Genomic DNA, 144,179 nt, shown 5'->3' on the forward strand with positions numbered 1-144,179 from the left:
GAAAAACATATTAATTTTGTTTAGGTGGATACAACAGCAGCTCTAAGGTCTGAAGTGTTATTTCACTCAACACAGTACTTTGCAGTAATGTTATGTCATTTTATGTAACTATACTTTTGCTCCACGACATCTCAGAAGTAAATATTGTACTTTTTTTACTTTACTAAATTTGTCTGTACAGCTTGAGTTACTTTTCCCAATTCAACAAGAATAAACTAGAATTTATTAAACATTATTTAACAGATTTTCATACATTTATAGGTTATTATGTTGCAGATACATTCAAACTTTTAACACTGTCGTTGTTAATGTGTGGTTATGTTTAAAGCCAACCACCACTTGTTTATTAAAAGATCATATTTTGGCTGAAAATACCTGCTTTTTGTGGCACCATCCCAGCTGGAAATGTAACAGTGTGTCTTTTCATGGCTCTATCCTGGCAGAAAACCTGCCTTAACAAAAATAATGCCCAGTTTTTTTGGCACTTTCCCGGCAGTAAAACTCAGAAATGTGAAAAACAATCGCTTGAATTCAAATTGGTTTCATTGTTTTCAAACATGAGAAATAAGGCAGTGAGCAACTTGTGAAGAAATGTTCCACAAATTGAAAGAAAGAAGTAGATTTATAAAATTATTATTTTTAAAACATTAGGGGAAAATGTCTAGGGAATAAAAAGAAATAAGCTAGGGAAACCTATATTTATAATTATCATAATTACATATTTTAAAAATATCTTATAATATGTTAGTCTGAATTATTTCAGCACTTTTTTCAAGTCTTGTTTGCTGTGGGTTTTTGTTGTCTTTTGTTGTTGTTTTTTTCTTTTTATTTATTATTTGACACATTTTTAGGTGATTTTCTTCTACTTTTTATGGATTTCTTATCAATAAATTAATTCTTTAATTGTTTTTGAAAGAAATCAAGCGTTAACTCTGCAAAAAGGCAAAAATTTATATTTTCCAAAATGTTCAACTATTCTTTTAAATTGCTGCAGGTGTGTGTACCTCCTCAAGGACCTCTACAACCATTTCAAGGCCCTCATCAAGCTCCTCAAGGACCCTCTCAGAGTCCAGCTGAGACAGCTCATCTCTATATATTTTCTGTTTTCAGGTAAATTGAAGCTTTTTTTCCGTCTGTAATCTTTTGTTTCAGAGAAAACTCCTGAATCATCGCCGTGTTTCACTAAATGAGGTTTCAATTACACAGAGACAGACGAGTGTTTCGGTGATGTTGTACCTGTCGCTCATCCCTCCAGCTTCATTAACTTCCTGTTTCTGAGCCTCTCCTCTTCGTCTCTTTCTCCGTGTCTGTTTTAAATGAGCTGTCAATCAGCCCGCCGCCCCCCCGAGCCGCAATTACTCCGACATTATTACCTCAATGTACAAGACGGAGGATTAACAACAGTTTCAGTGCTGTCGGTTCACTTTAACGCAAGCATAAGCTGAAGAAGCAGGAAACTACACCTGACAGTCAGAGGAGGAAACGACAGAATTTTAATTTCAGCTTTGATTCAAACGAAAGAGACGACAGAGATGCTGAACTTTCAGCTCAGCAAATATTTCTTAATTCCAAACATGTTTTCACTAATGCAGAGCGGGAACTGTGACTGAATATTAACGGCCAGTGTCAAACTTAAAAACTGTTCAGAGGATTTGTTAGTTGAGATAATTGTTTCCTGACAGTCACCAGAACTTTTTCCAATTTTTCCAAACTTTTGGACAACTAAAATCTAAACAAGGAATACAGTCTGCTCAAGAACTGCTGCAACTCATCCAAGGCCCAAAACGCTTCCTCAGGGTCCCTGAAAACCTCCTCAAAGACTCAAATGTCCTCAAGGACTGCTCCAAACTTCACAAGGATTCCAACAACTATTTCAAGGAACACAGCACTCATGCAACCTCTCCAAAGCCCCTTAAGCTTCTTCAAGGACCCCTACAACCTATTCAAGGCACCTCCAGCTTTTTCATGCTCCCTACATCCTCCTCAGTGACTAAAATGTTCTCAAGGACTCCTGCAATGTCCTCATGGATTCCTACAACCATATCAAGGACTACAAACTCTCAAGGTCCCTCAAAACATTTTCAGAGACTTCTGCAGTCTCTTCAAGGACCCCTACAACCTCCTTAAGAACATGTACAATCTATATGAGGACCCAGGTTCTTAGATGGACCCTTGAAAACTCTTCAAGACTTCTACAACCTCTACAATGGCCCATAAGCTTTCTCAAGGACCCCTGCAACCTATTCAAGGCCACTTAAGCTTCCTCAGGGTCTATACATCCTTCTTAAGAACTACAATGCCCTCAAGGACCTACTACAACCTGTATTGTGGATTCCAGCAACACTCTCAAGGACCTTCAAAGCATTCTCAGGGACTACAGTCTCTTCAAGGACCTACTTGAGGACTTCTACAAGCTCCTCAAGTACACTTACAGCCCATTCAAGGCCCCTTAATCTTCCTTGGGCTAACTAAAACATGCTTAAGGACTACAATATCCTCAAGGACTGCAACAACCTCATCAAGGACTTCTATAAGCATCTTAAGGATTACAATATCCTGGGGGACCCCCAAGGCAATGTCCAGAGCTTTTGAAATCTCTTCAAGGGCTTTTACAACCTCTTTAAGGACTATAATATCCTCAAGGTCTGTTACAATCTCCTCAAGATAGAGAAGAACACTCATTCAAGGTCCATTAAGCATCCTTGAGGCACATACAACCTCCTCAAGGACTACAATATCCTTAACAATGCTTACGAATTCCCCAAAAGAAAGAAAATCACGCTCAAAGTTTGTAGTTTGGAGCTTCAGCCAGCAGATAGCGCCAGATCGCCATTAAAAACATACATGTGAGACTGTTACTTCCTGTCTGACATCAGCTGGTTTCTCCTGAGAGTGACAGCACTGTCAGACTGAGACCTCTTTCCTCCATCACACTCTCTTTAGTCCTGATTTTAATCTCAGGAATAAGGAGCCTCTGCCTGTCAGAGCTCTGGATCCCTGCAGAGTTTCCAGCAGAGCATCATCTCCTACAAACTGCAGAGTTTAAAGGCATAAAATCAGAAATGTTTGAATTCAGGTGTCAGGAAATCATGTTCATGTTAATGTGAGCGACAGTCAGGGTCTGATAAAGGTTTGCTGTAGTTGTGAGGTAAGAATCTGTGCGCAGATTGATTTGTGTATGATTTGTATTGTGCTGTTTTTACAATATAGACATAAACTTTATAAGGCAGCTATAAATAATGGAAAACAAACATTAGTGTATATACCTATCTGCAAGCACAAAGACCTGCAACTAATGATTTATGTTATTTTACGTTAATCAAAACTTTAATGCGATACATGTAATGTATAAAAATATACTGCTCGAGATATATATATATATATATACATATATATATATATGTATATATGTATATATATATATATATATATATATAAAAGGGATAAGTGGAAATTTTCATTTTAAAGTTAAGTTGTTGGATACTTTTTTTGTTCTGCCATAGTGTCTCTTTTATGCGGCCACTTGGGGGAGCTATAGTAGAATTTTTCCAATTCTATAGAGACTATTTACATTGTAGATGCCACTAAACTGCATCAAGTCCTGCAACCTCTTCAAGGACCTCAAAATCTCTCCAAAAAGTTCTGCAACCTCTTTAAATCCCCTGCAGCCTCCTCCAGGGCTCCTACAAACTCTTCAAGGACCCCCATAATATCCCCAAGGTTCTCTGCAATCTTTCCAAGGTCTTCTGCAACCTCTTCAAGGCCCTCACCCACCTTCCTATGATACACTAAAACTTCTTCAAGGGCTCCATCAACCTCTTCAAGGATCCCCACAATCTCCTCACGGCCCCCTATAATCTTGTCAAGGGTTCCTACAACCTCTTCAAGGCCCTCACAACCTTCACAGGAAGTCCACCAACCTCAGTGAACTTCTACAGCCTTGTAAAGGGCTGCTATGATGTATTCAAGGCCCTCACATCCTCCCCAGGTGTCCTTTAACCTCATCAAAGTCCTATAACCTTGTCAAGGGCATCTACAGCCTCTCCAAGGCTCTTGCAACCTCCAAATAAGTCCCACACACACACACCTCCTTAAATGCTCTTACAACCATTTCAAGGCTCTCACAACCTCCTCCGGTGTCTTTTCACCTCATTGAAGTCCAAAAACCTCATCAAGGACTCCTAAAACCTCTTCAAGGCCCCTCACAACCTCCTCAGAGAGTCTTACAACGTCCATAAAAGCTCCTACAATCTCTTCAAGGCCTTCTCCAGACCTTCAAGAAGATCTGCAATCTCCCCAAGGTCCCCTGATTCATTTTCTTTCTTGTTTACTTCTAATTAGTTCCCTAATATTAAATTAAGTTAACAGGTCTATATTTAGTTTAACACAGTTGGCTAAATATATTCAAATTTGAGATAAAACACATTTGTTTTTAAAATGAGCCTTTTTCTGTCGAACTGAATGAATCATTTCTCTGTTTCATTCATAAACCTGTTGAATCTGTGTGTCTGTGGCCAACACACACACACACACACACGCACACACACACACACACACACACACACACTCCTCTAAGCTCCGCCCCTCCCGGGCAGAGACGGGAGACCGGCTGGTGAATAAGTAACATTCATTAAAGAAGCGGACAGACAGACAGATACTGACCCGTCTCTAACTGTCTCACCTCTGCAGCGGCTGACCGTCGGCACTGTGGCCGGTGTTTGACGCTGTTGGTCGGTGTTGGAGTCACAGACGGACCGCTGGACCGACAGATAGCGGACAGGTAAGACCTCTCACCGTCGGTACTCATCCAACTGTGTTTCTGTGGTGCTCCCATTATTTTTCCTACATAATTACATTTACTCAGTCAGCTCACTACTTATTTGACACCTTCAGTCAGTGGTGAAGTACATATTGGCCTACTTATGTACTTAAGTACAAATTCAAGGTACTTGTAGCCTATTTTACTTAAGTATTTTTATTTTATGCTATTTATTCTTGTATCTCAGAGACAGATATCATACTTTCTACAGCGTTACATTTATCTGACAGCTTTATATAATAGGTGAGGAATATGCAGACTGAGAATATACCAAAAGAAATATATTAATTTTATAAGTAAATGTTTTGTACATAAAATGTCTTAAACTACCTAACAGTATGGCAATATTAAATAATATAAATGAGCTCCACCTTGAAAAATTATAACAGCAAAATGCTAATGACTTTGTTATGTATCATTCCTAAAATTAAATATTACTTTAAAGTACATTTTTATAGTAATACATATATACTTTTACATCATTGACACTTTCAGTGCAGGACTTGTAGTGGAGTATTGTCTTAGTTTGATGTAAGTACTTTTACTAAAATAAAGGATCTGAATACTTGTTCCACTGTCTTTAGTTATAAGTTGGAAATCCAGATTAATACAAAATATGATCAAAAAATAAATTATTCTGCATTAGAATGGGTAAAATTTTATTGATCCCTTGTTGAAATTGATAAACTACCCAGCAGTACATAATGAAAAAATATTTATAGTCCAATAATATAATATATAGTATTCTGAAATAGGCCATTCTTCATAATTTAAGATCCACTTACTGGATCATCCTTGTTCCTTAAATTAAGATTTTTTTGCATTTATTTTCAAGTTTATGAGTAAAATTTGACATTAAAAATTAAACAAAGTTTAAATTCAACTCCACAAATCCAACATTACTAAAATTAAATGTAACAAAGAGTTTATTTTATTTATTTTTTTTTAGAAGGTATTTATCTAAATTTGTAGGATAAACTTAAAGCTCTGGAACGTATAAGATATTGTTACAGGTGATGATAACAATATATTTTAAATTTACAACACTTTTATTTCTGAATATTTTTGAACCAGTATGTCTTGAGAGGACATTCAGACAATAAAAGTAATCATAATCATAACTTTATTTATGTATCAGCTTTCAAATTAAAGTGCTGCAGTAAAAACAAATAATAAAAGTAAGTAATTGTATAATATTATAACACTGTGATGATGAAAGACAGTAATGTCTGAGCTGAGTGAAGACTAGTTATTATATGACAGCTGATGCACAGAGCGAAGTCACAGACGCTGACAGTAACCTGTTTGTAAACTCATCTAATCGCTTTGTGCGTCCGTCAGCGTTCCTGAAGACGATGTTCAGACGCCACAAACTGTAATTACTGTTTTACACTTCACCTCGAAGTCCCGAAGAGAAAAACCTGACAGACAGCAGCTCAGAACACACGGCATGTTCAGTACAAAGCAATGACAGCAGCTCATCAAACTTTTCTCCACTTTCGCACGTCCTCGGTCGTTAAACAGTGGTATCTGAATTCATCAGTCTCTTTCTGCTGACAGGTTTAATTTGAAAGTCGTCCTCGACTTCCTGAATGTCTGGATGAATGCCTCCGTTTCTGTGCAGCTGCTCTCTTCTCGATTTCCACCTTCACGCTGCAAAAAGATAATTGCTTTTTATGGGTTTGCTTTCATCATCCAGCAGACAAATGTCTTTATCCAGCTTCTTTTTCATTTTTCTTTATCGCATCGTATCGTTCTCTTCAGACACAGAGAAAAGAGTAACTAACAATTTTTCATTACTGATTAATCTCCAAATTATGCTCTCTAAGAAGCGATTATTTGGTCCATAAATGTCAGAAAATAGGTTTCCTAAAACTCGAGGTGACATCTTCAAATGTCTAATTTTGCCCAACCAACAGTCCAAGGCAGAAAACAGTTCATTCTTTGGGAGTCAGGCTCTGTCTGCATGACAGATATTTTTGGAAACAGTTTTTTGCTCTACATGGGGTGTTAGGTCTCTAAAATACATAGTTTAATATAGTTTTTAAATATTTTCCAAACCTCTTTGAAATCTGAGCAAATTTGTGATTTATTGTTAAAAAAAAAAGAATAAATAAAAATGTAGGGAGAAGCAACTTAAGAAGACATGGCCCATAAAGGAAGCAAGATATTTTTTTAAAATCACAAAAACATCTCTGAAAATGGGCATGTAATATGGAATATGTAGACATTTTTTCTGCATTAATTTAAATATTCAATTGTCATAATTATTGATTGGCTGCTTGAATTGTGGGGATTCAATTAGTTAAAGGTGACTATTAATGGATTATTAACAGTTTTCTTATATATTTAAAATAATGTTACAAAATAAGAAGAATAAATATTTAATTTTTTAAGCATTTTGTTGAAGTTTTTTTTTATTTTTACTTTTTATTTATTTGGTTTTTATTTTCAAGTAATATTATTGTAAGTTTTAATTCTTTTTTTTTTCAATTTTGGGGCAATTTCTTGTTAATTTCTTGTCACTGTCTTCCCATGTTTATGAGTGAAATCAAGCCAATTTGAAGAAAAAACGCTGATCTTTACTTGCTCCGCAAAGGTTAGAACCAGCTGGTGAAGATAACAAAGCTTTTAGCAGCTAAAGAGACGGATATTTCCCTCAGGAGGAGGTGGAGACCAAAAACAGAGCTAAAAGTAGAAATATCATCAGCTGATACAAACACAAAGACTCTTAGTGAATCATCATGTTGCTCTGTAACATCTAAAAAGTGATAATGCGTCAGTGTTGTGTTTTGAATGTACCCTGTGCGGTTTGTGACCACAAGCAGGACTATAGATCCGGTTAGCAGCTCAGTTAAAAAGCAGATGCACGCACTCATGCTCGCAGGTAATAAAGTGATTCAGCTGACTGACAGTTGACGACGGTAATAAGCCAAGAAATGTAGCCGGCAGAGGTGTAGAAGAAGACTGCCAGCCAATAAAAACATGAAAATTCAGCAGGTTTTCAGGCCTCCGGGCCTAAAAACCTGAAAGCGTGTTACAATAGTAACACTGAACCTTTGTTAGCAGAGCACTTTTGGACCTGATGTTTCATGATGAGTCACACTTCTGACAATCTGCTGACTCAGTTTTTCCTCAAAAGCTTTTATTGAATGAGGCTCTAAACAAACAATAATTGACGGATTAACAGAGTTACCAAATCTTTTTATAAACTCGCTGAAATGTGGCGATTTTTATGTAGCTTCCATGTGAAGTTCCTGCTGCTCTTGTCATTGTTTTAAACCTGTCGACTTCCTGTTTTCTCCTCCCGCAGGTCACACGGCAGTGATGTCATCGCTCCCGCTCTTCCTCCTGCCCTTCCTCATCCTCACTCCGGCCTCAGCGCTGGAGTTTCGTTACCATGACAACCGTGCGATCGAGCAGTACCTCCTCCAGGTCAACGCCTCCAACCCCGACGTCACACACCTGTACAGCATCGGCCGCTCCGTCAGAGGTAACAGCACACCTGTCTGTCTGTCTGTCTGTCTGTCTGCCTGTCTGCCTGTCTGTCTGTCTGTCTGTCTGTCTGCCTGTCTGTCTGTCTGTCTGTCTGCCTGTCTGTCTGTCTGCCTGTCTGTCTGTCTGTCTGTCTGTCTGTCTGCCTGTCTGCCTGTCTGTCTGTCTGTCTGTCTGTCTGTCTGTCTGTCTGCCTGTCTGTCTGTCTGTCTGTCTGTCTGCCTGTCTGTCTGTCTGTCTGTCTGTCTGTCTGTCTGTCTGTCTGTCTGTCTGTCTGTCTGTCTGTCTGTCTGTCTGTCTGTCTGCCTGTCTGTCTGTCTGCCTGCCTGTCTGTCTGTCTGCTTCCATTCCTGGAAGCTCATTTTCTTTAACAAAGAAAAACATCTGGAAACTATCTCAGAGTTATGACTTTCCATATTTCATAATTATGACTCTCTGTCCCCCATTTATGAAGAAAAAGAAAAATTCTGTGAAAAGATCTCTACTGCAAGAAAAAACAATCTCTTAAATACAAGAAAATATGTAATAAAGTTCTTATATATACAAGAAAAAATTCATAAGTACGGGAAGAGATTTCATGTCTAAAAGAATAAAAGATTTCATAAATATGAGAAAACAATGCATAAATACACTAAAAATCTCATAATTGCAGCAAAACATTACATAACTAAGTGAAAAAATCCCCAAAATTTCGAGTAAGGATATCAGAACTATGAGAAATAAAGATCTCATAAGTATGAGAAAAAATCATAACTACGACAAAAAAAGTAGTATGAGAAAATATTTCATATCTAAGAAACGAAAGAATAAATGAATGTGAGACAAGATCTGATAACTACAAGAAAATACCTCATAATTATGAGAAAAAAGATCTGAACTATGAGATAAACATTTTTTTTGTATATACAAGAAAAAAATCTCATAACTATGAGAAAAAAAGATTTCATAAATATGACAAAACATTGCACAAGTTCACAAAATAATCTCATAATTACGACAAAACACATAACTGCAGAAAAAGATCTGATAATAATGACTCTTCGTAGCACAAATAGTTTTCTTCCTGAGTTTATCAATCAGAATTTACATAAAGAGAATGACCAGCAATTTAACACACACACACACACACACACACACACACACACACACACACACACACTCACTCAGGGGATGATGACTGACTGATAAAGTGTCCGGTGTCAGTCACTATGGTAACCATGAGGCTGACTTGAGTGTGTGTCCGTTGGTGTTTGTGTGATCATATAACAGGACTGTAAACGGAGGTTGATTTAATCTGAGGGACGACTTAATCTGACTAATCACGCACACACACACATGCACACACACACACACACACACACACACACACAAACAGCTAATCTGAGCTAATCCAGGGCACCAGCTGGCCTGCGTCCAATTTGTGCGTGTGTGTGTGTGTGTTTGTGTGTGTTTGTGTGTCACCTAGTCTGTGTGCAGATAGTACATTTTTCCTTTATGTTGCTGTGATGACTCGATCACACTTTACTGCCTGTGTGTGTGTGTGTGTGTGTGTGTGTGTGTGTGTGTGTGTGTGTGTGTGTGTGTGTGTGTGTGTGTGTGTGTGTGTGTGTGTGTGTGTGTGTTACAGACCTGCTGAGGCTTGCAGAGCTTCATTCATTCATCTACAGTAGTTCCACTCGTTGAGTTTAGAGAACTTTTTCAAATATGATTAAAATAATGAAAAATCATCTGTTTACCTCCCTGATTACTTTTCAAACTACCTCAACAATTTTCAGCTGTTTGACGGCAAATCAGCGTGTTGCAAAGTTCAGCCTGCGCTGCCTTTAAATCTCATGTATGTTTGTATTTTCACTTGAAGAAGTCAATCACGCAGTTTGTTCTTTAGGTGGTTTAACGTAGTGACACACTGACTGTAATCCTTTCTCAAACAGGGTTAATGATTCCATGTTTTCACACTGACGGCTCACTCAGATGGACTTTTCTTTGTAAACATTAGCTTCAGTCAGCTATTGAGTCCAAGTCACAGAGCTGAGCTTCTGCCTCAAAAAAACAAAACAAAAACTGTGAAAAATTCTGTTAAATCTTTCATTAAATGAAATATATCTTTCTTTATTTTGTTTTCTAGTATCCATGAGACTCTAACTCTATAACGTACTAATAAAAAATGGAATAAATAAGACACATGTGATGTAATGAGTGTAAATTTAATAAATCCTGTTCCTGTGCATCCAAAACTGAAGCTGAAAGGGTGCCTAGAGTGACAAATTTTGACATGTAGGTCTTGTGTCGGTATTTGACGAGTTGCGAGTGATAATGGTTTTGTCTGAAACCAAATCACAAAAGTAAAATAAACCAAAGAAATATTTCATAGAGCTGCAGAAGTGATTATTTTCTGTGGCTTTGTCACCTTTCACATGTTAATTATGTAAACGTACTGATGCACCGGAGCAGCTCTGAGGTCTGTTTCCTCACTGGAGGAGAAGTGGAATAAGTCTGTCTCAAGCAAATGTGCTCGGTTAAGAATTAAACTTTATCCAGCTTCAGTTATTCAGTAAAAATCTGAGCCGAAAATGTAAAACACGTAATTTATAAAAACTCTGTGTCTGACTGTCGTCGCTGCAGGTCAGCAGCTGTGGGTGCTGGCTCTGGGTCTCAGTCCTCACCGTCACAACGTCGGCATCCCCGAGTTCAAATATGTGGCCAACATGCATGGAAACGAGGTGAGTGAACACACACACACACACACACACACACACACACACACACACACACACACACGACAGGACCCCTCCCTGCTGACAGGAAGCAGGACTAAAGAGATCAACAAAAGCCATTCAGAGTCAGACTTTTGTATTCAGACGATAGACCGTGTGTGTGTGTGTGTGTGTGTGTGTGTGTGTGTGTGTGTGTGTGGTGATCTGTATTATTCTCAGCTGAATGTAGACAGTACGCTGAGTCAACACTGGCGAATTAGACGACATTATGAAACAAATCTCTGGCTTTATGAATTCAGCAGATACAACGGTAGCAATAACTGACAGGAAAAAACTTTATTGACTGAAGGTCCAACACAAACAGCAGGAATAATAAAGCTCATACTCAGGAACACTGAGAGAGATTAATAAATCTGGCTGGATCAGTTCACTGAAATCCTCACATTCATCTTCGTGGTGACAAACGGTCACAGTTGTGTTCGGATCACATTTGTGTCATTTTACTGCTGCAGATGTTTCAGACTGTGCTCATTTTAACCCCTTCATAGACTGTCGGGTAGTTTAATCTGCAGCAATGCATCATATTGTATAAGATCAAGAGCATTAGAAGCCAACTTTGATCTTAGGCGGGTTGGTTTCCGGACTTACACTCGGCTCGGGTTGTAATTTTTTCAGTCTGCTGAGGACTGTAAAGGTGATGTATAGTCACTGTTTGAAACCTGTGCTAAGTAGGTTTGTTTTTTGAATATGGAAAGCAGGCGATGAGTACCTTTAAAAAAAGGACGCAAAAATTAGCAAGAAATTAGTAAAAAGTTACAGGAAAACTACCTGAAAATGTCAGAAAAGACAAGAGAACAAAAATAGGAAATAACCTGAAAAAGTTCTAAAATGAGATAAAAATAATAAATATAAATGAACACTTATAAATATTGTTTTCTTTGTATTGTTCTTGGTTATTTAAACATTTTCTAATGATTCTCTATTCTCTTCTGTCATGAAAGAGACCTGTTGTATGTAATGCACAGCACGCACCATCAGAGCTCAGTCTCAGGTCTCTTCTGTTGGAACAGGCAGCTGAGCTGAGAGACACAGAGACACGTGGTGGTGGAGGGAGAAGTTACAGGACTGTAAACAGCCGGCGGCCAGCAGGCAGAGAGAGACTGTGGAGAATAACAGCATGTTTTTTCACATCTAACTTAGTGAATTAAGGATTTATTTTGACCAAACCAGATATGGTGATTGTTGGATCAGTGGACTTTTAGGTGTCTTTTATGATGAGTTAACAAGGCAATTAAGCCTCATCAGTCTGCTTTGACCGTGAGAAAGTTAAATTCAAAAGTTGTGCAGTTGTATTTCTCTATTTAATAAGGAAAATAGGTGCAAAACTTTTACTTTTCCTAACATTTTGTGATTTTTTATTGGGTATTCATTAGCTTAAAAAGCTGAAAGTAAGTAGCACACTTGCCATATTCACTGGAAATACATTTTAGATAATGAGACAAAATTAGATTAAACTAATGTATATATATACATTTACAGTTTTAAAGAAATAATAAGACAGCAAAATAAGAGAGAAACTATCTAAATGGTGTAAAGGAAACTCTTAGCGACCTCTGACAAGCATCTGGTTACCGTGGTGACGGTCTACTGCTGATCACACTGCATGTGTGTGTGAAAGTCAATGGAAATGTCCTTAAATAGACAAGTCACGCCTCGACACACACTCACACACACACACACACACACACACACACATACACACACACCTACACTCACACTGTGTGTTTCACAGTCAGCAAACAGAGTCAGTCGAGTGTGTCGGTTCAGAGGAAACTTCCAGAAAAAGGCCTTTTCACGGACTCTGCACACACACACACACACACACACACACACATTATAACAGCAGGAATGCAGCCTCTGTGAAAAAGTTGAAAAGGTGTCGTGTAGAGATCAGTGTGTGTGTGTGTGTGTGTGTGTGTGTTTATGTTAGCAGTTCCCAGAAAACATCTTTCTGTGTGACAGGAGTTTAATTTCTTGCGAGGCTGACAAACACACCTATGTCCTTGTTTATACTGCGGAGACGGAGGAGCTGTCGTCTGGTGACGACGGCGCAGGGAGCGCAGCTCGATCAGACAGACTCGTACTCTTTCTGTCTTCTGTCTTCTTCCTGATTCGGTCCCCTGGAGGCAGCGCTGTTCATCACACGCTGCAGTGCGAAAGGGCTGAACAGAAGAAACAAACTGATGATTGAGTCTTTCTTAGCGCTTCACTTCAACAGACGTAGAGCTTAAAATGTAAAGCTTTAGGGTTGTGTTTGAGGAAAGGTCGTCTATAAAACGTCCTCTGAGGAGCATAAACGTACTCAGTGAATTATATGAAGTCCGGCATGTAGAGATTACGCCCAAAACCACAAAGACTTGAGACATGGTTCAAAAGACTTGTAAATAGTTAATGCGTGGGTACGAGTTAAGATCACACACTGACAGCTGAACGCAGAGTAGACTGATGATAATGGCATCAATTGCACGTCCTCTTCAGCTGCTATCTGTCCCCGTCTTTAGGTCCCATTCACATATTACAGCACAATCATGCGCAGGAGGCCAGAGGCCAGTCACAGCAGCCCCAACATGTTTCTAGGATTTTGGCTCCTTTCTGGGGTTTTAGTACTTTTTTAGGATTTAAAGGACGATTTGAGGACGTTTCAAGGATTTTAACATGTTCCTTGGGTTTTGGCATGTTTCTAGGACTTAAGGAAACTTCTAGGATATTAGGACATTTCAAGGATTTTAGTGATTTTAGGATTTCAGGATGTTTTTTGGATTTTAGCACATTTTTAGGATTTTGCTTTTAAGGCTTTTAGGACGTTTCTAGCACGTTAGGATGTTTCTAAGATTTTAGGGTGTTTCTAGGAGTTTAGCACGTTTCAGGGATTTTAGCATGTTTGTAGGATTTAATGATGTTTCTAGGATTTTAGGATGTTTCTAAGATTTGAGTTCGTTTCCAGGATTTTAGCATGTTTCCAGGATTTTAAGAAGTTTCTTGCATTCACGACATTATCAAGATTTTAGGACGTTTCTTGGATTTTAGGATGTTTCTAGGACTTTGGGAAATTTCTAGGATTTCAGGACATTAGTGACTTGGCGGGGTGCATTCTCATGAGCAAAAGCAAATGCTGCAAAGGTTTTTCTTTATTTCTGGTCATGTTGCACCATTTTTTCTCTTTTTTTTTAAAAGATTTTTATTCTGGCTTTTATTGCCTTTAATACAGTGCAGCTAGAGAGTGACAGGGAAGAGGGAGAGAGAAAGGGAATGACATGCAGAAAAGGGCTGCAGGTTGGACTCAGCCGACATGAGACGGACACTCTACTGGGTATTTGCAAGTATTTGCATCTTTCTCCTGCAAAGACAGCCTAGTTTCATGCGAGGACCCGCTTTATATCTGTTATCAACATTACATGTTCCAGTGTCCACATACTTCTGTCCACTTAGTGTTTGCATTCTTGCTGCTCGTTCTGTGTGTATAATCCTGCTGTTTGTGCGGGAAATGGTGTACGCATTGTTTTCCTACGCACTCATTGTTTACACATCTGGTCTCTGGTAGGAAACTGTGTTGTTTAACAAAACTTCAAAAATACATGAAGCAAACAGGACGCAAACTCCGTCCACTGTACAGCAGAAATCAGACGAGGTCAGACGAGCGAGGATGTGTCTGTCGTCAGTGTTCAGATGAGCAGAAATGAAAAGTGTCGTGTTGTTCTGACAGAGTGTTGTTCAGTCAGCAGCAGGAATGCAGTCTGTACTTTTCCTGAGAATAATTACTGATGCTGTGAACTTGTATGTTCACTTATGTCAGATCAAACAGACGTCTTTCGACGGCTCAATCTGCATCACACTTAACAGCTCCTCCATCGTGCTGAGATTCACTTTGATGCCTGATCTTATCTGAACTGTCGCGGGTGGATATTTCAGACTCTATAGATGTCACTAGGCAGGTTTCCATAACAGATCTGCACAAAACTTAAGCCATATTTTTTGAAATGTTGATAAAACACAATTCTGAGATGACGACGTTTTCATTGAGTGATGTTCTGCGATTTCTCCTCTCGTGATAATGTTCTGAGAAGCATGGCGCTGGATGTTCAAAATACTAGCAGCTTCATTTCTATTGCAGCCACCACACTAGCCGTCTTATTTCCAAATGAAGGCGACGTAGGCGTGTTATGCGGCAAGAATGGAAAGGAAACCCCCTTTATACGTGGGAGCGGTCACGTTTTAGGGATTTCTGGGAGCTGATAGTCCACGATTTCACAGAGGAATTGTGGATTCAAAACTTTCAGACGATCCGCTCAACTTTTGCAGAGTTACATGATGCAAAAACAGCTTTTGTAGCTCCTGCTGCATCATGAGGGAGCCAGTTCCTCCTGACATGCACACAGCCATAGCATCATGTGACCTAGAAAAGCAGAAAAAAATGTTTCCATTGCAGTTTGGTGAAATATGGCTTTTCCGAATTGCCACCTCATGCGCGTGTAAAAACTTGAAAAAAGTTTTTATTAGGCATATTTTATAATCGTTGTTTCAGTTTGTGCAATTTTAGGGTTAATGGAACCCCACCCACAGTCCGAGATTTCCTTGAGTGACTTCACTTCCTGCAGAGGAAAGTCACTGGTTTGGCGTGTGCACTAAAACCTTTGAACACCCTTGAACAGCTGCGTGGTGGAGTCAGTCATCACTGTTATTACCAGCTTTGGTAATATCTGAATCAGGGACAGGAATAGGTTGCAACACGCAGTTAAAGTGGTCAGTAAGATCAGTGGTGTTAAACTGTCTGATCTGTCTCGTGTCTCGGCTAAGAGTGTCTCAGAGATATTTGGCAGCGTCCTCTTCATCCTCTGCATGGACGATCTGAGCTTTTAGCCTCCGGATGGAGATTGGCAGGTTTAACAGGCTCAATAATTTCTTCATTTCTCAGGCCGCCAAACTGTTAAAAGCTCACAACGACCAAACTGATAATTAATTCCAAATTAAGTCCTCGGGTCTGATGAGGATGGCTTCCTGCTCCTCACTTATTCACGTGTTAAATGATGTTTTTATGCCGTCAGGTCAGTGACAGTGTGTCCTGTGGCTTTATCTTTCGAGTCGCCTGTTGTTTGGACAAAAGAAGTTCTTTGACGATTGTTTTGGCTAGGGTTAGTTTTGACATTTTATAGACTTAATTTATCTGCAAATTAATCAATAATAATAAAAAATAATGTTTGCTTGCAGTCGTAGAGGACTCTGTATCAGATCACAGCAGCTGTGGAGTCGGCTGGATGAAGCAACCGAGTTCACAGATGAACTGAATCACAGAGCAGCCGCCGCCTTCCAACGCGAATCTGCTCACACAATCAGTTTGTTTTCTTAGATTGATTATGTATTTTTTTTGTTTTTTTGTTACAGAACATTATGCGTGTGTGTGTGTGTGTGTGTGTGTGTGTGTGTGTGGGCGACAGCGGGAACAGAGCTTCCTTCCCTCTTTGACTGCTCTGCAGGCTGAACTCGCTGCTGTCGGTGACTCTGAGCTGTTATTGTTTCTGAGGACGTTTTAACTGAAGTGAAGCCGTAACTCTGAACATAAGCTTACATCTGCTAATGCACAGCAACGTAAACAACACGGCACTGATGGAAACTTGTTATCTAAACTTGTTTGAAGTTAGAGACAAAACTATCCAACTGCTGATCAGCGTGTTTCTGACAGGAACACAGGAGCCACAGTTCCACATATCAATACTTTTTATGAAGAAATAGTACTTAACATCAAAGAAATCACGTAGGAGAGAGATATATGTTTAATAATTTGTGATTCATCATTAACTGGTGACATCTGAACACATTTTAACCCTTTGAGACGTGAGCAAATTAGCTTAATACCATTCAAAAACATGGGAAGGACAACAAAGTACTAAGAAAATTACAGAAAAATTTAAAAATAAAATAATAATAAATGAATAAATAAATGTAAAACATAAATAAGAAAAGAATGAAAGACAAATAAATTAAAACAAAAAATAGATGACCTGGAAACAGTCCTTACAAAATTATAATAGTTAATTTATCATTGAAATTGAAAATATGATAATTATAACATGTAGTTTAAGTAATGTTTCCCTTGCTTTATCAAAATCTACTGATTTCTTTCAATTTGTGGAATATTTCTAACAGATTTGCCCCTTTTTCCCATGTTTTTAAGAGAAGTGGCACCATTTTGCTTGAAAGGTTTAATTACCACACAATCAGACATTGAGAAACTTAAAGTATTTTAGACATTTTAGGCATGCTGATTGCCTCATCACACACATGTTAAAGCATGAAGACAACAGCAGCTTGGAAGCAGAGTGCAGCACAAAGAGGAGTGCTTATATGTACAGAACATGAACTAAAAAGTTATATGGATCTATATCTGCCTTTTTCCGTATAGATTGTGCTTTCTTCCCCATATATTTTCTCTTTATTCTAATTATTGTAATCATTTTTTCTTGTTTGGGTTTGCATTAACCCTCAAATTGCACAAATTGAAATCACGAATATAACGTACACCTAATGGAGACATCTCGCAAATGATTTCTATCAACATTTTGAAAATATCGCTAAAGTTTTGCACAGATTTGTAATGGAAACCCACTTAGTGTGTCTTACTGATGTATTTTAAAAACAGTGGAGGAAAATTAGACGTCAGGCTGGAGTTACACACACTGCACATGTTAAAGCTGGCTTCAGATTGTGACGGCAGTCGAGAGAGAAAAGAGAGACAGTTCAGATGAGTGTTGAAGGAAAACAAAATGATGGCCGGAGGCAGCACGAGTCCTGACATGTGTGTTTGTGCATGTGTGTGTGTGTGTTGTGGTTTTGCACACACACACCTTTTCCCCTTTCCCACCCTTCTCTCTTTCTGCCTCCTGAGGCTTCATTCATTCACAAAGTTTTTTTTTCTCTGTCTCAGAGAAACAGCCTCCGACTCGTCTCCGGATCGCATTTCAATTCCTCGCTGACTCACGACATCACTTCCTCCCCCGCCGTTTCCAGCGGGAGAGAACACGCATCAAACTGAAATGTTACGAAAAAAAAGCAGACGTTTGGGAAATGAATGAATAGGAGGATGAATAGTTTCTTAGTCTGAGTTTCTTCTAAAGCAGCAAACTTCATTCAACTAATAATCATAATTATTAGTTGAATAATTAATAATTGAAATAATTAATCAAATCGGCCCCGAAATTACTCAGTATTTCTACTGCACATTTTCAAATTTAACCCTTTGAAACCAGAATCAGTTTTCTTGTGCTGTGGTCAGATGCCTTTTACAAGCCTTAGAAAAGTGGTTTGATTTCTTTCGGAAACATGGGAAAACAGAAATGACCAACTTGTCAAGAAATGTATCACAACTTGCTAAAAAATAGTAAAATGTGACAAGAAAATCATCTGCAAATTAGTTTTGATTATTAGAAATTTAAAAAAAAAAGAAAAAACAGGGAGAAATGTCCCAAAAGCTATATTTATAATTACAATTATTTTAAGTTTTTAAAAAAAATAATTTTCTAAGTAATTTTATTTCTTTTTTTTAATGTAAATTTTCTTGTTACTTTTTTTTTTTTTTTTTTTTTTAAAAAAAAACTAATTTCTTGCTTATTTTAGGGCCATGTCTTGTTAAGTTCATTGCCTTTCAATGGTTTCAACACTTCAGTTATAATTTAAATGGACTCAAACTTGCATTAAATATGTGTGTATATGTGTGTGTGCAGGTTCTCGGCCGGGTGCTGCTGCTCCAGCTCATCGACGACCTGCTGCGTGGTTACCGTAACAACGAAACATGGTCACTCCAGCTACTGAAGAGCACTCGCATCCACATTCTGCCGACGATGAACCCTGACGGCTTCGATGCGTCGGACACAGACTGCCAGTACAGCCAGGGCAGGTACACACACACACACACACACACACACACACACACACACACACACACACACACACGGGTTCAACCCCGTTTACATCGAAAGACTCTCGTGAGAAAACAGCTGCTGTTTCTAGTCTGCTGCAAACATGTCAGTCGTGTGTGTGCATATATGTGTGTGTGTGTGTGTGTGTGTGTGTGTGTGTGTGTGTGTGTGTGTGTGTGTGTGTGTGTCAGACCGAATGTCAAAACAGACTTTAAAGACTTGAGATGACACACACACACACACACACCATTTTTGATGTGTATAGACTAAACTGTGAGACGCTTCAACGCCCAAAACACTCTGATAAGCAGGAAACCAGACACACTGTAGATCTGTATCACACACACACACACACACACACACACACACACACACACACACACTCACGCACGCACACACACACACACACATACATGTTACAATCATGATAAAAGCCTTCAAGTATCAAAATAGAAGTGTTTTTACTACTTCTAATGTACTGTATATAGGACACTGTCGTGTGTGTGTGTGTGTGTGTGTGTAGAGTCTGTTAGAGGTCACCTCTTTCCAAACCGTATAAGGAAACATTTCACTTGAGCAACTTAAGATGGAAAAGAAAAATCAGCCATTGATATTATTTCACTTCAGTTTGGGGCAAAAACAAACATGTTCAAATGTCATTTTTCTTGACTCTTGTGCTGCGATGTCGTCTTTTTAACACACTGATTTTATTTCTGGTGTGTAGACAAACAATGCTTGCTGATATGACTCATTAGTCAGGTGGATGAAGAGAAAATATCATAATGTTATTAACTTATTTTCAGGTTTTCATGTTAAGCTCTTTATTGCTATCATCTAAAAAAACGAAAGAAATTTACACTGTATGCATAATAGAACTATAGTGGAAGAAGTACTCAGACCCTTTAGTTAGTAGAAGTACCAGTGCAGTGATATAATGATTTTATTTTATTTTATTTTATTTTATTTTATTTTATTTTATTTTATTTTATTTTATTTTATTTTATTTTATTTTATTTTATTTTATTTTATTTTATTTATGGTCATTGATGCTTTATATATTATATTTAGTATGTAATATTTAGGAAAAATCGTTCATAGTCCTGTCCTATTATTTATTCAGCTTTTTTGGCCTTGTTTTTAGCTGTTATGTTTATTTCTGAGAGCAATGAAAAAAAAGCAGTCAAAATTTGTACGTATGTTCACACACGACCAATTAAGGTGATTCTGTTTTTTGTTTTTTTTAAAGCATTGACAATTAATTTCTCAGCTCAATGCACTTAAAGTATCCAAAATAAAAGGAGTGGTCCTGCAGTAAAACGGCCCCTGTGACATCGGCTGTATAAATAAAGCTTCTCTCACTTCCTGGAGGGTGGAGGATCGTGGGAAACATAAGTGCCTTGCCCATGGGAGCCTCGGCAGCAGCTGCTGTTTCTCTTGGACTGAATGGATGAGTCCTGGTTTGGAGAGAAATATCTGATCGATTATGGGATGGACTGCGATGAAATCCGTTACTGACCTTTATGTTCCCCTGAGGGTGAATTGTAATCACTTCTGATCACTTATTTTATCGTCTATTGCCATCAAAATGTTCAATTTATCAAACACTTTGTGCACAAATATCTGCAAAAATGACCCATAATCCTCAGCTGGACTTTGTTATCGTGCTAACTGCTAAATTAGATGGTAAAGATGGTAAACACCTGCTGAGCATTATAATGTTTGCATTTAGTTTAAAGCAGCTTCACGTATCAGTTATATATTGTCAATAAGAGCGTAACACTAAAACACGCTCTTACTTACAAATTATGAAAAATATATTTACAGAATAAAATCCACATTGTGTTTTATTACCATTCAATATCTATTCCTTTAAAATATTTGTATTTGTTCACAGTTTCTATATACAATTGTATATATACTTCATTGTTGCTTTTAGTATACATTATTATATTGTATTTATTTATTTATTTTTAAAGTATTTTTTGTTCTCCTTTGTGTCCCGCCTATTCTCTCAGTTTACGACAAATGACACGAGATATTAATTTAGGTGACTAATTCATGGATCGACTAGTCGTTTCAGCACTTAAACGGTGTCCGTCTCTTTCAGGGGCAACTATAACGGCGTCGATCTGAACAGGAACTTCCCCGATGCCTTCGCAGGTCTCCGGAGGCAGCAGCCGCTCGCTGAGGAGAAACGGGAGGCAGAGGTCAGTCATGTTCTTCCATATTTGTCCTAACGTCAATAAATTAACTAAAAATTTCAACCCAACTGTGAAATAATCCACTAACATGTACAATGTGTGCTGTATTTTCTTCCTCTATTGTTGTTAACCCTTTGAATCCCGGATCAATATCAGTTTTCTTGTGCTGCGTTCAGATGTCTTTCATGACTTAATTGAGTCGGTAACCAACTTGGCAAGAAATGCCTCACAAATTGCAAGAAATTCGTAAAAGGTGACAAGAAATTTACCAAAAAATAGTTTTGAAAAAGAGAGGAGTATTATTAAAAAAATATCCAAAAAAAATAGAGGAAAATGCCCAGAAAACTATATTTATAATGACACTAACTTTAAATTTTAAATTATGTTCCAGGATTTTTTTTCAGGCCCTTCTTTAGGAACATTTGGGGTTTTTTTTAAATTATTTTTCCTATTATTTATTTGCTTTTTTTTCAAATGGTTTTCAAATGGTTTAATTTTTTGTTTTTTGTTTTTTGTTTTTTTTGCTCTTTTTTGGGCCATGTCTTCTGATTGACTAATTTCAGGTCAGAGCTGTGATTGGCTGGTTGAGGACAGAGAGTTTTGTTCTCTCAGCGAACCTTCATGGAGGAGCTCTGGTGGCCAGTTATCCCTACGACAACAGCAATGGAGGTACACACACACACACACACACACACACACACACACACACACACACACACACACACACACACACACACAGTCAAACAGCAGTGTGATTCCAAGCAACAAGACGACCGTGACTCTGTGAAAATGAGACCAGACTAGGTGGTCCACAACAATCACATTAATATTTGGGTATATATGTTCTTTAGGATTAGAGTATTTTGGGGTACTTTTTTTTCCTTTTGTGTGAAAGTGTGATGCAGAGAGAAGGAGGGAGACAGGAAACAGACTCTTAGACTGCTGACATCGTGGAGCAGCGGCAGATAAATATACAAGTTGAGTCGAGAACTTCCCACACACTGCGATCACAACAAAATACAGACCTCTTTTTTTCAGGTTTTTTTGGGGGGGACCGGCTGTGCCTTCTGCAGACATTTTTAAAACTAAAGCAGTTAGTTCCTTCAAATGCAAATAAAAACTAAAATAAAATGAAGCGATGTTCACATTGCAAAGGAAGTGTTCCAAAAAGTAAAACACCAGAGAGGTACAAACATACAGAGCTCTGTGGTTAATATAAATATATAAACCAGACTTTTTTTAATCAGACTAATACAAATACAAATTATTTTAATTAGCTTTTGGGCTGTTTTTTTTTTATCCAAATTTTAATCTGCTATTTATGTTTTTTTATTTTATTTTAAAAATTAATTTTCCTCTTTTTTTTAGTCTGTGTCTTCAGAAGAAATACTTTTTATTACTCTGTGTATAAAACATGCTCTTTTATTTCAACATTAAATTGATGACTATTATGAGTTACATTTTTGGAGTTAAAAAATGTAATTCTGTCACGCTTGCAGGCAGTGAGCTGGTGGGCGGGGCCAGCATCACCCCTGACAATGACGTGTTTGTTCACCTGGCTAAGGTGTACTCCCATAACCACGCCTCCATGCACTACGGCGACCGCTGCGAAGACAGCAGACCGTTCCTGGACGGCGTCACCAACGGATACCAGTGGTATCCTCTGGCAGGTGTGGTTTCGTTTATTTTATTTATTTATTGCATTAATCATTAGTTCAAGGTCCACACATTATAAATTACCACATATTCAGTTTTATTTCATAAAAATCTAAAAAACATGTCGGCTTGGAACTCAAAAAGTAAAAAAATCAGCATTTCAAAATAAAAGCTCCGTGCTCGAAACTCACTTCAAAATAAAGTTTGGGTTTTTTTACAAACTTGTCGTCCATTCAGAATGGACCTGGGACCCACCAGCTGGGAACCACTGCTTTAATGCAAACAGTCAGTTTCTACATGAAGGCTTCCACTGTTTGTAGCTCAGCAGTTGTTCAGTGTGAGTTTCGTTCCTCGAAGGACTCGAACGTAAACCTGCAGAGATACTAAAGACGGAAACATCGGCGATCTGGTTTCCTGCTGCAGAAATCTGATCACTGCAACCTGATCGCCTGTATGTGAGGGACCAGTGCACTGCAGCTGGAAAAACATCCTCTTCTCAAATCATTTAGTCGTACTGCAGTTAAATTCAACATGCACACAGATGTCGCTGTTTTAAGTCGAACTCTGTTATTTTTTTTTCATTTAAAGTCTGATTATTTAAATCTCTTACGCAGTTGGTGATGATCTGTTCAGACTGACAGAGTAGAGCTTCGTTCTGTTATCTGTATTTATTTCAGTGCTAATCACATTACACAACTTTACACTCAGCCCAAATAGTCCTGATTAACCCTTTCAAACCTGGATCGGACACCTTTCACAAGTATTTCATATTGGTCTGATTTATTTCAAACTCGTGGGTCAAAGAGGCAAAGAACAACTTGGCAAGAAATATACCACAAATTGCTTTTTGGATTTGCAAAATTACTTTTTAAACTGCTAATAAAAATGTCCAATGAGCTTTATATTTCTAATGGCCATAATAATATATTTAAAAATATTTTTCAAATGTATTTTAATTTTAAGCAGTTTTTTTAGGTAATTTCCTCATTTATTTATTGTACTGCCATTTTTTATGCTTTTTTTTCTATTTATACTTTGAGGTGTTACTTTTATACTAATTATAATTTCTTGCTAATTGTGGGGTAATTTCTTCTAAGTTGTTAATTGCCTTTTTCTCATGTTTTTGAAAGAAATCAAGCCAATTTGCTCAGTTTTCAAAGGGTTAACTGAGCTGAGTTCATGTCCAAGGTCGCCTACGCCCTAAAAATGGGCTGTACATGAGGGATTAATATTTAACTCCAGGGACGTGGATTTGGTCATGAATTTGGTCTTTCACTTGGACAGCTCATGTGCTCATTTGTTTATGTGTGCACCTGCTCTGTAACTCTGAGCATGCAAACACACACACACACACACACACACACACACACACACACACACTCTCATATACTCTGCTAAACGTTATAGAATGTGTATTTATAATGACTGCCCTAACATGCCAACTTGCATTATCGAAACATAAAGGATAATGGGATAAAATCCTGCGCTGTTAATCGTCTCCAAACATCGAGATTCTGTAAGTCAGTAGTTCACATATTGGCCCTTTCTTTTTTTCTTTTTTTTTTTCAAAAATAGTGGAAAAGACAATGAAAAAAAGGAAGAAATGGCCCCAAAATTTGCAACAAAAAAGTATAGGAAAATTACCGGAAAATTTAAAAATAATAATTAAAACAATCATACAAATTACCTGAAAAAGTGCTTAATACTACTACTACTACTAATAATAATAATAATAATAATAATAATAGTGAAAATGATAATAATAATAATTTCAAATATATAATTATGATAACCTTAAGTATAGGTTTGGGGCAATTTTCCCTAGCTTTTCTAAAAATAACTTTCCAAATCTAGTAATTTCTAGCAATTTGTGGAACATTTCTTGCCAGCTTGCTTATTGCCTTTTTGTGTTTTTATGTTTATTTAGTTTTCAAAAGGTCATACCATCTCATGACCTGTGTCAGAAATAGTGACTTTGGTGTAATTCATTCTTTTTAGGGTAATGGGGAAATGTCTCAAAAAATATTTGATGCAGCGATTTCTTTTTTATTTCCAAAATATAAAGTATCTAAAACTGTTTGGTACTGACAGTGTTTGAATAATATTAATGGCGACCACCGCTCTTACAAAGAAAGAGTTAATATAACAGCGCCCCCTGTGGTCACAGTTTACAGACCTCTCCGTGTGTGTGTGTGTGCGTGCGTGCGTGCGTGTGTGTGTGTGTGTGTGTGTGTGTGTGTATACAGGTGGGATGCAGGACTATAACTATGTGTGGGCTCAGTGTTTGGAGTTGACTCTGGAGGTTTCCTGCTGCAAGTTTCCACCCGCCAACCAACTTCCTGCTATGTGGGCGGAGAACAGGAAGTCTCTGCTTGCCTTCATCCGGCAGGTCCACCTCGGTCAGTACCTGTCTGTCCACCCGTCTGTCCGTAACCCTCCCGTCTGTTTACCTGTCTGTCCACACATCTGTAAACTTCTGTCTCTTTTCTGGTATTAAACTGCAACTGAACCAGGATCAATACTTCATAATCGCCTGATGCTCCCTGCGTGTGTGTGTGTGTGTGTGTGTGTGTGTGTGTGTGTGTGTGTGTGTGTGTGTTCAGGGGTCAAAGGTCGTGTGTTCGATGGTTCTGGAGTGCCGGTTCAGAATGCGGTGGTGGAGGTCAAAGGTCGCAGGAATCTGTGTCCGTTCAGAACCGATCAACACGGAGAATATTATAGACTGCTGCTGCCTGGAAACTACAGCTTCACGGTAAACACACACACACACACACACACACACACACACACACACACACACACGCACACAGATACAGAGACCTCTAGTGCTGGAACAAAATCACACAAACCACAATATAGTGAATACAAATATTTAGATTTTAAAAAATAAGTTCAAACTTATTGTTTTTAAAACATTTCACCATTTAAAATATATAAATAATATAATATAAAATAAGATAATTTATGTGAAAAAGTTTTACGTTACAAGACATCTTGACAGCTAAAGCAGGACAGTTAGTGACAGAGTGTCCCAGTAATGAGTCCTAAAACCTGGAAATGAGTCAGTATTTCAGTATTTATTGTAGTTTGTTTATTGCGTATGGTTAGCTTTTCACTTCTGACGGTTGCATTTGAGTTTCAAAAATCCTGAAAGTGGTGTTTATTGGTGAAGATGATCTTGCTGAACAAATGATGTGAGCATCATAAGCGTTAGTTTACCACAGAGCTTATTTTCTGCCATAATCCAAATCCAATGGAAAAATCCCACAGGTTTTTTGATGAGAGAAATATGTCAATGATTTGCAGCAACATTGATTGTGACAGTTCACCTAAAGGAAATGTGTATTTTCTCCATATGCCAAATATGGTTTAAAAAAATGACTTCATTAGGTAGGAAAATAGTAAAAAAAAAAAAATGCAAATTGTAAGGCAAAAGCCCAAAATGACACCCAGAAATAATACAAGTCATGTTTTTATGCTTTGATGTCTGTGGGATCAAAAACTGCAGTTTGAATGAGTTTAAACTTTGATTTTTTTAACTTAACAGTCTGAATGTAACAGTTTAGTTCACTGTGTATTTTTGTTATTGAAGGAGCTGAGATGGAGATTCCAAGATTAAACAAAAAAATACACAATCTGGCCAAAATTAATGCCATATGCCTGAACACAGCCGAAATTATTGCCGAAAAATTGTGTAAAATGCGCCAAACAGTCCCTGTAAGAGTTAAACTCATGACACATTGAAATCTTAATCTTTCTGATCGACAGGTGACGTATCCAGGTCACGAAGTTTTGACAGAGACACTGAACATCCCTCACGGTCCTGATCACTACTCCGCCTTGAAACACGACTTCCTGTTACGCCAAATCCCCACGACAACCGGCCGCACCCCGGCTAACCCCACCCCAGCTAACACCACCCCTACCTGTAACTACACTTTACACCTGGAGGCGGGCGGAGCCGTCTCCGGGCCCTCGTGGACAGGGCTGGGTGCGGGGCTCGGCCTGGTGGCGGCGCTACGATCCCTGATCAGCTGAGGCGTCGTTGTGCTCGGTGTGACGGTTGCAGGTTTGAACCCTTGACCTGCAAGACGACAAAGGACAGTGACATGTGGTCCAACAGAGATTTCTGAAGGTTAACCACTCGCCGCCGGCGTCGTCAACGCCGACAACTTTGAGGGCAAAGGGTGGAGTTTACAGCAGAAAGCGGCAGCTCATGTGCATGTCCTCCGAGAAAAACGCGGTGCTGGAAGGTTTTGGAAGTTCTCGCCCAGCTAACAGGCCATTTTCACAGACATTTTGACGCTGTCATGGCTTACTGGGACACACACATACGACCTCACGTTGTGTCAATCACATTCGCGCAATGACTCCGAAACTTTTGTCCATCAAGTTTTCGGAACAGGTTTGATTTTTTTTTTTTTTTTAATCTGTCAAAAAGCCTTCAGAGAGTTGTTTGTCTAAGAAGTACCGAAGAAAATGTGGCGGGAACACGTACATCCCAACACGTTCTCATCTCAAGTCGTCACATTTTGCCGCTGCACATGGCAACCAAAAACAAGCAGATACTGACACAAATGGTTAGGTTTCGGAAAAAGAAGGCACATGTTAAGGTGTAGAAAAAAAACATCAAATTCAGACAGGAAGCAAACACCAGACTCCTGCATGAAAGTCTGGGGTTTGCTGGACCCATCCACCTATAGGGACCTTTGTGCTCCTTATATCACACCGGCAACGTTTCAACCCGACGCCATCCAACGGCGAATCACGTGGACGCAACATGTTTCATCCGGCTGCGTTCTCAAGTGACACCGACCAACTGCAGTTCATGCTGCCGCTATTTTAAATGTCGGTGTGATTAACAACTCTCTGGGAGGCTTTGAAAATCTCCACTGAGAAGTGAAATTAACCACTTAAATCTGAACATGTGACAACTTTGTATTTTTAGAAAGAATTTTTTATTATTTTTTCGATTTCCTTCAGTATCTAATCCAGTCCTATCCTAAAACCAGGGAGAACTCCATAACAAAAAAGGATATAAGGGAAAAGATGAGGAGTTACAACAAAATGTTATAAAAATAATTTACAAAGTGCAACTACACTGCCACTTTCCTGCGCTATAGCGACGAGATATGCACAAGAAAAACAGCTTTCAGAGAGTTCATCGTATTTAAGGGATTCACAGGAGTAAAAACTGCTGCCTGAGGATTTATTTTTCCCTGCTGAAGCGTCCCGTCATGTGAGGGGGCGTGGGTGGTGATAAGGCTCATTAAGTGTGGTGGAGCCGGACCACGTAATTTTATACGAGAGGAGGAGCACTTTAAAATTAGCACTTGCAGGGACTGTTTTTAGAGACGGTAGCATTTAAAAAGAACATTACAGTATCCGAGTGTTGAAATGAAGAGATGCGGCGCATTAGTCATCTATCTAAACTCACTGAGGCGTGTTTGATTTACGAGTCCGAATGATTCATACAAAGTCATAACACATGTTGATACAGGCGTTAATCCCTTCTGCTTATTTCATTTCAACCAAACCATAAATTCCTACAGGAACAGCTTAGTTTGATTCCCAACCTGAAGAGACCGGGCGGCAAAATGCTTTATAAGATATAAAATATGAAAAAGAAATCACATTTTTCTAATTGTGCCTTTTTTTAGAATTGCAAAATATGATCTTGTCTTTGATTTCTGTTGCAAGTTAACATCCATAAATCCAGCTAGAAATATTAGAAAAAATAAACTTAGAATTATCATGTTTTTAATGTTTTTTTTAAGTAATGGGTGATGGTTGTACGTTGCACGTTTATGGGTTCACTGCAAACAGGAGCTGCTAATAGATAATTCGGCATTCTATCAATGTGCCAATTTGTCAAAATGTGAAAAATATAGACTTAAAAAAATGTTTGTAGCCCACATTTAAAGATATGACTCCATGGAAACATTATGCTTTCCAGGGGTGTTTCTAAGTTTAAGGACATTGGGACATCTGTATCTGTTTTTTTGTTTTTGTTTTTGTTTTTTTTACATTATTAGAGATTGTTCGTTATTTGTGAGAGGGGTGCAAAAAGAGGGAGGCATGTCAAATAATTTTTTAAGCACTAGGGAATCTTGGCATAAGGAAGGGCGTATGTAAACAATTCAATGGCAGTATCTGATATTTATTTTACCACTGATTTCTAAAGAAAGAATGTTTTCCTTAAAAAAAAAATGGTGTTTTTTTGTGTTTTCTTTACATTATTAGAGATTGTTTGTTATTTTGAGAGGTTTTTAAGAGGTAATTGTCGGTAATTTTTAAAAAAATCTTTTGGTGATTTTTTTAAAAAATGACAATTTACAGTTTGTTTTTGATTATAACTTTTTGGCAATATTTTTTCTTTAATAATTTCAGGTGATTTTTTGTAGTTTTGCTTTTTTTCTTTTTTTTAAAAAAATGGCATTTTTTTAAACTTTTAATTTTTTTTTAAGAAAATATGCCTTCCAAACAAGTGAGCCCACCAGAATAAAATTAGCCATAATCTCACTATTTACCTTAGCCGGAAACTTTAAAAACAGACATTTTCATTGAATTTTAAAATTTCAGAAGGGTCCCGGACATATCATGTGGTAGGAACACTTCATGCATCAAACTTCCAAACTTAGAGCACAAATTTCCCCCAAATAAAAGTGGGACAAAAAACCATTCATATAAACTTGCCTCATGTTGTACAGAATATCAGAAGAATAACAGAATATCCTGTTAACATCCTTCTTTTATTTTGCCAAAATGTTGGGAACCACTAGTTTAAACAAAAAAACTACTGACAGGGAATCAAACCTATGACCTCCGTATGTGCAGTGACACTGCTGAACCCTCAGCTCATACAGTATCTGTACACAGTATGTATTTATATACAGTATTTATACACAGATGTGTATCAGGTTCAGAGCAGCTCCAATAACAAAACAGCAGCTGTGATGCCAGTTTTAACGCAGGCGTCAGAGGTCACTGAACTCCTCCTCATTTTTCTCCTTATTCAAACTTAATTTTTTTTGCCAAATATCTTGTAGGTTTTTCTACTTTTGTACTGTTTGATATCAAACTCCTCTGTGCCATGTTGTAACTGTAGTGACTGCAGGCTTCAGTCACACCTGAAACACCTCACAAACGTTTTTGCTTCTGTTGCATATTTCGTTTCACCGTGAAACGCTGCAGCGTGAATCCTAAAGGACATGAAGTTAAACGGTCAGTAAACTGGTTCTCAAAGGAAACGTCTCATTAAAAGCACAAAATAACTTAAAGTTTGAAATGTGTTAATTTTGTTGGGTGGTGTGTTTGGTTTTTGGTGGGTATGATAACAATAAACAGCACTTATGGTAAGTATGGTACAATATATAGCCTATTGAACTGTATAATAGCAGAAATTAGGGTTTTTTTAAATGATAGGCTGATTATGAGACTTTGGTAATATTTTGAGTCAAATATATGTGATGATGAAGATAATTACTAAATTTTTTGAAGGAGTAAAAAAAGAGTGAGAACCCCTGCAGCTAAATCAACATGTTTTGATGCGACTTTAAATTATGAGAACTTATAAAGTCCAAATTATAAGATAAGATAAAAATATTGCATTTTAGTATATGACAGTTGAGATCAGTCCAGCCAAGTTAACAGGTTTCTGCTTTTTATGAGATAAAAAAAAGGTTAAAAGTTTCTTTTTTTTAATCAAATTAAATCAATCTGTTAAACTGGCAGCATTGACTTGTTGAGTTTTTTTTTATGCTTAATTAAGACTTACCAAGTAATGTTTAATGTTTATGTTTCCCTATCCAAAAAAATATGAAATATTGGATTCAATAAATAATAAGAAGTTATAATAAATCAGACTTAGTAGCCTATTTCATCATTGTGAATCAAAATGTCATACTTTAAAATCTTTTATCTCATAATTACTCATCTCATTACTTATTACTTTTCATCACCTAGTTTTGACCTGAAAAATTAAAAAGTCATTTATGAGACGATGGATCATAATTTACATTTTAAGTCAAAACAGACACTTAGTCATAATTTAAAAATATTAAACAATATTTAACTGAAAACAACAAACAAACAAAAATAATATTGTTATTGTCCGTTTTTTGTTTTGTTTGCCTTTTTTGGCACTCCTAAGCCTCCGTAGATCCCTGACTGACGGCTTGATACAGATCGGAAAGATGGCGGCTTACTTCGTGTCATTATTTCTGGAGAAACCGGTTCAATTAGCTGCATTTTTGAGATTTTCTTTTCGAGACAGCGATTTAAAAGAAATACGATATTTTAAAGCGGCATTTTCCACCTGAACTGCGCGAAAAACGCAGCGTTTGTGCTGCGGGAGGCGGAGGAACACAGCGACAGGTAAATGCACACACACCTGAGGATGTTTGGTGTGTTTGTTAGACAAAAAATGAACGTTAACGGATAATTAATCATCGAAATAACTGCCGAATAATTTTATGTTGACCAACTTATCGATACAGGTCTTATATTTAACTTCCCCTCCATCCGCTGCAAAACAGAAAATAATTTAACTTTTTACTTTATGTATTTTTTTTAATGCACGGAGATTTTTACTGGTAATGCAGTTTATTTAGAGTGTGTTATAATAGTTAAATAATTTAACATTTATTCCACCACTGCAGCACTGTCCGTTGTGGTTTTTAACTCATTTGTTCTCAGTCAGACTGTTCTTTATTTGGTGTGTGTTGTTTTTGTTTTTTGTTTCTGTGTTTTTTTAGTCGGTCTAAAACTGATCAGAACTGTCTTTCTGATGGTAATTATTTAAACAAATAAAAACAAACTAATTCAGATTTATTTATTTCTACACAAGTTCCTCCTGATGTGAAAAAATGAAGATATTTCACCTGTACGCCCTCGTGGTTTGGTAAGTATTACATTTATTTCTGTTGTTATTTTTACTCCGTTGACTTTTTTTACAGAAACTGTGTGTTAAATTTGACGAATCAGTTTTTTTCTCCAGTAAATCTTTACAGCAACACTTTTTATATCGGATCATCAGCTACTTAATGGTGATAATAATTTGATATTGAGATAAATAAGACAACGCTGCCTCTCTGTGTTTTAATGAAGAACTGCACTTTTAAACAGCCGCAGATTCAAATGAATTTCAGGTGTCCTGTATTGATAAAGTGGCAGCTTATCGGAGAAGCTGATCAAATGATTAAGAAGATGAAGAGGTGTTCATTTTACAGAAAACATCAGGTTTTATGTTGAGCTCGTGCGAACTCACAAGATTTATGAGGTTTGATCCATTAATATTAGGGATGCACTTATGACGTCATACCGGTTATTTCGATATTAGCATTTTTGGCCGATAAATACAACCGATAATAATAAGCATGAATTGCTTTGATTTCGCCCGTTTTGCCCATGGTGTCACTCCTCCAGTATCCTACTACACACACCGGTGTCTCCGCCGCTGTCTCTGCCGCTGTCTCCAAATGTCCAAACAGAATATTTTTTTTCAGCATTATTTTTGTACAATTCAAGTTGACATAAGAAGATAAGACGGGAAAAAAACTAAAAATGAAATTGATTTTGCGCTTTAAAAATGACTTTTTTTTTCTTTTTTTTTTACAAAAATGTGACTTCCCAGCATTTTGTCTTTTTTGTCTATTTTTTTTAATGAAAATGCACAAATTTAATTAATCTGTACTCACCACATCTCAGACTTTCATACCCTCAGGTAATGAAAAACAAATAAAAAGAAATTATCGGTTATCTGCATCTTATCCGCCACGAGAAGCTGGAAATTATCGGTTTATCCATATTGGTTGAAATAATCATTATCGTGCATCACTAATAAATGTGAACTATTCATGTTGTAATATACGTATTCTTTTATTACTAAATTGCAAAATGTTCATTAATGTTCTATTAATGTCTTTTTTTCCACCACATGACCTGGTTATCATTAAAACTTAAAAAAATTAACAGTTAAAAAGGGGAATCATCCAGTTTGTTTTACACGTTTATTTCACTTTTGTTTAAATACATTATTACATATGAACACACGGTTTTTAAAGGGTCAGTTCACGGAGTCCGTTAGTCTTTAGAGCGTGATTGTTGCTGCAGGACGTCAGCTGCTGGCTGGACACGTGAAACGCAGCGTTCACATTTCACCCAGGGGGTCGTACAAAGTTTAAAATTCATTCATACAGATTCAAAACTTCACTTTATTTACAGTTTTTAATGTTCACATGTTGATGTTAAATAGCAGACGGGAGCTGCCTCTGTTGTTCTGTGCAGCAGCTTCGACAGGAAAGATCCTCCTGCTGTTCTTCTTTGTCGGGATGGACGTCGAGCTCAGTCGGAGCCTTCCTGGTTCTCCAGGATCGGATCTGAGAATTTAAAAAAAAAAAATAGTTGTAAAACTTCACTCAGCTGATTTCTGATGAATGTAGAAAATAACATCAGTAGTGCTGAATATTTTTAAATAATATTATTATAATAGGCTCTTTAAACAAACAAAACACCTACCTTTTTAGCTTGGCTCTTAATTGAACTTTATTTGTTTGTTTATTACTTATATATTTTAGTCTCGTTTACAGTTTTACTACTTTCTTTATCATTTTATTATTTTTACATATTTATTCATTTTACATTCTGTTTTTTTCCTAAATTTACCTCTTTTTTCTTTTTTTTTTCTTTACAGTTTACGTATTTTACCAATTACTCATCTACTTATTTATTTATTTATTTTTATTGCTATTATTAACCCTTTCGAACCTGGATTGATATACCTTTGGTGCTGTGTTCAGCCACCTTTACAATCATTTCAGCCGTCAAAATCTGAGCAAACGGGTTTGATTTCTATTGAAAACATAAGAATTAACTTGGCAAGAACTGTTTCTGCAAATTGCAAGAAACTAGTAGATTTTGAAAATTATTTTCAATGAAGCTAGAAAAAAAGTCAAAAAAAATATATTTCTAATTATCATAATTATATATTAAAAATTATTTTTTAGATTTATTGTTATTTTTCAAGCACTTTCTTTCAAGTCAATTCCTTGTTCCGTTTTTGTTTTTTAACTTTCATTCTTTTTCTTTTTGTTTTTTGTGATTGTTTTCAAGTAGTTTTCTTGTACTTTTGCAAATTATTTGCTGAGTTTTGGGTCATTTCTTCAAGTTGCTCATTGCCTTTTATGGAAGTTTTTGAAAGACATCAAACCAATTAGCTCATATCTCAAAGGGTTAAAAACCAAACACTCCTAAATACCATTTTAGGCCTGAGTTATGGGAGCAGACCAGCTTTGTGTACTGTGCTGTTATTGGCAGCTGCTGCCACTTATAATGGTCTGTGATTTTGCAGATGTATTTTATTGCATTGTTAAATTTTGTGTGTGTGTGTGTGTGTGTGTGTGTGTGTGTGTGTGTGTGTATGTGTGTGTATGTGTGTGTGTTACCTGTCAGTGTGCTGCTGATGTTGGGAGGAGACACAATCAGCACGGTGCTGCCAGCTGGTATCCCAGGATGCACTACAGGAGCCTCGACAGACGGTGAACTCAGCTCCTGACACACACACACACACACACACACACACACACACACACACATATACACACAGTTTGTTCGTCAGTGTCATTATTACACTCAGCAGCCACTTAATTAGGTACACCTTGGGTTGCAAAATTCTGGAAATATTTAAGTTGGAACCTTTCCATATGATAATTCTGCATTTTTCGTTTTTTTTTTCTCAATGAATCCAACAATTGTTTTTTTGATTAATCCATTAATCTAATAACTAATTTATCGATTTTTCTAAAGAATGTTTTTTATTACACAATTAATTTACCCCCAAATAATTAACTTTTTTAAGAAAGAAAAAAATCTATAAATGCAGAGCTTTCTAAATTAAAAAAATGTATTTTGCAGCTGTAGTATGTAAGAAACTGAAAATAAATATATATAAAAGTTATGTACTAATAACAAAAAAATATACTAAATAAATTAAAATTAATATTAATCATTTGTAACAATTTTTTACAGGGGAAAAAAAAACCTTGTCCGTGTCAGTGAAGCCGTCTGTCATTGGCTCTTGAGTTTCCGTGACGACGCTCTCTGATCCCTCCAGGAGACTCGTGGCATCGAGGCGTTCGTCTTGGCTCCGCCCCTCTGCCTCCACAACCAGCTGTGATTGGCTGAGAGGATCTGATGAGGTGGAGTCAGAGGTGACGGTCTGGATGATGACGCCGTCGCTCGAGCAGAGGCCGTCCGTCTGAAGAGGTAAACACACACACACACACACACACACACACACACTCACTGTGAGGTGTACAGTGAAGATGGTGCAGGACTGAAAACACACCGTCTCAAACACTGACCGACAGGCTGTGAAGGATGATGTGTTCATGCGATGAGGGGGAGGAGCCCGTCGTCAGGGTAACCGTGCTGTTATTGGCTAAGCTGAGCGGAAGGCCCTGACTGGTGGAGAGGCTGAGCGGAAGGCCCTGATTGGACGTCGTCTGGAGGTAGTAGGTCCCCGGGGTGCCGGTGGGCTGCAGGTGGAACGACTGAGAAAAAAAATTAGTTAGTTCATCAAAGTTTAGGTGGGTGTGAAAGTGCAATTTTTTTCCCTTTACCATTTTTGCTGTTTTTTTTTTAATTTAAAAATTGGTTATTTTTTCTTTTACACTTTTTTCTTTTTAACATTTTTTTTCTTTTAAAAATTTAGGTATTTTTTATATTTTTTAAAATTTTTGACAATTTTCTTTTTCTCTAAATATTTTTGACAATTTTCTTTTTCTCTAAATATTTTTGCAGATTTTTTTTATCTTTTAAAATTTTTGGTTATTTTTCCAGGCAGGGGGTCTATTGGGATTGACTCTGTTTTGAAGCCGGCCTAAAGAGGCCATTGGACTGCAGTTTTTGGAGCGTCCACACTGGCTTCATCTCTCAGCCTCGTTGCCGCGTGATTCGACAGACAGTATATTTCTACACTGTTTTGTATTATCCATTTAAAAAAATACTGCGCGTTCTGCTTACGGGGAGGATCTCGAAGGTCTGCAGGGCTCCTGTGTTCAAAGTGATGGTTTCACTGTCGCTGGCTGCTGCTGAAGAATCTGAAGCTTCAGAAAAACACAAAGTCAACAGTCTGACACACACAGGGTGAAAAAGGTCAAAGGTCAGTCAGTCAAACACAGCTGGAGTCTTTGTCGGTATAAACATCTGTATCATCAGCATAGAATGACATTTCACTGTTAAACCTCTGCAGTAGTACACCGAGTCTCACCCAGGTGTGTGATCTGCAGCGGGATCTGTACGGGAATCTGCAGCGCCGCCACAGAGCTGGGGGCGGGACTTCCGCTGCTCTCCTCCAACCGGGTGAGTCGGATCTGGATCGAGGAGGACGACGGACTGCCTGGTCCGGATGCCGTCTGCGAGGACGCCATGAGCTCCTGGAGACCCTTCAGGAGGACTGAGGACACACAAACACACAGGTCAGTGTGTGAACGGATTTCTGTAGTTTATTATAATAATATAGATTTTTTCATTTTATTTTATATTATGTTATTAATTTACTTTTTATTTATTTTTATTTTTTAATTAATTTTTTTTTCAAACTTGTAAAAAAGAAAATCAAGAATTGATCACACAAACAAGCAGACAAACAAAAAAATGAATATACAGAAAATTAAAATGGTCAAACATATGATGAGTTGGTTCACATATTCGAAAAAGAGACGAAGTACAAACTTAATTAATTCCACCCCTTCTTCATAAGTCATTGAATTATAATTACTTCAGCTTCAGCTTACTACAGCTTCCTTATTAATATAAAACAATACTGTAATTGAAGAAATATATATGCATACAAACACATATCTACAACATAATAATACAAATAAAAATAGTAAAATAATAATTATTATTATTATTATAGTTATCAATGATAATAATGATAATAATGATAATAATAATAATAATAATAATAATAATAATAATAATAATAATAATAATAATAATATTATGATAGACACTAAAAAAGACAGTTACATAAAAAACATCTGTCAGGTTAATTAAACGATTGAAACAAAAGTTAAATCAGAGCTGTACAATACAAACAAATTATTGGCTTAAATTTTAAAAACACGACTGTGCGTGTGCGTACCGTTGAAGGGGATGTCCTTGTGATTGGCTACTTGTCTCTTGATGCTCCACCACTTGGATCGCAGCCACTGAGGCGACCGGACGCTGCTCCACCCGCCTGCAAGATCCTCCCACCTGATCTCATTCTCATCCTCCACCTCCAGCTCCGATATCCTGAAACACCACAGATGACTCTTCAGTAAAGTACGGAGCAAATGTGGTGCAGTAAAAAGAACAATATTTACCATAAGGTGGAAATCTTTAATTTGTACTTGAGTAAATGCAGGTATTTAGTACCTGCGTATGAGGTTGAGGTCGTCCTCCTTCATCCACTCCGTTCCTCCGCTGTGTTTCCAGTTCAGGTAGTTCAACCATTTCGACCGACACTGTTTCTCTGAGCGCGTTCGAACCTGATCGGCCACCGTCGCCCAGGAAACGCCCCCTGTGACCGCCGACCCCGGCGACACGCCCGCCATCTCGTACACGACCTCAGCGAGACGTCGCTCCTCCTCCTCACTCCATTTACCTGTTTTTAAATAACATTTCACAGTATACGTATACACAGTATATGAAAAATAAATTCAGGAAAGGCTGTCTACACGTATAGAGGTATTTCTGAAAACTGAGTCCCAGTTAAAGCATTAATGAAGCGCTTTTAAGGAGATTTAAAAATATTGAGATATTTATCGTGTATCGAGATATCGCCTAAAAATACCACAATATAATTTCAGCCCATATCGCCCCGCCCTGGTAGACGAGGCCTAAAATGTATTAACACTAATTGATTAATGGACTTATGGCTTCAGCTGGACCTGTTTTAACTCTTGGGAGTTTAATTTAGAACAAAACATTTGATTTTATATTTTTTTCAAATGTTATGTCTGCAGAAATCCAAATTTGTGAAGTAACTAAAGCTGTCAGATAAATATGGTAGAGTAGAAGTAAAAAGTACCATGAGAGGACTTGAGAACAAGTACCTCAGGTGTGTATTTGAGGACAAAGTGCTGTGTACCTGTGTTGCAGGTGTCCTTCATCAGTCGGCAGCGGTCTTTGACAGACGAGGCGCTGCGACCCAGAGCCGCTCCGATGGTCGCCCAGTCGTTCCCGTGTTTCTCCCTCAGCCTGAACGCAACCGCAGGTAACATAAAGATAATTTTATCTATATTACACCTCCCAAGAAATAGTTCAAAATGCTTCACAACAGCAAAAATAAAAAGAGAATCCAATAAAATAACAGCAAAACAAAAAATCAAAAGTAAGAACAAAGTGAAAATAAAGTTTATGATAAGGAGTTTAGACTTATTATTATTATTAGACATAAAAAGCAACACCTTTAAAAGTAAAACTGCATTTAAAAGAGCTGCTTTTAAAAGAAATTTAAGAGAGGTCAGAGATGTAGTTTGCATAAACTCCAGACAAATATTTAAAAAACATCAACAATATAAATGTAAGTTTAAAACAAGAAAGAAAAACATGATATTTTGATGTTAAAAATGTTTACTTACGCTTTTAGCTTCTCTATTTCATCAGGAGTATACCTTCAGGAAATTTAAAAAAGAACAAATTATTATTAAATAAAAGACAAATCTGAAGTTGAGATGTGTTTTCCGCCATCTTTTCCTCGTAAACTCACTTGCCGACGTGGTTTCGGTTGTCGTACATGCGTAGAACTCGTCTGTAGACGGCAAACAGCGGACGGTTTAACCCCAAAGCTACGGAGCGGTAAAAGTCCTTCCTCTCCTCTTTGGACATTTCAAAAATGATCTCGGCTGGATCGTCAATGCCTCGACCCTGAAACACACACACACACACACACACACACACACACACACAGTCAGACCAAATATGCATAACATGTACGAGACCCAAATAAAGACAGGAAGAAACGTACCTTCACATATCGATCGATGTTGCTCATCAGAATGTCGATCTCCTCTTTCGACCACATGCCCTGTTTCCACTTATGACCTGAAGTGAAGAAATAATCAAAATATTACGTTACAGGGAGTTTAATTCACTCGTTTGCTGTTTTTAGGTAGGTGTTTTTGTGTCTTAAGTGACTACTGGGAACAACCATTTTTGAGATCGGTCCACAAATTTGAATTAATTGATAAAATTAATTGATCGCCCAGCCTGAAGATAAGAGTACAGGCTGGAAAATACCAAAATAACCATTTAAAAATAAAGTTACGTGACCCAGCAGTTACCAGCACACAGTCATTTAAATCAATCATGAAAATAAGAAAGTGTGATGAAACCACTGTTTTCCATAATAATGACAGAAAAAGTAAAAGAAATTTTTTTTGCTTTAATGTGTAAACCGAAGTCACGTTTAGTTTCCTGATTTTTAAATCTTAACTACAAAGAGATTTATAGGAATTTACTGTAATAAAAATACGAACAAAACGTGTTTTTTGTTTTCATTATCTGCAGGTCGTCTCTTTAGTCTCCATGAGGCCTCGACGTCCTCCACCTGTGTGTGTGTGTGTGTGTGTGTGTGTGCGTGTGTGTGTGTACCTTTGTTTGCCAGTGTGTCTTTGTCTTCTTTGGTCGTGAACCAGGCCTGACTGACCGGAGACACCTCTGTCTTCTGACTGGGTGAGAGGGAGTCCTCGTCCTCGTCCTCGTGCAGAATCTACACACAAAAAGCATTTTTTTAAACCACGACAATCAAATCTTTGTGAAATTTCAGGACTGTAAGTCTATAAACTACAAGAAGTACTGAAACAGATTTTTTTAAATTGTATTTTTAGGACAATTGTCAGAAAATTTTATAAAAGTTGTATAAAAAATGTATTTACCGAAAATGCAAAATAATCCCTAAATTAGCAAAAAATAATAATAATAATCACACAAAAAACAAGTAAAGTTTTAAAAGATTACCTGAAAAAATAAATAAAAAATCAAATAAAAAATCAAATAATAATAATAGCAATAAAGTTTTCTGGACATTTTTCTCTAGATTTTTTTAAAATACATTTTCTAAATTTGGTAATCAATGCAATTCAATTCTGGAGACATTTTTTGCCAAGTTGCTCATTGCCTTTTGCCTCATGTTTTCAAGAGAAATCAATTTGCTAAACACTGAAAATACTTGTTAAGGGCGTCTTCACTCAGCACAAAAAAAAGGTCGATCCAAGTTTCAAAGGGTTAAAAATCAGCGCATGAAAAAGGAAAAAATAGCAAATAAGAGTAACTCTTTAAATAAACACTCAAATAAGGTCTTGTTTTTATTTAGGATGCAGAAAAAGAAGGAGAAAAGTGCTGTATCTGCACCTGAATCTGAGCGACGCCCTCCTCGGAGAGATCGCCGTCTGCTGTGGCCGTCATCGTCACCTCGAAGCCTTCATCGCTCTCCGACACTGACGAGAAGAGAGAGGACACATCATCACAGCTGCAAGGTACGACTTTAACCACAGCCCTCATGATTATAGCGAAACAGGACTTTTGGATTTGCTCACTGATCCAGAGTGAAGTTTGAGAGTTAAAGTGAGGACAGGAAACGTGTTCTCGACGTAACGTCGCCTCAGAAATATGAAAAGTGTGCGACTCACTTGGTAAAGTGACGACAGAGAACTGAGGCGCGTCTGAATCTTCCTGTTCTCCTGTAGAGAGACGCAGCTTCTTCTGGAGGGGCTCCGAGTCCTCGTCTGCATCCACACACACACACACACACACACACACACACACACACACAATAACGTTATGATTTCGTTTTCAATTTATCAGCAGGTAACGTTTTAAAGATGAATCAATTCATAAAATGTGAGAAAATAAGGAAAAATTAAGTTTCTCACTATCAAATTTTTCTTCTATCCGATTTAACAAAGGATGCAGGTTTATTTCCCCAATTTCTGCTTTTTCCGCATCAGTTTATAATGTAAATTTTCAGATTTTTTTTTATAAAAACCCTCTACTTTCATGTTTTTATTGAAGAGGACAAATGTTCTAAATATTTTGGGGATCACGACCAAAATGTACACCTATAAATGTATACATATGTTTCTGTAACATCATTTTAACTATAGAATTATAAAAATAAAATGTGTAGTTTTCTGTATTTATTTATTTTTTTTATTTTGTAATAACCTCCCCCTTTTTAAAACTAATTTTCAGGTCGTTTTCTTATCACCTTTCACTAATTTTCTGCAATTTGTGGGACATTTCTCACCCGCGTCCCGTCCAAAATCTCCACCTATGACCAAAACATCTTAAAATATTTCATTTTGTCCGACCAACATTTCAGAAACTCAAAGATTTTCAGTTTATCTTCACAAAACATGAAGAAAATTCCTGCAATTGAGAAGCTGGGATATTTTTGTGTTTCAGAAATTGACTTAAAATGATCTATGATCACTGAAGTTGCACAGCCCTTCATAAAACTATCAATCGTGTTTGAGTAGTTTGACGATAGATTGACTTTTATTTGTTAAAAAGACCAAAAAGAAAATGTGCGTGTGTGTTTGTTGACCCACCGTTGGGAGGACAGTGCAGGATGATGCTTCCATCGCTGTCCTGAGTCAGCGTGACCGACTTGACGTTTTCTAACGCGGCGGCGTCCTCGTCCTCTGCTGCTGAACTCATCGCTCACCTGCTGACAAATAAAATTAAACCCTCAGACTCTTTTCAGTGTCATAGGAAGAGAAGCATGTTTAGTTCTCAACAGCGGTCAGTGAATGTCCTTTTGTTAAATATTCATTTAAGAGGCCAAAATGTTTTCTAAACTGTACGTTACACCTCTGAAAGCTGAGCAAAGTGGCTTGATTTTTTTTTAAAACACAAGTTACAAGTTACAATAAATTGCCTGAAATTGGGCAAAAAAAGAAAATACAAATGTAAAAAAAATAAAAACAAACAAACAAACACATTAAAAAAAACAATAAATAAATATTATCCGTTGGCTTGATTTTTTTGAGAAACATTAAAATAGGGTGAGGGGGAACTTAACATAAAATGACCCAAACATTTGCAAGAAATTAATTAAGAATTACAAGAAAATAACCCTGAAATTAGTTGAAATAAAATGAAATAAATAAATAAATAGAAAGAAAAGAACAAAACAATTGTATTATATAAAAAAAATGAATAAATAATAAACTTAAATATTTTTTTTGTAACCTTATTTTAACAATATAATTATAATAATTACACATCTTTTTTATTTATTTTTTGTTCATTGATGATTTTCTCTCTTTTTAATTGAGATTTTATGTCATTCTCTTGTCATCTTTCCTTATTTTTCTGCTTTTTTATTGAAATTAAACCAATTTACACTCTTCAAAGGATTAAATGCTTGTGAAAGGCATCTGAACACAGCACAAGAAAACCAGGTTTTAGAGGGTTAACTCGGGTGAGAAGTGATCCATAAATAAACAAAAAAAAATCAATATATTGATCTCAAAGTGCCCGCTACCGCCCCCCACTGTGTGCCAGAGAAACGGGATCTTGCAGCTGCGCAGCACAGCCAGTAGATTTTGGCTAAAATGTGTCCAAAAAAGTTGTGCTTGTTGGACATAATGTGCGCCGAATTGCAGTCCCGGTCGCTTTTAATATATTTTACATAATTAAAAATAAATAGTATATGTAATCTTTGGCAATCAGCAAGACGAACTAGAAATGGTGTATTTTTTATATTGACTTTGGCGTAAGGTCCCATGTATCGCTATTTGAAACGCTGCCGAAAACACGGCATTTTAGCGCAGAGATGGAAGCGAGACTTTACGTGATGTAGACATTTGAAATTAAATTATTATAGTTTAAATACACAAAAGCAGCCACGTGGTTCAGTTTATTAATGTTTACAGACAGACAGACTTTATAATGCTACCGGTGGAGCTCTGATGCTAACCGTTAGCATCCACCAAGCTCCGCAGCTAAATGAAAGACGAAAATTCTCCGGCGCCATGTTTTTAGTCGACAAGGTGAAGCTTATGGCGTCTGTGCGCTTTGACGGAGTTTTTGGCTCTTTAATCTCAGTTTTTTCTGACTTTGAGGTGTCAGCGCGCGCCCCGCGGCTCCGACTACCGAACAGAAAGTGAATTTTACTTTTGATTTGGTTACTTACTTCCTGTTTTTGGTCCGGGGACTTGTGAGTTACCAGGATGAAGGTAAGTGCCAGGATGAGGACCGGCCGTCCGAGGGCCGGAGGGGTTGCCAGATTAGCGGATAATCCGTAAAACTGCAGGGTTGTATGTATCGACTGTGCATCTTACACATATATTTTTATGTACAGTGTATGGTTGTATGTGTTTGTAAAAAATACAAAATGAAAATAATTTGTATTTACTAGGTGATTTAATGAGGATTTTGTTTTTTACTCATGCAGTAATATTTTATTTGTACATGAGGGGGCTGACATTTACACAGACTGTATGTTTTCTCATTTTTATTATAATTTTATCAAATACAGAATGCAAAGATGTGCTAACAGTTTAATTGATTGTCATTTAACATTTATTTTGAGAAGCAATTAATTATCTCAGGTATTTTTTATTATCAGCAAAAATTCCTAATAGTATATAGTTGTTATGTGGTTTCATGTAGTTTATATAGTAAGAAAATTCAATATAAATAAAAATGGAGGTGGGTCAATTATTTTTCATTAACTGATGGAGAAGGGGTGGGATTTAATAAGTTTGTACTTTTTTCTGCTCCTTTTCAGATATGTTTGTATCAATATGTAAAATAAAATTTAAAAAATTAAATAAAATTCATTTCAGTTCAATAAAACTCAACTGGGTGCAGATTCTCAATTGTGATTTTCTTTTTTTCCTGTATTTTATGTCACTGTAAAGTGAAAATGTCTATATGTAGGTTTTTACATTGTTTGTTTAACCAAACAAACTTTTTTCACTTTAAATCACTCAATAAATCAAACAATTAAACAAGGACATAATCTGCAGATTAACTGATAATTAAAATAATGGTTAGTATAAATCAATTTTTTTTTTTAATATTAAACCATTAGTACCTGCTAAACAGAATAAAACTTTAAAATCAATACAGAGACAAAAAGAACAAAAGACAAGCCAAAGTGTGAAATTGTGTTTAAATACAATAAATATATATTTTACATTAAAGTAAACAAGTAAAAATATTAATAAGTGTAAACGTGTTAAAACGTGTAAACATTTGCAAACCTGGCAACCCTTTTCTCCGCTCTAAAACCTGTCCGGGTAAAAACCTGACTTCTTTATTTTTTTTATTGCCTGAAATAATGTAAAGTAATTACCAAAAATATACACTGACACTAGATGAGCGTGTATATTTATTTCTTTGTACCTTGAAACCGCCTTTTGTTGGTACACGAAGTGTGATTTGTAAGACAGAAATAGTTCCGCTGTTATTTCCATCGGGCCGCTATTAGCGACGAACCAAACGCAGAAACTGCAAAAATCCAAATGGTCACATTTTAACACTTTGAGACAATAATAAACAAAAACATGTCGGGACAGCCAGTCAGAGTGTAAGTTTAACTTTATAAATATTTTAACTGTGACTTTAATTATATTTCATGTAGTTAAATGTTGAATATGTGTTTTGTTTTGTTTTATTTGACTGTAACCAGGATTTTACAGGATGTCTGTTAAATTTTAATGTCTTGCAAAACATATTATACATTAATATTTTTAAAAATATTATGGTTTTGTGAATATACTGAACAATGGAGGGTTTCTTATTTGTAAAATTCAGTGGGTCAAATTGTTCCTTTTGCTACCAATACAAATAAATCCGACACGAAACGCGACAAGCTTCGCCGAACCTTATGAAAATTTTATGTAATTTAAGATAACGTCCTCACTGGCACATTTATGTACTTAATAAGAGGCAATGTGAAGCATAATCGATGAAAAATGTGGTAAATTCAAAATTCGGCATTCTTGTACTCCACTATAATACACGACTTGTAATAGATCTTAAATCAAACACAAAAATAATGTGTTACAGCCGGGGTCTGTTGCATTTAAATTTAGTGTTTCCGGTGTAAAAAGCACGTGAGGGTCATATTATATCAGCCGAATTGAAGAGTTGATTTTAATATGTATCTGTATAGTTTCAGTAATGAACGAGGCTTCGTTTAAGTCTTCTTTTGAGTGTAAAGAAAAAAACAGACGTGTTTTCGATGGATTTCTGATGAGTTGAAAGCAGACATGAGTTATCTGGAGTCTAAAATGCTTACTATTGTGTGAATATTCTGTTTATTTTTTACTTTTGACTATTTTTACTTCATATCTGTTCAGAGTCCTGACTGTTTATGTCCCAGTATGTGATGCTTATATTAACCCTTTTTTACCCAAGCAAATTGGCTTGATTTCTTTCAAAACAAGACGGAAATGGGCAACAAAGGAAGAAATTATTAAAAAATTAGCAAATAAATAAATAAATAAATAAATAAAAAACAACAACCTGAAAATAATTAAACTAAATAAATAGAATAAAAAGGAAACAACTTTGAAAAAGTGCTTTAAAAATTCTAATAATTCTGTAATTTAATTTTAAATGTGTAATCACAAGATTTAGCAATAAATATAGTTTTTCCCAGGCTTTTTTTAATTTTATCGCCCCTTGACATTTTCCCTAGCTTTAAAAAAATAATAATAATAAATTCCTAAACTTCTGTCACTTTGTAGGATTTCTTACCAGGTTGCTTATTTCCTTTTCCTCCTTGTTTTGAAAAGAAATAACACCACTTTGTTCTGGATTTAAAGGTTTAAATATGTGTGAAAGGCGTCTGGAAGCAGAACAAGAAAAGTGATGTTGCTCCAGGTTTTAAAGGGTTAATGCATAGATTAGGTTTTAAACTTTGCTTGTTTGCAGTTTGGCTTGTGGAGACGTTGAGGGCAGACTGAACGCTCTGTTCAATCGAGTCCAGACCATCCAGAAGAAAACCGGACAGTTTGACGTGAGTTTGATTTCAGTTCTGTCAGAGTCAGTAAATATTCAGCAAATAATCCTGCAGTTGAGAGATGCTCAACTACTTAAGCTACTGCATTTTTTACTTGTCTGTCGTTGATGTAGTAAATACAGATGTTTCATCTGTATTCTAATATTTTTGGCGGTTGTCTCTCAGCTGCTGCTGTGTGTCGGGGAGTTTTTTGGGACGACGGCAGAAGCTGAAGCAGAGTGGCAGCAGTACAAAACTGGAGCCAAAAAAGGTACAACCGTCTGGATAATCAAGGGTTAACACCTGCCTCACACCTCACAGATCATTTTTAGTTTTTATTCTTTGATTAAAGTCTGTTTTGTGTTTTTCTGCCTCCTCAGCTCCGATCCACACCTACATCCTCGGAGCAGCGAGCCAGGAGACGGTGAAGAATTTCCCCGGCGATGACGGCTGCGAGCTGGCCGACAACATCACGTATCTGGGTGAGACCTGAGACCCGCCTCTCCTCCAGGAAGTCAGGATGCTCCCAGAGAGCTTTGCTGACTTCACGTCATCAAACACGTTGATGTGTGTGTGTGTTTTCAGGTCGGCGCGGCGTGTTCTCGGGCGTGTCGGGGCTGCAGATCGCCTACGTCAGCGGTCAGGAGGCCACGCAGGAACCGGCCCCGGCTCACTGCTTCACATCCAAAGACCTGTCGGCCCTCGTGGCCCCGCTGACCAGCAGCTCCAAGTTCAGAGGAGTCGACATCCTGCTGACGTCACAGTGGCCCCGAGGAGTGTGGCTCTACGGAAACACGCCGGTAAAAATAATACAATAATATATAAATGCTGTTGTTACTGAGAAAAACTTACATCTGTGAGATTTCTTTGAAAATCCAAAAACATTTTAATGAAAAAAAATCACCTTTTTTTCTTTAAGAAAACAGTAACAAATTTGCCTTTTTTTTTCGTTAATTCTACCAAAAAATGTTTTAAATTGCAGAATTATTTTATTTTTTACAGAAAATATGCACTTCTCTGTTATAAAATAAATACAAAAATACAACCATTTGTATTCGTATGCCCCTCTCCTAAACCAAAATAAAAAACATTCGTCTTTCCCCAGTGCTTAAAAATGATTTGACATGCGTCCTCTTTTTTCTCCACCCCATCCCCTCTAATAAATAACAAACAGTCTCAAATTTATTTTTAAATATTCATTCTAATCCTGTTGTGATTAAATATTTTTTAAAATAACATATATTGTAAAAAGTTATTATATAATAATGATAAAGAACCAGGGGGGAGAAAACATGGTCCTAAAAATGTACCTGAAAATCATGGAAAAGTCATGTTTTCTGTGTAAAAGTGTGTGTGAACGTGTTTAAATGAACCTGAAGGCTCTGCTGTTGTTTTCATGTGTCTTGTGTTACAGGAAGTGAACACAAAGTCGTGTGGGAGCAGCTCCGTCGCCAACCTCGCCGACAAACTGAAACCGCGATACCACTTTGCTGCGCTGGAGGGCGCTCACTACGAAAGACTCCCGTACAGGTAGAACGAGCGCTCGACTTTTGACTGTTGAGTTTGTGCCATTTTGCTGATCATTTTTCAACTAAAGTTTTTTGAAAGTAGTACTTTTAACAGAGTATTTTTACATTTTTACTGCATCAAAGGATCCCTAAACTCGTCCCAGTGGTCGATTCGTCTTTATCACCCTTGTTTTATACTGTGTGTGTGTGTGTGTGTGTGTGTGTGCTGTGTGTGTTAACTGTTCTGTGATAACGTGTTTCAGGAATCACGTTGTTCTCCAAGAAAACGCTCAGCACGTCAGCCGCTTCATCGCTCTGGCAACCGTCAACAACCCCGCCAAGAAGAAGGTGTGTGTTTTTCCTGAATCACAAACAACATCGTTTTTAACAGTCGAATCTGAACACACACAGACGTGATACACACGTTTTTAAGTTCAGCTTGACTTACGTTCTGTCATTATCTCAGATTTTCATTGCAAATAAAATGTCCATAAACCTGCTTAGAAATAATGGAGCAAAGACGCATCTCATAGCTGCAGAACCTGCCTGAGAATCAGCACGTTTTTAGGTTTTTTTAAGTATCAAAGTAATCCAGCGATAAAAGTGTGAACATCCATCGAGAAATGTAAACAGAAACAGCTGATGACTAATTCAGCAAACTTTTAATGGTGCCAACTTTCCAAAATGTAATCAAATATTGTCTGACAGTACCAGCATCACATCCTAAACTCTGTGTGTGTGTGTGTGTGTGTGTGTGTGTGTGTGTGTGTGTGTCTGCTGCAGTATCTGTACGCCTTCAACATAATCCCCATGAAGACGATGGATCCGTCAGAGCTGGTGAAGCAGCCGCAGGACGTCACAGAAAACCCGTATAGGTCCTCCAAAAAAGACAAGATGGACAAACAAATGAACTTCAGCACCACAGAGGAAGAGGTACAGCGTGTGTGTGTGTGTGTGTGTGTGTGTGTGTGTGTGTGTAGCTCAAATCCAGCCCGTTAAGTTTTCATAAATTTTGGAGGCTTACATCTAAAGTTGTAACTCTCATACCTGAAAAAGATAAATGTTAACGTTTCCATTCATTTTCACAAAATGAGGTTTATGAAAAGTCTTTGTTGACATTTTTTAAAGACAGCTTTATTTTATTTGACTTCATTTTAGTTTTTCTATATTTATTTATTTATGCTCAAAATGTTTGTTATTATTAATTCTACTGGAAAAGCAAGAAATTAGAGGATGACAGTATCTGTTTATGGCCTGTTTTTTGCCTTTAATTTATTAATTAATTTCTCTACTGCACTTTTGATTTCTTTATTGAATTTAGGGAAAGTAATTACTACACAAATCAAATTTTTTCTTGTAATTTTTTAAATTATTAATTATTTTTAATTATTTTATTTAATTTTATGTCCAATTTGTTTCTCTTTTAATTGATTTTACTCTATTTTTATTGTGTTTTTAAATGTTCTAATGCAGTTCTTATGAAAATCACTTTTTATTGTCTGAAAGATGCTGCATAAATAAACTCACCCTTCCTTTCCTCGGCTGAAGGAGATAAGGAAAGGAAGTATGAAGCGCCTTTTTTTTTTCAACTCCAGGTGTTAAAGCTGCTTCATGCGGTCGTTGTTTTTATTTTAATTTTGGAAAAACTCAGCTTGTCTTTCTGTCCTTCCTGTCGTCTTTCAGGAGCCGTCCCATCAGTTCTTCTTTGACCTGAGTAAGAAGGACGGCGGGGGTTTCCGGGGCCGCGGCAGGAAGAGACACTCAGACGGAGACGGACGAGGACGAGACCAGCAGTATGACAGAGGAGACGGACACCATCAGGGACACCCCAAACAGCCCCGCAGACACCGTGAGTCCAACGGCTCCAGGAAAGCATCCCCAACCCCCGCTCTCATAGGAGCAGACATTATATGGTAGATTAACCCTTTGAAACCTGAGCAAATTTGATAGATTTCTTTCAAAATACACCAGAAAAAGGCGACAAGCAACATAAGAATTAATGAGCCAAAAATTTCCAAAATAAATTGTAAAAAAAAATAACAAAAAAAAAACAAGATAAATTGTTAAAAAAAGTGTAAAAAGTGCTTACAAATAATAATAATTCTGTAAAGTAATTTTATATTTTACAGAATTATTATTCTAATTATAAATATAGGTTTGTTTTTTTCTTGCCTTTTAAAAAATAAAGCCTTTTAAATTTATTTCTTGGAATTTTTGAAACACTTCTCGCCAGATGCTCATTGAATTTTTTTCCCACATTTTCAAATGAAAAATTTATACTTGTGAAGACGTCTTAAAGCAGCACAAAAAAGTGATGTCGATGCAGGTTTCAAAGGGTTAAGGTCTAAATTAACTACAGGATGCAGTAGTACTGCAATAGTACATTTATACAAACGTAATATGTATAGAGAAAGATTAGAATCTTCAGTCATATTTTTGCAGTACATTTTAAATCTTAAAAATGTGTCTGACAGTCCAACAATGTGATAAAACCTTTTAAAAAATGTGAAAAAATTTGCTGCAAGTTTCAAGAAATTAAAAATAACCAAGTAAACGCTGTAGCTTTCCCTGAAATCCAAACTTCACACCCAATCTGAGCAGGTTTTAATCTCTCAGAATGACTTTTTATATCGTTTGTTATTTCATCGTGTTTCAGCTCAGCCAACAGGTCCCTGCTGGTTCTGTCTGGCGAGTCCTCAGGTGGAGAAACACCTCGTCATCAGCATCGGATCACATGTGAGTTCATGGATATTTATGAATAAACATCCAGTCAGATTCCTCCATTTTCCCACAGTGACGGAGTTTGTTTTTCCAGTGTTACCTGGCTCTGGCCAAAGGCAGCCTGACTCCTCATCACATGCTGATCCTCCCCATCGGTCACTACCAGTCTGTGGTGGAGCTGAGCTCGGAGGTGGTGGAGGAGATGGAGAAGTACAAGTCGGCCCTGAGGAGCTTCTACAAGAGCAGAGGAGCGCGCTGCGTGCTGTTTGAGAGGAACTACAGGAGCCAACACCTGCAGCTACAGGTCCAAACGCACAGTCAATCAAAACGTTATTAGATGTTAGATACATGTTTAAAATGTATAAAATATTTTCTACTTTTACCGTGTAGCTCATTGGTGTTGTGATATCACACTCTGCATGGTGTTGAATTTAAATTCTTAATTTTCAGCTTTGACTTTTAACCCTTAAGGCCTGCATTAATGTTACACACACTCATATCACTGCATGCAAAGTTTTCCTTTTAAAATCAGGCTGTGAAAAATATCTGGATTAATATGATAATCTACTTTCACTGAGTTTATTTTCTTTTAACCAACATCTGTCATAATTATAAATATCAAACATCAAAATATTAAATATCAAATGATGTAATAAGGGGGAAAAATGTAAAAATGACAAATTCAAAGACAAAAGTCCGGAATGACACCCAGAAATAATACAAGTCATGTTTCTATGCTTCGATGGCTGTGGGATAAAAAAAAATGCAGTTTGAATGGGTTTCAATGGAGCAAATGCAGCACTTTATGTACTTAACAGTATGAATGTAACATTATCTGTTCACACAGTGTATTTTAGACTTATTGTAGGAGCTGAGCTGGAAACTCCAAGATTAAACAAAAATACACACTCTTGCCAACATGTATGCCATGTTCATGAACAAAATTATCAAAAAAAAAATAAGACTGAAAAGTGTGTAAAATGCTCCAAACAGTCCCTAATGGTTAATATCAGAAAATGCACTCACTTGCCAGTTAATTACAGTACGTACACCTAATGCACTTAAATTAATGCATCCTATATTCAAAATAATTTTAATAATAAATTAGATTAGAAGTGAGTTTACTTAACTCAAAGGTGTTTCTCATGGAGAAAACAATCATAAAACTTCATTTTTAAAAACCTTGGCTAAAAAGGTAATTCTTAAAAGTGTAGATTTTAAAACAAATTGACGTATGATGAAACTTATAATGTTTTTGTTGAAGGTCTTTAAAAAAGGTGTTGATTAAACAATTATTTATTCCAAATCGTATATATCATTGATAACTTAGGGGGGTGTTGGGATGACAAGGGTGCTGTTGTTGTTGTTGTTGTTGTTGTTGTTGTTGTTGTTGTTGTTGTTGTTGTTGTTGTTGTTGATGTTGATGGTGTTGCTATCAGGTGGTGCCGGTGCCGTTGGACCGCTGCACCACGGAGGACATAAAGGAGGCGTTCATGGTTCAGGCTCAGGAACAACAGATGGAGCTGATGGAGATTCCTCAACACACAGACCTCAAACAGGTATACACACACACACACACACACACACACACACACACACACACACACACACACACAAAAACCACATTGGAGGAGGCTTTGTTTTTTTAAAGTGTGCCTTTTGAAAATACCTAAAATATGGGTGAGATTCTCTGTCCAGTTGCATTTTTTTCCCAAAATGTACATAAGCAAATGTGCACACTATGATGATCATCAATTTTCAAAACTGATTAAGCTCAAAACTGGTATATCGCTGCAACCATAGGTAGCAATAAAATGTGTTTGTGTGTGTGTGTGTGTGTGTGTGTGTCTGTGTTCAGATTGCCCCTCCAGGGACTCCGTACTTCTATGTGGAGTTGGATTCAGGGGAGAAACTTTTTTACCGCATCCAGAAACATTTCCCTCTGCAGTTCGGAAGGTAAAACAGTCTATGAATATGAATTGCTACGTCCTCAGTAACTGATGATTTAGAGGTTTAAATAAAAGTGTAACCAGGGGGGCTAAGACAGTTACCCAGCCGTGCCGCCTCTTGATCCACAGCACCTCCCTGCCACCTGTCTCACATCCACATCCGGCTTACTTCAAATGGTGCTAACTTGCCAAAGTATGCACAAAACACAAGCTATAAGTAATGGGGTATAGCAGTGCCGACTTGGAACAGCCTATCACCATACACCTGCACTGTTTTTTAATCTGCTACCTTATGAGGGATGGTCCACTATTATCAGTTTTATCAGTGCATGTTTGTGTGTGTGTGTGTGTGTGTGTGTGTGTGTGTGTAGGGAGGTTCTGGCCAGCGAGGCAGTGCTGAACATCCCAACTCGAGCCGACTGGAGGGAGTGTAAACAGAGCAGAGAGGACGAGGAGGAGAGCTGCAAACAGCTGAGAGACGACTTTCAGCCATACGATTTCGCTTGGGAAGACTAACACACACAAACACACACACAGTTTCTACAAATCTCCTCCCTTAAACTCTCAAAGGAATAGTTTGCTTATCTTCCCTCTGACTTTGGAGGATGGAGTTAGATGAGAACATTGACACAACTCTCAGATCTGTACGGTAATTATGAAGCCGCAACCGAGCAGCCAGTTAGCTTAGCTTAGCATAAAGACTGGAAACAGGTAGAAACAGCTAGCCCGGTGATCCGAGGGTAACAAATCCACCTTTCCACATATATAACAGCTGGTTAGTCTGTGAGCTTAAGAGGAGATGGTAGATTGATTTTTTTTGCCTTTAGGTGGATTCACACTAGCTGTTTCTACCTGTTTCCACCTGTTTCCAGTCTTAATGCTAAGCTAAGCTAACTAAGAGTTGGCTCCAAATATGTATTTACTGCGCAGACACAGTAGCATCAGTCTTCTCATCTAACTCTTGGAAAACTATGTGAAACCGTTCCTTGAAGTCAGGTTTTGTTTTTTTTATACCAGCGTTTTCTTTTTTAATAATGACTGACTGTAGTCATTTATTTTTTAGAGTCTTGAAATTCACAAAATACAAAGAAAAGTTTTCAATTTTAAACCAAAAGTGGGGAGACAGTCTCAAAAAGTGATTTAAAATAATGATAATAATGATCACAATTTCAGCAGTGACTGTTTTGTATTGGTGCCCATTAATATGTGAAAATGTTTGTCTTTTATGTTTTTTTGATTCAGAAAAATAAAAATCCACATTCCAGTTTCTGCTCTTTCACAGTAAAAGCTGAAAACGCTCAGACTGAAGCTCTGAATATTTTCTTTTGTTAAAAAACAGACAAAACACACAAATAAAATAAAATTAAAAACCTGAACAAGAACATTTTCTTTCCTTTATATGGAGGCTCTTTTTGTTTTTATTGTATGGGAGACTGTTTTTTAAAGTTTGTCTTGTATTTTGTAAATGAAATGCAATTAAACTCATATTTTGTGTTTCTGGTGTCATGTTATGTATAATTTACCATGTAGTTCAATTTTAATAACTAAAAATTCTCTGACGCTTTTTGAGGAATTGTACTTGAGGGCAGTAGCCTACTTGAGTAAATGTAATTTATTTACATTCCACCACTTGAAAGTAATATAATTCTGCGTTAGTTAATTGCATAAAGAATGCTTGGTTGCAGCCATTATTTATAATTATATCAATTTAAGTCAGTTGTTGAATATAATAGTAGTTTTGAAATTGTATTCTGAATATTTTTTTAATTTAGTATTTATTACTATTATTTTATTGTATTTATAATTTTTTGAATGTGTTTGAATTTTGTTTATTCAATTAGTTAGTAAATTATTTGTGTTTTTAATGAGTTAAGCTGGAGAGCCTTAGAAAGTGCGCAAAGTGAGGGAAGACACCAGTGCGCATGCGTCAAAGTATCCACGGGGGGCTGGGCGATCTTTGCCCCGCTGCAATTTGATTGGCTGTTTGCCGAAGTACTTTTGCTCTCATTGGCTGGTAGCTGGCGGCCGTTAGTGTTTGACTTAAAGCTGAAAGTAAGCTACCGTGGCCGTGATGGATGTGGAGTATCCTCTACAGCACGGACTATAAACTTTGTTTCTAGAAGAAAAACTGGAAATTAAACTACTCGATAGTAACTACCAACCAACCGAGAGATTCCGTTAGCAACCACACTTCCCTTAAAAAGTAACGACATTTAAAATGGAGTGGTTTTCCTGTGCAAGATGGCTAACTGCTAGCTTGTTGGAGACGAAGTCTCTGCTTGTTTACGGTGTGTTTTTACCTTTACCTGGAGCGGATGGTTACTGACAGTCAAGAGCAGACTTTCGGGATCGTAAACGCTTTTCTGAGAGGATTACCGAACATAACAACGCTGAAAAGGACAACGAGATCAAACTGGGCAAACATGGCTAGCCAAACTGACAGTGCAAACTAAGGGGGACCTGAGGAGAACAGGTATGTGCGCTGTCTGATTATCACCTGAGTTAACCCTCTGAAACTTAGCCAAACTGATTTCTTTTAGAAACATGTGAAGAAGGCAGTGAGCAACTTAAAAATAAATGACTCAAAAATAAGCATGTAAAAGTATAAGAAAATTACTTGGAAAAAAGGTAGGATCCCGGATCCTTAAAGTTTTAAAGGCATTTAGTTCATATAAGGCCTCAATTTGCATTAAAATGTCTATCAAAAGTGTTAAAAATGCTACCACGTGGTAAGTAGGATTTTATGATTTTTTTCTGAGGTTGCATTGTAAAATCTCAAAATAAATGTAAATAAATAAAAAAAGATATATTCACCGAATCCCTCTTCTTAAACTCTTCATGATGGGAATTAAAGCAATGGGATCCCATATACAGAGAGAGACACACAAAATCGATCATAATACCCGCCAATAAATGATTGATATTTACCTATTTTTACTAACTTTTTCACTGGTCCAAAAATGTAATGTTTTCCTGTGTTTAATGCATGTTCATGTGTTGTTTTGCCCCCCACGCCCAGTTGTGGTTATTATAATATTAGTTTCCCAAGTAGCATTTTAAAAAAATTCTTAAAAAGTATTAAATTTATTAAATTTTCCTTTAGCTTTAGGAACCCCGATAAAGTATTTAAGAAGTATAAAAGTTGGCTATATATAAGTATAAAAACTAACAATTCTGTAAATCATTTAAAAAAATATAATTATGTAAGCATAAATGTAGCATTTCCCCCCAAGCTTTTCAAAATATTTTTAAAAATCTAATCATTTCTTGCTAATTGCAGGACATTTCGTGCCCAGTTGCTCATTGTCTTTCCTCCCATGTTTTCAAAAGAAGTCAAACTAATTTGTGCAGGGTTTAAGGGTCTAAATATACCTGTGAAAGATGTCTGAACCCATCACTATAAAAAGGGATGTCGATCCAGGATTCAAAGGGTTAACCTGTGTTGTAAATGTGAAATATAGCATTGTGTCACTTTTACAATATATGTCATATATATTACACTATATCATAGTTATTATTCTTAAGCCTTTTTTATACTGTACATCTGGCCCCAGATGTTTCACCTCAGTGTGAGGTAATTCAGTGCTACAGTTGCAACAGTTAACCAAAAGAGAGCGTTGTTATCCAGCATTGTGCTATACTCTGTTCTGCAGTGGTTTAAATCAAAAGCTTTCCCCCCTGTGGTGCTCTGGGGCTAAAAACATAAACAGACCTCACTGTGAACTGTTTTCACATTGTTTAACCTTTGGTTGAAAGTAGCTCCTAAAGAAAGTTTGCCACAGTGAAAAATGTTGATTATTTAGACACTGCAGACATAGTTGTTAAGAAATACACACATTAAATGCAAACCTGAATTTTAGCACTACAGATTGAAATTCATCCATCCAAAACCTCTGCAAATGTCTACTAATTTATTTTTATTATATTTTGGGTGAAATTACCATTTAAATACCCATTTTTTCCTTATCTCTTGTCAGTAATGTCTGTGTACTCTGTAGATGCTAGTGCATGTTGCCTGTGGGGTTTTATGGTACGATTTTATCTTCTTTTTATTGTATTTTATCTGTAGCACTCATGGGTGTACTTATATTGCTTTTTTTTTTATTAGTTTCTTTACTTTTAAAGTAATGTTATTGTGCTGCAGTTTATTAGTGCTCCTTGTGTATGAGTCTAGATGTTATTATCGTTATTAATATTTTGAACACATACATTTCCACATTTTTCTGTGCAGAACATAATGGCTCCAGCTGCTTGTTCTGTGAATTTTATTTAATCTATTCTATCTTGTGTTCAGTGTTGTAAGGGGGGGGTAGCCTTCCTCTCTGACCATATCTCTCATGGAAAACACATTATGATGATTAAGCATGGCTCCGTGAGCCACAATGCACCTGCACATTTCACGTGGTTATTTCTATATATGACCTGCCTCTTAACTCCTCTAAAAAGCTCAACAGTACATACAGTTCAACGCATAATGTTCAGATTTAATGAACGGAAAATGCTGTTCATGATCCCCCCATACAATAATATACTTGACATAAGTTTGGCGGGGACTGGATCATTTCAAATAAAATATTTGAGTTTTTGAGTTTGGTATTCATTGCAGTTTCTCAGAGATTACATAAGACCCTTGAACTGATGAATATCTGGATGAGACTTGAGACTGAGCTCTAGTGGTGCATGCTGTGCACTACATACAATGAATTTAATAGAAAGAGAAGCACCTGTATTCATGTAGTATTGGAAACCATACCTTTGGGATTTCTAAATACTCTTGTATAATACCATGATAGTGTTCATGCCTAGTGTCTTTAACTGATCAAGGCTTGTGTTGATTGTTGACGTGTGAAAGCAGCAGCCTAAAGTCGCCCGTTGCTTTTGTGAGGGTTTTTGTGTGTGTTTGTTTTTCCATCACACAGCAGGCAGATAAAAGAAGTTAACCTGTTGCAGGTGAGCTTTTTGCGGAGTTGCAGTAGGAGCCTATTGTCTGCAGCTCTTTATCTAACATCTCATTCTGGCCGTTTCTGCTTTTACTTTGCTCCCTGCAGTATTAGTAGACCTGTATTTATTGAAGTTTTTTTTATATATATATTGCTAAATCACTGATAAACCCACTTCATTTCCTATAGATTCTTCAGACTAAGACTCCTCTATTATTTTGTTGTATTAAAGGTGTTTTTGCAAAGCAGTTTAATAAGGAAATGTTGGGTTTTCATTAGTGGTAATTTTACAGATTTCAGTACGGCCAAAAGCAAACATAAAACAGTGCAATAAACAGGAGATCTGAAGTACAAACAGGAATGCTGGAGAAAAACTAAACTCCAAACCACAAAGTTTCAATTAGAAGCAACAAAAGTACTCAGAGCTGAACACACACAGACTTTTAAAAACGTCTTCATCTCTGGTCTCCTGCACAGACTGAGGTCATTGGAGTCTCATAACACACATGCTTGTTTGAGGGGGAGAAGTGGGATCATCAGGGGTCATCGGGGGTTTGATGCCATCAGTGAGAGGTCACAGCTACCCACTTTTAGGTGGTCGTGTGTGTTCTTGGATGTATTCTAGAGAAGGTCCATCTCTGGCGTAGCTCGGCACAGCTTGGCATGTTAAAACTGACAAAGGAAATGCAAATCTGCGCAGCATGGTTTGACTCTGCGCAACCAAAAGTGATAATGGAAAAGGTCCATAATAAGAATCTCAAAGCTGACATGTAGCATTCAGGTGTAAGAGCAAACTTTTCATATGGATAGCAGTTTTACAATCTGATCATAATTTCAGTTTCTTCATATAAAATAATTCATTAGGACACACTGTTTGGACTCAGTGATCTGCAGCTGCAATGAGTGAGTTAGTGAAACTGATGATGGCGGTCCTAAATAAAGCCACAGAGCGCCCACACAGGATGCAGCCGACTGGGGTCACTGTGATCTGATCAGATTATGTGGGCATTTTTCCAGTGGACTGTTTATAGTCACTGTTAGATAAGGTTCAGTGTTCAGGTCGTTATAAATGACAGTCTGTTGTCTATGTATTGGCTTGTCTTGACTGGATTTTCCACCAGCTGAAACACAAAATAATGCAGGAGGCAGATGATTTGTTGTGCATAAAAAATAACATATAACCCTTGAAACAAAGAATTGTAGGATAGAAAGGCATAAGTAAACTTGTGATGTAACCCTTAGGGGATGTTTAGTGCATGTTACACACTTTTCATTCTTCCTTTTTTGATAATTTTGGCTGTGTTCATGCATATGGCATACATTTTGGCAAGATTGTGTATGTTTGGCTCTTTACAGGTAAAAATTGCCTATCACAGTGATTTGTTACTGCAGCCGTTAGATAAATGTAGCCTCTGAAATCTGCTGGTAGATGTTCTTTCAAATACTTGGAAATACTGTAGTGCCTGAACCTAAAAGCTGTACTTTCTTGAGTAAATGTTATTTTCTGCCTCTCTGCTGTTATAAAGCTGTTAGATACATGAAAAACAATCAGAATATATTAAAATTAGATCTTGTTCTTAAATATAATCTCGTTTTTAGGATAAAGATGACATATATTATGTTTGTTTGTTTTTTAAATTAAACACCAGTGTTGACGTGTATGTTTTTATTATTTCTGTATCTGTGGTTACAGTGTTTTCGTGTCCCGTGTTAAGCTGCGTGTTGCTTCAGAGACTTTTCCACACTGACAGGAAAAACATGTTAATAGAAACACTTCTTTTTAATACCCTGGAATGTTTTTGGATTAAATTAAAGAATTTTAGGATCCACCGAGGGCTCCTTCAGTCAAACACTAAACCTCTCGCGACACGTTAGAAAACATAGAGTTAAATCTTTCATGTTATTAAGAAGAGGTTCAGTGCTGGGCTACGATTCATGCTGCTGGTTCTGATTAACAGTCATGCTTTACAAGAACCTTGTCGTGTAAACGCACAGTGACACGCAAATGCACACCACCACCGCCCTCTCCAAACACACTGTTCAGGATAGCTCCCAGATGTGAGAACGTCAGCTCTGACTTTCCTCCTTGTTATCTGCAACTCCTTTAACTCTTCGTGGCACTTTAATTTCCTTAATATATAACACAAGTGCATTCTTTTAAAGGAGCACCTCTCATATATCTACCTTTATGTCTCCCCGAGGGATGTTTTTAGGTGAAGATTTACGTCATTAGTGGTGTTATTCCGGATGATATGCGCACAACACTGTTTTGTTAAGGTATATGCTCACATGAGGTGGTAGTTCAGGTGATTTTATGTTTTGAACCTTGCAGAAATTCACCCAATAGAAAAACAGTCATTTCGCAAATGTGATTTATCGACATTTCGAAAATATTGCTTAAGCTTTGGGCAAATCTGTAATGGAAACCTGCCTATTGGTGAAAAGTATCTTAGTACATTTACCCAAGTCTTATAAGTGGAATTTTGATGTAGTCTATTTTACTTAAGTTATTCTATTTATGCTATATTAAACATTTACTCCACCACACTTATTTATGTTTCCCTCTTAAATGTAATAGAGGAATTAGGGATAATAAATATGTTAGGAGTGTGCATATCATTCACAATAATACCGGTATAATTTTCAATATGATAAGAGAAAATTCATATCATGATAATGGCTATATAGGACATAATATCATCAAACCATCACACACAGTAACAAAAAGAATGACTGAGAGCATCAGTGCTATCAGTTTCTTTTGTTATTGCAATCTAAAGAAATGAGAGATAATTTTTGTTTAGTTTTTTACTGAATTTTTGCAGGTGAAATTTTATGTTTGTGCTGATATGTAAAACCTGTAACAGTTATTTTGTTGCAATTGCATGCTCTTGTAATTAATAATAATTGTTAAAAAATATTTTTCAGTGGTTTGTTATATCATCAAGAATATTATTAACACAAAAATACCATGAAATATTGTGATATTATTTTTGGGCCATACCTCCCCAATATATATATATATATAATAAACGGAAATTTGTAGTAAAACTTTGAGGTATGCATGGAATACATGCATACCTCAAAGTTTTACTACTTTTCATTAAGTACATTCTAAAAGGAAGATACTGTAATGTTTGTGTTTATCTGTCAGCAGTTGTAGATTCACAGATGTACATTGTACATAAGATACTTCAAGCTGTTGTCGTCCCTTAAGCGTCCGTTTCCCCCCGGGGCCTGAGGTCTGCGATAGGGAAATCCCTCCCCGTACGCACAGACGCATAAACACATAAACAGTGGAAGTGCTCCATTTGCACAGACGTGACATTTGGAGTGTGTTTGTCTTCCAGTTTTGTGCCCTCAGAAAAAAATCCTCCCTCAAGGTTTGATGGAGAGGGCAAGGTTTTGTTTTTTGTTTGTTTGTCCGACTCTTAGAGACCAGGATAATTTAAAAGACCTGTGAACAGATTTAAATGTCCTTTGGTAGAAAGATGACAACTATGAGTCGAGGAGCAAGTGTTTCGGCAGTTTTTAAAGAAATTTTTTACAATTCAAGATGCATGCCTTTGCATTATTTTCTCACATAAGAAGGATAGCTTTCTCATGAAAATTTGGTCTTGCATGCAAATTCAATGTTTAATTAAAAACAAACAAAGTATGAAGTGTAGGGAATAAAGTTCAGATTTTAGTTTAAGTGTAATTATTTGCGACATGTACTCAAAAACTGTCTCTTCTTAAAAAGTTAAAAAAACAAAATGATTGAAAGTCAACACCTTGTGCTGTTTGAACTTCTGATGCTTTATTTTCTGACACTTTATTGACCAAAAATTTGAATTTATTAATTGAAAAAAAAAGATTAAATGTAACCTTTGTTTGCAAGTCTAAACTCAATCAAAAGAGGGCAGCATGAACCTGTAAATGACATCCAAAAAATGTCAGAGAAGAGTTCACATCGTTTACTTGATTAATTATAGAGATACTTCAGTCTAAAAATACTCCATTGCAAGTAAGTCCTGAATTCTAAATATGAAGTAAAAGGCATCAATTCTCATTTTATTTAGATAAATGTAGTGGAGTGAAAAGTAAAAAACTTTCCCCGAGATGTAGTGGAGTAAACGTATAAAGTGAGAAAATGGAAATACTCAATTAAAGTACAAGTACTCGTACTTAAAATAGAGTAGTTGAGTAAATCCCAGCACTGTAAACACTGTAATATAATATAGTCAGAAGAAACTGTCAGTGTGATCGATAGATTAGTGATGCCCAAGGTGTTTGTGTTGCAGAAGCGTGTTCATACGGGCTTCACTCATTTGCACACGTGTGGACAGACGCCAAAGATAAACCTAAAAAAAGGGCCAATCAGAGGAAGAAGACAGCATGTTTGGGTTTTGAGAGACAGAGCGACAGACTAAATGTAAATGAAGGAAAATGAGTCCAGAGTGATGTATAGAAAGATAGAGGCCACTTTTCCTCAGCACAGGATGGAGCTCCACCCGAGGTCGTTAAGTGATGAAAGCTGCTCCATCTTAAGGCCACATTCAGCTGCACTTCCTGTCTTTTAACAATGCACTTCCTTTTCACAATTTCCTGCATTCAGCCCTTTGATAAAAACGTGTCCCTGTGGATGATGTGGTTGATTAAAATTAAAATTCTTTCAAAGCAGATGGGATGCTGGAAACAGTCACACTGTGTAGGTAAAAAAGAAACTAGAGTCGTGTGGATAAATACTTTATTCACTCAATTTAAAATTTTCAAGAAATTAGTCAAAAATACAAGAAAATTACCTAAAAATTAACAATTAAACAATCAAAAAACAAATATTTAAACCTGGACTTGGAAAAAAATGCTTCAAAATGTATAGTAATTCTTTAACTTAATTTTAAGGGTTAATATTGATTTCATCGGCAGCCACTGGCTTTCAGTTCATGTCACTACACAACTTTTTGCTAATTTGACGGATGGAACAGACTAACACAACACAGGTTTATTTAGGAAACAATAAAATGACAGACACATCAGCAGAGCATGACCTCGTAAAAGCTCATTAAATTTGCTGTTTTAACGTGCTTTTAGCAGATATTTGTCAATATTTTTGCAAAATGGCACCAGTAAATAATGCTGAATGATTTGTGAGCAGCTCCTGTGTGCATTGTACCCATGTACAGACGACATTCACTGTATTACGTTGATACTGACGAAAACTTAAAAACAGGATCATTCTATGGCAAAGTTCAAGCCTGTTTTTTCTATGAGTTCTGACAGATTTTATCGATGTTTATTTATAGTATCCATGGCGCCCAGTCCAGTACTTTGACTGAATTACTCCAAATTCAACAGAAAGTTTGACATTTTGGGAAATAATCTTATTTACTTTACATTCTCTGGCTCATAACAACACATAAAACAGCATTTTATCATTTTTACATGAGTTATAGTTAATTTTGTACTTCAGATGTGCTGATAGGTGGATGTTTCCTTTGGACAGAGCCAGGCGAACTGTTTTTACCTGTTTTGACTCCAAACTCTTTGATGCTCAGGCAATGAAAGAAAAACGCCTTCTGATGTTGGTTGCCAAACACCTTTACCTCAACTTTTATCAGTCTTACAGTTTAATCATCTTTACAGGGAACTGTGCAGCCTCTCAGCGTGGCTGTGGACTTTTGTGTACGAAGAACAGCATCGCCAGTTTTTATTATTTTCAGTTTTGAATCTGGATCTTTAACTACACTGACATTGTTCTAATGAACAGGCAGGCCTCGTTTTGAGGAACTGACAACCACTTTTTGGCTTTTTGTCACCATCAGTGGCACGTTTTAACATAAATAAAGACAGCCAGCAGCATATTCAAGTATTAGTGGCAGCCCGTCATGATTGACGGTTTCCAACCTGTCAACCACTTTTTAAAGTTAGAGTTGAGCCCTGTGTGGAAGGCTTCACCCTGGGAGCTGGTTCATCACAGCAGGGGTCTCTGGGTTGGATTGTAGTAAGGATTTTTGTGTTTCTGTGTCCTCTCAGCTGTATCAGTTTAACTCCAGTGTTACCTGAGTCAACCTGGATTTCCTCCAAGAGGTCCTTGTGCTGCGTGATCTGATGTGTGTCAGTTTGAGTTGTGTTCCTCTTGTTACGTACACACCAAAGAAATTTAGACAAAACATACACCCAGGGGGTTTTGATGTGGTCCTGGAGTGAGAGGGTTAAACAAGGTAACAGGAAACTTGGATGGATGGATGCTGGCAGTATTTATGTGGAGGGGCCCCAAATGTTTCCTGTTCCCTATGTGGGATGCACAAGTATGTGTTGTGGTAAAGAGGGTTGTTAAATATACATTTTTTTAGACCTTTATTCTGTTCCTTTCAGTGCTACTTCAGATCTTCTGTTTGGCGCACAAACACAAGCTGTTTTACTAATGAATGATAACTGAAGACATCGGGGTGTTTATCATCCTAACGGACAGAGATGAATTCGGTCAGCTGATGGAAAAGTACATGATTAGTGTGTAATTACTGCCGCAGTGATTCTTAATGGCAGTTTGTACAGAAAGTTGTGTGATTTGGTTCCAACTTATAAAGTTAACTCAAAGAGGACATCTTTGCTCCTTTTTTCACAGCAGGAACAATGTTTTCCCCAAGTTTTATTGTTATTTACAAGTACAATGGAAAATCGGACAGCACAACAATAGTTTATACCTTAAGCAACCCATCAAGCTCTTTCAAAAAGTCAGCAAGAAACAAAAACAGAACAAGCAAACAACAAAAGCAAAAACAGCAACAACAGCACTTGTAAAAAAAAAAAACAAGCAAACAAACCAACAACAAACAGATACAAATTTAAATTAAGAAAGAAATGTTCCTTTCATCAAAATCTCTCGGGTTCCTCCAGGCTCTCAGTTCTCCTGTAAAAAAAAAACTGATTTAAAATAAAACGTGTGATTGCAGCACTGACAGCTTTTTATTTTACCTCTGCATTTCAGTCAAATCGAGGCTGCACAGTTCGTCAGCTTCTCAGTCTGAGATGAGACAGAGAAATCATGCATCTACAGAACAGAGATCTGTATCTCACTGCCATTCTACATCCTGATGACGACGATGGCTTCTGCTTTCCACTGTAAGTAAAAAAGAAAAAATCATGTGGAAATGGTTTTCTGGTGAAATGATGTAACAGTGTCTCTCTGGTAGTAAATGATCAGCTGATTCTGCAGTTCCTCTCAGCTTTATGGAGCTTTCTAGTGAGTTTAATCTTGGTGTTTATCTGTACACCAGCAACTTAACTGATCTGGTCCACACTTATCGCTCTCATAGCCAACGTAGTTTCCCTGCTCAGGTACCTGCACACTGCTGCTGACAATCATCAGGTGGCACAAACACAAATACCTTTTTTTTTTTTTACACTAAAGTTAGTATGTGACTGCTTTCCCATTGCCAGTAGACCAGAGTCGTGTACACAACTCAGTAGACAGCCTTTCTGTGTTGTATAATGTTGCAGGGTGGTTTTCATACTCATGGAAAAAATGTAAAAAGTCATGGAATTACATAATAAGATTTTCTAGGCGTGGAAAACTCATGGAATAATTGAAAGTTTTGGAAAAGTCATGGAATTTTGTTGTGTGTGACGAAAGCTTCAATGAAATATAGCATAATGACAAATTCATTTTCTGTAGCTGTTGATGTAACTGTTGACGTGTTGACTTTTTGTTTCCTCTCACGCACATTTCTTTATTTTCTTCCCATTTTCCCTCTCTCTCTTCATTTATGCCAGCTTGCTGAAATTATGTTTTGATAGAGTTTGAATCTGATATGTTGACATGCTGACAAGTGGGGCGAGAAAACCTTTTATTTATTATGAGTCCTTGAAGAGCCATGGAAAAGTTTTGAAATTTGTGCAGGAAAATTTGTGGGAATCATTGTGTCATGTTAAATCATACTGCCATGACTGTCAAAATAATCACAATATGATTTATTTATTTATATATCTTGCATATCTTGCAGTCCTACTGCATATGCAAACAGAAAATGGTTACACATCATGTGAGGTTATAAGGAACAATATTTATCTTTCTTTACAACATGTGCAATATATATTACAATATATAGATACAGAAAACATTACAGTGATAAACAGCTTTACAACGACAACACCTGGGACTGAGTGTCCAAATCTTAAAGAGCCAAAGCAGTTAGAAACCCATTATGTAGACTTCAATGCAAGTAAGTGCGTGTGTGTGTGTGTGTGTGCGTGCGTGTGCGTGTGTGTGCGTGCTTTGGCAGCATCATGGCATTACAGTATACCATGGTATTCAGAAATCCAGAAGTTTCATACCCTTATATATACAGGCCCTCCTCTTCTTTTTTAATCATTGTATGTAGTGCACAGCACGCACCACCAGAGTCTCTGTAATGGCATGTGTTTTTTACTTATAACTTCATGAATTCAGGATTTATTTTGACCTAATAGAAGCTGATTGTTAGAACAGTTGACTTACTAACTAGATTATCAGCAAAAGTAACCATGTTTTTTTGGATGAGTTTTATTTCATTTCTGTTTTGCTGTCGTGAATGAATTGTGTTTTATGATGAGTTAACGGGGCAATTAAACAGTGTAGGTCTTCTGTGACCAAGAGAAAGTTGAATTTAAAAGGCGCACAGTTGTATTTCTCTGTTTAATACAGAAAATAGGTGTGTTTTTTAGTCTGAAGTAAGTTGCATATGCACTGTCAGGGGGTTGTTAGTGCTGCACTAATACATTGTCATATACTGTATACCCCAGTGAAATTTGAGGTATAAAATATTACATATTACATACCACCCATGGCTAGTGTATTGACAGGATTAATATAATTTATATTACATATTAGATTGAATTGGTTATCTTTATATCTGCCTTCAATTTAATAACCAGTGATAATGAACATGATGTGAAAAAACTCACATTACCTTTAATGTGACTTTAGTTTGATTGAAAAATAATTACAGTTCAAGAAGTTTAAATTACAAACTAAAATATAACACTGTACTGTGGATACAGTGGAGATTGTGCACCTTTCTGAGCTAATAGACAGGAAATTAATCTGCAGCTGTTTAATGAGAGTTTAATCATTAAAGTTTTTTCCCCGTTTCCAGTTCCTCTAATATAAATATTTAGTCGTCTATGTCTACTGACAGTACACTGAACATCTTCAGGGTTTGGACTGAAGTTTGGACAAAACAAACTATTTGAATATGTAAACTTTGTTTTTGGAAAACCTCTTTGCTTACATTCCTGACATTTTATAGACCAAACCATTAATCATTAATTGCAAAATAACCATCTGATGATATCAAAAAAGACATTAGTTGCGGCCTTAGTACCTTTTTTTTTAAAAAGAGAAGTAACTGTGCTGTATTATATTTATGTGTATGTGTGTGTAACACTGTAAATTTAAAGAGACATGTTTGGATAGTTTGACATATGATATAAAATATCAAACATGTTTAAAATAATCTCTATGAAAACGACCGTCAGCGACTGGATGTTCAGATTTTAGATTAGACTTAAATATCACACACTGTGTGATTTTATCTGCAGACTGTCAACACCAGCTGACCAGACTGGAACAAACCTGCTCCAACTTGGTCCCGTCAGTCGTCACGCCCACAATCATATTCACAATCAGCAAAGCAGTCATAATGTGGGAAACGTTACATACGCCAACTACAATGGCTTGATTTTGCCACTGACAGGCTCAGATTAGTAATATAAGTCTCTGACATTATGGAAAGGATCTATACAGAAATAGACCTTTTCATAAAGAGTGAAATACTTTTTGTTTAACAAAAAACAAGAGTGTATGGCGTTTAAACAACAGCACAGTCAACACTACAATATTGAGATATTTGTCTGTGATTTTTTTCTGGCTGAGCAAAAAGGATCATGCTCTTTAACAAAAAGGTCTATCTCTTTAGGGATCAGTTATTTCCATAATGTTTTAGACACTTAAAATAACAAGCCTGTCAGTGAACCCCCCCCCCAGCATGAACATGCCGCTAGTAGTTACACTGCAGCCTGTTTTACTGTCTCTCAGTACTGGACCAATGTCAAAAATTGTTCCCATTAGTTACTCAGACTCCAAAACATGGGAAAATGGAGTCCAAATTCAGAAATACCAAAGTCACCCTTTGAAGTGCCTGGAATTGTTTTGACTCTGTTTAACCTTCAAAGTCTCCAACCTGGCAGTCTGAAAAGAGGTATTAAAGCTCTTTTTTCCAACAGCTGTGAGAAGCTAAAGAAACAAATAGCAAATATCGCCACAGAGTAAACTTTTCCACTCTGGATCGGACCAAAGAAAACAAGCTGTAGACCGCACCCGCAGATGAAGTCATACCTTCCTTTTTGCTGCTACAAAGCAGCATATTGAGACCAGCTCATGTTTTTTTGTGTTGTTTAAGCCAACCAGACACACAGGTAGTGTTCCCAGCGGTCAGCATGCAGATGGGACCTGCGGGCAGTTTTTAGGGGGAGGGTTGAGGTCTCTGAATGGCTCTGAGAGGCGTGGACCCTGCAGGCGGGACAACAGCGTGGTCCGGCGGATGCTGCTGTCTGAATCGTGGTGGCTGAACCTACCCCTCAGTGAGTGACAACACGGCAGGCTGCTGGCAAAGTCAGAGAGGAGGTGGCCGCTGAAGATCATGTAGATCCAAGGGTTGCAGCAGCTGTTGAGGCTGGCCAGCAGTGCGGAGAGCGTCACCGTGGTGTTCTCAGAGTCTGCAGAGAAACACAGAGACAGATTTATGAGGCACGCTCCCAGATTTCAGCAACTAATCTGAGGTGTTTACTTTTTCTCCGGAGGGAGTCGAACTGTAGCTCGGAGTCACTGACCTGCCTCATAAATGTTTATTCTCCACCCCAGTGCCGGTTTGAGCCTGTAATCAGTGGATTTACATTTTTGGACTTGTGAATTTTAGATTAAATGTTAGAGAAATACACTGCTGACAGACAACCCTCAAAGAAACCTCTGTTCTGCTAACATTTACCTTCATATGCACTGTGCAGGGCTGCAACTAACTATTAATCAAATAGGCTTGGATGTAGGGATGATAACATCTAATCGTTCATGACTTAATGAGTCGATAACTGATAGGCTATGAAATGCTGTCAAAATATATGCAAAATTGCATCAAATAATGATTAATCGATAGTTAATTTTACCGACTAATTGATTAAGGAAAGTGCTTACAATTTGCAACCCTACTTGGGGTGTATGTAATATTTCGTACCTTCATATATTCCTGAAATTTATCCAGGGTATATGGTATATACTTTCAGCTTTGTGCTTGTACTTTTAAGCTTTCTCTTGGTCGTAGAAGACTGACAAGGGTTAATTTCCTCGTTAACTCATCCTAAAACACAGTTCAATCAAACTTGCCACAGACATAAAAAACCTCACTGTCTTTGTTAATCTTTCTAGTAATCTAGTTAGTAAGTCCACTGTTCCAACAATCACAAGCTCCAGTTTGGTCGAAATAAATCCTTGATAACATGACGGTATTCCGCTGTTGTTCTCTCTCTGCCGGCTGTTTACAGTCCTGTAACTTATCCCCCCACGACTTTGTCGATGTGTCTTTCAGGTCAGCAAAAAAAAAGAACAATCAAACAAACCAAAAATACTTGCAAACATTTTTTTTCACCTGCTATTCAGTCATAAACACTGCAGAGAAAACTATTCAGATCAGAGTTGATAAATTGATCACTGGAGTTTAACATCAAGTATTAAAGTGTAGCAAACAAACGTTATGTAAGACATGACTAACTGTGACCTTGTTCTTCCCTAAAAGTAGCTGAGAAGTTAAATGACATACAATAAAAACAAAGGAGGAGTTTCCTGGACAAACAGTGGGGATCAGTGATTGGTTGTTGGGTACACACACAGCTCATTCATGTTTCTGCCTGGCTGCTGATTGGTCGACACCCCCTTTCACTGAACACAGTCAGTCCTGACAGCCAAAATATGTTTTTATTTTTTTTTTTTATTCCTTGAATGCATTTTGACCAACACCTGCAAATTCTTGTAATTAAGCTGCTGGTTCTGATATTCAGCATGTTCACTTTTGACCTTTTTCACACCAAAAAAAAAGGACAAGAACTCAGTGTTCCCCTGAAAATTAATCTGCACCTCTGAAAGCTGCAGCTGGCCTCAGTTAAATGAAATTCTTCAGGTGGATGAGCAGCAGCTCCTTCAGGCAGGTTTTCACTTTATATCCTCGCCTCCATCATATGAAAATCACACTACTGACTGCACATGTCTGACTTTTAACAAAATGAAAAATATTTCATTTACATTTTGGAACAGTTTGGCCACATGAAACTGAAATATTTCCACTTTTTCCACCTACTGCACTTTTTTATGCATTTAAATCGAAAGAAGCAAATATTAAAATATTCCTCCTTTTGCAGAGTGATCCTCCACACTTACAAAACTGCTTTTATTTGACAACTGTAAAGCATGAATTCAATAGCCTAAAATGCAGTTTTTTTAATCATAAAAGCATGAGGAAATATTTATTCGTAGGTGCAAACATTATTATTGCTGTTTTAGAAAAAAAAATTAAAACCATTAAATCTACACTGTTCCAATAATTAAAGTTATTTAAATAGTTAATAAATACACCTGAGTACATACAAGTGTTATAAGCTGGTGATATTCTGTAATTTTCCTAAATAATCAGATTCATTAGAACAGATTATGTAGGTGGGATTGTGAGCAGTTTGACTGTAGTCCATTTATAGATCAACCACCTAAAACTGGCATCGGTCTAAAAGTTGCTCATTTTAAAGGCATCAGTTTTTATTGATTTTGTCATATCTTAATTAAGCAAAAAAAAAGTAAGAAACATGATATTTCAAATAAAAATGCAATACTTAAAGATCCCCTTTAATTCCAAACAAATTATGGAGTGGATTGGATAGAAAAAAAATCATTTTCAGACATTTCTATAATCTTTTTCTAATCTTTACTGGATATTTTTTTCTTTTTCAGGCCTCTAGAGATTTGTCAAATGAAGCAATACGAGAGACAAAAACCCCTTTTTGATTTAGCCGCTAGTTGCTCAGATATTCTGAAAAGTGTTGCCTGTATTTCATTATGTTTTATGTTCAAGTCAAGGCTGCAACACAGATTTTCCCTTGGGTAAAATAAATGTAACCCTTAAAAACCTGAGCTAATCTTTTAAAAACATGTGAAAAGGCAATGAGCAACAGGAGAAGAAATGACCCAAAAATTAGTACCAAATAAGTTGTATAAGAAAATTAGGCTACTTGAAAATATATTTTTTTAAATTAGAATAATAAAAAATACATAAAAATGGGAAAGACCTGGAAAGCATGCTTACAATTATAAGTCTGTAGCATCATTTTAAATACGGATAGTAATTATTATGATTTAAAAATAAATATAGTTTCCCTTTTTTCTTTTTTTTCCCTCGATATATCCCATAGCTTTAAAAAAAATTCTAAATCTAATTTCTAATGTATTGCACCAATTTGCTCAGGGTTCAAAGGTTTAAATACGTGTAAAAGGCGCCTGAAAGCAGCACAGAAAAGTGATGTTGCTCCAGGTTTCTAAGGGTTAAAAGACAATGTAGAGGTGCGGTTTATACACATTTTAAACTGCATTTTAATGGGACACCTGCCAGAAAAACGTTATCCCCGAATACGTTAATAATTGGTGTAAATGGATACAGGTTGTTTATTTTTACTCGTAATAACTTTGCGTAAAGTTAGCGGAGAGATTGCGTCCTCCCGGCGGGCGTGTGACTCACCGTCCCAGGAGAAACTCTTGTCCCACACTGACCACATCTGCACGGTGAAGAAAGGCGCCCAGCACACCACGTACGCCAGCACGATCACGAAAGTCATCTTCACCGTGCGTAATTTGGCGCGCGAGATGGTGCTGACGCTGCTAACCGAGCTCCTGCCCAGCATCCCGCTCTTGGTGGCCTCAGCCCCCGGGCCCGAGCTCTTCCTCCGGGTCTTATATTTGAGGTTCCTCCAGATGGTGCGGCAGATGAGTCCATAGCAGAACACGAGCACGGCCACGGGCACGAGGAAGATCCCGGCCGTCATCCAGGTGATGTATGCGCGCAGCCCCCACGGCTCCACGAAGTGACCCCAGCAGTCGTAGACGGACGAGCCGGGGTGCACCTCGCTCAGGGAGAAAATGAAATACTGCGGGGTGCTGAGCACCAGGCTGCACGCCCATGTGGAGCCGATCATGATGTGCGCGCGCTGCGTCGGCTGCTGGAGCGTCTGCAGCGGGTGGCAGATGGCGATGTAGCGGTCCAGAGTCATCATCACCATCATGTAAGTGGAGGCGAACATGCCGAGCACCTGCAGGTGCTTTACGATGCGGCACAGGAAGTCCGGGCCGTAGAAGCGGAAGGTGATCTCCCAGCAGAGCTGCGGCAGCACCTGGAAGAAGGCCACCACCAGGTCCGCCAGGCTCAAGTGCTTCATGAACAGGTGCATGCGCGAGGGTTTCCGCCGGGTCTTGTGCATGGCTAGCAGTACGCTCACGTTGCCCACCACCGCCGCGATAAACGCCAGACTCAGGACGGTGATCTCCAGCTTGGCCACCTCCTCGTTCCGTCCAAACGGGTCCGTGTCGTTTCTCTTCCCCTTGATGTTCCCAGCGGTGGCACCGGGCTCCAGCTGCTGCGTAAAGTTGAACCCATTGCTGCAGTTTGTGCCCGTGATGTTGCACGAGCTCTCCCAGGGGAACGGCATGGTGGCCGCTTCTCCTCCGGGCGCACGGAGGTGGCTGCCCGCCTGTGCGCTCCCGTCACCACCGGAGACAGTGTGGCCGTCAAACTCCGAGGTTACTCCAGCATGTGTGTGATGATGTTGCACATGGACACACACAGAGGAAAGCCGTTCGGATCAGAAAGCTAAATAAAATCCAGTTATTTTTCCACTCGTGGTGCGCAGCAGCTGCAGGTTTGAGTCCGAGTGACACTGCTGCAGATTCTGACTCTTTTAAAGGCTCCTGCCCCTCAGACCAGAGACCAGCCCCCCTCACACACTCAAAACACACACATACCACAACGCTACACACACACTTACTTTTATCTTCCATCCATTTAACAGCACACAAGATAGAGAGAAGCCTGCAGGGGGAACTCTGCTGTATCTGAGTGTGTGGACAGAAAAAAAGGTCTAAATAAATAATTTTAAGAGTATTTTTTTTCTGATGTTGGATTGTAACATCTCCAAGTAAATGTTTACATCTTTTATTTATTTATTTATTACCCAATCCCTCTACTTAAACTCCTCATGGTGTAAAATAAATAAATAAATAAATAAATAAATAAAGCCGTGGAATCTTACATGCAGTGAGAACAAACCGAAAGTGCAGAGAAAGCTCAAAGTGCTGTTTTTTCCCCAATGCTAACCACACCAAAATGTTTTATGTTCAATAAAAATGTGGGTACAATTGTCCTTAAGTAAACCTAAAGTAAAAAACCCTAACTTTGGTTATTATAAAAATGGTCTTAAATTAAATCAATCATGCCTTAAGCTGTAGGAACCCTGTTTTTTTTAAATACTAAGAATTAAAAAAGGACAATTGGAGAAGAATACATTGCAAAAAGGAAGGGATAATAAGTTCAAGATAACATATTCTTTAAGAATTACTCTTAGATATTAAATCTGTTTTCATGATCATTTTTTAAACTTTTGCATTTACACTTTCCATTTTTCCATTTTACAATGATACATTTCACTTATACAATGATATATATAGCTGTCTACACAATTTGTGCTGCAGTTGCTTTAGCTTGTCTCCATCTGTTTGCATTGCATTTCATCTCAAAACTACAATAACATCAGTATTTTGAATGTGAGAAAAACTCAAGGTGAATTCTGTAACAGTCTTGCTTTGTCCAAACAACAGTCAAGAAAAACAAAATATATTAGATTTACAATAAAACACAATGATAGAAATCAGAGGAAAGCAGCATTTCTTCATATTCACAGGGGCTGGAATCAAAACATTTCTAATGAGTTTTAAATTCACTTATAATTGCACTGCAGCCACTTTGTAACAGAGGAACATGTGGGACAGATCCAATGAACGCTCCCTGACTCCACCTGATCTGATTATTGATTTAACCTTCTCTTTATTCTGACACTGATTACCTTGCAGGAGGGGTCTGAGAGTGAGTCTGTGCAGCATTAATGTGTTTATGTGGCAATAACCTGATAACCTCAGAGATAGCCTGTTTTCTCAGCATTGAGCGAGAAACTAAACTGCAGCTCTGCAGAGAGAAAAATGGAAAACTCCTGCAGGCAGAGACATGAGGTATTAAAGTTACTGATCTGCTTTGAAAGTCCACACAACATTTTTTTAACAGCAACAATCTGCTGCAATTTTCTCATTAAAAGGGCTTTTTTTTAAAAAAAAATAGGCTACATTTTATCTTTGGCCATTTACCTTGATGAATTCTTTAATATCCAAACACTATATTATAGACTAATACATTGGGGCAAACACACTGGGTTTCTTTAATTGCCTGTGTAGATAAAGATGGACAACGCGTCCCCACTTAGTCCCAGTATGCTCAAGTGAAGTGAATGCGGCCGCTGCCGTCTTGCCCTGGTGATGCCATTGGGAGCCAGAGCCTGTGCAGTACGGATTTCCGCGGTGGGGGTATTTCTACCAAAACACTTGTCCGACCAATCGCGAGCAGCCCTGTTGAATGCGAGCGCATGGATTGGCTGTCACAGCTGTCAGTCATGGCAAGAAATCCCTTTTTTAGTAGAATTGAATAATTCCTCTGGTCCAAAAATGCCTAAAATCAACCCCATAGCTCCGCTGAAGTTTCCAAAGGAAACCATTATATCTTGTTTTTCTGATTCTGTTTTACTGGAGGATTTGTGAGATTTAGTCTCTGCTGATTGCTCGGCAACAGACTGCAGGGAGTTAGTGGTCCCAGAAACAGTTTGACACAACAAATTGTCACTTTTCCGATTTGATTTTTGCTTTTTCTTTTAGAATAAATACTTTTTATAAACGCTTCCTTCACTTTTTCTTTAGTGGGAATGACAATATGTGTTGAGCTAAACTGCTTCAGGAGACCTTGTATCATTGTCGTCCTTTGCGGCAGGATGTCGTCTTCCCACCGTCCTCTGACACCGGAGGGAAGCACACCGTGATGTCTTTCACTCGCTGCCCTACAAGGCCACAACTTAGTATCTTAATGTTCAATCTATATGCAAGAAGTGGGGAGAGGGATTCAGGAGTCACAGAGGCCGACTGTGTTTTTCATGTCGAGTAGTTTGTGCAGAAGCAGAGCCAGCAGCTGATGCAGACCATTACATAATGTGCTCTGGTTAAACAATGGTGGGTAATGGTTTGGGCTGTCAGGAATTATAGATTTATTACTCTGCGAATACGAAACCCGTCGAACTCTCATATTAATGATACATGAGCCAGGCTGGTGTGTTCACTGATAAGAGCTCAGATATCAGCGCACATGCTAGATAAACATATTTAATCGCAAACACACCAACAGTTTCTGTTTTTAAAAGGATATGTCACCAAAATTACTAAAAATACATATTTTTTCTACTTGGTTTGGGTTTATTCCACATTAAATAATGCAAACATCCTGCAGTTCTGCATCAGGTGGGGTACCCGATGATTTGCAAAAAAGTTGTGTAACAGTTACAAAGTATATTTATATGAATTCAAAGGCATGTGTAAAAATGAACGCCGCTAAATATGGGTGGGCAACATGTGAGGAAAAAATATGTCATCGAGCACAGCCAGTGAAAGACACTATTTCTCCGCTGGATTTGTGATTCTAAAACAGTGAACCAAGCGACAGTAATGTTTTTCTGCAGAGCAACCTCAGCATACTGAGTAGCAACATTGTCGCTGATTGGTTCTGCCAGAGAGTTTACAGTTAATTTGAATTGATGTTTCTACATATTCCAATTTCACAAGTAAAAATAACGCACTTTAAGGTGAGTCATTGTGTAGTCTCTGTGTTCAATCACAGGGTCACTTCACAGGACTTATCGGGGAGGGAGCAGATTTGTTTTGAAGGTAATTAAAGCTAAATGGTCAGTTTCAGTACTTTGTTGGTGCGGGTTTGTAACACTGTTTGTCTGCAGGACTCTTATATACATAATGCTCTTTTCCAAATGTTCACCTAAAGAATACACAAAAAAGACAGAATTTCAGTGGAACATAAAATGTAGAAACACACAGTAAAATGATAAATAAAACAAAGTAAAGCGAATTATGAACATATAACACACATAACCCAAACGAGGTATATAAAATTGAAGGATAAAAACACTCCTGTATACTATTAATTCAAAGTTTTATTCCTATTTTATAACTGTCCTAGAGTGCCAATATCTGACGTCGTTCCAAATATTAGTCATCCCTCAGACTGAATGTGAAGCCATTATTTTAACAAAAAAAAAAAAACATGTCCTTCAAAAGACTAAAAAATCTTTTTAGTTAGTCACTTTATTTTTTTTTTAAAAATATAATCATTTGACATGTGAATACATGTATATACATGATTGTCATTTACACAGATTCCCAACCACACAATCCCATCCAGCTTTACACAGATAACAAAGATAGGAAAAATAAAATAAAGATAAAAATAATTATAAAATATATAAATAAATAAATAAATAATTATAATAGACAGGTGCCAAATTATGGATTACTCTTTCAGCCCAGTTGCCAGGAGAAAATGTCGGCATAGTACATTTCTGAAAACCATAGATCACTTGCATGTTTCATACATATTATATCAACGTTTCTAGAGTGGTTTGCAGAAACGTACAGTGACAACAATTACACTGAGTATTGGGTTGATTCTGAACTTTTCTGTTTCATGAACAAACTTTTTGACTTTTCATCTCACTGTGGGCTTTTCCTAGTTTTTAAGAGTTATCTTAGACTCTCCTGAGCCAGAAGTATCAGCGCGTGTTTTTTCAGGTGAATCATTGGTATTGATCTATAACACTATCAGGACTCACAGACGTGGCCATTTCCTGCAGTGAGTCTGTAAATAAATCCCACTTATAGCCCCTCTGGGTTTAGTTCTCACTGTACTTTAATTAACTCTACATTATCCCAGTCAGTCTGCTTCTCTATTATCTCCTTGGGACCTGTTTGGACAGTTCAATACAACAGTAATTCAATCCTAAGACAACAAGAGTCCTCTCGGCCGAATCTGAGGAGCTATAGAGGCTAAAGATGGAAGACATATAGCAGTGAGAGGGAGAACAGATATGAACTGAGCCGCCAAAGAAGGACTTAAAACCACAGCAAGACAACGGTCCTTAACGGGTAAAAGTACTACATTTGAAATTGAAGAAGCATCAGCAAAATTTATCGACCTTCATGAGTAAAAGTACATGAGAATCGAGAGAGTAGATAATGAAATAAGGAAAATGTCCAGCTGTGATGATTTGGGGGATCATTCATTTCAGTACTGTGATAGGTCAGTGATACTCAACTTATGACCTGCAGGCCAGATCTGGCCCCTGATAGGGTGCCAGGTGGCCCCCCAACCATTTTCTAATTCACAGTAAAAATAAGGTGATTCACACTTAGTATACGTAAGGTGCCAGAGTGCATAAAATGGTATCAAAACAGGGCTTGTTTATAAAAAAAAAGTGCCAGTGAAGGATCCCCCGCACCCCTGATGAAGGTCCTAGCTAAGCCCTATGTTCTCAAATCCTAGAAATAACCTTAGCTTCAAGAAAGCCTGGGAGGCAGTTGTGGACCTTGGCAAAAATTTGCACGGCAGCTGAATGTGACATGAGATGGATACATAATATTTTAATAATCTTCGGTCCACTTAAATACTTTAATTTTCAACAGCTTACATTTAATAGACTACTTAGCTACTGTGTCGAACACCACATCTAGTAGAACCTTACAATGCAGTGGAAATTTCGATTGAAAACTCTGTACTTTAATATGTTAATGAGATGGAAAAGACATTTTTTTTTGCGTGTACTTTTCGTGTGCAGCCCTCAATTAAATGCTGATGTCCTTAAGTGGTACTCATTACGCAAACTTTGATAACTTTTATTGTAGTCAGTAGAAACTCCAGCTGATGAGAAGGAAATAATGGAGGTAAAGTGCCAGCATCTCAAAATTGTTCATCCATTTTCTGCCTAACACAGAGTGGAAATTGCTTTATATTAAATGTGTGTTGTGTCTTAGCTGCAGGATTACAAACATGAGTGACGGTGGTGAAACTCATGAATCTGTGAAAAAAGAACGAGCAGGTCTGCATTTAAATTCAGCAGCAGAAAACTTCCCAGTGAGAAACAGCCTGTATGTAATGTCCCTCTGCTCAAGTAGGTACTGTATTCTCTGTGTGTGTGTGTGTGTGTGTGTGTGTGTGTGTGTGTGTGTGTGTGTGTGTGTGTGTGTGTGTGTGTGTGTGTGTCATGGGAGGAGTGTGATATGCACGGGAGCTGAAACTATAGGAAGAGTTATTTACAGATCTGACCTCACACCATTATCCTCTAGAGTCCTTGATCCTCCAGCAGATTAATATCATATTTAAAGCTGTCAAAAATAACTATAGACACTCAAACAATAGCAGGGAAACTCTCAGAAGGCCACTTTTTTTCATTTGCCCCCCTTAACTGCTGTATGTACAGATTGAGCACATTTTATGTATTAATTTGAGATTTTTTAATAAACTGTCATTTTTTAATCATTAGATGCAAAAATAATTCTCTTTAGGTCAGGGACACTCAACTTGCTTCTCTTGGGGACGACTTTGGGGATGCAAAATGATAGGAGGGCCAGTCACAGCAAACCCATACACGTAATTTGGATTTTAGGACATTTCTAGGACTTAAGGATGTTTCTCTGTTTTTAGAACATTTCTCTGATTTTAGGATGTTTCTAGGATTTTTGGACATTTCTCAGATTTTAGGACATTTTAAGGACTTTAGGATGTTTCTAGGATTTTAGGACATTAGAAGCTTAGCTAGGACCTCTGTCGAGGGTTGTGGGCTCTATGTTGATGCAGTTTTATGCACTCTGGCACCTTATGAATACTTTAAGTACAAAAAAAATTGTTGTCTTGTTAATTTACCTCTTGTTACATGGACTTTTATATCAAAATACATTGCTTACACGCTGATGTTCTAGCAGTCTAATTGTGTAGGCCTGATATGTTATCATCAGTTACAAGGGACATAATGAGTTAAGTACTTTTACTTTTGATACTTTATTTTTGAATACTTTATATTGCTGATAATATTCCATTACTTTTACTCGTGTCGATTATGAATTCAGGACTTTGACTTGTAAGGCAATATTGTTACATTATTGTTTTGATACTTTGACTTGATTAGTAAAATACTGCCACTAAAGCTCAAATATGTTTATGGAAATATCTTTTTACAGTGCAGCGCTAAGAGGAACATAAATATCCCCATTTGAACTTTCTGCAAATTGTGGAATCGTCCACACAACGAGAAAACAGAGCACATATAAGGAAGGAAACGGCTATCACGGTGCAGTATGCATGTGTCGGGGGTCGGAGGGAGAGACGCTGAGTAAACAAACACAAATCATGAGCTCAGCTGGTTTGTTGGGTCCCTGCCTGCACACAGTCTGCACTCTGTACATTTCAATATATCTGTAAATTAATGATTGGACAAATATGTCCAAACAGTGATCTGTGAACAATTTATACGGCCCTCTGTGTGAGGGGATTGAGTTTTCCATGTTATGTCAGCATCTACCTCGTGTCCTGTACATTTTTTTAGGTCCTGTATATTCCACTTCCCGTTTTTGTCTCTTAACTTCCGCTCGCTATTACAGGTGAGGCAAGTCAAACGCTGCTTTCCTGATTCGTTTACAAAGTCTCTTGTAAATGTCTCAAAGCTGGAAAACATGTCCAAATTTATGAGGAGTGGTGGTGGAGGAAATATTTACATCTTTTACTTCATTAAAAGTAAAAATACCACACAGTAAAGGTACTCCGTGACATTAAATGTCCTGTAAATATAATCTATAAAATGTAGTTAAAGTATTAAAAGTATAAAAATGTGGTTCCGTTTTTGTCTTTTATAAAAGTCTGTTCCTGAAAACAAATTATTCCTCAACCCAACTGATCCCCACAGAGACCATTTTGTGGTCCTCAGACCTCAAATTAAGAATCACTGCAGGAGTCACACATTAAAGGTCACATTATTCTGCCACCAGGATTTTGTTTTGATAAAGACAAAAACTATCTCTGGGGATGTTTTATGAATAAATTCAGTTGCATGAAAGGGTAACTATTGAATAGATTTGCAAATATTAAGTTCCTCACAGCAGTAGATCCTTAAAATGTGTCAAACCAGCCCAGTTGGATGAATTTGAATAGTATTTTAACGGGCGGTTGGAGAGCTCAGACCCCACCAAGGCCAAATGCTAGGGATGCACGATAGTTATCGGGACCGATAATTATCGGCCCGATAATGAGACTTATGACGTCATACCGATAATTCCGATAATAAAATTTTTGGGCGCTGAAGAGAACCGAAAATAATAAGCATAAATTACTTTGATTTCGCCCCTTTTATCCCATGGTTTCACTCCTCCAGTACACACACTGCATTATGCTGCGTGTCAAACTGCTGAACCTGCTAGATTAGTCAAAAACACGTCATCTGGTCAGCAGCAGGGTTTCCCCCATTGTTTCTTTTTTTTTTTTAACTCTTTCCCCGCCATTGATGAGATTTTCCGAGAAAATGACTTTCTTTTACAAAAATGCATTTTTTTCAGCTTTTTGTCAATGCACAAATTAAATCAGTCTGTACTCACCAGATCTCAGCCTTTCATACCCTTATGTAATAAGAAAACAAACAAAAAGAAGTTATCGGTTATCGGTATCTTATCGGCCACGAGAAGCTGGAAATTGTTAGTTTATTGGTATCGGTTGAAAAAATCATTATCATGCATCACTGCCAAATACCCTGTCTCGCAGCATTGACAAAGCCAAAAAAACAGTTTGTGTTACTACCCCATGATTTGGATTTTCTCCCTAAATCTACTGACAAACTGAACTGAAAATATTTCCTCTTTGGGAGAGGTTATTAGGGGAAACTTATAGAAAAGTCCAAATGTGGGTTACAGCAATGCAGTCTAATGCAACAGTCCTAAACATGCCTTCCTGAACATTATAATGTTAAGTTTGTGTTGAAACTTTTGTAGAGAGGTCACAGAATATAGGCTCATTTCCAATACACCCTTTGTCCCCTCAGCTTATGTTGTTAAGTTTACCCACTTCAAGTATGCCAGTTTTGATGTCAGTGTATATATTAAATAGCAGGTGATAAAAGTTGTCTCACACCCTGTTTTCCTAATGCACATGGTCATTAATCATTAATATAAAACAGGCAGCATCCATTCTTGTCATCGACTGCCTCGCAGAATCAACTTGTACACTAAAAGGCAGCATTGATCTTATGCAGAAATGTAAATAACCAAACATCCTGTCTTCATTAAGGGTCTTTGATTCCATATTTACACAAACAGGAATTAAGCAAAAGGGCCATTTATTACCTTCACTTTCTTACATTCTTTATGTTCAGTGTTTTGTCATCAGAAGGAGATAGTCTTCCTGATTTTGCAATAGGGCTGTTGATGTTTTGGGATTTCCGTGCTGCTGTTGAAACAGAATCTGTGAGTTTGTCTTCAACTTAAATGTTTCTGACATATTTTGTTCAGTTCCTCATGTTGCTGCAACACTACGAAAACCCTCAAACACTCACTGTCTCTCGTGGGACTCGTGATATTTTGGAAACAGCAGACTTCAGCTGTTGTTAAGTTTGAAGCGGTGCATACACACTTAATTGTGTGAGGATATGTGAGGACTCTGACGTACTGTGTTACCTCACATTAACTTTACCCATCCCAAATACATGTCTAACCCCAAAGCTGACCTTTACCTTAACTAAAACCCCAGATCTGTCAAAATGTCCTTCCTGTCAAGATGTGGTCCTCACAAAGACAGAAGAACAACAAAAGATGGAAACACACATCACCCAGGCTTATGTATTAGTGAAGGACATGTCCCCTCCACACAGACAGAAACTTAATTGCATATGTACAGCCTTTACTGAAAATTGTTAATGTTCTTAATTGGTGTGATTTAAGTTGGCTGCTGGTTAGAAATAAATTAGTCTTGACTAATAACACTTTTAGCTGACAGTACAGCCTTTTAATTTCACTTATGAGACAATCATTATGCTCAAGAGCAATTAGTACATTGCCACAGCTAATGGTCTAAAATGTGAAAATGCTTTAACTTAAAGTTTAAATAAGATTTGTGTTTAGATTTGTCTTGTTCTGCTATGTCACTGCCGTTGTTTTATACTGAAGTTCTGAGGACAAAGGCCGTAAAAGTGTATTTTCAGACATAAGGAACTGAACAGGAGGGTCTTGTCTTTAATAAGTCACACTACAAATTAAATGGCACAAAACCAGAGAACAAATCTCTGCACATCCTTCAAAGTTGTTATACTAATAGCTGAAAATGTATTAACGTCAAAGTGCACACGGTGACCATGTGACAGTTACATTTGTCTAAAAAATCAATTTTTATTTCTTAAGGGCAATGTCTGAACATATAAATATATCTATACATAATTAGCCATCATAACCACTGGTTCATTACCCTTAGCTTAATATTTCAAATGTTTTTAGCTAACTGCTTTAACCATTTATCCATTACTTTTAGCTTACTATTTCAACTGTTTTTCCATTCGTTTTAGCTATTTTAACCAGTTTTCTATTACATGTAGCTCAGTCAGTAATATTTTGGTGTTACCGCTGACCCTGATGTGGATTTATTTTTTTATAGTTATCTTTTACATCTAATTTTCACTCTAAACTCCTGAAGTACTCTCTGAGGTACAAATACCACTGGTTGTGAATCACTTGTGCAGTGTAGTTGTTCTGGGAGTGTTGGAGCCCCATTACAGCTGAACAGCATGTATTATTAGTATGTGTGTGCATGTGTGACTGGAGGCTTTATAATGTTTGTTTTCTATATAATACCCCTCCTATTATGTTTCCATTACTGTATATTTTAAGGCATTCTTTTCTAAACTCAGCAGACGAGGTTTATGAGTCAATCACAGCTGGTATGAGTGTCATTACACTGAGGCACATTTGCCTATGACTATGTATAGGAGCTGTGAGATTATAATGCGACAGTCTGGACGGTGTGTTCATGTATGTGTTGAGCTCAGGCTGTGCGTCTGGGCAGTGTGTTTGATTGTCAGAAAGGACATCAGATTGTGTGCTCAGTTGGCCGTGCTGAGAGAATGATAAGAGGTTAGTCTGATCAGCCGTTAAACTGCAAAATGTGTCCAAGCTGATTATTCTCTGATAGCTCCCAAACACTTATCCACTTCATGTGTTCGCTTTGTGGACGCAGCGGCAGACAGAAAGTTGAACCTGGCTCAAGTTTGGTCCAAAGTCTGCAGAAAATGATTTGGCCAATTAAATGCTTTCAACTGACGTGCCAGGGAAAGTGTCTTAATGTCCTTTGGGTCAAATCCGTCTCAAGTTTCAAGTCAGTCAAGAATAAGTCACAAGTCTTCAGTGGCGAAGTCAAGATGAAGTCATTTAGGTCTTAAATTTGCATAAAAGTAATCTACAAGTAATATGCACTTGCATGTATTTGATTGGCCGCTGCAGCATCATGCTGGATGATGTTGCCAAAAGCTTGGACTCCAGGTTGTTGCTGGTCCTGGCTGAGAAATATTTCAGCACATAATTCTTGGTAAAACAGCAGAATGTTGTTTTAAAAAAATAAAAATTAAACAAATTCGGTACAAGATGTTAACTAGTGAGCTTTAGAGGTGCTAGTGGGCGAACTTTCTCCACCTGCCTGTTTGGTTTCCTACACCTGCTTCATTCATTCAAGCTAAGATAATGCAATAGAAATCAATTTAATTGATGTGTGGAGGGCTAATAATGACTCTGGGCTCATTAACACAGTGACAATTTGATTTAGTGAGGCAGAGAGGAGGCGAGAGATGAGGAGAGAGGATACTGACGGAGGGAACATGTCGGACTGTTAATGGATTTAAGATTGCGGTTCACCGGGTTTGTGTGTGACGCTGCTAAATCTGTGATTGTGTGAAAAGTGACAAAATGTTGCAAACACTTCTATAATAGCAGGTTGATGCGAAGGAGGAAAAAACATAAATTGCATACTTTTGTCAGTGACTGCTCAGACTGAGAATGGTTTCCATGGTGACAGTGTTGATTAAATGTGGTGCATGTGAATGAATAAGAACATTACTTTACTTTTACAACAGGACTAAAGCCCCACTTGGATTGAATTTATTGCCATATGGGGATGTGTGGTGATTTTAACTTTACCTGCTCTGTTCAGTAATTTAAATCCTGTCTGAGTGTCTATATGTGGGTAATTTTTCACTCTCATCCCAGTAAGAGTTACAGCTTCAATTACCTTCAGTTTTTCTGAGAACTTGCTGGTCGCTCTGTTATTTAAATCCCATCTAGAGTGATGTTTTTACATTTTAAAGTGCTCAGTGTGAAATTTGAATTTGTGTGAAAATGGAAGAAGTCGAAAATGTCTTTCTTATTTGATAAATGCTAATATTGGAGGAAAATTTGGCCAATATCTTCGATCGCAGTAGGTTGTTTTTTTTACACCTAGAAAACATCTATTAGTCAATTAATCACTTAGTCAACTGGAACAAAATTGGAAGTCAACTGATTTGACAATCATTTCAGTCATTTTTCGAGCAAAAAAAGTAAATGGAGTCTTTTGGTTTTGGACTGTTGAAATAAGCAATTTGTCAACATGACTTTAGCCTCTGGTAAAATTGTGATCAGCATTTTTCACTTTTAGAGATTTAATAAATAGAACTATTAATTGATTAGTTGTGAATATGGTGGATGACTAAGTAGATAATGAAAATGAGTCAATCCTCTTTGCTTATGACTGGATTTTCTACCAGATTTATCCAGTTTAGTTGTGTTTTAAGTTCTGCTGTTCAGTAGCACAGTGTCTCTGTAATGAAGGTCATTAGTGGATGATTTATCGCCGTGGTTACCATATTTCTCTAAACATCTCTTTATGTTTCAGATGAAAACAAACATGGCAGGAATGTGTCCATTTTCCTGATGTACACATCCACTCCAGGAATTTTAATCTCTCAGTCAGATATTTATTATCACAGTCCGAACGTTAAAAATCAGGGCATGTTTATTTTGTTCATGGATGACCAGATTTTCTTTTTCTTTTCTGACTTGAAACCTGTGAGATTTTAGGGGGCTGTGGTTCAGTAGATTTCTCACTGACGTGCCCTCACTGCCCAGTGTAATCCCTGCACTGGGAATACTGGAATGCGGGAGAAGAAGGGGTGTTTATTTTTAAGAAGTGTGACTGTGAGCGAGGGAGGAGTTAAGGAGGAGATTTGTGTTTGGGCTGACAAAAAAAAAAAATCACACTTAACAGCAGGTTCCAGACAGCCAGCATGACCCAGACCAGCATAAATGGACAGATAAAAAATAATCTGAAATGTACGGTGTTTACCACTCATGTTGACCACTAGAACTTTAATGCACCACTTCACTTCCCCACAACAAACTGAATCACATTATTTTTCAAAACCTACAAGACCTTGTGTTTTCAAATATAATTCTATCCTTTTTTTAAGGGTAGGGGAAAATTTATGTTATGTTTGAAGTACTTATTATAACATAAAACATGACTCTTAAGTAGATCACCCATTACTTTGAGTAAAATGCAAATGCTCCTTTTAAGGTATGCATTAAAGGACCATCAGAAGTTTTGGCAATTGTTTGATAATTTCTCTTTTTATAGTGCAATTATGGTCATTTTTAAAGAAAACAGGCCTTTCAAGCCTGCTTGAAGAATTCAGGGGTTAAAATGTATTTTAAAATATAGACAAAATACAGCCATATCGACTTGTGAGTTCCTCCTCTAAGCCAAAATAAATCAACATAAGTCCCTTCCCAGTTCTTAAAAAAATACTTGACACGCTTCCCCTGTTTTGCACATCTGCCTTCCCCCTCATAAGTAATGAACAGAATTTAGGTCAAATAAAAGTAAAAATATAGTAAAAATATATGTATATTGCAAATACATGTTTAGAAAAAAAACTTAACAGCAAAAAAAAAGCAAATAAAGCATTTGTGCCTCTTAACAGCTCATAGAGGGTATCAAGTCCTGTAAACACATTTTTCAAAAGTTATGAGACTGTTTTGTAACCAGTTTTTTTACACCTTCAACTCGTTAGTTTCGGGGGACCTCTGAGGTCTTTGAGGTTTGAGGAAATTTAAACTCTGTGGCCGATCGCTCAAATCCTCCATCCATCTCTTTGAAGAGCTTTACTTTCCCTTTGAGCTTTATATTTTCCCAGCCCTTCATGGAGTCTGTCCAGAGCTTTACATGTCCTTACTGTGTGTGTATGTGTGTTTGTGATCTGTTTTTTGCTTTAATTTATGATATGGAAAGTGGGGCATGTTTACATGCGGCTCATTGGGGGGCTAAAGGATCCGAGGTCACATCCTGTGTTTCATATGTCAACGTGTTCTCCCACCCGCTCACTGCAACGCTTTCACGCTTTTTTTTTTTTTCTTTTTACTATCAGCTGACGATGTCGTCTCTCTTGGGGATCCTTACATTTGTATAAGATGAATGTAGTTTAAAGTTGGAGTTCACAGCGGATTTGTTTCCTGTCATCGTCCAGAGCACAGATTTATTAATGTGTGTTGATCCCAGAGAGCATGAGGGAGCATTTTTTTCCTTCATGTCATGAGAAACGATGACAGTGACTGGGGACTGATGCATCTTATAGAGTCAGGACGACAAATCCGTCAAATATGCAGCTGGAGCCTAAACATGAATTTTCTTTTGTGTGTGTGTGTGTGAGAGAGAGGGAGAGATCTAAGCAATAACATACATGGCCACAAACAAAAAATGCATTGAAACATATTATCGTCTGACAGAAATTTGTTGCGGTTTAAGTCCTGCACGTAAAATTTTACCATGACAACATTATTACAGCGTGCAGTTAAAAAGCGTGTTATTTGCATCTCTCCAGTTTGATTGTAGCTGCCACAGCAGGTTTATTTCAGGCATCAGCTCTGTGATTTAGCCTCCTTCTAGTCAGATTATAGAAGCATCCACCGAGATACTGAGCGGTTTCTTCGCCATTTCTTTTTAAAAATAAGAAGACATTAGGCTTCATATCACTCTGCTCTGAACCGTCTGCCTCTGTGTCTCATTTCAAGCTGATTTCATGGCCCAAATCAGAGGAGCTGATCTGTCATTTAAATTCCTTCCCCTGTCAATCAGACATTGTCCCCACTCAATTTATGAGAGACGTATTTCAAACTGTCGGCCCAAAAATTCTTCCTGATATCAATTGCTTTTTGCCCACTGGCTCTTTACCATCCAGTTTTTATAATGCAATACTTATGCATATCCTGAATTAACCTACACTTCACCCTATCAATATCCTTATTGTTTTCACGTTGTCTGTAGGCTTGGGCAGAAATCCCGATGTGATTTTTAAATACAGTCAAAAATATGGACCTTTATCTTTTTATTAACTTCAGACTGGAGAGGCTTTTGTGAGGATGTTTTGCATGCACTGTGCGTCGCATACCACCGGAGGTCAGTGTGGTGCAACAGGCAGCTGAGCTGACTGCGAGTGGTGAAGAGAACATAACAAGACTGTAAACAGCAGGTCAACAATGGCCCATGAAGTGCCTGCAACAGCAGAGAGAGAGCAGAGAGACTGCTGTGAAATCTGATTATTTTCACATTTAGCCAGGTAAAATAGGGAATTATTTCTACCAATGTATTGTGTGAGTTTATTGAGTAGACTTAAAATGGCAAGACAGCCCGCAGAACGTAGTTTGGGGACACTACTTTAAGTCATTACTGTCCAAGCTGCTGGAACAGCCTGCTAAAGAATCTGAGAGGAGCTAAAAACAATTACATTTTTTAACGGAAACTAAAACCGAATCTATTTAGTTTTGCTTTTATGTAGAATTTTCTAATTTCCTGATGTTGTCATTTATTTATACTTATTTTATTACTATCATTATTATCAATTTTAATAATTTTTGATTTCATCAAAATTAGATTAATCATGATTGATTTTTTTTCCATTTTATTTATTAACACTTTAGTATTTTTATGATTCCTTTGTAAATCTCTTGCAAAGCACTTTAAAGTGCATTTATTTTAAAGGTGCCACATAAATAAGATTTAATCGATTTAATGATTCTTCATTTGATAAAGTCGACCACTATATTCTTATAATCTCAGTGAAAACTGTGTCAGTATTTCGGACACTGGTCCTGCCTGGTTTTGCTCTTTTCTGTCTGACAGATCTTTCTCTGTTGTAATGGGAGAATCCACATAATTCCCAGCCCCCCTTCTCTCTTGGTGTCCCCCAGGGGTCAGTTCAGCGTTTCCCCTATATTTGCACAGTCCTGGCAGGTCGCCAGGCAACGGGAACCCCCGCTAGGCCAAAAAAACATCCTCTTTAGTGCCAAAATAACTCTAAATATAGATTCCAGTGTTTCCCTCATATACATGCAGCAGGTCACTGCTGTGAGACCATGAACAGGCCAAATGTCGGTGGTTAGTTCACATGTCTGTAATAACAGCAGGTCAGTTGGTCAGTCGTTATCTAAACTGATAAAGTCTACTGAACAAATAAAATGTTCTTCCTCTAGATAGCTCCTAACTGCTTCTTTTTCAATCTCATGCAGGGGGTCGCACATCAGCCCTGTCAAAATGTCACCTGTCCTGCTCATTGTCCCATCCTGCTGGCTGTCCCCCTTCTGCGATTTTACCTTATATGCAGAGTTCCTCCAGGATTTCACGGCTGTTTTTGTGAGTGCTGCAGCATAAAATGCTTGATTTCGAGCAGCTTTTCTTTCTTACAATTATTTTCGGAGAGGACAGTTACAGCTGGACTTGTAGTCTATAAACTGTTGGGCAGAATAATTTAGGAAAAGCATCAGATTTTATAAAAACAATTTTCACCTTTTTTCTTTTTAATTTGTTGAGTAAGTAAATCTGTCAAATAAATGCAGTAAAGTAGAAAGTGGCATAAAAAGAAAAGTTAAGTACAGTACTATAATACAATAAATGTACTTAGTTACATTCCATCACTGTTTATTACCACAACTGTTGATCCTAAAATCATTTTAACCCCTTGAAACGTGAGCAAATTAGTTTGATTTTATTCAAATATATGGAGAAGGCAAAGAGCAGCTTAACAAGAAGTTACCCCCCCAAATTAGTAAGACAATAAAAAATAAAAATTACAAGAAAATTACCTGAAAAATAGCAAAATTAGAAATAGTTAAATAGAAGTTAGAAGTTAAAATAAAATTAAAAAAAAAAAAGTTAAAGTGTTTTTAAGATTGAGAGTGATGGTGGTGGAACTACCTCTACTAGTTAAGTGTTGATCTGTGATTCAGTACATAAGGTGTTTGACTTTAACTGAAACCTCACTAAGCTAACATTAAGCTGCCTCTTCAAACAGCTCTGAACAGGTTAGTGAGAGGACTCTTTGAGGTCGTCTCGGTGTGTCGGGGGCTTTTTCTGCTCCATGTTTCTTTCTGACATGTTTCCATGTGGTCTTTTGGGAATCTGTGTCAGTAAAGATGGAGCGATGACACATAACAGTCACACTTAAACCTGTAGCGAGCTTCACACCTGGAAGTGAAACACAAACACACACTCGTGGATGGAGCGTGACACAACGAGACCCCTGGGTATACAAGTCAAAAGGTTCCTGAACCCTCCCCCAAGACCCAGGCTGAAACAGACCCCCCCAAAAAAATGTATTTAGTTATTTTGCATCTCTTTGTAGTCATTTTGGATCTTATTTTGCATCTCTTTCTGATGGTTTTGCATCTCCAGCAGTTTTGTGTTTCTGGAAGATGTTGCTTATAGTCGCTTTTGTGTCTGGTGTTGTTTTGCTTCTTTAGTCATTTTGCTATTTTTTATCTTCTCTGTAGGGATGTTTTACCATCATGTTTTTGTTGTTTAGCATCTCTTTGTGGTTGTGTGTGTTTTTGTAGTTGTTGCCATCTCTTGGTAGTCATTTTGTATCATCTTGATTCTCCTTTTGCATCTCTAGTTTATTTGTGTTACGAGACATTTATGCCTCCTTGTATCTGTTTGTAGTCATTTCGTGTGTCTTTCTCGTCAATTTGCATCCTAATAGTTGTTTTTGGGTCATTTTGTAGTAGTTTGTATCACTTTGTAGTCATTTTGATTCGCATTTTGCATCTCTTTCTAAGCTGTTTGTAGTTGTTTTTGAGTCTCTTCGTAGTCTTTTTTTACTCTTCGTAGTCATTTTTGCACATCATACAAAACATTTTAGGAAACTATCACAGAAAATCTGAGATGCACATTAGATTTTGTTGTTTAAAAGCCTCTTAATGGCCTCGGGATGTTGCGCAGCTGTGATATAAGTGAAAAAATATATTTATTGGATTTGGTTGTCAGATGATAAATATGAATAGACTTAGGTAAAAACCAGGATGAGTGTGCTTGTTAAGACATCCAGCTGGAGTAGAACAGCTAGCATGTCTGGAAAAGAAAAGTCATCAGTTGGCTTTTGGATGTTTGTGTCGACATTTTCTTCCATCATGTCCTTCTCCTCCTCCTGGGATCCTGACTCAGAGCATCTCCTTCTTTAGAGACACTACAGAAAATATTATGCTTTAACATCATAACTGTAACAATTTACCATGAAACAGAATAACAGAAGAATTGTGAGCTGATTTTGTTTTATTGTTATTTTTTTCTATGTGGTTCACTTATTGTGTAAAGCGTTCTCTTATATAATAATTAAATTGTGAAACGTGTTTCTGTTTTGCTTTTATAGCTCTCTCTTTACTTATTGCTTTTTTCTGTTTTCATGTGCTGAACACATGGCATCTTTTCAGCACTGTCTTTTGTGTTGTTGATGGGTTTAGTGAACAAAGCTAAAGGGAATCATAAAGAAGGCAGATATTTAAAGCCTCAGTCTGAATTAATGGAGTCGATGTGTTGGAGTGAGAAAGTTGAGGCTCTCTCTTTCAGACGACTGTGGATCAGTTTATTTATAAAGAACACGCAAGCTATATGTTGTGTATCTTTGAGCTTTTGTGCTCGTGATAAACGACTCTAATGGAGCATTTAGATTTGAAGCCCTGCAGCCAATTAGCTCCACACAAATAAGACAATATACCACCCACATGCACAACCTCATTCACTGCTGGCCTTGGACCTGTGCTGCCTGTGTTTGTGTCTGTTTCAGGATGCCCTCGCCTCAGGGCCAATCACTTCTGTTTGTGTCAGCAGAGCTGCAATAATCTATTTAAGCCCAGCTTGTTTTTACAGTGAATATGATGAATGGAACTAAATAGTTTTTGCTCAGATACACAAAGTTGATTTTCTTAAAGGGCCAACAGAGAAAGTGGGAAATACTGCATTTCTTATGTATTTACTACTGCCCAGTGTGCACATTTTCTACCAGTGTCACTGAAAGGAATAACTTGGCATTTTGGGGAAATTATTAGAAATTTAGATATTTGATCCCACTCTCTCGTATGTTAATATGAAGCTACAGCCAGCAGACAATTATATATATGTGTGTGTGTGTGTGTGTGTGTGTGTGTGTGTGTGTGTGTGTGTGTGTGTGTGTGTAAAATAAAAACCATAGTAGATCGAGCATTCATTCTATATACAGGAGAGAGCTGAAGCTTCAGTGTCGTCAAAACGTAGTCCCTGTCCTGGCCATTGTCCCGTTACTACCTCCCATGGCGGCTTTAAGGTGAGCCAACTCTGTCCCCTATGTTGCTGAACTCTCCTAAAGACTGCAGTTACATGTCTTTCTAGGAAATTATTCGGATAACATCTGAACTGTCAGTCTTGTTTTTAGAGGCCAGTTTTACTGCACACTACATCAAATGACTTTTATTTTTCTATATCTGCTTCTCGCTTTGAACTTTGTGTGAGTTCTTTGTGGTCATTATCTCCGTGACCGGAGCTGTAATTTATAGTTAAATTGGCTAAATGCGCACACACACATTCACACACACTCCTGCTGTGTGCTGCTGGCTCCTGCCCAGAGCCTCTGATAGTGATTAAGTGTTTTACTGTCCACCTCGGAGGAACTGCAGGATTTCTGTGGTGGATCAGCACAAATTCTCTTAACCCCTTTCACTCGCGCTCCGAGATTACCTGATCTGACGTGATCCATCTTTGATCCCTGTTTTATTGCAGACAGCAGCAGCCTCGGGGGACGTTTTGTAAACTATCTTAGCTGCACGCCAATGAAACGAAGCTCGGAGCTCGGAGTACAGCCTGAGATTCTCTGGCAGCACTTCACCTGCAGCAGCCACGAGATAAAACTAACATAAATAGTCTCCAACATTTAACTGAATGTCATTAAAGGAAAAGTTCAGCAATTTGTTTTCTGAATGAGAGTAGAGTTGAGTATTTCTTGGGTTTTTCTTTCCTTGTGTTTTTAAAAAATTAGTTTGTATAACATTGTGAGATGGTCCTCGTGTACACAGATCTGCAAACAAAAAACAACCAAAAACACTGTGTATATCTACATCTCTATATGTATCTATATAATTTGATATATATATATATATATATATATATATATATATATATATATATATATATATATATATATATATATATATATATACTAAGATTTTTTCAGGTAGTTTCTTGCTTTTTTTCATGTTTTACGTTCTCTTTTTGTAGTTTATTTATTTATTTTTGGCAAATTTTAAGGTCATTTTCTTGTACTTGGGACATTTCTACTTTTTATGCTAATTTCTTTATTCATTTATTTTAAGAAAAAAGAAAAAATGCCCAGGCTTTAAAGTGTTAAATAAATAATTTGATTGTATTTTCCATCTTTGCTGAGCAGTAGTTTTGTGTGAAAGGAAATTGAAGTCTGTCTCATGCAGAAGTCTGTCCCAAATTTAAGCCTGTTGAGGTCAATAATTTAAGCAAATAATAGCCTGGGCGGTCAATTGAAGCTTTACAGTATGTAAAAAGTACAATATTTCCCTAAGAAATGTGTAACAGAAGCATAAAGTAGCAGAAAATGGAAGCACTCAAGAATATTTTTATCAAAATTGTACATAAGCACAGTACATGAGTAAATGTACTTAGTGTCATTCCACCACTGCATGTCTGTCGGTGAATATTAAGTTAGCTGAAGTTAGCTTAGCCTAGCTCACAGACTGGAAATAGGGGAAACAGCCAGCCGCTTCACGTTTCCAAATAGTTTTGTGTCACCAAACGTCCAAAACCTAAAGACATTTAAAGTCTAATCTATTTAAGAAGCTAGAAGCAGATTATTTACCATTTTTGTTATATATATTGTTGCCATTATAATAATTACCCCTCCAGTCACAATATGTTAATATAACATCATATTGTATTCCTCCTCTCTTTCTCTGTGGCTCTTGTCTTTCTTTTTCTCTCCATCCATCACATCAGCTTCATCATGACCCCATTTACATTTTAATATGCCAACCTACAGAACATGTTCATCCATTAACATAACGATCTGTTTACATGCCTCCATTATTGCCTGGCATGTGTATAATGACTCATGTAATTTATTGGTTTGGATTTATTTGCCTCTCGGCTCAGATTGCACTTCGCCTGTAACGTTGTTACTGATATGAAATTTACAGGCTGATTTTGTTTCCAAAACACTCCTATATGATCCTACATTAACCCCCTTGAAACCTGGATTGACATAACATTTTTGTCCTGCATTCAAATGCCTTTGATGTTTTTAATTTTTCAGAAAACATAGGGAGAAAATCTATCAGCAACTTTGCGAGAAATCTTCTAGAGATTCCTGAAAAATAGTTGATTTAGTTTTTTTTTTAAATGTCCAGAAATATATCATTTTAATCATTATAATTAGATATTTTAAATTATGTTACAGAGTTATTTTAATTTTTAAGCATTTGTCTCTGGTAGTGCCCTCTTTTTCATTAAAAACTACTTTTCAGATAATATTATTGTAACTTTAAATTAATTTCTTTTTAATTTTGCTCATTTATTTTTAAGTTGCTCATGGCCTTCATCCCATGATTTTGAAATAAATCAAGCCAGTTTGTTCAGGTTTTAAAGGATTAAGCCTCCTATTGAAATGTATCTGTGTGGATGTCTGGTGGCAGGAAAGATTGGACTTAATTCAGATGTAAAGGTGAGGACTGAGGTATTCACCTGATTTCACTCATCTTTCATACATCCACGGCTCCAGATATAACCTCTCTTACACCAACTCCTGCTGTTCTGTGATCGGCACAGAAAGTACCTTGAAATATGAAGTGGTTGTTTTTTAACCTTGAGGACCCGACACTCCTACGTACCAGCTGAAGTTTAAGGAAAAGTACGAGATCTCAGAAGCCTTTGGAGAATTTCAGCTATTGGAGTCTGAGTGCATGGACAAGGACACTAAACAAGACGCAGAGAGTGCACGATAATGATTTTTTGAGTGAAAAGTTTGCCTCCACCAACTCTCTTTCTGTTCACTGAAAAGATGTGTCAGTGACCTTCAGAATATTAATTTTGCTTGTACAGTCAGAGCTCAGAGCATCAACATTTATTTAGTTTTCTAGAAAGCAAGATCATCATCCGGTGTCTGTTAACACCTCCACAAGTTATTTTTTTATTGTTGAAAACCATAAATCATCACCTGCACAATTGACCTATCGCTAACTCTCGCCCCCGTAGCTCACTGACACTGACAATGGTAGCTGTCAGCGTCAAAGACATCCAAAGATGCTATACACAACTTTCAGGGACGGAAGTTCGTTATTTCACACAGAGGACATCAAAAGGGGCTTCGCTGTGCCATGGTGTTAGCGTGAGCCAGCCTTTACTGTCTTTGAAACGTTACAGCAGAGTTAATAATTTCACAGCCTTTTGCTGCAGTTAACGCTGATGTCCAATTGTCAAAGAATAAAAATACTAGGACTGCGTTGAACAGATGAAGCGAGGATAAAATACTCTGTATATGGGGCCGCTCTAGCCACTGAGCCACCAGGCGACCCCAAAAAATTCTAATAATTGTGTAAAATAATTTTGAAAATATAATTATGAATATAGGTCACTGGAAATGTTCCCTCAACTTTTTAAAAACAGTTTCTAAATCTACTAATCGCTCTCTCTTTTTTTTTTTTTTTGAATCTTTTTTGGTTACTATGCCAATAATATTGTCTTCTTTGGTGCTCATTTCAAATTAACTGAATAATTGAACAGTGAGATTCTTACGTGTCATCAGTCTTTTGTCCATATTGCCAAAACATTAAACATTTGAATATACTGTATGTGTGATCTTAGCAGCTAACTAAGGTTATCTCCAGCAGGTAGCCAACAGCCCGGTTTTATACATCCAAAGAACTTCGATAAAAATTAGCTGCATGGCAACTAGACTGGGTTTCTAATTGAGACAGGCCATTATTTGTCAAAATTTGTAGCCACACCAGGCCCGTAAAAGGGACTGGGCTGTAATTTGAAGTTTTACGATATGTAATTATGATCATTACAAATATATTTTTTCCCCCTAGCTTTTTTAAAAATATTTTTCCAGATCTGTTTCTTTTTTCAATTTTGTGCAATTTGTGAAACATTTCCCTCCAAGTTGCTCACTGCCTTTTCCCCCATGTTTTTGAAAGGAAACTGCATCAATTTGCACAAGCTGTAAAGGCTTTAAATACTTGTGAAAGGCATCTGAAAGCAGCACAAGAAAAGCAACGTCGCTCCAAGTTTCAAAGGGTTTCAACTTTTCACCATAAGCAAATTTCCGTAAATGTTGTTTAAGGCAAGGGGTGAAATAAAAGACAAATCTGCTGCAGGCATGTCTTCTAATAACATTAGTAAAACTCTCACACATGCATACATAAAAATCTCCACCTACACAGGGCTATAAGATTACTATACATTCCTCCAGCTGACCTCAGTGTCAGACTCCTCATACGGAGGAACAAGAGGAGAGATCGACCCACGGAGAGAGAGAGAGAGATAACTCTGACTCATAAACAGAAAAAGAAAACAGATGAGGTTCATTCTTTTTCCTTCTAATGACAGCTGAAAAACAACTGGAACGTTCCAGCACTGCACATCTCCGTAAACACATTCCTAACAAAACACACACACACACACACACACACACACACATTCTCCCGCTGCAGTAAATGGTGTCTGGTGTACATTAGGAGAATCAAACAAAAGCAGACTTTATAAAAGCTTGTGAAAAGACGCAGTGCTGAAAGAGATTTACTGTGAAAAGTGATGAAAAGCTCAGATGACTCTGTGACTACATCCACTAACTGCAGTAATTCACCGTAATGAGATGTGAAGCAGTGATAGACACTTTAAACCTGCAGGCTGAGATACACCTCAGATGATTAACAGGATAGGAATGCAGAAAAGAAACGCATGAATTTGTTTATTTTTTTAAAACTTTCCATAGATGCTTAATTTTGTGAATTACTGGATAATTCGACTCCTCCTGGCCTCTAAATAAATAAAAATAAAGCAAGGTTGAGCATACTGCATATATCTGTCAATGAGTCCGCTGTGTTACAACTTCTGTGTCTCCTGACTGCAAAGTTAAGAGACTTCTAGACTCTTTGAATTTTGTAAAATAAAGTATTTTAGAGGCAAAAGTAGCTCCCGAATCTAAGATAAATTTGTGGAACTCCTGCTCACAGTTGCGAATTGTTCATTCCATGCCAACTCACCCAAAATCCTGAACTTTTCCCAGTTCATTTCACTGAACTTCTATTAAATTCATGCAACCTTGCAAAATCCTATAGCTGTACTCCAAATACTTTCTGAGTCATGAATTTTTGAAGTTTGGCCTCAGGGCTGAATTTCAGCATTTTTTGTGATTCTCTGTATGTGGATTCTAAATCTTACCAGTCACTCTGTTTTCGCTGGATTGGGTTAAAAATTCGTTCTGGACATCCAAGAGACCCTAAGGAAGCTTGACAACATGTTTTTATTTAAGTAGTTGCAAACTCTAATGAAGTTTGAACATGATTTCGACATGAACTGGGGGGCCCGAGGAGAGTTGGCGAGGAAGGTCCCTCATGTGTCTCATCACATTAGTGTTTTATTGAATGATGCTCAGTTTACAGTGCACAGACAACATGTAAAATACATAAGAACTTACATCTGTGCGCAGGAACATTGATAAAAATAGGTGAAAATAAATACAAATCAGTGTACAAATTCATGCACGTGTATTGTGGGAAAAATGTTCGTTTTCAACATGTTACATGAGGCTCGCAGAATCAGTAGCTTCTTTTAAATCACTTCTTAAAACCGCTTTTTGTAGACCGACTTGTACGTGATGTCGTCTTTCTTTTTATTCTGTGTTGATCCTGCTTTTTGTTATTATAAGTAGTAGTGGTATTCTGTGTTTACTGCTTTTATTTTGTTAGGGTATTTTCTAACGTGTTTTTGTCGTTTTCTTGTTTAATTTTACCTTAATTCTTGTCTGGCCTTAGTTTGACATTATTGTCTGGATTCTGTTGTTATTTTGCCTCTTGGGTTTCTTGCCTCTGCTTTGCTTTGAATGCCAAAGCACTTTGTGAGCTCTGTTTTGAAAGATGCAATAAAGTCATTATTACAAATAATAATATTAATAATTATTATTATTATTACTACTACTACTACTACTACTACTTAAATATATATACAAGTAAAATAGTGATAAAAGCAAATATAGCAAACTAAATAAATAAATACACACGAATATATTCATGCATAAAGAAAATAATTAAACAAAAAAGAGGAAACAGAATTTAAATAAAATCTAATCAAATTGAACAACACATAAGTATTAAAAACAACAACACATGAATGCAGCATATATAAATAGATATGGAAGCAGTGGAAATACAGCAGCACCATTCACCCATCTACCTTATATGATTTTCTTTTTTTCCTTTCACTTTAAGTATATTTTGCTGGTAATACTTTTGCGCTTTTACTTTAAATTTGAAATTTGAATGCAAGACTTTTACTTGTAACAGAGTATTTTTCCCGTGTAGTGATCTGAGTACTCCTCCCACCGCTGCAGAGCCCTCACCTGTCGACCAATCAATCATCTTTGACTGTAGTGATTAAGGTTCATTCATCAAACATTATGTCATCCGCAGCAACAGAGTCAACACCCGCTCCCTCTCTCTCACAGGACTTCTTTGTTTGTGTTTCCTCAGAGGAAACTCTCTTAACTTTTAGGGACTTTTAGTGCCATTCAGGACTCTGAGTTATGAGATAAGCTCCTCTGCAGCTGGAAGTCCGTCAGAGTTTGACCTGCTGAGAGAAACTTTACAGTAATGTCGAGGAGGGGGACCTCAGGAAACACTCGTCTGGGATGGCAGTACAATGGAAAGGATTTTATTCCAGATATCACATGTCCAATCAGTACGAGCGTGTGGTCTGAAAATAACCGCAAATATAAGTAAATTAAAAAACTCATAAATGGTTTCAAGGACTAAACAGGCATCTCCATGTAGCAAATGCAAATTATTATCAGGTTGACTAATTAAACCAGGCTTCCCACGGTCATGGAAAACCTGTAAAAGTCATGGAATTTCACAACAACATTTTCCAGGCCTGCAAAAGTCATGGAATTAGTAAAAATCATTGAAAGTTTTGAAAAATTCTTGGAATTTTGTTGTGGTTAAAGACATTGTTACAGTAATCTTCTGTGGAATCCGTCCACATGGTGTAACATAACGTCACATTTATTTTCCTCAGCTGTGAATATAACGTACCTCTAACATGCACCGATGTGTGACAACATTTTTTTATCATCGGGTATATTTCTTTATTTTTTCCCGGCATTTGGTCTCACACTTCATGTTTGCCAGCTAGCTGAAATTATGTTCAACTAGACTTTATTTCACATGTTTTTAAAAATGCTGGCCAAGTGGAGTTAAACTATTATGGGTCCTTGAAAAGTCATGGAAAGGTGTTGACATTTTGTCCATAAATTGTGTGGGAACCTTGTAGGGCTGGGCCCGAATATTCGGCTGTTCGAATATGTTTTAATTGTGTAGGTATTCGGTTTTCAATTAAGGAATTTTGATATTTGCTTTAGGACAAATATATCAATGTTTATCAGGAAAAAAATTAATAACTACATCTTAAATCTTAGATTTGTTGGAGATGGCATGCTCTGCTTCTGTTTCACAGGGCTTTGTCAGGTTATTATGAATACTTTGTAGCTCTATAATAATTTGTCCATTACAAAAAAAATGTCACAAGCTGTTTAATGTCACAAATGCTTGAGCCCCCAGCAGTGAAGCTTTCATATCTTTCATTGTGAGGACACTTATCATTTCAGACACTCAACGAAATTTAATCATATAATTGGACAGATTATTGTATTGCATAACTGTCAGAGTTTTTTAACTTTACAAACTAGGCCTAGCAGTTGGAGGCTGAAGTTCTGATAGATTTATATGCTATGTATTTGAGGCAGTAAAGGGGTTGATTTTGCAGTTTTAATTATTACTTTAACATATGTACAGTCATGGAGTCTGTGGGTTCCTAAACAGGACGGATATCAGCCAGATCAGAGCTCTTTTGTATTAAATCCATCAGGTGACAGTTCTCAAATTTTGTCACTAGATGGAGACAAAAAGCTACAAATAGAAAGGTTTTTTTGTTGTTGTTGTTTTTTTTTTAATTTGACCTAATGAGGATTCAGTTTGGACGTAGTGTGTATAATGCACATTGGGGCATCCTGTAAAAATACAACTGAACTGATCGTTGTCACTCTGCTCTCTTTAGACAGCTGAAATGAAGACTCGTGCAGAGACAGGTCAGCAGAAAGAGTTTGGTGTCTGATGCTGGAGGGAGACATGGGCGGCAAAATCTGCTGATTCGGTGGAAACCATGACAGAAGACAAGGTAACATCACCGTTACAGTTATTTTTAATTGAGAAAGTGAACATGTACAAAACATCAACCCCAAGTTGAGTTATTTTTCTTATTTTACACAATGAATGAAAATTACATACATTGAAAAGCATGGTATTTTATGTCTCCATCTGCTGGTGAGCCATCATGATAAGAATATGCATAATATGATGTTAATTCTACACAGAAGAGTCTTGATGATCACTAAAATTAGGTTGGGAAAAAAGTGGATCAGTCAATATCAGTTGTCAGTTAAATGCCTTGTTATATCGGCATATCGGATATTGCCAAAAAGAAAAAAATAAAATATTGTACATCTCTAGTAAAAATATATAATAATAAAAGTATCTCTAAAAATAGAAAAAAAGGCTGTAGAACCAAAACCTTTTATGCATATAATATTTTGCTAAAATAACAATTAAATCAATTAATCAATCAATTACTTTCATCAGGTGAGAGAGAGGTTGCGATTTTTAAAAATGAGAAATACATCTAACTTTGTGAGGGCTTTTTATTTTATTTTATTTTTAAAAGTAGCTTTGTAAATCAAACCAAAAAGAGAGGATATAAAAATAACAAAATTATGTTCAATAGTTTCTCCTTCACAAATACAAAAAATGCATTTATTGTTCATTTGGGGGGGAATGAAGTTGAGTTTGAGAGTTCACTTCTCACTCTGCTGAATGTCAGGACTCTCTGTGACTCACTGGTTACCTCAGCTGTCAATCACGTCTCCGGTCCCGCCTCCAGCGCTGACACACCCATTTTCTCACCGGCGTTTCATTTACTGTTATTGGTATTATCCTCACGCGCTTTTGACTGGTCACTCTGTGTGTGTGCGCGCGCGTGCGCGGCTGCACGTGCGAAAGGTTACGGCGGGGTGAAGATAACATCACACACACCGAAGTCTCAGCGTGGCGCGTGTGTGAGTGAGTGTGTGTCTGCATGTGTGTGTGGTCCGTTGCGTTTGTACCTAGTGGGCGTGTGCCCGACCCCCCCTCCCTGCAGACCGGTGCATGTGCGTGCAGCGCGCGAGGTGACTGCAAGAAAACGGAAGCTCAGTTTGCAGCTTTTTTTTTTTTTTTTAAATCTGATATTTCTTTCCATGGGTCTTGCGGGTCCTCGCGGCTGCGGTCACGAGAGGGTAATTTCTCACTGAGTGTGCGTGCTTTCTCACGCGCGTGCCCCCTCCTCTTCCTCCTCCTCCTCCTCCTCCTCCTCCTGCTCCTCAGCGTGGAGGTGCGGGGCCACTACTGGCTGTGTTGTTGCGGCACTGGATGGATCCAACTAGCATGTTCGCGCGTGAAGCCTCGGGCGGTGCACACGGAGGGAAATAAATCGGGATTTTTGCAGTTTTTTTTCTTTCCCTTCTCACCTGCTGATCGGTCACCTCCTCTGTGACGACATGTCAAACTCAAACAAAAGCAAGAAGGACAAAGAAATCCTCGCGGAGTACGAGAGCCAAGTGAAAGGTAGGATCAATTTTAATGATGTTTCAGCATTAACACCTCCTGCAGCCGATCAGGCACACCCACCATTTCTCACCTGTGCACGCTCACACGCGCGCTCATGCAGACATGCACGCACACCTGTCTGCCAGCATGTTCAGCCCTCGTGCACATGCTCTGGATTCATTCAGGGTGTGTATGGGAGCTGACACCTCACCGTGAGACGTCAGGATTTCTGGGTTCATCCTGAGTGCTGCATGGCGCCTGAGGGGGGAGGAGGATGTGTGTGCATCTGTGTGTGTGTGTGTGTGTGTGTGTGTGTGTGTGTGTGTGTGTGTGTGTGTGTGTGTGTGTGTATGTTCTGCAGAGCCCCTTGATCTTCCACCCAGTGTGTGCAGGCGTTTATACTCAGACCTGAGGCGAGTGTCCGTCTGGGAGTCTTTCCATTGGTATTCCTCTGAGGCTGTGACTGCAGCAGTGTGTGTGTGTGTGTGTGTGTGTGTGTGTGTGTGTGGTCCCCATAGATCACCTGATGGCATGATGCTAAAGCGTGAACACATTTTAAGGTGATGATGATGATGACATCCTGGAATAGTGGTTGCCATGACCGTGGGACAGCTCCCCCCTCCTCTTCCTCCTCCTCCTCCCGCTGGCGCCATGGTTACCACCATCCCTGCGTTGGTAGGGGCGGCGACGGACAAGTCAAATGACCTTTTCGTACAACTCTAACAGGCTGCCTCATTTTCTGAGCCAGAGGTGTGGTGAAGCCGCCTCCTTGTGCACCTGCTGGATGGGCCCAGTTCAAAATGTCCGACCTTTATCAGTGCGACATCTCATTCGGGCAGGTTCCATCAGAAGCACAGCCTCAGATTTTCCCCCCATCTTTCATTCCTACACAGCTCTTCCCTCGCCACATGGCGCTTCACACCTCCATGTTCACTTGTCACCTACGCCCACACCATCTCCATCTCCATCACTCTCAGCTCTGAAAAACCAACTCGCTTTCCTCCACCTGAATCCCCGTCTGAGGAGGAGGAAATGTGTTTACTCCACGGCGGATTACCTTTTTCTCTTGAGTTCAAATTGTCAAAATTCAAGCTGCTTCATTCAGAAATAATGTCCTTCCTCTCATGCACAATTACTCTCCATCCTCCTCCTCCTCCTCCTCCTCCTCCTCCTTCCTTCTCCTTCCTCTTCTCATTCGTCCTCACCCTGCTGTGCTCTTTCTGTCACCACAACACACAATGAATCGACACACTTGGAGTGATTAAATTTAATGGAGAGTAGTGGCGAGTGTTATGGCCCCCGCGTGAGAAGTCTTGTTTGTACACACTTGTACCTGTTTGTGTGTGCGTGTCTGGCCCTTTGCTCTGGCGTCCTGCCAGCGCACACTCGGGGATGCCCCTGCATTGAAGTGACCGCTCGGATAAAGCCCCCCTCGCTCCTCTCTGCCTCCTGCCGAGAGCCCGGCGTATAGATCCGCGTTGTAACTATGTGCTTTCCAAGTCTGCCTCCTTGCTCTGGCTCCTGATTGGTCCGTGCAGGAGGTGGTGTGTAATGTATACACAGGAGGAGGTGGGGTCCGCTCGCTGAGGTGAGGTGAGCCTCGCGGAAAGGTAGCGGATTATGCACAGTGCTGACGGTACATATTTGTGTGCTCGATAACGCTCAACTGAGCACGCTCCTGATATTTGGAGCGTCACCTCACCAATGTGTGTGTGTGTTTGACACCTCCTCCCCTGTCTGAAGGAGATGAGGAGCGTCTTAATGAGAAAATGCAAATGGAAAAGGAGAAAAGAAAAGAGCTCTGCAGGGGGGAGAGGAGAGACAGACGCGAGGCAGAGATGGAGTGTTTCCTGCTGCATGCAGCGGCTGCAGCTCCTGTTTTTGCCTGCGTGTGCACGCAGGTGATTAGTGACCTCACATCTGCATACCTGCAGACAGAGGAGGTGGAGGAGCAGAGAAGGAGGTGGAGGGGATGAAGGAGGAGGACATAATGAAGTGACTCTTCATCAAGTTAAATATTCTGGAGGGTCGAATCAAAGGCCCCGACATCATTGTGTGTGTGTGTGTGTGTGTGTGTTTCTTGATGATCCAGCAGTACTCTGCCCCCATGTCCTTGGACCTGGTCGTCATGGTAACGGTCACCTGGGGAAGACGGTGTGAGCTTCCTGTTCCTGTGACATCATGCACACATATAAACACTTTCTGTTATTATAAAAGTGAACGTGGACGAGTTTGGATGAATAAGATCATTCAAACAAGAATGAATGAATGATGATTAATGAATGAGTCACAACATCGAAAGGGGCCGAGGATGGAAGGAAGTTAGTTGTCTGAGGAAAGATGACGTAGCGCACCTTCTTTTTTTTTTAAATTTTCAATTAAACTGACAATCACTTGATAACGTGATCTATGAAATGTCATAAAACAGTGAAAATATAGGGCTGTAATCACTTAAGAGAACTTGGTCGACTTAAATTGTACCTACTTTTCAGTCGATTGGTCGATGGGGAAAAAAATCTGCAAAAAATTAACCAAAATGCCACAATGCACTGCATGCACTTCACCTAGAAATGTTGTGTTTCCCCGAAAGCATCTTACTTTAAAGTCACAGGGCTTGACATTAAACTCTGTTCAGATGGGTGAAATGTCTCTAGTGAAAAATAAACATAATCTCCAATGTAATATTATCCGAAAATTAACTGCGCACTGTAATGCTTTTCCAAATGATCTGTTTGCACGACTTCGTCTTACCAATTAGTGTTGGAGAAGGACTGATGAGAAAAATCTGACTTTTACAGCTGTGCCAACAGGTCAAATCTGGAAAAAACAAGCTACCTTTGAGTCCCAAAACTAGTGACACTTAAAGTCTTTTGTATGTCAAGTTTTCAGTGGTGTTTCTGAACACCACCAAGAATGGTTGACCTAACAGAACAAGGTAGAAAATAGCAGCTACAGTTAACCAGCCAGCACATAGCCTGATGCCAGTGCTGCATCCATCCATGTAAAGTTACTTTAGAGTTGAAATAGCAATAATTGAAAGACAGTGATTCTCAAGCAAACATACTCACCCGGGCAGAAACAAGACGGCAGTCATTCAGTGCTTCTTTCAATACGATGTGGTTGACCCGGCCACAAAATAATTATAAGCATCAAGACTCCAGTACGCCTTCGTTTGGCTAGCCACGTAGTAGGAGGTTTGCAGGAATAAGTCATTTGTGACATCAGTTGCCTTCATGCCAGGCAAATGGGTCAACCTGTGGGAAACATCTCTTTTCAGTGAAGAGTAGGGATCATGTCCAATGTGTTTAGAAAGTATCTGATGATATCTGTTGGTGCAGGTCCATCTAAGGCTTTAGCATATTCACTTTCCTCCATTTCTAACAATTCCCAACTGATCTTCACTTACTGTCCACCATCTGACTCTTGCTCGTCATCAGAATCACGTGATTGCAAACAAGCTGTAGACGTTAAATACCTCAAACACGGCATGACAGAGAGACTTACTAACTCAGTAGCTAACATTAGCCATCCTGCTGCTCCAACTAGGGCTCTGGTGTGATTGTATCCCTGCCAGTAGTTTAGTAATCCAGCCTTGAACTGCAGTTTCTTTTTGGATACCTAGTAAAATAAATCCGTAATGATAAATCGGACATTGAATGTCTTTTGTGATTATTCATCTTCTCCGATTCCGACCTGTGTACATGAAAACTTAAGGGTTTTTAGTGAGAAACTCCTAATCACATCTTCAAAGTTTATTTAATTTTAGACCAATTTGGTAACTACAGTAATGCTGTGTTTCATTCAATAAATCCACCCCTCTGCTTTTCGCCTTCAACCTTCAAATTCACACATAAACTTGTGTTCTTGCACCGTTTTCTGCAGAAGCTGATTAATTAATGAATATTGAAGCCGACGTCTTTGTTGAATCATCTGGTACTGACAGTCCACAGCTGCGTTTGATAGCCCTTGCTCAACACAGAGTCTTAAAACAGTTTTTGACCTTTTGAAGTTATTTTGGCCATTGACCAACTGGAGGTGACTTCATGAATTATCATTTTCTGAGATTATTTTTAGATGTACAAACAACATGCAGCAGAAATCATTTTACTGCTGAAGCTCACACTCTACAGGTGCTGATCACATCCAGGTTTTTGGCATCGTATTCTACTTTAAATCTTTGGTGTCTTTAGCTTAACAAATTACAGCATTTTAGGATCCGTTCCAGCCTCTATAAACAGAGCTGTGCTCACATAATCTCACTAATGTGGCGTGAAGAAGTGATTGAAATGAATCTCGTTTAACTTTGTTTAGGAGTCCACAGTGAATACATAGCTAATCCAGATTCCATGTGATGAAAAGCCACAAAATGACCTTCTATTTATATGAAAATGTTGCAGACTATTACTATGAACAAAGAAAATAACCCTGAAATTAATGATTTATTGACCTCTCGGTGGTGCCTGACCTACTGAAACCACAAATCGAGCTCTGTAGAGCTTTCAGAGTGAATCAGTCTGGAGATTTCACAAGACAAATTCTCCTTGTTCGGTAAATTGTCTACATTGTGCCGTGCCGACTGTAGTTGCTCTGATCAAAGAGGCTGCGTCTTGTCTTTGGGGGTGTTACGAGGACACTCGAGGAGGTTTTCTAAGAAGAAGCGTTTCAGACATCAAAAGGCAAAAGTGCGGCGGATTTCCTCCTTTCACTTTCAATTGACTGCGATCCAAGCAGAGGAGTTTCATTGATACAATCTCGGCTCCTCGCTGGATCTGCTTCAGTCCTCCTCCTCCTTTTCTGCCACAGCAAACCTGAGTCTTTTTTTTCTTCACACACTCGTGTGCTGCAGCAACAATTATTTTCATTATCAGCTGATCAGTAGACAGTTGATCTGATTCTTTCCTTGATTAGCTGATATATTGGGGTTTTTTTTATAAATTGGCAGAAAATAGTGAAAAATGCAGATTATGATTACCAACAGCCAACGTGACATCAAATTACAAATTACTTTTGTTCAACTAACAGTCCAAAACCAGTTCCTCAGTTCCTCGACCACAGCGCTGCTTTAAGGTAAATGTGCCCATGTTTAGCAGGTTTGCCATATTTACCACCTAAGGCTACGCGACACTAATGCGTTTTCTTTTTGGATACCTGAACAGTACATTCCAACAGCGCTCTGAATTTACGAACAGTACTGTTTGTGCCAGAGTGTGCTCCAGCACTCAGAGGGTTTGCAAACACCCTCTGAACTTCAGAAGATTCACAGAATAATGCATTTCACTCAGTCACTGAATAGGAAGTTTATTAAAAGCTTTGTTATCGATATAACTTTAGCATACAGTTAGCATAACGTAGCACATGCGACACAAGCTGAGATGCACCCATTTGTTATTACAACTATAAATACAATGATACGTGGTGGCACTTTAGGGTTAGCAAATGCAAGTGTCATATTCTTAATTTGTTCTTTGTAACGTTGGTAAAACCCAGCTAACATACACAAACGCTGCTTGCTGCACATATAATGTTACTTTAGTTGAAGATTCGCCACGTCTGATAATGTTACATCTGTGGTATTGAAAGGAGCATTGAGGGATTTCATTTTGGCATGTTAAATTAGTATCAGTTGACACCTGACTTTGAATTTTTGATTTGCTTTACCCAAATTACGTGATATTGATCAGGAATAACGTCCAAATCAACCCAGCTTCAGGAAACTGCGAAAAAACTAAAATGACAATATTTTAAATTTGGATTGAGGCTAATGTCTGATCATTTTTATGCTTATTATTATGCTTTTAAGACCTTAAATTACAGATCAGTAAAGTTTTTGGTGATTTAGATTCCCAGAGGCTTTAAAATATGGTTATGACATGGATTGATTTCATTGCTGGAGTAATATTCAGTTAAGATAATCACTGGCAAATGTATTTTTGCATCAGTGTGGTGAGGAAAAATAACTGACAATTCACGCAATGTAACAGCAGTCACACACTGTTTCCGCAGTCTTTTATGTTAGTTGATGTTGTTTTCTCACTCGTTGGTCCAAGCAAAGAAATCTCTCATCTTTTTTTTAGTATTTTTGATGACTAAGCAACCACCTGCAGAGTAGAAGTATCTGCTTCCTGTTTACACTGATATGTGCATGCCCAGTATAGGTAAATGGCCATGTGCTTCCAAGCATGGTAGTATGGATGGTCATTATTTCTGAAACGGTGCTGAAATGCTCATTTGTACAGAGATTGTTTTCGTTTTCAATCAAAAACGGTTTAGTGTGGATGTGGCCTTAGATTAGCATGTAAGCATGCATCCGTGTTAATAAGCAGTAACCACAGAGTAAAGTTGAGGCTGAATGTCGTTAGTTTTGCATGTGTTGTGTTTGACAAATTCAAAACTTAACCTGCGCGAGTGTGTGTAGAAACCTTCATGTCATTCCTTTCGATAGTAGCTGAAATATTTCTGCCTCCGATAGATATTTATGTAAAGAGTATCACATCTTTTGTCAGCAGTGAAGTTAACGTTGACACTGTTTGATGTGGCGTCTGAAATCCCTACAGAAAGTATGAATGGGATTTGAAGAAAGGCAAAAAGAGTCTTTTACACAGAGCTCCACTGCTGTTTGTTTTACTCCCAAGATGAAGTATGTCACAAATATATCAGCTCTGAGAATATTTGGTCTTTATTTACATTTTGGCTTTTTTGAGAAAGAGGAACAGTCATTAGCACTCTGGGAATAACATTAAATATGCAGCAGTATTCCCCAGCAAACTGTCAGATAATGAAGTTATACCAATGAAAAAGTGTTTATGAAGAGGTCTGCTTTCCAAGTTTAATAATGTTTGCAAAATTCAATATCTGAGTCCAATCATAACTTAGCAACCCTAACAAGGCAGAGCAAAAGTCCAACACATAACCCATCGAAAAACAGTGATTTCTGTTTTGCAACACTTCTGTTTTTTTTCTTATGGAATAAACAAGGTAGAAAGCAAGTTGAGCCAGCCTCAAGTGGCCGTTTGTGAAACTGCAGTATTTGACACTTTAGCCTTGTGTTCAGTTTTCAGCCTTGGAAGTTGCTGCTTGAATTATTCTTATAAAGCATAAAGCATCAGAGGGGTTGCCATGGTTACTGCAGCCCAACAGGGGCTCAACACCAATTTAGACGAGTGATTAAACCTCTGACTGCTGGGACGCCTCAAACCATATTTGGGATGTCCCGTTTGACCGACCAGCCAATCGGAAAGGAGTATTTTCCCCGCTCAGGGTGTTATTACAGCGTTCAGGGACGCAGAGCAGACATTTATTTATATGAAAGTGTTGCACGCTCACAGTGTCTGAGAGGAACATGAAAAGGCAGCCATTTTAAATTAGTAAGGAATCAATACATGCACACACACACACACACACACACACACCACACATACAGTATCGGAGAGAGTATATAGACTTGTGAGGACCAAAGGCCACAGCAGTTTCCCTATAGAGATCTATGAAGCATGTCCTGTGTGTGTGTGTGTGTGCATGTGTGCGTGTGTGTGCGTGTGTGTGTGTGTGTGTGTGTGTGTGTGTGTGTGTGTGTGTGTGTGTGTGTGTGTGTGTGTGTGTGTGGATGCGGCAGATCCGAGCTCTCGTCTTCACCTTCCTCATCACATGGTTCACACGCAGTGTGTGGTTGCCAAGACAACAGGTAGTGGAGTGGATAGGGTCCCCTCAGGGATTCGTGTGTGTCTGTCTGTCTGTGTTTGTGAATGTGTGTTTGTCTACCAGAGTGTGTGTGTGTGTGTGTGTGTGTGTCTATGTGTGTGTGGTTATTGTGTATTCTGTAGCCGCTCTCTCTCCTGCTGCAGCTCTGAAACAGCTCGGCCAGTGAAGCGTGCAGGCAGGCATTACCATGCTGACTGTAGGACTGACTGATGGTGTGTGTGTGTGTGTGTGTGTGCGTGCGTGTGTGTGTGTGTGTGTATGTGTGTATGTGTGTGCATGTGCACTTGTGTAGAGAGTGTTTATGTGTGAGGGTTTTCTAATGCGGTCAGAGGATGCCGTCCAAGGTGACTCCTCTGAGAAACATGGACCGTCTTCATCAGTAATTATAAGGGATTAAAGACAGAATGAAGGGAGGAGGAAGAAGAAGAAGAAGAGGGGTGGTGCTCAACAATTACCTGATTTAATTGATTGGCTGATTGACAGGAAATTAAACATTAATTAAACATAATTTATCAAGCAAACACGCTGAATATTCAGTGTTCTCAGCCTCTCGAATGCAAGAGGAATCTTTTATTTCATTGTGAACTACAGCGATTATCGATTATTTGTAAAAAAAAAAAAAAAAAAAGATAAAGATAAAAAGCTCATAATAACCATGTAAATGCTTAATCTTTTGGTTTCTCTGGTTGGAATAAATATGCTCTTTTTGTAGATGATTTCCCCATATGGGGATGATATTTGGTGCCGTAGTGCACCACTTGACATGCCTGAACAGCTGTTTCTCCAAGCCTCCCTCTACTGACTTTGAAAGAGAATGGCCCATAAATTAAAACACATTTTACGCTCTGCTAGTGCTCTGTTTTGATGTGAGTGCTGATTAATAAATGTATTGTCTGATTTTGAATCAGTAGCCTGATGTAACGTTGCTGTTTGTCGAGTCATTGGACATAAAAATTGTCAATAAATGTTGGCTGATCCCATTATTTTATTTTAAAGCCAATATCTGCCGAAACTGATGATGTGCCAATATCTTGGGTCATGATGGACATATTTTAGGACTCATAAATGTGATGACTTTTAGTAACGTTAGAGACATGACTCTGTGGATAGTAATGTCTTTCTCTCTGTTGATCCACCACTTTGAGCCACACTCGGTACATTTATGTGATTTTAGAAAAAAATATCATGTTAGTCTGGGTTTCCCTGCTTAGGCTGCTGCCCCCGCGACCCGACCCCGAATAAGCGGAAGAAAATGGATGGATGGATGGATATCATGTTAGTCCAACTAAAACTCTGACTGAACTGGCCTAGGTGTTCTGCACATGCTCTATATATAATAATGTTAATAATAATAATAATAATAATAATAATAATAATAATAATGCATATTTCTGTCAATATATTGATTCTCCCCTCTTGCTTGTATACTGGGGCATTTTGAAAAAGCATCAATCTGAAGCTTTTTCAGTTTTAATTTTACTGTTTCTTATGTCACACATGATGAGATCATATCATAAAAGTTGACTCGGCAGTTTTTTAGCATGATGCGCTTAAAGAATAAAACATGAGACGCCACTTGAGTTAAAAAGAAAGTTGGACAGGAGGCAGTAGCAGAGGATTAATGAGCTTCTGTTTTCTGAAGTCTCCTGCATGAAAGAGTTAAACTGACCCGTCTGATGTGTGTAGAGCTGTGTGTGGTTATTGTGTCGCAGTCTGGAGTCATTAACGTGATGTAATGACAGTAAACACAATGCACCGTAAGTGCGTGTCCTGCTGTTTTCAGACGTCTGCAGAGAGTTAATGAACTGAAGAAGAAACTCTTCATACCTCATAAATTAACTGCTTGAAGAATCACATCTGTTTATTCATAGATGTTCTTGCTTTGACCACATTAAATATTATTTTCTTAATGCTGATTTAAACACATTACTGGTTAAACAATGATAAATTCTAATGTTTGGTTTTTTTTTAAATTTAAGCATCTTTCTGTTATTGCTGCACATTTGTTTTCAGGATTTAGTTTTCTCAGAGTGGCAGCAGAAACAGACGTAGTTCTTAAACATCTATACTCAGCACAAACTCATTTTCCACCAAAATACCAACAACTTTCCCTGCACTGCCTCATTTGAATGAACCTCCCACCTCTGCACCATGTGCTCTGTGCTGGACACCAAAACACCAAAAAGATAGGCAGCGAGAATTTCAAGGTCGGGAAAACACCAAACAGTTAGAGCGCTGCTTGCGCTGATTGTTGCGCCGCCATGAAAACAGAGTGCAGAGTCACGTTTTTCACTGCGTGACAACAACAAAATGAATGAACGAAACAAAAACATTGAATGAATGAAAGATTAATATCCCAATATATTGCTGCCACACGTTTTAAAAAATGTCCAAAGTGTCTAATTTACAATGTCATCTCTGTGTGTGTGTGTGTGTGTGTGTGTGTGTGTGTGTGTGTGTGTGTGTGTGTGTAGATGTGCGCGCCCAATTGGTGGAGCAGCAGCGCTGTCTGGAGCAGCAAACAGAAATGCGAGTCCAGCTGCTTCAGGACCTGCAGGACTTCTTCAGGAAGAAGTCCGAGATCGAAACGGAATATTCCAGAAACCTGGAGAAGCTTGCCGAGAGGTTTATGGCCAAAACACGCAGCACGAAAGACCATCAGCAATACAAGTAGGTCTGAGTGTGTGTGTGTTTGCACTTGTACTCGCTACAGTCGTAACCAAAATAAGACATTTTGAAAAGTGAGGTTGTCTATGCAATGATTTGAAAGTCCACAAAAGCACGCACATCAAGACGACAAAATATTCGGTGCTGGACAAGAGAGAAGAAACGTCTGTTAAAGAGGATTTAGCGTGAAACATCACCTGGGTGTTAATTGCATTAAACATTTATAGGAGCATAATCTAATGTGCAGAATTTGTTTCGTCTCTCTTGTTCTATAATTTGAGCAATCTGAATTAGACTTTGAATAGAAAAAGTTACATGTAGGGGGAATTATTTTTAACAGGATAACTAGCTTCCACTCTCCAAGACAAAGATTAAGGATATACATTTAGACTCGTACATGTTTTTGGCCACCTGGTGAATTTAAGTCTATTATTCATCCCTCTTTTAGCTCTTGTTGAGGTTTGGAAAAATAACCAAGCTCCTGAGAAAACTGTCTGGCTGTAAATTCTCCTCTGTGTTCTGCAGCTTGTTAACTTTCTTTGAAGTGTAATTGGCAGAAACTGGTTTGTTTTTTCTTTGTTTGAAAGATCTCTCTGTCTCTTCCAGAAAGGATCAGAACCTGCTTTCTCCAGTTAACTGCTGGTACCTGCTGCTAAACCAGGTCAGTTGTTTGTGTGTTGGCTGGGTTTTCGGGGGACCTGCAATCCTTGACGTTTTGTGAATTCGAGGGGAACAAAATTAAGGCCTTAAAAGACTTTGGAAATTGAAAAACATAGACATGGGTCACTGAAAGTGCTTGAATTTGTATATTTTGTTATGTCTTTTTAACTGCATGCGTCTCCTGCTCGCATCTTTGTTTCACTCGTCACCTGCCTTTAAAATATGTGTGCGTAAATAAGCGATTGAAGTGAAATGATTTGGGTTAAACAGCAGCGAGGAAGCTAACATTAAAGGTCCACTGTGTAAGATTTAGGGGGATTTAGTGGCATCTAGCAGTGATGACTGCCGATTGCAACCAGCTCAAACTTCTCCTGCTTAGAATTGCTTCATTATTATCCACAGAGGTCTCTTCCTCTCTAAAGCAAACGGACCAGGTGATTTAAACTAGTAACAGCGCTCAAAATGCTAATGTCACTATCTGTGTCTAGCAGGATAAAATGAAGTGCTGATATTTTATATCCAAATGGTCAAAGGTCAGCTTCACTATGACATCGTAATGTTCTGCAAAACCACTTTTCTGGCCATTATTCAACATTTGTCTCACGGACAGAAGGAGAGACATTTGGTCAGATATGAAATTGTTGACACTAAGCTTGAGTCTGTGCTGTATAGATCTTCTGTGCTGCCTGTGGGGAAGATATGTATGAAGCTGTCATGTTTATACAGACACGGATGTAATCTGCATGTGTGACTTGACTGGTGCGCGGAGGCATACAACCACATGGCAGTAATTGTAGTTTAAATAGGGAACATGGAAACATCAGAGATATTCCTGCATCACCCTGCATCTGTCTTTTCTAGGTGAGAAGGGAGAGTAAGGACCACGCCACCCTCAGTGACCTCTACCTGAACAACGTCATCAGCCGCCTCACGCACATCAGCGAGGACTCTGCCCGCCTGCTGAAGAGGGTGAGCTCATCTTTATCTTCCTCCATTGTTAAAAACACACAAGCTAGCCACACATGTTCCTTCATCACCATGAACACACAAACTGTAGTTTATTTTGACTCAATCCCACACACACTGTCCTGCTGACACAAATACTCACTAAAGCATCAAATGTAGACTAATCCGCTGCTAAAAATAGTCCCCAGTGAATGCACTATTTCCCCCCTGTTAGTTTGATAAGAATTACAGTGAGCTGTTTGTGGAAATTACTGATGAAACTATAGATTTATGAGGTGCTTCACATGTTGAGGCCAAGAGTTGCAGACAGTGATCAATACTTTTATGGCTACTTGGAGGTTTTCAGCTCTGATTGGGCCACTTTTTGTCCAATCTTGCAACACTGCTACGGCTTTTATTCGCAGGACAGAACAGCCTCTGACACATCCCAGGTCCTCCATAATAAACCTTAATTAAGCTGATGTTTTATGGCTAACATAAAGCCAACGTTTTACTGTAAATCTATATAAATGTTCCAGTAGAAGTCCCCTCACGTCCTTTCAGTGTCTGGCTTTAAAATGTGTCGCAGTCTCCGCTAATGGATTGTGAAGTGAAGCATGTACACTGACTGTGCAAAGAGGGGAAAGAAAATGTATTAAATGATGTGTTTTTTCCTTTACATGTAGAAAAAAACAACTCTTTACTTATTCATATGTAATTGCAAAGTTTTAAGATATCATCACAATGCATGATTCATCGTAGATCAGAGGAGGAAGAAGTGTTTTCAGTGGGACTGAAGTAGGAGTTACTAGTAATGCCACACTGCAAAAATACTTAAGTGCAGGTATAAGTTTTCCATAAAAAAGGTCTATGGGGCGCCTGGTGGCTCAGTGGATAGAGCGGGCACCCCATGTATAGAGGCGTTGGCAATGCCCCCCAAAAAACAAAATTTTAAAAAAAAGGAGGTCTATAATTTTTTTTAAAAAGTCCTATAATGATTCAGTGAGGCAACACATTTAAAGTTAGTTTGTCAGGTAGTTAGTTAGTCGGTCAGTTGGGTTGACCAAATACCATTTTCTGGGCTCTGGTGTGTTGCCATTGATCAACAGCGAATAATCCAAGCTTCAGTCGGCGGGAGGGAGTGGGTATCGTTGACAGACACCATACTGACACAACGTCACCATCATGTAGGGTCACAGCTTTACCCGTGTAGTGAGGGAGCAACATATTCTCATCCCGACAGCTTTCTTTGTCAAAAAACGGCCATGTGACACTGACTGAGTTTATGAAGTTAAAAAGCTTCAGTACAGTTCAGTTAAAAAACAGTTCAGTACAGTTTTCAGTCCTGTAATTTCTTCTTCCACCAATAGGTGTGACTGTGTCTTTGAGCTCAGCTTCCTGTTCCACCAGTCGAGACCAGAGACTGAGCTCAGGTGGTGCATGCTGTGCACTACACACAATGAATTTAATTTAAAAAAAACGTAGCACCTGTATTTATGACGGTATTTAAAAACATACCTTTGCGATTACTAAATACCCTGGTACACCGTAATACTAAGATATCACCCACGCCTATGATCAAAAAAGTCAAATAAGTCAGTCAAGTTGAGGAGATAACTGTGGAGGATGTGAAACCTATGATCATGACTCTTATTCACATTTGACTTCTATAGTGCTATAAATAGTGGAAAAAAAAGGTATTCCCCATTTTTTCTGGGGACCCCTTCAAGGACTCCTGGTTGAGAAACACCATTTTAATCTCCAACCATATTGGATCACATTTTATAAACTGATCACATATTTTGTTTGTGGAATCTTAATTTGAAATCTACCCACTGCTCATTAATGTTGTGGAGTAAAAGTATAAAGCACCATAAAATAGAAGCACTCGAGTAAAGTACCTCAGAAGTCAATATTTGAGTAAATGCTCTGTGCAGGGACTTGTCCTCGTGTGCAGTCCTCCAGGCTCGTTATTTTTTCATCCGGCATCTTTAAGCACCAGAGTTGATTCTAATGAAAAGTAAAGTCAGTTTTCCCCTGAGCTCTGCCGGGCCGCCTCACACTTTAACAAATTAAACACGCACACACATGCACGCGCCCGAAAACCGCCTCTAACTTTAGCTCGCCACGTTCATTATTAATCTCTCTTCCTGCTCGTCTTTTATTCATGCTAACTAAAGTGCAGCGGCTGCCAGCAGCTATAAACAGTAAGACCTCCATCACATCACCACCGCGTCCTCTCTCAAAGTCCGCTCTGAGGAGGAACGCCGGGACGAGACAGACGGCTCAGTGGCCATGACAACGCCAACAGCCCCGTGGCCATGGCGACAAGCTCAGCTGATCTTTTTCTCAGCGGGCGCTATGGGAACCGGCTCCATTCATCCTGGGATTCCACAGTCATTTAGCATAATGTAATATTAATGCGGCGGCGCGCTGCCACATAAACTGATGGAGCTGTTTAATGCATGAGACTGAAATCATGTTGGAGTGCAGCAGCTCCATGAATTCATCTGTGTGTGGTCAAAGCTTTTATTTACCTGCTTCTGATGGATCACCTGAGTTTCTTTCCCGTAGTGAAAACCTGGTTTGACATCAGTTTTTTATGCTGCACTCAGACCCTTTTCAAGAGCTCTATAACCCTTTAAAACGTGCAAATTGGTTTGATTTCTGTTAAAACGTTGAAAAAAATGCAATACGCAACTTGGCAAGAAATTTCCAGGAGATTGCAAGAAATAAGGAAAAAAATTACATAGAAGATGATATGAAATTGTTTTTTCAAAATGGGGGGGAATATTATTAGAAAATTATTTTTAAAAAAAGGGAAAATTGTCCAGAAATTTGTAACAACATGTAATATTGTAACCATAATAATTTAATATTCACAACTATGTTACAGAAAAAAATACAATACACATAGTTTTAATTTTTATTAACTTTTTGAGGTCTTATTTTCAGGTAATGTTTTTTTTTTCAACATTTTACCAATTTCTGTCTATTTTTGGGGCCACGCTGTTAAGTCGCTCATTGTCCGAAATTTACACACACACACACAATAAAACCAACAATTTTTCATCAAAATATTTATGTCACAAATTGAACTTCAGGAGGAGCGGCGCCATTAACGGACCACGCACCACTGATACACACTGCTTATTGTTTGAAGTCACAAACCAAAAAATGTGTAACAAAGGTGCATAATTTCCTTGTGAAATGTGTTTAAATTAACATAAAGTGGAAATGCTCAACTAAAATACAAGCACCTCAGACTTTGTACTTGCTGACACACTGTGTGAATATGTGCATTCACTAATGGTGATGTTTTTCTGTCCTCTCTCAGAGTAAGGAGATCATCTTCCAGCTTCAAGAAGACCTCATGAAGCTTCTGAACGAGCTTTACACCGTAAGTGGAGCAAACTGTGTTCAAGAGCTGAGATGAAGGTGGTGGAGTTTATCAGCAGGTCTTTGATAAGCCCTAAAAACATCCTAAAATCGTTTCTGATTTCTTTGTCTTTGGTCTTAAATTAAAGGCTGTGATGTCTGCAAACAGCCAAGAGACAGAGGGCAGACGAAGCATCAAAATAATGTTATTATTATAATTCTTTAGTAACATAAGAACAGATATTAGTTTAGTACATATGGATGATGCACAAAGATTAAGATGGTTATGTACATATGAAACATTTAGATTAGCTCATTATTTGGAGAAAACATGAGATGAGGAAACAAGCTCTTTATAAAGATAAAGTGTAGATTTGAATTTATTTATTTTTCCAAGAATATTTGTAATATTTTTAACTTATTTTATTTATTTATTTTTTTTCAAATTTTTTCTTTGTTTATTTTTTTGCTTATATCTGTAAAAAAAGATGACACATGTTTTGTATTGTGTTGGTGTCATGTAATCCGATATGGAAAGGGCTAGACTGGCATGAAACAGAAATAAAAATGAACTTAAATAAATGAATAACAATTATAATACTTTTTGGACAGAATAAATTAAATAGAAAGACAAAATTTAAAAGCTCTAAATTGGCCTTCGTCTGAGAGATGTTTTTTTCATTCTGAGCGGTCATGAATTTATTTTCAGGTGTGAACGGAGCCTTTAAAGACTAAATATCAGATTGTTGTTGTAAGTCAGAGGTCTGGCCTTTAAAAGCTTCTTGTCTAAACAGTGAAACCAGATTAGAGCGAACCCGATAACCTTGAAAAGTAAAAACGTTCAGCTGCTGTAACGTTGTTCTGCAGTTCCTGTCATTCAGCCACTGTGTTGTTATGGGCTGCTGTTACCTAGGTGATGAAGACATATCACATGTACCACGTGGAGACGATCAGCGCGGAGACCAAGCTGCGGGAGGCGGAGCGCCAGGAGGGCCGCGTGAAGGGCGTGTCGGGGACGGGCGGAGGGGTGGAGCCTGTGTTCGGCCTGCGGATAGAAGAGCGGCACCAGAGACGCAACGCAGCCCGCAAGATGGAGAAGATGAGGGAGAAGGTATGCATCCATGTTTTTTTTTCTTACTCACATCTTCATTCAGACCCTCCAGGATTTCACAGACTCTTTTTGTGATTGTAGCGGCCCAATATGCCTCATGTTGTGGCAGCTTTTCTGAAAAAAAATTGTGATGCACGTTTGTACATTTACATAGCATCATATCATGATGTGATACAGTTTTCAGAGCCAATACTGGCGTAAAATAAAAAAAAAACACAAAAAGACTTAGCAGGTCCAAAGAGGAAATCTGGGACATAATAACGTTCCTCTCAGGCATCTTCTAAAAAACAAACACACTAGAAAATCAATGTGCCACCTAACTTGGCATTGAATTCATGATGTAAAATTAAGGCCTTAACTGGTATTAAATTAACTTAAATCAATCTTTCAAAAGTCTTAAGAATGCTCCAACATTGAAAGTAAGATTTTACGAATAGTTATTTTGTGATGTTGCATTTGTTGTTAAATTAAATGAATTTAAAAATTGTTATTATTAAATTTTTTAAAATTAGTTTTCTTAAACTTTGTCATGATGGGAATTGCCCCCCAAAATGGCCAGAAATGCCAGATATTTCCCACTTCTATTTGTAAACTAAATGGATACTTTTATGATAATATAACATGTTTATTGTCTGCCATGTGTTCAGCTCTTAAAATGATTTTTTTTTAAACATTTAACATAGGTTATCTAACTTTTTCTTTTCAAAAGTTGTGTTTTCTACTATAAATTGTCCTTAAATTTTGGTAATTAGAAATCTGGTATTTAACACAATTCAAAGTGGCATTAAAACAAGTTTCAAAAAGTCTGAAATCTGCCTGCCTTAAGCCCTGTTAAAAAAGACAGCAAAGACAGCAGCCTATAATCCTATACCTTACTATAACATTTATTCATGGTGCAGGTTTAAAAGGTGAATAACAGATAATGAAAAGAAAAATTTTGGTGATTAATGATGAAATGTTTACTGTGAATTCTGCTCACACGCAGTTTCTGTTTCTCCATTAGAGGAAGGCAAAGTACTCTGAGAACAAACTGAAGACCCTTAAAGCCAGGAACGAGTATTTGTTGACTCTGGAGGCCACCAATGCCTCCATCTTCAAATACTACATCCACGACTTGCCCGACATCATCGACGTGAGTACTCACCTCTGTGTCCTCTCAACACTTACGAGGTCGATCTGTGAGAGTCTGCAGAAAGTTTGACAGTCATAATCAATAACCCTTAAGGGCTATTAAGTGCATTTTAAGGGATTTTTCATTCTTCATTTGTTGATCATTTTGGCTGTGTTCATGCATATGTCATACATTTTGGCATGATTGTGTATTTTTGTTTAATGATGACATCATTTTGACCATATTTGGCATATGGAGTAATTACATGCTATATTCACTAAACGCTATCAGTGTTGCTGCAATCACTGACATGTCCCAGGCTCTGATAATCAAAAAAATCTGCTTTGCATGTTGCATATTGAAAATAATTCATTTTTTCTGTGTTTTTTGTTGTTGTTTTTCTGTCTAAAAGCATTGTGGCATCATGACAAAAACCTGTCATTTAAAGGGTTTAAATTCTGAAAATGTGTGAATATTTGATATTTATGATCCGGACTGATGTTGGTTAAAATAATTCAATGAAATTAGAAATTCATATAAATGTATAACATTTTTTATAGCCTGATTATGAAAAACACATTTTTTAGGCAGAGCGGTATGAGTGTGACTATTTGACACTACACAAAAATATATTGTATAAAAATCAATGTTGCTGCTAATCATTGACATATCCTAGTCTGTAATAAAAAAAAAAATCCCCCAAAAAATCTATGAAGCATGTAATATATTTTTGAGCTGTTTAGCAAATCCTCAGAAAAAACATGATTTCTCTGAAACAAAGTTGAATTATTTAAAGCAGGTGGCCATAAAATCAGTTTATATGATCCAGAAGGGAACCATGTTTCTGTGTTATTGTCTCAACAAATGTTTAAAGTTTTCAAAGTTTCCTCCATATGCTCCCCCTCCTTGTCTTTCAGTGCTGTGACCTAGGGTACCACTCCAGTCTGAGCCGGGCTCTGAGGACCTACCTATCAGCCGAACTGAGCCTTGAAGCCTCCAGGAGGGCGGGTCTGGAGGTGCTGGAGGGGGCCGTGGAGGGCCTGGACCCCGCCCGAGACAGGCAGCGTCTGCTGGGCCTCTACCCCACCGCCTTCTGCCCCCCACAACGCTTCAGCTTCCAGGCACACATGGGCGACACAGTCAGTATATCCAACACAGACACAGTCAGTATATCCAGCACATACATTCAATATATCCAACACAGACACAGTCAGTATAGTCAACACAGACAGTCAGTATATCCACCACAGACAGTCAGTATATCCAACACAGACACAGTCAGTATATCCAGCACATACATTCAATATATCCAACACAGGCACAGTCAGTATAGTCAACACAGATAGTCAGTATATCCAACACAGACAGTCAGTATATCCACCACAGACAGTCAGTATATCCAACACAGACACAGTCAGTATATACACCACAGACAGTCAGTATATCCAACACAGACACAGTCAGTATATCAACCACAGACAGTCAGTATGTCAAACACAGACAGTCAGTATCTCAAACACAGTCAGTATCTCAAACACAGACAGTCAGTATCTCAAACACAGACAGTCAGTATGTCAAACACAGACAGTTAGTATATTCAACACAGACACAGTTAGTATATTCAACACAGACACAGTCAGTATATTTAACACAGACACAGTCAGTATGTCCAACACAGACAGTCAGTATATCCAACACAGACACAGTCAGTATATCAACCACAGACAGCCAGTATATCAAACACAGAAATATCACACCAACCAGACAGGAGTCCAACATGTCATCACATTGTGGGGTTATTTTTGGAGACTGTGTGACATATTTTGACCACACTAATTTCTTAAATATCTTTGAAGAGGAAATTAGCACTTTAACTCTCATTTGCAAAGCAGGAGACATTTTTAAATATCTTTTGTGGCACTGTCATTCTCAAACTACAATTTATTTTTTCAAAATAAAAGGGCAAACCTTCTGATGTGCACAAAAGTTCAGGTTATAAAGACAGAATTCCTCTTTCCAGGCAGGTTGAGACCAGGAATTCTCAACCTGCTGTGTTTAGGGGCCACTTTTGCAAAATGACAGGATGCCAGGGGCCAATCGCAGCAGCCTCATCTGGAATTTTGTGCATTTCTAGTACTATAGGACATTTCTCTGATTTTAGAACATTGTCAGGATTTTTGGACATTTTCAGGATTTTAGGATGTCTCTAGGAGTTCAGAATGCTTCAAGGATTTGAATAGATGTACGTATTTTGGGGGTCAGAAGTGCCTCCTGACACATAATCTTCACTAGAGTGAACTTGCACCATCAGGTCCACATGAGCGTATATCTCAGTTTTATTTTCTGTGCAGTGATTTATTCTCTAATTTGATCCTGTAATTGTCGTTATACGTCCTGTCAGGTGACCCAGATTGCCTCCCAGCCGCAGATCCAGGCTGAGCTCACACTCCGCCTCACGCAGCTGCAGACCCGCCTGGCGTCTCTGAAGATCGAGAACGAAGAGGTCAGACACACAAATGATGCTCAAAATCTCCACATTTTACTGCAGTCATTAATTATTGGTAAAAAATGGTAGCCAGTGGTTGCATTGCAGCCTGTTTCGCTGCTGTCGGCTGCAGTGCTCTCTCTCAAAACAAGGCCAGTTTCAAAATTTGTTGTTTCCATCAGTCACTGAGACACAAAACGATAATAAGATAAGATAACAGGGTCAAGGTTGAAAAATACAGAAGTTACTCTTTAACCTGCTGTTTTCCAGTCAGGTAAATGGCCCCCAATAAGCTGACAAACTGTTTGAATGCTGAAACTATTAGAGATGTGGACGGTGAGGGACCAGGCCTTTGCTACATGAAAATCACCAGACTCGTTTGGATTAATTCCCCTAAGTTCATTAAACCTTTAGAACCTGGATCAAAACCAGTTTTCTTATGCTGTGTCCAGGCACCATTCACAGGCATTTAAACCTGTGGAACCTGAGGTTTGATTTTTTTTGAAAACATGGGAAAAAAGCAATGAGAAATCTAGTAAGTAATGTTGGGAAAAGTGCAAAAAAAAGTAAAAGGTGACAAGAAAATTACTTACAAATTAGCTGTGGGGAGATTATTGGATATTATCAAAAAAAGGATGTATTTTTCGCACTTTTTGATTTCATTTTCTCTTTTTTGTTTGTTTTTGTTTTATTTTGTTTGGGGGGAGAAGGCAATAAGTAACCTGGCAAGCAATCTCTGAAATTGCAAGACATTAGTAAAAGGTGATGAAAAAAATGACCTGAAATTTGTTTTACAAAAAGGGGGAATGGGATTATTAGAAAATTATCAAAAAAAATAGGTCCATAAAATCAAATGCGTAACCATGATAATTTTATATTTACAGCTGTATTACCAAAAAAAGTACTTTTTTGTTGTTGTTTGTTTGTTTGTTTGTTTGTTTTTTCCCTCACTTTTTTCGGGTCTTTTTTTTTGTAGCTTTGTACTAATTTTTTTGCTCTTTTTTGGCCATGTCTTGTTAAGTTGCTCATCTTCCCATGTTCATGAAAGAAATTAGGTCTCAAAGGGTGAATTTCTGCACCAACTTTCCTGACTGTAGGCCCAACAGTTGTTGAGATATTTGCACCAGCATGGACTCCCCCACAGTGGCCAAAATCCTCCCTGATTACAAATTAAAATGTTTATCTGACAGTTACAAGCTTTGCGTTTGAGTTATGGTAATTTATACAGTTTTAATGGGGAGATAATGTAGCAGATGTAGCCCCTAAAAATAAACTTTAGCCATCTGAAGGCGAATGGGTGCTGCAGTGTGTGTTGTGTTGTTGTTGTGTCGTGAGCACAGAGGGCAGCTGTTAACTCGCCCTGAAGGGCAGAAAACTGCTGAAGGAGTCTGGATTAATGAGCTGCATCTGCACATCTCAGCAGCACACACACACACACACACACACACACTGATTATCATGTACAAATAAAAACACAGTTACACCCATTATCCTCGCTGTAAATACAAACACACTTTGCATATGTACTATACATAAACACACTTCATCAAACGTTTTGGAAAGTGGGACTCCACCCTGAAACAATTCATAATTCATAAGTGGTGATCCGTGAAGCTTTGTGCAGAGATGACATTTATTCTGATGCTGTTCCGCACAGGATCAGCAGAGCACAAATGTTGACTTCAGTTTTTCTTTAAAAGTGGAAAAATAGATTCTCGTGCAGCTCTGAGCTCGTGTTATTAAATGTCTCCGAGCCGGAAACAGTCCTGGCTGGCTGAAGTCTCTCACAGAGTGATGGATGCAGGATTTGGTGGAGTTATTTGGGACTGACCTTGTGCAGGATGCTCTTGCTCTCTCTGCAAAAACCAAGGTCCTCACTTCCTCATGGCAACAGGAAAAATACAGCTTTGTGACAGTGAGGATTTTAGTCTGTCACACCGGAGGTATACGTTTAAATGCGAGCAGAAAGAGAGAGAACAGAAGTCACAGAAGCAGAACTCACAGAGAGAAAAAAAAGAGTGCGTAATGTCTGTTGAGTCCGTTTGTCCGTGCCCCTGCAGGTGAAGAAGACCTGGGGCGCGACTCTGACCACCCTGCAGGACATGTCGGTGCTGGAAGACTTTGACGTCTCTCAGAGCTTCACCCACAGCCCGTCCTCCGAGTCGGTCAAGTCAAGCGTGTCAGACGGATACTTGAACAAACCGAGTCTGGCCAAGAAACGGGCCAATCAGCAGGAGACGGAGCTCTTCTACTTCACTGTGAGTGAACCGCTCAGCGACCTTATTTTCACTGTGTAAAGCTGGACCGACAACAATGAAATGAAGTTAAGCGTCTAATCAGAAGTGAAAAGTAATATAATTTTGTAATAATAATATACAGTATAAACAGTAGCCATTAGGAAAAGAATTAAAAATGTAAAAATTAAACAGACACTTATATCAACTATTTTCATACTGAGTAAGTGAATCTGGATGCATTTGCTAATTTTTAAAAATATCCTTTTTTTTTTAACCCTTTGAAACCTGGAGCCATATAAGGTTTTTTGTGCTGCTTTCCGATGCCTTTCACAAGTTTAACCACAGAACCCAAAGTAAATTTGTACAATTTCTTTATAAAAACATGGTTAAAAAGTTGGTAAGAAATGATCATCCACAAAAAGCATGCAATAAGTAGATTTCGAAAATTATTTTTAAAAAGTTAGAAAAAAAATCAAGGGAAAAACTATATTTAGAATGATCATAATCACATATTTATTTTTTATTACAAAATCAATATAAACCGAACCAATTTGCTCAGGTTTCAAAGGGTTAACCTTGCTGACTATGATTTCAACTTTAAGCGGTCTCACTGGTGGTAAATTATGTTGCAAAATATGTTGTATTTGTGTTTTATTGTCAATCCTCAGAAATTCCGCGAATATCTGGAGGGCAGTAATCTCATCTCCAAACTGCAGGCCAAACATGACATACTGAAGAAAGCTTTAGCAGAGGGTAAGACAGACACACACGCACACACACACACACACACACATACACACACACACACACACACACACACACACACACACACACACACACACACACACTGTCTCTCACTTCTTCTGTCATATGTGTTACAAAACAGTTCAGCAATCAGCATTTCTCACCTTCAAATCTTTGTTTTCCTTACAGGATATAAAGCTGAACTGCTGACGACCAGGTACGGCTTCATGCCACAGAGCATATTCTCTCCTCACGTTAATAATAGGTGTTACTTTCCTTGCTGCTGTGAAACTAAGACGCTCCTCTCTTTGTCTTTTTGTCTCTTTGTCGCCGTGTCTCTCTCTCTTTGCTCGTTACAGTCGTGGGCGGAAGAACTCCCACAGCAAGCACCAGGTAGAGTTTCATTGTTATCAGTCTTCAGGTTGTTTCTCTGTGTTTCTGTTAATAGCTGACAGTCAGGTGTGGCGTTCACGCTCCACTCTAATTCAGTTAAAACCTCATACAGGTTAAATACTTTTTTGGCTGCTTGTTTCAAGTCAGTTTGTCCTTTTACGTGAATCTTTTTAATGTTGCCGCCTCGGCCAGGACTCACCAAATACAGGCTACATAAAGGATAAACCCTTTGATAAGTGTAAGTTGCACTTGCACCTCATAAGAGGCCTGCAGACTGTAAAATACTGCACACTCCCCTGCATGCTTTTTTGGGTTAAAAAAACAAAAACAACCATTAAATCCACATTTTTTCCATCAATATTATTCTAGAAAGATGAAAAAAGGTCAAAGTTTGGGGTTTCTCTCACCAAAAACTAAGTGTAAAATATGATTCAGAGAGGTTAGTGTTACAATAGTAAGGCATAATTTAATTTGAACAGTCGTGGATAAGAATTTCCCGACCAGGGTAAATGAAGTGTGAACGATAAACAGCCCTAACTGTGAACTTGCTAACTTTTGTGTTTACAGGATTCAACCAAAGCCATACCTTTGCTTGTGGAAAGCTGCATCCGCTACATCAACCTACACGGTGAGTTTCAGTTGGCGACTTAAAATTCTAGAAAACACCCTTAAGTCCTCGAAATATCCTAAAATCCTAGAAACGTCCCATAATCCTAGAAATGACTGAAAGTCCTAGAAACGTCCTGAAATCCTAGAAACATCCTAAAATTTTAGAAACATGTATGGGGCTGCTGTGACTGGCCCCTGACCTCATGTCATTTTGCAAAGCAAATTTGGTATCTCTGCTGTAGTGGTTGCAACTACTACAAAATCCAGGTCTTGAAAAGTCTAGAAAAGCTTTACAAGATATTAAAAAAATCATACTTAATTTATGAAAGTCTTAAATATTTTCTGAACTCTGTGATGGTGAAACCGATCTCAAATTGCATTATATATGATATTAAGTGCGACCTACTGAACCCTGCAGACAGCCTGAAAACCTTGTGATCAGTAAATATAAATAAATAAACCAAATATTGATGATAAATGTACTCTGGTGAGGTTACCGTGACAACCTGTTAACACCACAGATGGACTGAAAGACAAACACCCGTCTGTCCCCAACAGGTCTTCAGCATCAGGGCATATTTCGGGTGTCAGGGTCACAGGTGGAGGTCAACGACATCAAGAACTCCTTTGAGAGAGGTGAGAGGTCAACCTCGAGGTCACATGGTTGACAGCCTCAGGTAGGTAAGGATGTAACTGACTCTTTTTGTCTCATCGTCAAGGTAACGACCCACTGATTGATGAGGAGAGCAACCACGACATCAACTCTGTGGCCGGAGTGTTGAAGCTTTACTTCAGGGGTTTGGAGAACCCGCTGTTCCCCAAGGAGAGGTTCAATGACCTCATCTCCTGCGTCCGTGAGTAACATCTGTTTACTGCTCATGTGCAACAAATCTGAACACACACAGCTATAGACACAGCGTCACTTAACCCTTTAACACCTGGATAGACATCATTGTTTTTGTGCTGCTTTCAGACGCCTTTCTTCAGCATTTAAATCTCTGAAACCTGAGAAAATTGGTTTTCATTTCTTTCAAAAAACAAGGTTAAAAGCATGATGGGAAATGTCCCGCAAACTCCAAACAACTAATAAAAGGTGACCAAAAAAAATCAAAAAATGTCCCAAAAATATATCTTTCTAACTCTTTTACTTATATATTTAAAATTATGTTACAGACAGAAATGTCAAATCATTTTCTTGTTGTGTTTTTTGATTTTATATTTTTAGGTAGTTTTCTAATACCTTTTTACTAATTTCTTGCTTTTTTGGGGGCAATTTCTTCTTAAGTTGCTCTTTGCTCTCTTCCCATGTTTTAGAAACAAAATCAGGCCAAGTTGCTCCAGTATGAAAGGGTTAAAACTTACTGAGGACATCATTATCTCAGAATAAACGTCCACTTACAAATCGTATATCGTGTTGAACACTATTCCTTGTAAAAGTAAAATCTTGTCTTTTAAATAAACGTAGTGCAGTAAAAACCATGATATTTTCTGTAGTAAAGAGTAAAAGTACAAAACCTCCCAACACAGAAATACTCAAATAAAAACATCTTTAAATGTGTGTATAAGTACTTCACTTCTTCTGTTTTCTGACTGTCTGCGACTCCTCAGACCTCAACACGAGTCTTACATGTGACCTGGAACATTTGTGCTGCTGACATGAAGCCCATACATGGACATGAGCAAGATGTAGAAAAAAAGACTCTCTCTTCAACACACACACACACACACACACACACATCCCCTCTCAGTTTCTTGTCTTTGTTTCTCTTCAGTGTCTCTTTGTGTTTTTGAAAGTCGTCCCTCCTCGGCAGAGATAAGCAGCCGTCTGCTGTCGTCGTGTCACGGACACCTCTCGCTGTCTCGCAGACTGATGGTGATGATGACGGCTGTTCTGATGTGTGTTTCTTGCCGCAGGGATCGAGAACATGTACGAGAGAGCGCAGTGCATCCGTAAGATCCTTCTAGGCGTCCCGAGGGCGACGCTGGTGGTGATGCGTTACCTGTTCGCGTTCCTCAACCAGTGAGTTTTCACTCACACTTCATTATATTGTTTTTGTCCATTTTCACAGAATTGTTCCTCTCGTCCTGAAGCTGCGGAGAGGTCATAAACCTCTCCTGTAGTAAAGAGCTCACTTACACCACGTAGAGATGATAAAACAGCAGCTCTGCAGCCTCTCAAATAAATATAGAAAGAGCAGCGAGCGATGGGGGGGGGGGGCTGAGTGTGATGTGCAGGTGTGATGTACCAGCTTGAAAATATCATTGCAATTGTTAACAGCACAGTGAAGTGCATTCAGCTGCAGTTTTATTTAAACAGGAGCTGCCTCACTGTCAAAAAAACAGGTTTGTTTTTGTTTGGTGGTTGTATTTTAACATCAGTATTTTATCAAGACGCGTTCAGGGTTCGTAACTTGGAAAAGTCATGGAATGTGTAAATCGAAATTTCCAGGCTTGGAAAAGTTTTGTAAAACTTAAAATATCCTCAAAGTTTTGGAAAAATTTTGTTTCACAAACCTGTATAAAAACACATGTTGCATTTAATGACTGTTGGAAAATCCAACAACAATTTCAGTTTTTACAGTTTCAGATTGTGACAAATGTCATTTTTGATGAGTTTTGAAGAAAAAAATTATCTTTACAATTTAGAAATGGCCAAATAATTTTAAAGGAAAAAAATGGTTACATTTGCTTGCCTTTCAAAGCCCACAGGAAGGTATGTTTCCTTTTTAAATCACCCAAAATTAAAACAAAAAAAAAACAATAAGTAGTAGTAGAAGTAGTATTTTTTTTGTCTTTAAAAATCACAAAAAAAAACAACACATTTTTCTTTGAAAATCACTTTTTTATTAAGAAAAATATCAGCATAATTTTTTCTTTAAAAATCACCCAAAAAATAATTTTAAAAAAATCAATAAGTTTTGTTTGTTTGGTTTTTTTAAAACAAAATGTCAACAAAATGTTGTCTTTAAAAATCACCAAAAAAAAATGTATAGAAAAAAAATCGCCATGAATTTTTAAAGAGAACGCCTTTCAAACCTGCTGGCCCTTATAATTACAGATATGGCAGCTGAGCAGAAACAGCTGGGTGTGAATTTAAAAATATGATGATGGCTGTTGTATAAGAACCCAAACTGCTTTTTAAAAAATGCTTTTTATAGAAAAATTTAGCCAAATGTTTCAGACACTTCTGTGTCCTCTCCTTCCCCGCAGCCTCTCCCAGTATAGCGACGAGAACATGATGGATGCTGGGAACCTGGCCATCGTCTTCGGCCCCACCCTCCTGCCCACGCCGGACACGCTGGACCAGGTAGCCTGTCAGGCGCACGTCAATGAGGTCATCAAGACGGTCATCCTGAACCACGACAACATCTTCCCCGACACCAAGGAGCTGCCCGGCCCCGTGTACGAGAAGTGTATGACGGGAGACCAGTACTGGTGAGTTCATTCATACTCAGTTATTTCATTAGTCACTATTTATATTCATCCTATTATAATATCTTAATGTTATTACCATTTTTCCACTCTGACCCAGAAGTGTTCACTGTGCTGCTCCGTAATTTAACTCATCATCACAGACAGCATTTTAACCACTGAGGGATTACTGAATCTGCTCTTCACTCTCAAAACTGTTTTTATTATTTCTTTTGCCATTGCAAGCAGGTGAAAACGAAGTGTATGCTGTAAGAGAAGAATGTGCACCAAAAATAAAACAAATCACGTCCACTTTAACAGGGAAAAAATAATTTAATAAGGAAGGAAAAAACATATATGGGAATAAACCTTAGTCATAAGATTCACTGGTCTTTTTTTGTAAACATCTCATCAGTTTTTATTGTGATGTTGATCGTTTTTTGCGAGTTCTCGCAAATACACAACTTTTTTTTTTAACTCACTTTATTTTGTATTAAGACGATATATTGATGGCATGTAACAGAACATTCCTTCACAATGGAGCTCATTCAGCAAATATACGACATTTTATAATAAAATAAGCATGTCTGCTGTTTCTAGAGACTAGAGACGGGTGTATTTGATCCTGAATAGAATCTAATATTTAAGATGTTAACGTTTGTATGACAATCTCGTAGTTTACATTCCTAAGGATCGTCACACAGAACTGCTTTTGTACGGAGCGTCATCGTGACGAACACAATATGCAGTTGCACGTTTTCAATAAGTCGGCATCGATGCAGGATCGCTGTTGGATGGCGAGGTGGTTTGGGACAGAGCTTGATGTGGCGGATCCTCTGAACACGGAAACTGAGTGGAAGTGCGTAGAGAGGGTTTAGAGGGAGGTTTGGGGGAAAAAAACTAATGCTGTGGGAGTGTCAATTATTTCCTCACATATGATTTAACATCATAACATCAGAAACAAGTTTTTTTCTGTGTTTATGACATTAATCCAGTGATTTTAGAAAGCGTCTCTGCGTTCAGTCAGTGTGTCGTTTTCCTCTCATGAACTGAACTCTTGACTCTCGGCTGAAGCTGATTGTTGCATAAAACGTCTTCAGACTCTCGATCAGCAGCCTCGTCTCCATCTGTGCGTCCTCCTTTTGTTCCCATGTTGAATGGACAGCATGTCGATCTGAGCTCCTCTTCTTCTTCTCCTCCTCTTCCTCCTCCTGCAGCGAGAGTCCGTTCAGCGAGCCGGGGGCGCTGGAGGAGGCCGAGCCCGACGGCGGCACAGAGACCCAGACCAGCGACGAGGGTATGCACGACCCCTGACCTTCACACAATTCGCCCCCACACTTCCATCCCGCTGTGTGTGTCCCTGGTGGAGAGTGGTTGCTACGGCAACAGCAGCCATGGAGACAACTCCCCCACCATGCTCCCTCCCTCCGCTCTCCTCCTCCTCCTCCTCCCTTCTCTCTCTATCAGGATTAATAGAAAAGACTGTTTGCATGCTGTGTTCTGATTGGTCGAGCTGTAGGAGGAACAAAGCCGCAGAGACGGCTGATTGACAGGTTCAGGTTCACCTCTTATCTTCATCTCCTCCTCCTCCTCTTTTCTCCGCAGAGGGTGAGGGCGTGGAGGCGGTGGCGAGGTTCGACTACGTGGGCCGGTCGGGCCGCGAGCTCTCCTTCAAGAAGGGAGCGTCGCTGCAGCTCTTCCAGCGAGCGTCACATGACTGGTGGGAGGGGCGGCACAACGGCAACCACGGCCTGGTGCCTCACCAGTACATCGTGGTGAAGGACAGGCGAGTGCACGGTTTGATTATAAATGGTGTAATTTTTCGCTAAAAAAATTCAAAAGAAATAAATAACGTCAATTTTTGTTTTTGAAAATCACCCAAAAATTTTTAAAGGAAAAAAATTGAAATAATCACCTTTTTTTCCCTTTCAAAAATCACAGAAAAAATGTTTAAAGAAAACATGGCTTGAAAATTAATAAAATAAATACAAAATACAGCCATTTAAAGTTGTGTTCCTCTCCAATAAGCTGAAATAAAAAAGCATAAATCCCTCCCCAGCTTAAAAAAAATATTTGACATGCCTCCCCCTTTTTGCAACAGTCTCTAAGATATATTTTAATATTCAGTTCTAATTCTGTTCTGAGTTGATTTTTGTTAAATAATTAAAAAATATATTGTATAGTAATAAAAACGAACAGATAAGGACTATCAGTTGTCGTTTAAGAGAATATGTAATCTTTAAAATTTGCCTCAAAGTCATTTAAAAGTCATGGATTTTTCTGTGTGCACACAGACACATGTGCATGTGTCCCTTTTTGCCATTCTGTGTCCCCTCTCTAAATTCAGAGATTTCTGAGGTTTATTTGACTAAGAAAGATTTAAAGGGGCACTCTTATTTTATTTTATATTATATTAATAAGCATAATAAAGCAAAGTGCCGTGCAGTAAAACGTGTCTTCTTCAGCTCTAGTTAACAGACATGTCTCATGTGATTCATTGACGGGCTGCAGTGATGGCTGCAGGTGGATCTGTGTGTTGATTAACGGACTTATTGGACTGAGGGAGTCACTAACCGCACGCTATCGATCACTTAATTGATGATTGGTGTGTTGTCTTAGCTCAGCTCTCCCGTCTCAGAGCCGTTTGTCCTGACTGAGAGTCTCCTGCTGTGTTCAGGGCCGACGTCATGTCCGACACGCTCAGCCAGAAGGCGGACAGCGACGGGGGAAGCAGCAGCACCGACGACAAGAGGTCCAGGAGCGAACTGAGCTCTCCGACCGACATCAGACCACCAGAGACCTACAACAGGTCTGTCACGTAAGATACCTTTCATTAGCACAGGAGAGGAGAGAGACGGTTCCAGCCGCTCGTTCTCTCGCCTCTATAAATACCATCAGGCTGTTATCACTTCTGTTTCTCATGCGACTTCCCGTCTGCAGACATCGCACACCTTTTACTTTCATACTCATCCCGAACAAGACGTGATCTTATGAAGAGATGTGGGTGTGCAGCAGTGATGGAAGAAGTATTTGTACGCTTTATTTAAAGCCTGACTTCAGTATTTTTCAACCTGGACTCTATTTTCTCATGTTTTTGTGTCTAACAGACGAATGGGAACAAACGTTTTTTAAGCTGGTCCAGTATTGAGTGAAATAGGCTGCGATGTAACCACTCCGAGCATGTTTACACCATCAGTCTACGTCCACTAAAAATATTCTTGTTTTTTTAAAGAGCAGTATCCTTTTTGTTTAACCAAAATAAGCCCTTAAATCACAATTATCAAACCCACCAGACTGAATTTAAATAAAAAGCAATTTTATCATCTTAAAGCATACTTTATTCAAGTCGACAGAAACAAAATAAAAATCAGAGAAGCTGTCTTGGTTTGTCTTTACTCCAATAATCCCCAGCTCTGGATTGTTTGAGATATAACCTTAATTCACCCGGTCAGATGTGAAAGAAGGCGAGCTCTTTTCACGCCAAAATTACTGTTTATTAAAAGTGAGTCTGGTGAGTTTGCGATGTGATTTTGGGGCTATTTGTTGGTTAAATAAAAAGTTTGAGTTTAATCTTTGTGCTCACCGTGAAAAACTGACCCTTTAAAACCTTTAGAAAATGTAACAGATGTACAGATGTGCATTTTCGAAATCAGGGATACTGAACTTGCTTTGCTTCGAGGGCCACTTTTGCAAAATGACAGGAGGCCAGGGGCCATTTTTAGGACTTTACGACATCTCTAGGATTTTAGGATGTTTCAAGGACTTTCCCAAATTTCTAGGATTTTGGACATTTCTCATATTTTAGGACATTTTACGGACTTTAGGACATTTCAAGGACTTTTTGGCATTTCTAGGATTTTAGAACATTTCTCGGATTTTTGGACATTTTCAGGATTTTAGCACGTTTCTGGGATTTTAAGACATTTCTAGGATTTTAGGACATGAGGGGCTTAGCTAGGACCTCTGTTGGGGGTGAGGGGGGATCCTCCACTGGCACTTTACTTGATAAACAAGCTCTATTTTGATGCTGTTTTATGCACTCTGGCACCTTATGTAAACTAAAAGTACAAAAACAATTCACTGTGTGAATCACTTTAATTTCACCCGGCATCCTATCAGAGTCCAGATTCAGCCCGCGGGTATCACTGCTCTGAATCATCATCATCTTCATCTTGTTTCTATCCGCTCACAACAGCCAGAATCATCCTTCAACCCGGAGTCGTCTCTGAGTTTCTGTAAACTTCAGCTCACAGTGTTTGTACTTCCTGTCGACAGTCACAGGAGGAAGCGCACTGACGGTTTATTCCGCCGCCCCCTCGGCCGCTCCAACGACAGCCACTGCCACGGGAACGGGGGCGTCATGGAGAGAAGCTCCCCTCCGGTGACGGGTCACTTCAGCCCCAGGGAGCTGCTGCTTGGGCGGGGCCAGGGCTTGACCCCGCCCCTCGACAGCCCGGAGCGCCGCCGTCGCTCTGCAGCCGCTGTGACCATGACGGTGAGCCGACATGATTCACTGCGGAGGCCGGAGGACACGCCCATCCGGCGCTCCAGCAGCGGACAGCACGGCTTCAGCGATTCCCACCGCTCCAGAGCGCTGGACCCCGACACACTGGCTCAGGTACACACACACACACACACTCAGATTCAGCTAATTAACTTAAATAGATGGCATTAATTACAGCTGCGTTAATCAATATTTAATGGATTAAAATTGAATTATGTGAAATGGGTCACTCATGAAGAATGATCAGTAACTGCAGCTGTTAAATGGTATCATGTAAATATTCAATTTACAACATTAAGGAGCAAATCTTTGGTATTCGTGCTCGCTTTTTTTATGGTTTCCCCTTTAGAATGGCTATAATCTCTTTTTATTGTGCTGTGTTTTTGTGTAAAACTAAAATAATGGTGACTTTATAGTGTATCATATCGGTAAATTTATTTTCTTTAGCTGAAGATGTTACATTGGTCTAATTTGCATTGTTTATTTTTTGTTTACCGTCATACATTTCTTCATTTTTTCCACACATTCTCTGTCTCCCTTCATGCATGCCAGCTGGTTAAAATTATTTTTGAATATTTTTGAGTTTAAATGTACGTTTAAAAAAATGCAAGACAATATTTTTTTTTAAAATATGGGTCCTTTAAAAATTGTTAAAAAATTATAAAAATTTTGTCAGTGTAAATGTGTGAAATAATCCTGGCAGATGATCGTGAGAATGAAGAGAGGGAAATGTTTTATTATGAAGCCATGGCTGCTTCTTCTGTACGCGTGTGGATCGAGACATGAGTGGCTTTGCTAAAAACAGATTTCATCCAAAATTCAGGATGTCAGGGACCGCTTCTAACGACATCTGTCAGCACATCTCCGCAGAGTGACGTAAAATGCATCATGCATGAATTCTGAATATTCAGACTGAGGTCACACTGCAAAAACTCGACCTGTCTGATTTAGGAGCACATATGAAAGAGTCAAATCAGAATTTAAAAACCTTTTTTTTCACCTTGTGTGTTTTTTATCATTCTGTCCTCCACCTACATACCTCTCTAAATTTGTATGTTTTTGCAGGTCAGTGCAGCACTTGTAGAACTCTTTATGCGATCTTAACTCTTCAGCAGCAGTTTGTGTCGTGTGCCGGATAAATTGATGTGTTTTTCTGATCAGAGACGATCGATACAGAGGAGCAGCTGCGGCAGAGGGAGTGAATGCAAACTTTTCGACCCAGCGCGACTACGTTTCACTTTGACTGCGCCTGGTGTTCTGCTGCTTTAGCTGTGCCCAGAGTAAATCTGCACTCTGAGAGTTTGGTGCAGTGCACAACCAAACAGTATATATTTTCCAACAGAGCTCCTAAAGAGCCGCCACTAATAAATAAATGCGCAGGAAGCTCTATTGTGTTTAAGACGACGTTATGATCCTACTTGAATCTTTGTCAGGTCAATTTTTTAAATGTTTTTTGGCCTAATGAAGTAAGCATGCAGGCGTTACTTGTTGTTTTTCTCTCGTACGCTGCTGTAGCCTTGCACCTGCGCGATGTGCGTCTGACTGCCCTCCCTCAGACCCTTTTGTGTTCACAGTTTGTGGATCAGTCAGTAAGCTTGTTTCACGCCTTCGTGCCGTCGATTGGAAATAATGACGGTTAGTGCGGCGGCTGCAGCAGAAATAAACCTGCTGATGTTTTGAACATCCATCGCCGTGCTTCTGTGAATGTTAGCTGCTTAACATCACTCAAAAGAAACACAGTCGCAATTGTGTTTTATCAACATTTCTGAAATATTGCGTACGTTTTGTGCAGATCTGTGATGGAAACCGGCCTGTTGTGAAACTATGGCTTTTCCAGTGAAGCTGTGAAGTCTATTTGCTTCTCTTCATGGACTCTTTGATTGTCCTCTGTCCTCCTGCAGGACATCGAGGAGACGGTGACGGTGGCTCTGGGGGAGCTCCGGCAGCTGGAGCGGCAGGGCTGCCGGCCGGCTCCCGACGTGGTACTGGACACTCTGGAGCAGGTGAAGAACGGCCCCGTCACCACCTGCTCCTCTGAGTCTCCCAGCCCCCACAGCACCCCCAGCACCCCAGGCACACCGGGGACACCCGGCACCCCCGGCACTCCCGGGACCCCCGGCACCCCGAGCCCCCTCAGCCCTCTGAGTCCAATCAGCCCGCTCCCCGGACCTCCGCCCGGACCCCCCCGACCGGCCAACCCCTCCCCCGACACCCTGGGCTCCTTTAAACCTGTGGCAGCTTCTCGTATGGGGGCTCCGCTGCGGCCCCCCGCCCTGCGGCCCAAACCTGTAGTCCCGCCCAAGAGCAGCACCCCGCCTCTGCCCCCACCGCTGGACAAATCCTGCACCATGTGAGCCAAAACAGGCCGACGAAGGCCAAATCAGGCCGACCCGGGCCAAAACTGGGCCAGAAGAGGAGATCAGGGTACTGCTTAATGTTTATAATCAACATGAGGGTAGAAAGGGTAGGACAGAGAAAAGGGTTTTAATGTAGTAATAAACTAAAATATATGACATGACCTATGATATGATATGCCATGATATTTCTGTGTTGTCAGGTTGGTGTGTACTCTCTTGGTGTGTAGGAGTTTACTTTCTCCATGTATCGAAGCATTTATCAGAGGTTAGCTAAAAGAAGTGCTGATGAAGAAGAGACACAGGAACGAAGCGGAGCGTCCTGTCCTGTATATGAGGTAGTCGGGGGAGACGTGGGGAGTGTAGTGCAGCTCCAGTAAAATGTAGTTTCAGTGCCGTGAATGTTGGCTGTGCTGTCATGACGATAGGCTTTAGCTGCGGAGCCCGTCACCAAAAAAAGGCCGCTGTGTACGTAGAGACCGATCGATCGGCTGCTGTATCTGAAGGAGGAGGACCCGGCAGAGTGACGCCAACGACGATGTGACTTTATAATTTATTTTTTTATTTTTCCACTCGGTTTCAGCTGCTAAGCTCACTTTCACCTCAAAACCACGAAAAACGCCTCCTGAGGTCGTCAGTGACACCAAACTTCACGTTATTTAACCAACGTCCAGCTATTTAATGAATGTTTCCAGTATTTAACGACTGTTCAGCCATCTATTGAATGTTCAGCGAGCTGCTGCGGCGACTCACTAAACTTTTTAACAGCCTTCTTGTGTTTTTCGGAGGGTGTGGGAGGGGGCGGAGCTTCAAACAGGGTGTGATGGTTGAGTGGTGGAGGAGCTTGGACAGAACTTTTTCTGGGAGGGGGGGGGGGGGGGGTTATTGGGCGTATGATTTTGTTCTTGTTCGTGTGAGTGTGTACGAAGACGAGTGTGTGTTCTGCTTGCCTGCCCTTGTTCTGCTCCCTTGTAAGTGCAGAAGCACTAGAATAGTGATAGATGATAGATAATTCATGCCTGCCTTGAGTGCCAGAACACGCAAGTGCAAGTTGGGGAAACGAGTGCAAAAAGCATGCCACTTCCTGTGTGTGTGTGTGTGTGTGTGTGTGTGTGTGTGTGTGTGCGTGCACGTGTGTGTATGTGTCTGTGTGTGTGTAATAATGGTTTACCTGCTTGTGAAGTCACTGAAGTCACTAGTTAACCTTAAATTCACAATAAGCTAACAGGGTGGGGCTTTGTGTGTAAACGCCCAAAAAAAAACAAAAAAAAAAACAACACTTGAACAGCACACTGAATGTGGCCTCCAACCGGGCTGGTAACTGGTGTGTGTGTGTGTGTGTGTGTGTGTGTGTGTGTGTGTGTGTGGGTGTGTGTGTGGGTGTGTGTGTGTGTGTGTGTGTGTGTTTGTGTGTGTTTGTGTGTGGTGATCAAACATGAGCTGGCGTGTGTGTGTGTATGTGAAAGTGCCTTTTTTTTAATCCTTGTCTTTTTTGGGGAGTCCACTCACGCATGTCCTGAACGAAGAGCAGCAGCACTCTGAATGAAATAATCATAAAGTGTTTAGTAGATTTACTGAATTATGAATTCTAGCATTAACCCATTGTGACATTGCACTTTGATGTATAGGATTGTGTACTTGGCATGTAGCATCATAACATGTTGGTGCATTTTAACTCAAAGGGAGGTTTCTTTGAATGTGTTTCATAATAACGGAAAATGGTTTTTGTCTGTTAGTGTTGCTGTATTTGAAAAACTGAGCTTCCTAAAGATGAGCTCATATAGCCAAATGGATTGTATCAACGTGTTGTATTTATATTATAAATAAATCAGAATAAATTAGCATACGAGTCATTAAAATCGATCAAAACTTTTCTCTAAAAGAAATGTGGCTAAATGTTTTGTTTGAACACTCAATAAACCTCCAAGTGTGTTCTCTAAATTAACGGCTTCTTACACTTTTTCTGTCACGCCCCCAAATTTAAAAGTTACAAATGTCATGAGTTTTCTCACTTTGGCTCTATAGTTATAATTTGCTGCTAGACAAATTGTTATAATGCTCAATATGTGCCTTTTTTATTTTTAATTTTCAAAGAAAGAAAATCGCCAAAATATTTTTCTTAATCGCAAAAAATAAAATTTAAAGTTAAAAAAATAGCCAATTTTAAAACATTTAACTTTCCTAAAAACATCACCAAAAATTTAAAAAAAAAAAAAAAAATAGCCACATTTAAAAATATTTAATTAAACAATAAAGATAAAGAAAAAATTATCAAAATGATCTCCAAAAAAATTTAAATTAAATAAAACATACCTCTAAGCCTGCAGAAAGGCATGTTATCTTTAAAAATAGGCAGTAAAATAAATACAAAATACAGTAATGTAAAGTAGTATGCCCTCTCCCCTAAAGCCGAAATCAAAAACATAGGTCTCTCCCCAGCACTTAAAAAACTATTTTACACGCCTCTCCCCTCTCATAAATGACTTACAGCCCCTCCATCAAATTTAAATATTCAATTCTAATCCTGTTCTGCTTTTTCTGTTTTGAGTAACATGTTTTGTTTAAGCTTTTTTAAAGTAGTGAAGAAGAACCGATAAGGAGTATCGGTTGTAATTTCAGAGAATGTAGTCTTGTAATTTGCCTCAAACTCATGGAAAAGTCATGGAAATTTATTGGTAAAAATGTGTAATGAAGGGAATGAGGGGATCTGATTTTTCCTTTGGATTTTGGAGAACTGTAGAGCCAGCCTCAAGTGGACGTTAGAGGAACTGCGGTTCAGCATTGACTTGATTTATCAGCCTTTTAGGTTTCCAGTTGGCTGAAACAAAATCTTACTTTCATTAATGAGTCATCAGTCAGTCAATTCCACAATCATGTCAAAGCTTTATTTATATTGTATCAAGCACAGTAAATATAAGCTATTAACAAAAATATTAACATTTTAAAACAGAACTTGATGCAAAATAATTAAAATCTTTCATACATTTTAAATTAACAGGATTGAAGCGCTCCCAGCGTACTGTTTGTACTGTCGCAGCCTCAGAATCAGTCGTTGGTGCATCTCTTTGGTCTGGAACATTTTTGGCAAAATTCAACATAAAAGTCTGTTAAACAAACCAGAAGTTGGACCGCAGTCAACAGTTTTATATTAGAATATTTAACGCTTTGATCAACATCAGCTTTCTGGTGCTGCGTTCAGACGACTCGAACAAGCATTTAAACCTTTGAAACGTGAGCAAATTGGTTTGATTTCTTCAAAAACGTCATAAAGGCAAAGAGCATCTTGGCAAGAAATTAGAATAAAATGACAGAAATAATCTGAAAATTGGCTAACAAAGAAAGAATCATTCGGAAATTGTCACACCAAAAAACGGGAAATTTTCAGGAAAGGTATTTTTTAATTAAAGAATTATATATTTAAAATTAAGTTACATAAAAATAATATTTTTTTCTTTCTGCATCCACTGTTTTTTTTCTTTTTTGTGCTAATTTTCAGATCATTTTCTTGTAGGTTTAACTTTGTGAATTTTTTTCTCATTCTTGGGTCATTTCTCGTAAAGTTGCTGATTGATTTCTTTCCATGTTTTTGTAGGAAATCACACCAGTTTGCTGAGTTTTTAAAGGTTTAACCATCTTATTTATCTGAAATGACTCGAGGTTCTTCATGAGTTCGTGTTTCAGCCCTTTGATCCGGGTTTGAGGGTGCTGAAGGGTTTGGAGTTCCTCAGCGAGCCGGAGATCTCCTGCAGGAAGGCGGCGATGTGCAGATCTTTCTCCGACTTCCTGCCGTCGAAGATAACGACCAGCGTGAAGTGCGGCTCGGGCCGCGTCAGGTAGTAGGTGCTCTGAACTTTATCGTCGTAGAAGTGCACCACCTTGTCCAGAGTGTTGAGCTCAGTGGCGCGGTCCCCCATCATCATGATGACGTTTGGCCAGTGCGTCAACGGCCGCTCCCCCGACGGCAGGGACACCACGGCGGGGAACTGCTCCACGCCCTTCGGTGCCTCTCTGTAGGAGTGCGGGTGGTGGTAGCCGTGGCCCTGGAAGCTCTCAGAGCCGCGGTTGTCGAACACCAGAGACACGTTGCTGGCGTCGTGTTTGCGGATGAAGGAGCAGATCTTGCCGTGGTAGTCCGGCGTGGTGCGAGCGGTCAGCGCTCTCATGTCGGCCGGAGCGGTCTGTCGGCTCAGCGCTTCGTGGAAATAGAAGCTGAACTTTGCGAGGAGCGCCGCCTGGAAGCGCTGCAGCCACACGTACAGGTGCGGCGGCTGCACGGCCTTCTGGGACTGACCTCCGAACAGATGCTTGCGGGTCTCTTTCTGCCGCTGGAACAGCTGACCCCAGGCGATGAGCTTGGAGTTGGCGCCGTGCAGGCTGAGCAGAGCGGGCAGGAAGTGCCACTCAGACACCTGAGCCTGGCAGCGCAGCAGCTGGGTCACCACGTCCACCTCCGTCTGGAAGCCCTCCTCCACGCGGCCCAGGATCGGGTGGTGGAACCTGCAGGGAACACGAGGTTAGTGGGAACACGAGCAAACGCACGAAAAAAAGAAGCTGGCCTGATTTTTACTGAACTGAATGCAGCCGTCACTTTGTCCGTACACACACGTACACACACACACACACACACACACTATATTTGGGCTCCACGTGTTTCTGCAGGAGAAACGAGAACGTCACCTTCACCCTTGAGCGCGCGGTCACATTAGTGATGTGCGGCGTGTCACCGTGCGACCTGCTGCAGCTCCGTCAACAGCTCAGTCATGCAGTTTGTGTTCCTGCTCCAGCGGCAGGACACGGTTTTGCTGACACGTCTCGAGGGAAAAAGGTAGAATTCTGCGTTTGCTGGATTAAGCAGAAAGTTTTCCTCCTCCAACCTCAATGTGTCACCTCTGTTTACAAGTTTATCTGTAGTTTGTTAATTTTTGTTTAATCAACTTGTTTAACTCTTTAAAACCTGAGCAAATTGGCTTCATTTCTTTCAAAAATGTGGGAAAAGGGTGATGAGCAACCAAACGAGAAATGACCCTTGAAATTACAGAAAAAATAGTAAAAGAGTTATCTGAAAAGAAGCAAAAAAGGAAGAAAAGAGTGAAGTTTAAAAAAAAAAACAAGGAAATAAACACAGAGAAGTGTGTAAAAAGTAATTTCGATAACATTTTAAATATAATAAGGAAACTAATTATTCTAACTGTATATTGATTTTAGCTTTTTTCATATCATTTTCTTGTATTTATTTATTTATTTTCAGTTTTTGGTGTGCTTATTTTTAGGAAATGTTCTTTCAACTTTTAATGTAACTTAATTTATAAATTTGCTCAATTCCTTTTTCTTATGTTCTTGAGGCCAATTTGCTCTGGTTTCAAAGGGTTAAGGAATAAAATTACACAAAAAGCAGATTTTGTGCGCTTAGAGCATTATATTTCATATAATATTTCCCTTTGGAATAAAGTGAAATGGACGTATAAAGTAGCAGAAACAATAAAGTCAAGTACAAGAAATTCACTATAGCACATCAGAACAGTATTTGAGTAAATGTTGGTGCGAACTCATGCTCACTTTGAGCTGTATTTATGCAGGACGGCCTCCAGCGTGGTGACCAGCTCGTCTGAGTTGATGCTCTTCTGGCTGCCCAGCGCGTGCATCTTCTCGTACAGGTCGGCCATCTCCATCCGGGCCTGAGTGAAGTGACAGAGCTGCTCCGACAGGTGTGACAGCAGGTCCTCCAGGTAAGAGGCGGAGCCCAGCTGGCCGTGACGTCCCGCCGTCACCACCTTCCTGAGCTCGTTGTACAGCGAGGTGTAGATGTTTCGGATGGAGTCTTTACGGCTGAAGAAGGACTGGCTGCCTGCAGACAGAGAGGAAGGAGGAATCAGTCTTCTGCTGTGAGCTGCATGAGGATGATTTCTTCATCATTCGTGGTATACAGCGCCATCTGGTGTTGGAAATATGTAGCTGTATATGAGCTGCGTATAATCACTTTTCTTCTGCTGCTCTTGTTTTTGAGCAAATTGGTTTGAATTATTTCAAAAACACGGGGGAAAAGGCAATGAGAAAGTGGCAATAAATGGCATGCAAATGACGACAAATTAGTAGAATTAGTCAATTATTTCTAGGGAAAAATAGCTATGGAGAAAAAAATCCAGAGAACTATATTTTGAATTATTAGAATTCAATTTTAAGAATAAGATTTGTAATTTTAAGTACTATTTTCTGGTAAGTTTTTTTTTTACATTTACTATTTTTTTCTTTTTCTTTTTTTGTTATTTTTTCGATTTTTTTTTTCTTTTATTTCTCATTTCCTCCCTTCTGTTTTTAAAATAAAGCCAAATTGCTCAGGTTTCAAAGGGTTCAACTACCCAGCAATCATTTAAAAAACTAAAGTCATTAAAATCAGTTGCACATTTACCAGCTGCAACATTAAAGAGATGAGCACATTATGATCAAATATTCAATTACATATACCTCTTTTTTATTATCACTTTGAAACCTGGATCAACATCAGTTTTCTTGTGCTTCTTTTCTCAAACCTCAAAAAATGTGTATGATTTCTTTTGAAAACAGGAAAAACACGAAGCAACTGGACAAGAAATGTCAAGCAAATAGCAAGACAATAGTAAAAGGTGACTTTTTTTAAAAAAACAACTTTTATTCATTTATTTAACCTATTATCAAGCAATTTCTTTTTTTAGACAAATCTTATTAAATACGATTTTTATTGCAGTACTTTAATTTTTACAGAGTATTTCCGCACTGCATTATCGCTACTTTTACCATAAAGTAAAATACCTGGTTACGTTACTTTCTGCAAAACTTAGCTTGTAAGAGGCTTAAATTCTACTATGACAAGCCCAGATTTTCACACGAATATACTACTATTACCACCGATAAAGTATTGTTTCACAAAATCACCTGCTGTAAAAATAAATGAACTTTACCCATTTTCTGTCCCAGGAATGTCATGTTGTGGTACGCTTTCTCCGCGGCGGCCAGGTGAGCCAGAGCGGCCAGCAGCGCGGCCCAGATGGCCCCGGCGCTCTTGCTGCTGTCCTTCTCCTTCTCCACGTAGTCCTTCGCCCGGTCGAAAGAAAACAAGCCGAGCTGAGTGAAGAAGCTCTCCAGGATGGCCCGCTCCCGGGGGACGGGCCGCAGCTCCTCCACCTCCGTCATCCTCCCGCGGGCTGCCGGCCGCTGCCGTCCGGGCGAGCTAACGGCGAGCTAACGGCTAAACGACAACCTCACATCAAGGCAAGAAAAGATCATTTTCCAACCATTAAACGAACACTTTACTGACATAAATATATGTTAAGATAATTTTAAAAAGTGCGTATTTATGAAGATGCCCGTAAATGGCTTTAACATGTGCTAAAATGACTATAATTGGAAAATATGATGCCGGCATCAAGGTAAGTGACTAACACTTCGACGCCATATTGGCTACATGGCATATAAACAATACGGCAAGTCACGAGTACCAAAATAAACGCGTTTTTTTGTTATTATTATTTTACTGTAGTTTGACTTTTTCAAATACCTTCATGGCAAACTAATCAGTCATTTTTTTCCAACATGCTATTCTAGGAGTTTTTTAAGACATTTTTAGACTTTTTAAAACATACTATAATATGACTTTTTTGCCATACCACAATGACTTTTTTATATGCTATACAATGACTTTTTTGGCATACTATTCTGACTTTTTTTCAACCTACTATACTGTGACTTTTTCAAAATACTATTCTATGACTTTTATGCCATACTGTTCTTTTTCAACATGCTATGCTACTTTTTAGCATACTGTATTGTAATATTTTTTTTTTGTAACATATTCTACAACCTTTTTTGACATATTACACTATAAGGTTTTCTAGCATACTATACAGTGCCCAAAAATGACACTGGATTTTGTGTAGATTATCATTGCCTGGGGTGGTAGGGTGGCGTCATGGTTAGCACTGTTGCCTCACAGCCAGAGGGACCCTGGTTCAAAACCCAGGTGGAACAGGATTCAGGGGCCCTTCTGTGCAGAGTTCACATGTTCTTTGCATGTTGAATGGTGACTCTAAATTGCCCTTAGGTGTGACTGTAAGCATGTATGGTTGTCTGTCTATGTGTTGCCTTGCAATAGTCTGGCAACCTGTCCAGGGTGTACCTTGCCCTCCACCCAATGACAGCTGGGATTGGCTCCAACCCTTACAAGGACAAGCAGTTACAAAAAAATTATTGACTGTGAATAATGCATCAGATATTAGTTTTTCTTATATTTTTAGACACACTTAACACAGTACTCAATATTATGTTTGTTATTTTTAACAGGTATAGATACATGATAGTGTTTTGGGGGGAGCAGATTCAGTATGAGCTTGTATCTGACGCTTGGCTGTACCTATATTCTTATAGAATATACTTCCCAGCATACAAGACTTTGACTTTGTACTGTTTTTTTTCACAATACTATTCTATGACTTTTTGATATAGTTTTCTATGACTTTTTCGACTTTCTATATTAAAATATTAAAATTAAATTTAGAAGCAGCAGATAAGCAGATGATGACAGAGAAGCTCTTCTTAAGGACCTGCAATAAATGTTTTTAAAAAAGGAATGGCAGCCTTGGGTGTAACAAACATAAAAAAATTACATTATACAGATATATATATACATATATACATACAAAAAAGTCAAAAAATACATACAAAAAAGTCAAAAAATGACCTCTCCAAAAAATGTCTGAAAACAACATAGAACAGCGTGTTTAGACGCGTTATAGTGTAGCATGTTGAAAACATAAGTAAAAACAACCCAAAACATCATATTTTAGCATGTTGAAAAAATGACCAAAGATCGCATAGTATAGTATGGCAAAAAAGTCAAAAAGTGACCCATCAAAGAAATGTCTGAAAACAACATAGAACAGCATGTTTAGACACTTTATAGTGTAGCATGTTGAAAAAAAACACAGAAAACAACCAAAAACATCATATTTTAGCATGTTGAAAAAATGACCAAAAATCGCATAGTATAGTATGGCAAAAAAGTCAAAAAATGACCCGTCCAAAAAATGTCTGAAAACAAAATAAAACAGCATGTTTAGACGCATTATAGTGTAGCATGTTGAAAAAATGAGCAAAAACAACCCAAAACATCATATTTTAGCATGTTGAAAAAATGAGAAAAAATCGCATAGTATAGTATGGCAAAAAAGTCAAAAAATGACCCGTCCAAAAAATGTCTGAAAACAACATAGAACAGCATGTTTAGGCGCGTTATACTGTAGCATGTTGAAAAAAACACAGAAAACAACCAAAACATCATATTTAAGCATGTTGAAAAATGACAAAAATCGCATAGTATAGTATGGCAAAAAAGTCAAAAAATGACCTCTCCAAAAAATGTCTGAAAAC

At 38.4% G+C, this 144,179-nt stretch overlaps 6 protein-coding genes and 1 long non-coding RNA gene across 11 annotated transcripts; 4 read left to right on the forward strand and 3 right to left on the reverse strand.

Annotated features, from left to right (window-relative positions):
* The first annotated feature begins 3,507 nt into the window (after positions 1–3,507).
* cpm (carboxypeptidase M) lies at positions 3,508–30,143 on the forward strand. Its single transcript, XM_088072803.1, has 11 exons — positions 3,508–4,301; positions 4,690–4,780; positions 8,133–8,312; positions 10,937–11,034; positions 18,804–18,976; positions 21,106–21,205; positions 21,763–21,868; positions 22,699–22,869; positions 25,102–25,254; positions 25,459–25,607; positions 26,624–30,143. Exons 3-11 carry the CDS (start codon positions 8,147–8,149, stop codon positions 26,891–26,893), a joined length of 1,386 nt encoding a protein of 461 aa, XP_087928929.1. The 5' UTR covers positions 3,508–4,301; positions 4,690–4,780; positions 8,133–8,146; the 3' UTR covers positions 26,894–30,143.
* Positions 30,144–32,851: 2,708 nt separating this feature from the next.
* On the reverse strand, positions 32,852–43,176 carry dmtf1 (cyclin D binding myb-like transcription factor 1). 3 transcript variants are annotated; one of them, XM_088072692.1, is made up of 17 exons: positions 43,047–43,176; positions 41,458–41,573; positions 40,537–40,632; positions 40,259–40,344; positions 39,500–39,617; positions 38,874–38,950; positions 38,616–38,773; positions 38,488–38,520; positions 37,995–38,104; positions 37,280–37,508; positions 37,005–37,156; positions 36,126–36,311; positions 35,879–35,961; positions 35,218–35,406; positions 34,896–35,111; positions 34,300–34,405; positions 32,852–33,234 (listed from the first exon to the last, which is right to left on the reverse strand). In XM_088072692.1, exons 2-17 carry the CDS (start codon positions 41,564–41,566, stop codon positions 33,200–33,202), a joined length of 1,983 nt encoding a protein of 660 aa, XP_087928818.1. In that variant the 5' UTR covers positions 41,567–41,573; positions 43,047–43,176; the 3' UTR covers positions 32,852–33,199. The 3 variants fall into 3 exon arrangements, with proteins under 3 accessions (XP_087928818.1, XP_087928819.1, XP_087928817.1); XM_088072693.1 differs by having other exon boundaries at positions 35,879–35,955; positions 41,458–41,576; positions 43,047–43,173; XM_088072691.1 differs by having other exon boundaries at positions 41,458–41,576; positions 43,047–43,173.
* A 1,114-nt stretch (positions 43,177–44,290) lies between these two features.
* Positions 44,291–53,540, forward strand: cwf19l1 (CWF19 like cell cycle control factor 1). The gene is made up of 14 exons (XM_088072695.1): positions 44,291–44,447; positions 45,800–45,884; positions 46,053–46,137; positions 46,247–46,348; positions 46,452–46,666; positions 47,281–47,396; positions 47,638–47,722; positions 48,158–48,307; positions 49,058–49,223; positions 50,031–50,110; positions 50,190–50,399; positions 51,535–51,654; positions 51,954–52,051; positions 52,416–53,540. Exons 1-14 carry the CDS (start codon positions 44,425–44,427, stop codon positions 52,558–52,560), a joined length of 1,680 nt encoding a protein of 559 aa, XP_087928821.1. The 5' UTR covers positions 44,291–44,424; the 3' UTR covers positions 52,561–53,540.
* Positions 53,541–54,083: 543 nt separating this feature from the next.
* Positions 54,084–91,628, forward strand: LOC148185849 (uncharacterized). 2 transcript variants are annotated; one of them, XR_015775522.1, is made up of 3 exons: positions 54,084–54,517; positions 63,955–64,088; positions 91,316–91,628. It is a non-coding gene; the product is annotated as an uncharacterized LOC148185849 (long non-coding RNA). The 2 variants fall into 2 exon arrangements; XR_015775521.1 differs by lacking the exon at positions 91,316–91,628 and adding an exon at positions 87,799–89,913.
* On the reverse strand, positions 64,803–72,596 carry LOC121961611 (arg8-vasotocin receptor-like). Its single transcript, XM_042511667.2, has 2 exons — positions 70,775–72,596; positions 64,803–67,721 (listed from the first exon to the last, which is right to left on the reverse strand). The coding sequence occupies exons 1-2, from the start codon at positions 71,736–71,738 to the stop codon at positions 67,438–67,440; spliced, it is 1,248 nt and encodes a 415-aa protein (XP_042367601.2). The 5' UTR covers positions 71,739–72,596; the 3' UTR covers positions 64,803–67,437.
* Positions 91,629–98,890: 7,262 nt separating the features above from the next.
* On the forward strand, positions 98,891–135,617 carry LOC121961273 (SLIT-ROBO Rho GTPase-activating protein 1-like). Of its 2 annotated transcripts, none has more exons than XM_088072778.1 (23): positions 98,891–99,010; positions 110,646–110,841; positions 111,445–111,499; positions 112,360–112,467; positions 115,781–115,843; positions 116,735–116,932; positions 117,936–118,064; positions 118,961–119,182; positions 120,445–120,546; positions 122,589–122,786; positions 123,434–123,518; positions 123,699–123,726; positions 123,869–123,902; positions 124,470–124,530; positions 125,070–125,147; positions 125,231–125,365; positions 126,426–126,531; positions 127,722–127,946; positions 129,140–129,219; positions 129,528–129,708; positions 130,600–130,731; positions 132,198–132,540; positions 134,328–135,617. In XM_088072778.1, exons 2-23 carry the CDS (start codon positions 110,699–110,701, stop codon positions 134,778–134,780), a joined length of 3,159 nt encoding a protein of 1,052 aa, XP_087928904.1. In that variant the 5' UTR covers positions 98,891–99,010; positions 110,646–110,698; the 3' UTR covers positions 134,781–135,617. The 2 variants fall into 2 exon arrangements, with proteins under 2 accessions (XP_087928904.1, XP_042367122.1); XM_042511188.2 differs by lacking the exon at positions 98,891–99,010 and adding an exon at positions 100,113–100,491.
* Positions 135,618–137,643: 2,026 nt separating this feature from the next.
* On the reverse strand, positions 137,644–142,225 carry kics2 (KICSTOR subunit 2). The gene is made up of 3 exons (XM_088072903.1): positions 141,716–142,225; positions 140,337–140,625; positions 137,644–139,277 (listed from the first exon to the last, which is right to left on the reverse strand). Exons 1-3 carry the CDS (start codon positions 141,945–141,947, stop codon positions 138,458–138,460), a joined length of 1,341 nt encoding a protein of 446 aa, XP_087929029.1. The 5' UTR covers positions 141,948–142,225; the 3' UTR covers positions 137,644–138,457.
* Positions 142,226–144,179: the final 1,954 nt, after the last annotated feature.

This window comes from Plectropomus leopardus, chromosome 22, assembly GCF_026936395.1.
Source record: "Plectropomus leopardus strain MGB_pleo_1.0 chromosome 22, ASM2693639v1, whole genome shotgun sequence".
NCBI lineage: Eukaryota > Metazoa > Chordata > Actinopteri > Perciformes > Serranidae > Plectropomus > Plectropomus leopardus.

Bases quoted from the DNA above. Each gene is read 5' to 3' on its own strand.
- cpm (XM_088072803.1), top strand. From the start codon at position 8,147: ATGTCATCGCTCCCGCTCTTCCTCCTGCCCTTCCTCATCCTCACTCCG. The intron at 11,035-18,803 runs GTGAGTGAACAC...GTGTGTGTGCAG, and splicing joins CCAACATGCATGGAAACGAG to GTTCTCGGCCGGGTGCTGCT. The intron at 25,255-25,458 runs GTCAGTACCTGT...GTGTGTGTTCAG, and splicing joins CATCCGGCAGGTCCACCTCG to GGGTCAAAGGTCGTGTGTTC.
- dmtf1 (XM_088072692.1), bottom strand. From the start codon at position 41,566: ATGAGTTCAGCAGCAGAGGACGAGGACGCCGCCGCGTTAGAAAACGTC. The intron at 38,105-38,487 runs GTAAGTAAACAT...GGTTGCGTTCAG, and splicing joins GAAATAGAGAAGCTAAAAGC to GCTGAGGGAGAAACACGGGA. The intron at 37,157-37,279 runs GTACTAAATACC...GTGGTGTTTCAG, and splicing joins GACCTCAACCTCATACGCAG to GATATCGGAGCTGGAGGTGG.
- cwf19l1 (XM_088072695.1), top strand. From the start codon at position 44,425: ATGTCGGGACAGCCAGTCAGAGT. The intron at 46,138-46,246 runs GTACAACCGTCT...CTGCCTCCTCAG, and splicing joins CAAAACTGGAGCCAAAAAAG to CTCCGATCCACACCTACATC. The intron at 51,655-51,953 runs GTATACACACAC...GTCTGTGTTCAG, and splicing joins AACACACAGACCTCAAACAG to ATTGCCCCTCCAGGGACTCC.
- LOC121961611 (XM_042511667.2), bottom strand. From the start codon at position 71,738: ATGCCGTTCCCCTGGGAGAGCTCGTGCAACATCACGGGCACAAACTGC. The intron at 67,722-70,774 runs GTGAGTCACACG...GTTTCTCTGCAG, and splicing joins CAAGAGTTTCTCCTGGGACG to ACTCTGAGAACACCACGGTG.
- LOC121961273 (XM_042511188.2), top strand. From the start codon at position 100,425: ATGTCAAACTCAAACAAAAGCAAGAAGGACAAAGAAATCCTCGCGGAG. The intron at 123,903-124,469 runs GTAGAGTTTCAT...TTGTGTTTACAG, and splicing joins ACTCCCACAGCAAGCACCAG to GATTCAACCAAAGCCATACC. The intron at 125,366-126,425 runs GTGAGTAACATC...TTCTTGCCGCAG, and splicing joins TGACCTCATCTCCTGCGTCC to GGATCGAGAACATGTACGAG.
- kics2 (XM_088072903.1), bottom strand. From the start codon at position 141,947: ATGACGGAGGTGGAGGAGCTGCGGCCCGTCCCCCGGGAGCGGGCCATC. The intron at 140,626-141,715 runs GTAAAGTTCATT...CTCTGTCTGCAG, and splicing joins ATTCCTGGGACAGAAAATGG to GCAGCCAGTCCTTCTTCAGC. The intron at 139,278-140,336 runs GTGAGCATGAGT...TGTTCCCTGCAG, and splicing joins CTGCATAAATACAGCTCAAA to GTTCCACCACCCGATCCTGG.